At 40.5% G+C, this 144,179-nt stretch overlaps 1 protein-coding gene across 2 annotated transcripts; it reads right to left on the minus strand.

Moving 5' to 3' along the window:
• Positions 1-1,902: 1,902 nt before the first annotated feature.
• lef1 (lymphoid enhancer-binding factor 1) lies at positions 1,903-78,905 on the minus strand. Of its 2 annotated transcripts, none has more exons than XM_062995306.1 (11): positions 78,702-78,905; positions 76,332-76,398; positions 71,083-71,210; positions 33,064-33,187; positions 31,133-31,223; positions 28,374-28,493; positions 25,331-25,493; positions 24,707-24,814; positions 21,476-21,524; positions 18,988-19,028; positions 1,903-3,186 (listed from the first exon to the last, which is right to left on the minus strand). In XM_062995306.1, the coding sequence occupies exons 1-10, from the start codon at positions 78,903-78,905 to the stop codon at positions 18,994-18,996; spliced, it is 1,089 nt and encodes a 362-aa protein (XP_062851376.1). In that variant the 3' UTR covers positions 1,903-3,186; positions 18,988-18,993. The 2 variants fall into 2 exon arrangements, with proteins under 2 accessions (XP_062851376.1, XP_062851375.1); XM_062995305.1 differs by having other exon boundaries at positions 18,988-19,045.
• Between the last annotated feature and the right edge of the window lie 65,274 nt (positions 78,906-144,179).

The raw sequence follows: 144,179 nt of genomic DNA on the forward strand, positions 1-144,179 counted from the left end.
TAATTGTTAAGGAGGTTTACAGGCTTAAAAGAACGATCTTTATATTTATAATGAGCGCTTCCATTTATACTAACAGCATTTACTTTTACTTCTAAGTTTACTTCTACTTTTACATTTAATATCAAATTACTTTTGATACTTAAGTACAATAAACATCAGATACTTTTAGACTTTTACTCAAGTAATATTCTAAAAGGTGACTTTTACTTCTATCAAAGTAAATTTCTGGTAAGATACTTGTACTTTTACTCAAGTCTGGCTTTCCGGTACTTTATACATCACTGCCTGTGGTGGTCCTGACCATTGAAGAACAGGGTGAAAGCAGGTTTAAAAGTAGGTAGAGAAACAGATGGACTACAGTTAGTAAGTGCTTCTATATGAAAAAAAGATATATAACTAAAAATGATACATTTTTTTAAAGGCTAAACAACTTGAGTGTATTTATTAAGCATAAACACAGACACACACAGGTAGAAGAACCAGGAAGGACATTGAAGGACCTTACCTTTGGTAGAAGTATGGCATAATGACTGCTGCAAGTTCTACATAGTTAAAGTGGTAAGTTTTTTTTTACTGCCAGGACCTGAACTGTATGATAGTTTACAGTGAAGTTGATTTCTGTCATCCTGAGTGAGAATTACGGAACAGTTGTGGTTCCAGGAGAGGCGCATTTACCTACATTCACCAGTAGATGGAAGCACGACTCAATTATTTGGACACTAATCTGATACAGTAGCTGCCCTGTACAGTAGCATACTGTTTTTCAGGCTCATTTTTCACTCGTCCTCTACGTCTCCAGGTACTCTGGGTTTCTCCCTCTTTTCAAAATCTTTAGACCAGAACATCAGGAGGAAACCTACACGGACACGGGGAGAACATACACTATATTGCCAAAAGTGTTTATGGGAATTTTTGACCGTTCTTCCAGAAGCGCATTTGTGAGGTCAGACACTGATGTTGGACGAGAAGGCCCGGCTCACAGTCTCCACTCTAATTCATCCCAAAGGTGTTCTATCAGGTTGAGGTCAGGTCAAGTTCTTCCACACCAAACTCCCTCATCTTTATGTCTTTATGGACCTTGTGCTTTGTGTACTGGTGCGCAGTCATGTTGGAACAGGAAGGGGCCATCCCCAAACTGTTCCCACAAAGTTGGGAGCATGAAATTGTCTAAAATCTCTTGGTGTGCTGAAGCATTAAGAGTTCCTTTCACTGGAACTAAGGGGCCGAGCACAACTCTTGAAAAACCACCTCGCACCATAATCCCCCCTCCACCAACTTTACACTCGGCACAATGCAGTCAGACAAGTACCGTTCTCCTGGCAACCACCAAACCCTTGACTCGTCCATCGGAGTGCCAGACGGAGAAGCGTGATTCGTCACTCCAGAGAACACGTCTCCACTGCTCTAGAGTCCAGTGGCGGCGTGCTTCACACCAGTGCATCCGACGCTTTGCATTGCGCTTGGTGATGTAAGGCTTGGATGAAGCTGCTCGGCCATGGAAACCCATTCCATGAAGCTCTACACACTGTTCTTCAGCTAATCTGAAGGCCACATGAAGTTTGTTGGTCTGTAGTGATTGACTCTGTAGAAAGTTGGTGACCTCTGCGCACTATGTTCCTCAGCATCCGCTGACCCCGCTCTGTCATTTTACATAACCTGCTGTATATACATATATTTAAGCCAGCAGCATGTTTTTACAGTATGACAAATTTATGATTTATATTTTGACAGAGAATCATGTTCAATCAGTTCCCATTAAACCCATGACTATAAAACATTTCAGAATATTTGTGGACTCCTTAAAAGTAACAGAATGCAAGTCACAGTCATAAATCCACTGAAGCAAGAACGTCAGTCAAATATGCTGATTTATTTTTTCTTTGTTTTTATAAAAAAGGCATGTAGAAACACAGTTCAAATGTTCACACTTGGAAGCAAAATGCTTAACCAAGATGACAGTGATTCAAAATGACAACGAATTAAAAAAAAAATAAAAATCAGATAATACTAAAAACAGAACATAAAATAAATCGAAATGGTACAGAGATGCTTGCATGTAATAAACAACATGGTAAAAGATCACACTTATTATCTAGCAGATAAAGAGGACAGAGAACATCGCAATGAGAGAGACCGGCAAGTGCTGGGGTAAATATATATATCTGCTTCATCTTGTCTGTTCAGAACGATAAAATATAGGCCTCTGAGTACCCACTCTAACACGCTTGTCCTAATTCTGCCTGCAAAAATACCAAGAAAAGTGACAGACCCAGACGTTTCTTAAGAAAGGACACACACATACCGAGCATTATTTTGTACATCCGAGCGCTGGGAGGTCACCGTTAGTTATTAAAAAAGAAGCCGTACGGCGAGATGCTTCGATAAGAAAACTGCTTTCCTGTGGCAAAGCTCATCTTATATATACCAGTATATATAAAAAAATAAGATCGCTTAAAATATACACCGAGAAACGAACGAAAGGAATATTCCAGATACAAAGAGCATTTAAAATGAACTTAAACCCATAAAAAATGTTAACTCGGAACGCTCCACCTACTGTCGGATTAAGAAAGAGAGAATGTCTGCGAGCCAGCGTGATCCCTGTAATGTGTGGTGTGACCGGGCCCTGAAATGCTACATCATGGGGTTAAGACGTGTGAACTTAACGAAATTAAGAGGGGCGGGTGAGCTGGTGCGCTGAAACTGTGAACTATACAAACACAAAACAGTGCCAAATAACTTAAATAACTTAGGAAGAGGTGTGAACCGGCATGACATCCTTTCTTCCCCCTCTGGGCTTCGGATTAGTGATTTGTGACTTTTCCAAATCTTTAGAATCAGTGCAATAACTCAGGATCAACTTACGAACCAACAAGCTAATCAAAGAAAAAAAAAAAACCCTGAATGAACGTGTGTGTGTTGGTGTGTGTGTGTGTGCCGGTCGGGATGGCGTAGGCGAGTAGGCGAACGCGGGGTCTAGACGAGTCGTGATTGTCTGGTTTCAGTTCAGTGTCCCTACAGCACAGGGAGCGCGCTCAGAGCTGGAGCCCTCGGAGAGGTCGGCGGGAAGTCGAAAAAAGGTTGGAGGGGGTCAGAGGTCAGAGAGTCTAACGGGCTTCCATCTCTAAAAGGGCCCCTCGGCTGCTGCCTTCGCTTTGCATGAGGAGAAAGGGGTCTGTTTTCATCCTGTTAAAGAGAGACACAGAGAACGTTCGTTTAGTCATTTTCATGTTTTACTACCAGTGTATCCTGGTCAGGGTCACTGTGGGTCAGGACAATGCAGTAACACACAATGAAATAATTGGTCCTAGCATAGTTTAGTGGTGAAAGGAAAAGGCATGCATTTATAGTGGAACTAAACAAATGATTAGCGTTATGTTAGACAGTTGTAGCCTTGAGGTTTGGGTACTGGACTAGTAATTAAAAGGTCGCTGGTTTAAGTCCTTTGAGATTAGACAAGTGCTTAGACAGAATACAGTGTCCACTAAATGCTGATTATTGTCTGTTCATATCATGACTTGATAAATATGTACAACTCAACTGTACAATCACTGATGATATCCCCGTCTCTCCTGTTTTACTCTTACACCCTGGTAAAAGCTGGTCCATTGTTAAAATGTACACCGACCAGGCATAACATTATGACCACTGACAGGTGAAGTGAATAACACTGATTATCTCTTCATCGCGGCACCTGTTAGTGGGGGGGGGGGGGGGGGGGGTATATTAGGCAGCAAGTGAACATTTTATCCTCAAAGTTGATGTTAGAAGCAGGAAAAATGGGTGAGCGTGAGGATCTGAGTGAGTTTTACAAGGGCCAAATTGTGATGGCTAGACGACTGGGTCAGAGCATCTCCAAAACTGCAGCTCTTGTGGGGTGTGTCCCGGTCTGCAGTGGTCAGTATCTATGAAAAGTGGTCCAAGGAAGGAACAGTGGTAAACTGGCGTGGTCCGATCTAACAGACGAGCTACTGTAGCTCAAACTGCTGAAGAAGTTCATGCTGGTTATGATAGTAAGGTGTCAGAATACACAGTGCATCACAGTTTGTTGTGTATGGGGCAGCAAAAGGGGGATCAACATTATTAGGAAGGTGGTCATAATGTTATGCCTCATTGGTCTATAGACTTTCTACAGTAATCAGTCTGTAGTCTCTTTTCCAGAAATCTTGGGAACCACACACCCCTATTTTTCCTCCACATTGCAAATCTAATAAATCTAAATACTAAAGCAAATGTCAAGTGTATGAATCTCCAGCAGTGCTATCAGCTGGCCAGGCGTCCTCACAGACATGATTGACTATGAAGTCCTGTGATGGATTGGCGACCTGCTTTACACCCAATAATTTTGGTCGGTACTTGAGTTACTGTGTCTTCAATGATTTTCAATAATTACTCATTTTTATTTTAATTTTCATGTTTTATTACTGCTTCATCCTGGTCAGGGCTGTGGTGGGTCCAGCTTACAGGGAATCACTAGGCACAGCGCAGTGACACCACCCCCCTTCCTGACATAGCCAATAATGTCTGTGTGTTTTTATTTATAGGACAGAAAAGCCCATGTTTAATGTCAAACACAGTCATGGACAATTTTGTATCTCTAGCTCACCTCACTTGCACGTTTTTGGACTGTGGGAGGAAACCGGAGCTCCCGGAGGAAACCCACACAGACACGGGGAGAACATGCAAACTCTACACAGAAAGGACCCGGACCCGTCCACCTGGGAATCAATCTCAGGATCTTCTTGCTCTGAGGTGACCGTGCTACCCACCGAGCCACCGTGCCACCCTATGTCTGTGTGTAGATGCTCTACCAGCCGATAGCACCTCAGGGGATTCGAACCCTGCATTCCAGCAGTAGAGAGCTAGTGTAATTTACCGCTGCGCCACCTGAGCACGTAAACACAGTAATGTGATGTGCAGCACTAGTACAGGGTGGTGAGCATAAAGAAGCTTTTATCCAAAGCCACTTGCAGTACTGTGACACTATACAATCTGAGCAATTCAAGGTTAAGGGCCTTGCTTAAGGGCCCAACAGCGGCAACCTGACAGTAGTGGGGCTTGAACTGGCAACCTTCTGATTACAGGTCCAGTACCTTAACCACTAGGCTACAACTACCCCTCCTAAGCAGAAGGAGGGGATGTTTTTCCTTTTAAAACAGGACAGCCAGTGTAATGATTTATATTTATTCATAAAAAACTGTAAATTTGGGAGCTCATAGCTTCCATAAACGTTCCCGAAATCAGCGGGACGACGTGTTAACCTAATCAGATTCCCGTGTGCCGTAATGAATGACATCGTACAGACTGTGTTCCCCATATCAACAAGCTTTAAAGACTCATTACAGAGGGGCATCAAACAGAATCGCAGATCAAAAGGAGGTGATACAGGAGCGGCGCTCCCATGAGCCGAGCTAAAAGGTGTTCCAGGGTAGCTCATGTAAAAGTGTGACACACGCACACACACCTCCCTGTTAATGACTTTTATAATCGTGCATCGATGACGGGCAGGTTCGTTATTTCCAGTGTAAAGAGAGAGGCGGCACAGGAGGGCAGCAGTGACCGAAGCTTCCCGGTGCTTCTGTTTACCTCCTCCGTCCCGTCTTTTCATCCCTGCACCTCAAAGCTCCTGTGCGGGCCCGTGCCCCCTTCCTGGAGCGCCTTCCTGGCCACACATGAAAAGGTCCGCCCGGCCTTCCTGTCCCAGGCTGAGGGCTCGGCGGAGGGAGGGAGGGAGAGAGGACTTCGAGTCCACCTTCACACAAATGTAGGATTCAAGCTCTGCTCTCCTTTAAAGCTCCAGAATGCCGGAAATAAATCGCTCCTCTGTTTTCGAGGGCTCATCCCCTCTCTCTCTGTGAGGAGCGGCGAAACCAGGCCGGCTTTGAAGCGTGGGAGGTTAAGATAACTGGCACGGGCTCGCGTCCCTCAATCGGCCCGTTCACCTCCCGGGGCAAATCAAAGGGCCTGCAGCTGGGGTGGCCACACCTCCCTCTCGGCTCTCCCACACGGGTCGGCTCGGGATTCTCTCCAGTTACACTCGGAGAGGAAAAAGTGGCTCTGAAAATAAAATAAGCTGGCCAAAATGTAGCTTTTTTTTTGTCTTGCAGTATTTCGAGGGAATATTTATGAATTACTTAATTCAAGAGCACAGCACCATGATCAGTGATTTTGCATCTGAGGGTCAAGACCATTTTAAAATTCTAGTTGTTGTTGGAAAGGCTAACATATGCCATCTTTGCTAAAGTCACTGCAACAAATTGTGCCAACAAGTCTAGAAAACCATGAACTGCCATTACAATGAAAAAAAAAAAAACAAAGAAAAGTGACTATAAGGTGTATCGGACAACCTCTCTTATAGGACACGACCGTAAAATTAAGCTAAAGATTATTCAGCGCAGACTAACACCTTACATTAGCAAGACATATTATTGAAGAGGTATAATTACTGACTGTAGTCCATCTGTTTCTCTGCATGCTTTGTTAGCCCCCTTTCACCCTGCTCTTCAATGGTCAGGACCCCCACAGGACCCCCACAGAGCAGGTATTATTTAGGTGGTGGATCATTCTCAGCACTGCAGTGACACTGACATGGTGGTGGTGTGTTAGTGTGTGTTGTGCTGGTATGAGTGGATCATGTATGACACGGCAGCACTGCTGGAGTTTTTAAACACCTCACTGTCACTGCTGGACTGAGAATAGTCAACCAACCAAAACCATCCAGCCAACAGCGCCCCGTGGGCAGCGTCCTGTGACCACTGATGAAGGTCTAGAAGATGACCGACTCAAACAGCAGCAGTAGATGAACGATCGTCTCTGACTTTACATCTACAAGGTGGACCAACTAGGTAGGAGCATCTAATAGAGTGGACAGTGAGTGGACACGGTATTTAAAAACTCCAGCAGCGCTGCTGTATCTGATCCACTCATACCAGCACAACACACACTAACACACCACCACCATGTCAGTGTCAGTGAGAATGATCCACCACCTAAATAATACCTGCTCTGTGGTGGTCCTGTGGGGGTCCTGACCATTGAAGAACAGCATGAAAGGGGGCTAACAAAGCATGCAGAGAAACAGTTGGACTACAGTCAGTAATTGTAGAACTACAAAGTGCTTCTATATGGTAAGTGGAGCTGATAAAATGGACAGTGAGTGTAGAAACAGGGAGGTGGTTTTAATGTTATGTAATGTTATGTAATGTTCTTCCACTTCCCATTTGATCAGGCCTTTGTGCAGACATGCAAGTGTCACGTTTTTGACAGAAAGAATGGAAATGCAGGTTTACCGAGTCTGTACCTATCCGAGGCAGCTCACACGCCAAGCGCCGACTGCAAACACACTCGGTCATGGCATCAATGAAAAATAAAACAGATCAAAGCATTGATGACGTCACGGTCCGACCCGAGCACGCACAGGCAGTCGGAGTAAAGCACTTCGGACTGTCAGTGCCAGTTTGTGTGTGTGTGTGTGAGCAGAATCTGGGTTGTATTAAGTCTGGCCAAATAGAACCCAAATCTTTTCCCCTCCCACTTCCTGTCTCTCTCTTTTCTCCTGACACTGTGCCAGTAGCCTGGCCTTGCAAAGCTCGACCATGCATTTGTGTTGGCAGTGCCCCGCGAGGCGGCAAGTCCATAAAATCAAACGGCTGCTACGAGCGGTCCGGTGCTGGCGGAAGTCACTAAAAATTGTAGCCCGGTAATAAAAAAAAAAAAAGCACCTGGAATTAAAATGAAAACAAGATTGGAAACAAAGTGCTTTGGTCTGTCAGCGGTTCTTCTGGTGTTGAGAGAGTAACGTTAAAAAGAAAAGCCTCAGCAAAATGACAGCTCGGTAAATCCACCACACCGACCAAGCTAAAGCTTTTCTCTCTTAGTCTTTCTAACAGACTTTTACATTCAAACGTGACTTAAAATAAACATGTTAAATTAATTTTAACTAAGAAATAATACTAATAAATAGGATTTGGAATTCAAATTGTTCGTATTGTTAAGAATAATAATTTGAAACACAAATAGTTTAAGAGGGAAAAGGTTCTTTGGTGTTTAATGTTAGTCTTTCTGAGAAACTTTTAAATTCAAATGTGCCTTAAAATAAACATTTTAAATTAATTTTAACTTTAGATTGTTTAGATTCAGATTGTTTGTATTGTTATGAATAATAATTTGAAACACAAAAAGTTTAACATTAAACACTAAAGAAGATTTTCCCTCTAAGTCTTTCTCTTTTTGCAGACTTTTGAATTAAAATGTGCCTAAAAATAAAAATTTTAAGTACTAAATAGGATTTGGAATTCAAATTGTTCGTACTGTTATGAATAATAATAATTCAAAAGTCTCAAAAAAAGAGAAAGGGAAAGCTTTTTACTGTTTGTGTTTTAAATTAAAATGTGCCTAAAAATAAAAATCTTACATTAATTTCAAGTAATAAATAGGAATTGGAAACACAAAAAGAAGCTTTTCCTTTTTAGCCTTTCTCTTTTTGCAGACTTTTAAATTAAACTGCGCCTTAAAATAAACATTTGAAATTTATTTTAACTAAGAAACAATACTAATAAATAGGATTTAGAATCCAAATTGTTCATACTGTTATGAAAAATAATTTAAAACACAAAGAGTTTAACATTAAACACTACAGAAGCTTTTCCCTTTTGGTCTTTCTCTTTTTGCAGACTTTTGAATTAAAATGAGCCTTAAATTAATCATTTTAAATTAATTTTAACTAAGAAACAATACTAATAAACAATATTAATTAGGAATTAAAATGGTTTGTATTCGTTATGAGCTTTAATAATTTAAAACACAAATAGTTTAACAATAAACACCAAAAAAGCTTTTGCCTCTTAGTCTTTCTAACAGACTTTTAAATTTAAATGTACCTTAAAATAAAATAACTAAGAAACAATACTAATATTTAGGATTTGAACTCAAATTGTTCGTATTGTTATGAATACTAATAATTCAAAAGTCTGCAAAAAAGAGAAAGACTAAGAGGTAAAAGCTTTTTACTGTTTAAACTTTGTGTTTTTATTTATTTTTATGTGTCTTAAAATAAAAATCTTAAAGTAATTTTAAGGAATTGGAAACAAATAGTTAAACATTAAACACTAAAGAAGCTTTTCCCTTTTAGTCTTTCACTGCTGACAGACTTTTGAATTAAAATTTGCCTTAAAATAAACATTTTAAATTAATTTTAACTTAGAAACGATGCTATTACTAGGTCCAGACTCTTTCACACACACTCACACACCCCTCAAATCTGTGTGGTATACATGGTCAAAATCGGTACAGTCTAACGTATTTAGCTGCTCGATCTGAAAGTCTGGACTCACATAAGGTTTTACTCCTGCCACAATGATGGTCTGTCAAAACACAGATCCCAGACATCATCTATGAACTGGACCTTACCAGCGGCCACAGACCTCCTTAACACAACCACACTGCAGCGGTTACGTTTACAGGACGAGCTCTTCCACCTGGATCCTGACATCCGAAAAACCAAGCCGTGTTCGGGGTATTTTGATTACTTTGGTTGTGTTTGGGTGGGGCAGTTTATAGGTACAATAGCTCTTAAATGCTGCTTTGTTTGTTTGTTTGGGTTTAATGCGTCTAACTGCTGCTTTAAACCTGAATCTTGCAGGGCCACTAGCCTTAAAAGAAAGCGACTAGGGCATTTAGTAAAAGGTCTTAGGGTATAAATCCTGTAGGATTAACCAGGTATTTGAAAATCTGTGCATAGCCAATACTAACAAACCTGCTCACATAAACGGCATACACACACACACGAGAAACCAAACAGAAAAAGACCAGATTTACTACAGACGTGCATTATAAAGGTAGAGCCTGTATTTGTGTTTGAGGAGGTAGGGAGGGGACACATCTTGCCAAACCTCAAGCACGTGTGGAAAGAAAGGCTGATGTGGCCCCGCACTTCCATAACCGAGGGCCGGGGCGGCACTATCAAAGAGCGGCGCGGCGACTGCTCGCTCCTGCCAGCGGTCGGCTTCAAAGAGCAACTCGCAGGGAGGAGGAAAAGAGGGGGCGAGGGGGTTCCGCCTGAGCTCACAATAGGAGCCAGATTTAGAGGAACTCCATCATTTGGGAGCGAGCGTGAGCGAGAGCAAATAGAAAAGAGGAAACGGAGAAGACATCACAACGCACAGGGGTGTCTTAACATTCCCGATGGGCCGATAAGACGACTTAGCGTCTGAACAAAAAGTGTCAGAGTTGAAAGCAACGTCTGTTGTGCAAACAGGCAAAGGTGGAAACCGTTTACTGGCACTGTGACCGAATCACAACACAGCAGTGAGAACTACATTAGCAGGGTTTCGGTGTGAAGTGTGTTCTTAAAAGTGGCACCACCAGGTTTTCACTTTCAGTCAGAATGGTGGAGGGTCAGATTTTGATCCTGAGTGCATTAAACACTAATAAACATTTTTGCCTGCAGCCAGAATGGTGTAACTAAAGTTCTATTGCTCCTGTGATCTGGGTTGGGGGTGGGGGGTGGGGGGGGGGGGGTAGTGCTCCCTGCAATGGATTAGCCAGGGTGTTCTGTCCCGGGTGTTCCTGCCTTGTACCCACTGTTTTCCGGTGGAATTAGGCCTGTTGTGACCTCGACCAGGATAAAGCATTTGAAAAATGAATGAAAAATAAATAGTCATCGTAGCTGCAATGCAAATGACCTATCTAGTATTTAATGCTGGATGAAGATGATAAATATCAGGTCGACCTTAGGCATTTGGATATGTTAGTAAAATACTGCCATAAAACAGCTATAAATATGCAAAATATGTAAATCAGAAACACCACAGTAGCGACTCTACCGCTGTCTCCAGCTAATCTGTTACTAAATACAATGTAACGTGCTATTGGAAAAAGGTGGACATACAGTACATAAAATGATCACTATTTTGATCTGCATAATCAGATGCACCATGATTTGACAGTATTAGGTACCATCATATGCAATTTCAACCAAAACAATCATCATTTTCTTACTTGCTGGTATAAGACAGGTTGGCTAGTTACCTACAGTAGATTGCATGTCCTGCAGTTCTTTTCTGCTCATTGTGTTGCACTGCCTATCAGCTTAGGACTAGATTACTAGCTTGTACACTCACGTCTGGGTTTTAAACTGAAAAATGGGACTATAATTAACAAAATTAGCAATAGTTAAAGAGTTAAGCAATATGAAAAGAATGATTGACTACACAAGACCCCGGGGTGAAATGCTTCATACACTGACAAAATTTTAATTATACTTACGGCATTTAGCAGACGCCTTTATCCAAATCACTCAATACAATTCAAGGGTTAGGGTTAAAGGCCTTGCTTAGAGGCCCAGCAGTGGCAACTTGGCAATGGTCGGGCTTGAACCAGCAACCATCTGGTACTACTAGTCCAGTTCTTAACCACAGAGCTACTACGGCCCTGTAAATCCAGGCAACTGAGGGCCTTTTGAGGTTAAGGGCCCAACATTGGCAACTTGGCAGTGGTGGGGCTTGAACCGACAACCTTATGATTACTAGTCTGGTACCCTAACGACTGAGCTACCACCTATCTTAATGTTGTGCCATTAGGTTCAGGTTTCCTCATTTATAGTAAGTCATATCACCCCACCCGTCATCTTTTAATGACATTTACATTCATATTTTCTGCATTTAGCCAAAGTGACTTACAGTCTAAGCAATTGAGTGTTAAGGGCCTTGCTCAGGGGCCCAAAAGTAGCAACTTGGCAGTGGTGGGGCTTGAACCAGCAACCATATGATTATTAGTCCAGTACCCTGACCACAGAGCTACAACTTCCCTACCTTAATGTTGTGCCATTAGGCTCAGGTTTCTCAATTGATAGTAAGTCATATCACCCCATCCGTCATCTTTTAATGACATTTACAGCAACTAACAGTACTGTGACAGTATACAGTCTAAGCAATTGAGGGCCTTGCTCAGGGGTCCAACAGTGGCAACGTGGCAGTGGTGGGGCTAAAACCAGTGACCTTTCGATTACTAGCCTGGTACCTTAACTCAGGTTCCACCGAGACTTGAACTCAGAGTCCAGAATGCTAAGCTTTACACCATGGAACCACAGGACCGCTTGTGTGTGTTGGTCATCAAACTACATTGTTAAATACATTTTAGACTGGGGTGACTTAAGGGGTTGGAAGACCTTTAAAGGACGTTGTGAGTAAAACAGGTTGAGAACCATTGGTGCACACTGCAGGTAGAGCTTTGAAGAGAGGTGGACTACTGCTGAACCAAGCATTATCCATCAGAACAGAAGAAAGAAGGTCACTGCGTCAAAGAACAGAGAACGGAAGTCGAGAACGCACTTTCTCTCTCTCGCTTCCAGCCCTGAGGTATTTTCATTCTTGTCCTTCTCTCACTTTCTCTCATCAAAGCGAGGCTGACAGCTGACTCCTGGCCTCACACATCAGAGAGCAGAGCGAGCGAGGCCGAGACTCAGACTGGAAAAGCTCCTCTTTTCATTCCTCACAGAGCTCGATGTCCTCTGTAACGTTCCCACACTGCCCCCCCAGAATGAAACGCTCCCACACACGTACCCACGGCTTTCGGATCCTTCAACGGCCGCACCCAGAGTCGGGGCAAACCTTAGCCAGCAGCCTGCCAGGAACAACAACAAGCTGGAGCAGAAAGAAAGAACAAAACTCTGGAAAGCAAAGGTGCTGCAGAATTTAAGTGCTTCAAATATACACCAATCAGACATAACATTATGACCACCTTTCTTATATTGTGTTGGTCCTTCTTTTGCTGCCCCATACACAACAAACTGTGATGCTCTGTGTATTCTGACACCAGCCTTCGCTCCCCACGTGCATCAATGAGCCTTGGCCGCCCATGACCCTGTCGCCGGTTTACCACTGTTTCTTCCTTGGACCACTTTTCATAGATACTGACCACTGCAGACCAGGAACATCCCTCTGTCTTTTCTATTTTGTCCACAGTTACCATCATGGTGCCCAGCAAACAATAAAAAGATGATGTATTGGGTGAAGAAAGAAGCATTATACAGCAATACAGGTTTTGGGGATTCCTTTTTAGGAACAGTCCCAGTTAAAAGGTAATTCCTTAAAAGGTGGGGTAAAGTAAGAGCCTGAAAGCCATGTGTGTCCCCATATATATATATATATATACAGTGTATTACAAAAGTGAGTACACCCCTGACATTTCTGCAAATATTTTATTATATCTTTTCATGGGACAACACTATAGAAATAAAACTTGGATATAAGTTAGAGTAGTCAGTGTACAGCTTGTATAGCAGTGTAGATTTACTGTCTTCTGAAAATAACTCAACACACAGCCATTAATGTCTAAATAGCTGGCAACATAAGTGAGTACACCCCACAGTGAACATGTCCAAATTGTGCCCAAAGTGTCAATATTTTGTGTGACCACCATTATTATCCAGCACTGCCTTAACCCTCCTGGGCATGGAATTCACCAGAGCTGCACTGGTTGCTACTGGAATCCTCTTCCACTCCTCCATGATGACATCACGGCGCTGGTGGATGTTAGACACCTTGAACTCCTCCACCTTCCACTTGAGGATGCGCCACAGGTGCTCAATTGGGTTTAGTCCATCACCTTTACCTTCAGCTTCCTCAGCAAGGCAGTTGTCATCTTGGAGGTTGTGTTTGGGGTCGTTATCCTGTTGGAAAACTGCCATGAGGCCCAGTTTTCGAAGGGAGGGGATCATGCTCTGTTTCAGAATGTCACAGTACATGTTGGAATTCATGTTTCCCTCAATGAACCGCAGCTCCCCAGTGCCAGCAACACTCATGCAGCCCAAGACCATGATGCTACCACCACCATGCTTGACTGTAGGCAAGATACAGTTGTCTTGGTACTTCTCACCAGGGCACCGCCACACATGCTGGACACCATCTGAGCCAAACAAGTTTATCTTGGTCTCGTCAGAGCACAGGGCATTCCAGTAATCCATGTTCTTGGACTGCTTGTCTTCAGCAAACTGTTTGCGGGCTTTCTTGTGCGTCAGCTTCCTTCTGGGATGACGACCATGCAGACCGAGTTGATGCAGTGTGCGGCGTATGGCGTCTGAGCACTGACAGGCTGACCTCCCACGTCTTCAACCTCTGCAGCAATGCTGACAGCACTCATGTGTCTATTTTTTAAAGCCAACCTCTGGATATGACGCCGAACACGTGGACTCAACTTCTTTGGTCGACCCTGGCGAAGCCTGTTCCGAGTGGAACCTGTCCTGGAAAACCGCTGTATGACCTTGGCCACCATGCTGTAGCTCAGTTTCAGGGTGTTATCAATCTTCTTATAGCCCAGGCCATCTTTGTGGAGAGCAACAATTCTATTTCTCACATCCTCAGAGAGTTCTTTGCCATGAGGTGCCATGTTGAATATCCAGTGGCCAGTATGAGAGAATTGTACCTAAAACACCAAATTTAACAGCCCTGCTCCCCATTTACACCTGGGACCTTGACACATGACACCAGGGAGGGACAACGACACATTTGGGCACAATTTGGACATGTTCACTGTGGGGTGTACTCACTTACAGTATGTTGCCAGCTATTTAGACATTAATGGCTGTGTGTTGAGTTATTTTCAGAAGACAGTAAATCTACACTGCTATACAAGCTGTACACTGACTACTCTAAGTTATATCCAAGTTTCATGTCTATAGTGTTGTCCCATGAAAAGATATAATGAAATATTTGCAGAAATGTGAGGGGTGTACTCACTTTTGTGATACACTGTATATATATATATATATACACACACCAACTAGGCATAACATTATGACCACTGACAGGTGAAGTGAATAACACTAATTATCTCTTCATTATGGCACCTGTTAGTGAGGGGGATATATTAGGCAGCAAGTGAACATTTTATCCTCAAAGTTGATGTTAGAAGCAGGAAAAATGGGCGAGTGTGAGGATTTGAGCGAGTTTGACGAGGGCCAAATTGTGACGGCTAGACGACTGGGTCAGAGCATCTCCAAAACTGCAGCTCTTGTGGGGTGTTCCCGGTCGGTCTGCAGTGGTCAGTATCTATGAAAAGTGGTCCAAGGAAGGAACAGTGGTAAACCAGCGACAGGGTCATGGGCGGCCAACGCTCATTGATGCACGTGGGGAGCGAAGGCTGGCCCGTGCGGTCCGATCCAACAGACGAGCTAGAAAGGTGTCAGAACACACAGTGCATCACAGTTGCATGGCTGTTTTGGCATATATAAACACAGAAATCCATGGCCAAATACTGTCAGGAACCGCTTTTTCCTGTCCAACTCAGGGCTTCGGCTACTCCTCTCTTCTCAAAAATATCCAATCATGTCTGTGAAAATGCCCGGCCAGTCGATAGCACTGATGGTGGTGGGTTGGAATAATAGTCCACTGTGCCCCTGAAGCACCCAGATTAGAAGGTATGTCCAAAACAATTATTATTTATATTGATTAATAAAGTATTGCACACTTTTAATCTAGAGTCATTTATATAAATGATTTACATTACTAGCTCCAAAGGCAACACTAGCAATGCTTTCCTTAATATGAAAAGCCAATCATATGTTTGTAAGCAAAATCAAAATCCCTCAACGAAAACACTTCATTAACTGTAATTCAATGCCTGTTATAAACAGTAAAATAACACTTCTTAAAGGCCAAGAAGGTTAAAAACAGAAACAGACAAACAAGCTCATTTAAAAGCCGCTTTCCAGAGCGTCCGCCGAACTAACCTCAATCCTGCGCTTGAGATCTGCATAAATTGAGAGCTCTTAGCCTAGCAGCAGTGTTCCCAGTATTATGCATATTAGTTTAAGGCTGTCACAATAAATCAGCCAGGGTGGCCGTCCCACGTCTGCTCTGCACCGCTAATTATTGGATCAGAGATAGGCCGCTTTCGCACCACGAAGAAAAGACGAGGAGAAAAGCTCTCCAATTTGGGTTGGGAGAGAGAGGCGTGGGGTCGGGAATCGATCAACTGTGAATCGTCTCATTCACAGAGCAGATTTGTCTCATCTGCGCACCGAACAGGAAGCGGAATAACAGGATAAAGTGGCACTTCATGTGATAAAAGGAGGCCGAAGTCGTTCTTTTCGTGGGTTTGTGTCTTTGGACAATTAAGCTAATAGAAAGAGGAGCTTGTGCTGGTTTTTAAAACGCCGTTTCGAAGAAGCGGCAACGACGACGTCTTCTTTACAACTGTGTGCAGAGCTTCTCTTCATTCAGGGTGCCGGATTACACATAGGGGCCATGTGGGTGGATGGTGGGGTTGGGAAAGATCACATCTGGGTTGCTCTTTGAAAGCCAGACTCTCACGACACACACACACACACACTTAAAAGGAAGGCTTGTTTCAGCTAGATCTGTGCTAAAGATAAAACGATAAGAACCAGCTAGACATTAATGTCAAAACCGTGCAATAGGATTCATTTACAAGGCTAGTATAAAATAAGATAACGGGGAGGGTGAGGGACTGACTTTTTTCCAAGAATTTAACATATTTACATAAATGATGTGTACATGAGCATGTAAGTCATTTCTTTCTGTAGTTTCCAGGACTGAGGTGGTAGAATAGTAAATAATATACCAGCTTCTGATGTTTTATCTTTTTTGTTTGGTCTATTAAAAGCAAAGTACACATTTATGTGCTGCCTGTTGATGTGTTGAAGTCACTGGGTATTCAAAATCGCTTCAATGATAATAGATTTTTTGAGTTTTTATTAGGGATGTAACGATACACTCTACCCATGATGCGATGCGATTCACAATACTGGGTTCACGATACAATATTTTCCCGATTTTTTAAAACTGAAATTGAAGACAAATGATGACAAAGTTACCTTTTATTTCTCTTAAAAAATAAAATAAAACACTGTATTTGTGACTGTTTTTTATTTATCTAAATAATGAATGCCCTTTTATTTCTGAGGTAGGTACAAACTATGCAAAACAATTTTGAATGAAGCCCAATTTGGCTGAAAAACCCTGAATTTGGTAACCAGACGTATAGTGCCAGTGACGTCAACCAGGCGAGGTGTATAGCGCCAGCGCCCTCTGCTGTTTAAAGTGAATATCAACTCATTTTACATGTCAAATCGATTTGAATCGTGGATTTTTTTCGGTTATTAACTGTCTTGTGGTGCATCATTACATCCTTAGTTTTTATAGCTGCAAACTAGACATACAGAGGAAGCTCAATTTAACAGATTTCGGATTTAACAGACAAAATCTGTAAAACCGAATGTCCGGTCCGATTGTTTAAAATTCAGTAGTTCAGTAATTGTCCACTAGCCGTTTACATGAGCGATGGGCTTTATTTTGTCACCACACAAATTAAATGAAATTTCTCCCCAGTAGTACAGTACACCTATTTTAATATTTATTTACATGTTTTACATTACATATGTAAAGATCTATTACGTTGTTCATGTTACTGTTGATCATATGTGCATGTTTAGCACTTTTGTGGACCTTGCTGTGCTGTGTTTTTGTTTATCTTCACATCCCCTGGACAAAAAAAAAACCCTTGCTGTTTTGGACAATCGCATTTTACAGACCAGACCAGTGCTCCCCCTTTTAGTCTGTTAAATCGAGGTTCCACTGTATAATGGAATAGGCAAGGGTAATTTTATTTACTACTACAGTGAATATATGCATGCATCTAGTGCAGACTGCCTAGTTATAATTTTTAAGAATAAACCGTGACCATAATTCGAATTTTGGCAGTAATTTGGTGATCCAAGTGGATATTAGTGTGCATGTGAACAGACAAATCTCAGTCTATTATCAGTACAGCATAAAAGCAAAATAAACCATGCAGTGCTAGGAAACCCCAGTAACACACCCATCAGTGAGGACAGAGAGTGAAAACAGACCGAAGAATGTAAGGATGAGTAAAAAAACAAATAAATTAACATGATATCCGAAAACAGATAACAGAATGAAATTGTATCTTTAGAATGAATTGCATAACAAGGAGTTCTGGTAAGTCTTTAGGATTAGTCTGGATTAATATAAATAAATAGTGTTTAAAACAGAGAAGCACATTTGAAAGTATTAGGAGAGATGCACTGTGATTTTTCACTGAACAGAGCACGACGGCATGATACAGCTGAATAGCTACGATCACACATTCTGCTCTTTACATAGGAAATAACACGTACCGAACGTACCGGACGTGTGGCTCGAGCTAGAAATGATGTGAGCAATTTATTTATTTATTAGGATTTTAACGTCATGTTTTACTTTGGTTACATTCATATCACATCAGGTAGTTACTGGTTACACAAGATTCATCAGTTCAGTTCATATCAAACACAGTCATGGACAATTTTGTATCTCCAATTCACCTCACTTGCACGTCTTTGAACTGTGGGAGGAAACCCGAAGCTCCCGGAGTAAACCCACGTGGACACGGGAAGAATATGCAAACTCCACACAGAAAGGACCCGGACCGCCACACCTGGGGATCGAACCCAGGACCTTCTTGCTGTGAGGCAACAGTGCTACCCTCCGAGCAATGGTGCCCACTTAGCCACCGTGCCGCCCCCGATTGCGAGATCCTTAAGGAAACCCACACAGACACGGGGAGAACATGCAAACCCCACACAGAAAGGACCTGGACCGCACCACCTGGGTTTCGAACCCCGGACCTTCTTGCTGTGAGGTGACAGGGCTACCCTCCGAGCAACGGTGCCGCCCCCAACGTGAACAAATGTTGTGAGACCACCACTAGTCATGACTTCAGGAAACACTAGGGCTGTGTCCCAAATTGCACACTACTGTAATAAATATAATAAAAATATTGTTATATGTCTTATAGTGGGTTACAATTTCGAAATAATAGTATGCATTACCAACACGTTTAGAAATGAAGATACTCAGGCACTCAATCAGGGTACAGGCGGGTCTACACGTGTAGCAACTACGCTATACCAAACTGTACTGTCCAGTGAAAAAGCACTGTTAGTGTGGATAGGGACGGCTTTCTTACCATTGCTTAGATGTACGCTGTTTTCATTCTCTGGCCTGTACCTGCAGAAAATGGAAGCCTTTGAAAAACGGGGGATGGAATTAAAATTCAACTTCAAAGTAAGTAGAACAAATATCAACACAATGATGTAGGGCTAAATAAGCGTATATATTCATTTATCTAACAATAGTATTTCAGAAACATCGGTTGCTAATTAAACAGTATTTTATAAATATTGAATATTAAAAGTTTGTAGGATTTAAAGAGACAGGATAGAGAGCAAGGGGTTAAAAAGCTTGAAGCAGTTTTGATTGAATCAGAGAACGGACAGACTAATCCCAAAGACCGTGAGTCATGTGGAGGAAGTGTCAGACAGATGGAGGCATGGAAAGCATGAGTGACGCTCGGGAAGTCGCCGCCGCTTCCAAACTAACAGGATCTTTGTGAGACCTTTTCGAGACCGCGATCGTATACGGTAGCTATTTTCAACATGCAGCCTGGGGAACGCTGGCAACCTGTGGAAAACGTAATTGAAGCCTGGACTTTTAGATTCGAGGCCTAACGTGGCTCAAAATGAATCGGGGATTAATGCGGTTATGCGTCCCACGCGGTTTTGTTTCAGCCACTGTGGAGACACAGCTGATTAAAAAGATGGATGGATGGATGGATGGATGGATAGATGGTTGGTTGGATTTATTGCCACGTCAGCACGATTACGGCGCTAAATGAGATAGATAGATAGATAGATAGATAGATAGATAGATAGATAGATAGATAGATAGATAGATAGATAGATAGATAGATAGATAGATAGATAGATAGATAGATAGATAGATAGATAGATAGATAGATAGATTAGATAGATAGATAGATAGATAGATAGATAGATACTTTATTGATCCCGAAGGAAATTAGAGCTTGAACTCTAAAATGCAGGGTTAAAAAAAAGCATTTGTTTTTTTGCTGAGGTGGCACTTTGGGTACGTTTTTAAGAAAGGCTTTATTGTCATTTCAGCTTTATTCAAGTACATATTGAAAGGGCCAGTACAATATATTGTCTTGTACCTTTAGTGTACCTTAAACCTAAAGGTAATTAATACACTGTACCCTTCAATGGTATGGATGAGCACACTGTACAGACAAATTACCTGTAGAGGTAAAATATGCAGCTAAAATACTAAAGGACAGAAATCGATCTGTGGAATAATGTTTGTTTGTTTATTTGTTTGTTTATTAAAATTTAAACGTCATGTTTTACACTTTGGTTACATTCATGACAGGAACGGTAGTTACTCATTACACAAGATTCATCAGTTCAAGTTTTACCGACAATTTTGTATCTCCAATTCACCTCACTTGTACGTCTGGGAGCACCCAGAGGAAACCCACACAGACACGGGGAGAACATGTAAACTCCACACAAAAAGGACCTGGGGGATCAAACCCAGGACCTTCTTGATGTGAGGCAACAGTGCTACCCACTTAGCCACCGTGCCGCCCCCATCAGGATCAGTACTGAGCAGTGCGTCTTCATGGTGCCAACCTATTGGGTCACCAATTTATTTGAGCAATGTCAAAGTGAATTTAGGAAGAAATATGGTGCTCGTTACGTACTCCCAAAGAGTCTTTCAGAATACGGTACGGAAACTAGATTGAACATGTTCAGGAACTTGGAGCGCTCTGTTGAAACAGAGATCACTTCCAACATCACATTAATACAATCGATTACACATACGGAAAGGTATGTAGCGTAGTTTTTGGGGTTCAGATTACTTCATCCTAGTGGGAATTACAACAATAATTGGGGCCTTTTTCGAATCATAAGGTAAATCTCCCTTTACCTTATGTATAAGGTGCACACTATAGGTACAGATGATAGTACTGCCTCAAAAATGGTACATTTAAGAACTTTTTAACCTGCACATAAAATACTGAATGATAGAGAATGTAGAAGAACAAATGCTGCATGAAAAAATAATGAGGATTTATGTCATTATAAACAGACGTTTATTACTTGTAATGAAATTATTGATGTTATAGCACGATTTCATTGTAGCTGATAATATTCCCTGTTGTCTTTCTGTCTGTTGAAATCAGCAGCCAATCCAAGAATAGAAGCATAACCGCACTGGTTCTAGGAATAAAGTGCAGCAGTGTTGGTCCGAGAGGGGAGCAGGGTGTTAGTTCAAGGCATCGGCGTGAAAGGCCAGAGTTATTTTAAAAATCTGCCACTGGCCAACGTGTGCTGGCCTGTGAGGCTCCAGGGCCAGTTTGGGTGTCATGTAGGTAGCGCAGGTTGCCAGAGTCCACAGTGGGAAAAAAGCATATCTAAATTGGGATGCAAAAAGAGGGGAAAACGGCCAACAAATATTTTAAAAAAACGAATAAGAAGCTGTTTATGGTTACATGAATAAGGTAGAGAACATGCAGCAGTCACATGGGTACTGAAGAAATCAATGCAAAGGTGTGAGAAAGACAGAAAGCAGGAAGGTATTTAATTGGCTCGTACCTGCAGGAGATTCCTGAAGCTTTTCCCTCTTCCTCTTCTTTTTTTTCCCCTAGGAAACATCCAGAAGATATTAAAGTTCAGCTCAACAATAATGACCAAAAACATATAAACAACATATTCATTGTGGATAAATAGATGGATTTAGCAGTCTCTCCTTGCCCATATACACCAATCAACCACCTCCTTGTTTCTACACTCACTGTCCATTTTATCAGCTCCACTTACCATATAGAAGCACTTTGTAGTTCTACAATTACTGACTGTAGTCCATCTGTTTCTCTGCATGCTTTGTTAGCCCCCTTTCATGCTGTTCTTCAATGGTCAGGACTCTATTTAGGTGGTGGATCATTCTCAGCACTGCAGGGACACTGACATGGTGGTGGTGTGTTAGTGTGTGTTGTGCTGGTATGAGTGGATCAGACACAGCAGCGCTGCTGGAGTTTTTAAACACCTCACTGTCACTGCTGGACTGAGAATAGTCCACCAACCAAATATATCCACCCAACAGCGCCCCATGGGCAGCGTCCTGTGACCACTGATGAAGGTCTAGAAGATGACCGACTCAAACAGCAGCAATAGATGAGCGATCGTCTCTGACTTTACATCTACAAGGTGGACCAACCAGGTAGGAGTGTCTAATAGAGTGGACAGTGAGTGGACACAGTATTGTCTGATCCACTCATACCAGCACAACACACACTAACACACCACCACCATGTCAGTGTCACTGCAGTGCTAAGAATGATCCACCACCTAAATAATACCTGCTCTGTGGTGGTCCTGTGGGGGTCCTGACCATTGAAGAACAGCATGAAGGGGGGCTAACAAAGCATGCAGAGAAACACATGGACCACAGTCAGTAATTGTAGAACTACAAAGTGCTTCTATATGGTAAGTGGAGCTGATAAAATGGACAGTGAGTGTAGAAACAAGGAGGTGGTTTTAATGTTATGGCTGATCGGTGTATGTGGAACAGTGGTCTCTTGACCAAGTTGGGAAGAAAACCCAGCTGGGAAATTGTCAGAATGGTCAGGATTGATTCAGGAGAGTCAGTTTTCCTTGTGACCTCTCTAAGTCTCTAAGCCCTGATATGTATAGCTCACTTCACATATGCATTTCATAGCCTTTCATCTCTCCTTCGATGAACACAGTTCAATCCAAGCACTGCCAATTAATCCTTCAAAAATACACTAGCTTTTTAATGATCAATCTCAAAGTTAGAGAAAATATCCATCCTGCTCTCAGGTCCATGAAGAGCGCTGCTTTCGAGCCGAAAGTCTGGATTGGTTGAGGATTTTTAAGCTTACCCTAAATCCCCTCGCAGGGTGACTATAGGTGCAGATAGCTCGGTGCCATCATCTTGCAGTCCAGTATGAAGCGCGCTTTGGTTGCCTGCTGTAAAAGTCTGATAATCCACTTATTCAGCAGCTAATCTATGTATTCTAGCCGCGGCTGACAGAGCCGCGTGAGCCGTGAAGCCCAGAGTGGCAAACGAACGTGCGTGACAGAGCAGGGACGAGCTCACAGCGCTTAGCACTGTTAAATACAGCTGTGTGCTCGCCGCTAACGGAACAAGTCGAGTGGAAACTTTATCCCTGGCTTCATCCCTCTTTGAAGTGCTCCTTAGTGCCTTTTGCCTTCACTGGCCTGCCAGTCAGTGGTTGGTTTAACTGGAAACGTTCACATCGATCACTGGGTTTTCTGAACTGTACCATTACAGGAACAGGAACTCGGTTTGTCTGAATTAAAATAAAATTTCCTCTTGAAATAGTTTCTAAACCTTCACACCACTCATCCACGTATTTACTAAATTCTTTCTTTTTAATATTATTTTGTTTATGGATTTTCTTCCAACTTTTAGCATATCCAATTACCCAAATGCATTAACCTTCCTCTCTACTGACGTGGCCCTCCACTCTGACTGAGGAGAGCGGTGACTAACACACGCCTCCTCCGACACGTGTGCAGTAGCCGACTGCATCCCTTCACACACTGGCTCATATGAGGATCAGCTTTGTGTACGGAGAGACACACCCTGATCAACGCATTATTCCTCGACTCTGTGCAGCCAGCAGAGGTCGTAACTGCATCAGTCATAAGGAATCCACGTCCGGCTCCCACCCTGTATGAACGACAGCCAATCGTTGGGCATGTAGCCATCCAGCCTGCCGGATAGCAGAGTCGAGATTCAAAACAGCGAGTTCGAAATGAGCGCCCAGTTAGTGTGTATATTTATAATCTAGAACACCCAAAATATACTAATAAAAACCCTCAAATCCATATAGTGATCTATATTGCAAGAGGTGGCTCAATGCAGCCATGGTGAGTACCCACCAACAGTGGTCAGAGAAGGGCCAAGCCATGAGGACATGAAGGCTGTAGCGCCTGATACTGTGGCTCAAACTGCAGATCATTTCTTTCTTCAATAGTGATGATTAAAGATGTAACAACACACAGTGCATCAAGCTCCTGTGTGTATGGGACTGCACAGCCGCAGGTCAAGCCTATGCATCACTGAATGCACCTATACTGAGCACTGGACATCTGAGCAATAAAAAGGTGGACCAGTTAAGGGCCTTGCTTAAGTCAGTGGCAACCTGGCCGGTGACCTTTAACCACTAGGCAACTATTGCCCTTCACTCGCCATGTGCATCGATGAGCCTTGGCCGCCCATGACCCTGTCGCTGTTCCTTCCTTGGACCACTTTTGATAGATTCTGACCACTGCAGACCGGGAACACCCCACAAGAGCTGCAGTTTTGGAGATGCTCTGTCCCAGTCGACTAGCCATCACAATCTGGTTCTTGTCAAACTCGTTCAGATCCTCACGCTTGTCCATTTTTCCTGCTTCTAACATCAACTTTAAGGATAAAATGTTCACTTGCTGCCTGATATATCCCCCCCACTAACAGGTGCCGTGATGAAGAGATAATCAGTGTTATTTACTTCACCTGTCAGTGGTCGTAATGTTATGCCTGGTCGGTGTATATTTGTATATGTATATTCAGTCTTATATTATAAAGGGATTTGAGGATTATTGCGGTATGTATTGACATTATGAAATAAATTAAAACAACCAAATAAGCAAATCAGGGTGGGATGGGGTTATTTTTTTGCATATGTAGGTCAAATAAAATAGCAACGAATCAGAATCGAGCGCTCGGTTAAGCCTCGACTTATAGAAAGACACACAAACATGAACCTCATTTTACCAGCGTGTGTAGATACTTACGTAATTGTCTCTGGCAGACCAGCCGGGGTACAACTGCATGTGGAGCTGCCGTTCCTTGCGGGCTAATTCGTAATACTTAGCTTGCTCCTCCCGAGATAAAGCGTGCCACTGTCGGGTGCAGAGAGAGAGAGATCGAGAAGAGAGAGAGAGACCCCGAGTCAGATTATTTGTGCACTTTCCCCGGTAAAGAGAGACGCATGCTAGCGTTTTGTCACAATATCTGTTCCTAAATGATTTGTATTTGGGGCAAATGAAAGAGGGTGGGGATGTGGGGGGTGGGGGACAGAATGGGACACGATGAAGAGATTAACTTGCACGGCGAGGGAAAACAAAACTTTGATTTCATATCAAAACACTGGTTCCAATTTAGCGGCGCTTTACTTCAAACCATGTCAGCGGGCAATTACCCCACGCAACCGCAGAGTAGCGCTTTGCTGTGGCTGGCTGCCACAAACCACTCGGGCCTTGGTTAAGGCATTAAACATGTTCGGTGGTTTCTCTTTTTCCGAATGAAGAACACGTCCCCCACGTCCCATAAGCCCCCCCGGTCCTCCATAAAAGACTAAACGTCTCAAAGTGTCAGCTGCTGTGTCCTTGCAGATGTTGAATGGCTCCAGTACGTACCCTTCTACCCAGGATCTGGTTGATGGCGGCGCTCTCCTTGAGCGTGCATTCGGCCACCACGTTGGCACGCATCTCCTTCATGTAGAGCATGAAGGCGTTGAGCGGCTTCTTGATGTGAGGCCTCTTGGGCTCTTGCTCTTTTCTCTGTTCGTGTTGAGGCTTCCTGCACAAAGGTTACACAGAGAACTGGTTTAAAAAAATGGCATGAAGTTTGTTAATTTGTTTTTATAACACCATGCAAGAATTGGTGATTTATTTTTACATTTTCTGTATTTTAGTTGACGCTTTTATCCAAAGCGACCTACAGTAATGTGACAGTATATTGTTTAAGCAATTTAGGGTAAAGGGCCCCATCTCTGACAGTGATGGAGCTTGAACCAATAGCCTTTCGATTACTATCTTTATCTCTATTTTTATCTTTACTTTAAATCCTTTTATGTTCCACCAAATCTTACTGCACTTACTTTGTATAAGCTAAATTACTTTATATTCTCTTTTAGTTTTTATTCATGTAAAGCATTTTGCTTTGTTAGCCCCTTTCATGCTGTTCTTCAATGGTCAGGACCCCCACAGGACCACCACAGAGCAGGTATTATTTAGGTGGTGGATCATTCTCAGCACTGCAGTGACACTGACATGGTGGTGGTGTGTTAGTGTGTTAGTGTGTGTTGTGCTGGAATGAGTGGATCAGACACAGCAGCGCTGCTGGAGTTCTTTTAAATACCGTGTCCACTCACTGTCCACTCTATTAGACACTCCTACCTAGTTGGTCCACCTTGTAGATGTAAAGTCAGAGACGATCGCTCATCTATTGCTGCTGTTTGAGTCGGTCATCTTCTAGACCAACCTGGTTGGTGGACTATTCTGTCTTATCTACTCATACCAGCACAACACACACTAACACACCACCACCATGTCTGTGTCACTGCAGTGCTGAGAATGATCCACCACCTAAATAATACCTGCTCTGTGGTAGTCCTGTGAGAGTCCTGACCATTGAAGAACAGCATGAAAGGGGGCTAACGAAGCATGCGGAGAAACAGATGGACTACAGTCAGTAATTGTAGAACTACAAAGTGCTTCTATATGGTAAGTGGAGCTGATAAAATGGACAGTGAGTGTTATGGCTGTTTTAAGTCTGAGCTCTTCTCCTAGTATTAGCAAGTGCTGGTGTGTCAATCTGGAACGGCCTCTTCAACATCTAGTGTAGATAACTCAATCTGTATGTTTTCCATAATGTTTTTTTTGGTTCGTTTCTGGCGTTGGGGTGAGAAAAATGGCAAATAGGTCGGTAAGGGAGTCATTCGGGCCGCCGGCATGGCGTCAGCGGCAAGTCTGAGAACAACGAGTGATCTTTGTGGAGCTCCACGACTCACGAACTCTTTTAATCACGTCCAGTTGGGTGCTTTCATGCAGAGAGATTACTTCACCAGTAATGGCAACCAAACCCCACGCCTCCAGCCTCTCGCCGATGGCTTGCAGCTGAGGACAGAGTCGCCCCGTTTGCACGGCCGTACAGTATTTCGACCGCAAGCTTCTATCTGAAACCCAGATCTGCTACCTGCTGCCAAATGGAGCATAAAGGCTTATCTGTCCTCTGTGGTCTATCCGAGGCTAATTAGACGCCAGGATTTTACAAGCAGGTCCTGCTCCTTGGGAAATGAGAGCAGTTGAGTCTGATGCACACGAAGTTCCTGGCGCGGCGTGTGTATAAATGCATACATGTGTAAAAACGAGGGTTCAAGCGCCGGTATCAGTGTGTACATTCACATACAGGGACGTTCAGGGACAGACTGTCCTGTTCCGGTGAAAAGTGGTCAGACAGTTTGAGTTACGGCTGTTATACTGAGAAATAATTATTTAATTCAGCCTTGCATTTACATTTTTGGCATTTTAATCCAAAGCAACATTATACATTTACATTTTTTACATTTTCGGCATTTAGCAGATGTAAGTAAGTAAGTACAAGTCAGCTTAAGTGCGTAGAGGTGATGAAGGTTTTTAATTGTTTTTTAAAGAAAGTAAGAGACTCAGATGTTCGGACAGATAAGAGAAGTTCCTTCCACCACTTGGGTGCCAGTACAGAGAAGAGCCTTGATGTTTGTCTTCCTCGAGTCCTGAATGGTGGATCAAGTCGAGCGAGACTAGTGGCTTGGAGGTTGCGTGGTACAGAGCGAGGTTTGATTAGACAGTGTAAGCAATTGAGGGTTAAAGGTCTTGCTCAAGGGCCCAACAGTGGCACCCTGGCACAGGTAGGGTTTGAACCAGGAACCTTCTGCTTACTAGCTTACTTAACGACAAGGCTACAACAGCCTTGGGGAAGCATCCCTCCCTGAGTCATGCAATCAGATAGGAGCGGTTGTAGCCTAGCGATTAAGGTACTGAACTAGTAAGCAGAAGGTTGCTGGTTCAAACCCCACCACTGTCAGGTTGCAACTGCTGGGCCCTTGAGCAAGGCCCTTAACCCTCAGTTACTTAGACTGTAAGTCTCTTTAAATAAAAACGTCTGCTAAATGCCGAAAATGTGAATGTGGGAGTTTCATACTACCGATAAACAATTACCTTTTTATTGAGTGACGAATGATTTCAAATAACACTTGACTACTGGGCATATTTTATACAGAAGGGTGCTATTTGGTGGTGGGACTTGAACCAGCAACCTGTCAATCACTAGGCTGGCAAAGCTGAGCTACTAATGCCCCTGCTTTTTTGTTCACACTTGCAATACAGATTATTAGCTAGGAATTTGACTACGATAGGTCTTACCTTAGCGAAAGCACGATTTTAAAATCTCCCTGATACATTGATACCCACCATGATCTTGTTGTTGTCTAGTGTCATTTTACTAATGTTCAGTGATGACAATATGTTAGAAGAGAAAATAATGGCACACAAGCACCTGACTGGACCGATTTGTGCAGCAGGACTTGGACAGTTGGACCAAACCAAACTCCAAAACTCATGTTATTGGCTGATAAGCTTTTTATTAGGAACCAATTCTAGTGAAAAAAAGGCTAAATATGAATCAAGAGTTGCCACTCACATGTGCATTAAGTCTGTCTCGTGCAGCGGCTCGTGTTTGACCTGTGGGTTGACTATGGCAGGGTGAGGGATTCCTGTAGGGTGTGGTCCAGGAGGTCCTGGAACCATGTGATGAGAAAACCTACAAGCAGAGCAGAATCATAAAGATATGTGAATTGATTAGGCAGACTTGGATGGCATTTGCATGTTATTTAATACATGATATTTTAACTTTTATCTTCTGTATATACATAAATTCAAATGCTAAAGTAAACAGTTCAAAAATAATATTAATTTATACTGTATTTTACACTCACAATGTAGAACCTTATACTTACTAGTAAACTGCTGTGGTTATAGCAGGCAAACATTATACAGAATGTATTTCCTGTTTGTGTTCCTACACAGTGTGCAACTAAACATTCATTCATTCATTCATTGTCTTATCCGCTTATCCAATCAGGGTCGTGGGGGGTGCTGGAGCCTATCCCAGCTTTTAATTGGGCGCAAGGCACACAGTAACACCCTGTACGGCACGTCAGTCCATCGCAGGGCAGACACACATACATACACACACACATACACACACCCATTTACTTATAAGGCAATTCAGTGTCTCCAATTAACCTGACTGCATGTTTTTGGACTGTGGGAGGAAACCGGAGCTCCCGGAGAAAACCCACTCAGACATGGGAAGAACATGCAAACACCACACAGAAAGGACCCGGACCGCCCCGCCTGGGGATCGAACCCAGGACCTTCTTGCTGTGAGGCGACAGTGCTACCCACCACTTAGCCACCGTGCCGCCCTGCAACTAAACAACTGGACATATTTTATACGGAAGGCTGCTATTTGGAACACAGCCCCAATCAATCAAAAAATGCCAACTTGGCAGTGGTGGGAGTTGAACCAGCTACCTTCCAATCACTAGGCTGGTTCATGCCTGCTTTGTTCATGCCTGCTTTATTGTTCACACTTGCAATACAGATTATCAACTAGGATTCTTTCTACTGTAGGTTTTATCCTAACAACACCACGGTTTTAAAATCTCCCTGGTACATTTATAGATGGATGGATGGATGGATACTTTATTGATCCCGAAGGAAATTAGAGAGAAATTATATTCAACTCTTCTTAATATCAAACAGATATCTCCAAACCATGGTAGCAGGTTGCTAGACTGCTAAAAGTCAGCTCCCAGAGTAAAATCTCCCTCTTCACCCGAGTTTAAGGATTAGAGGCTTTAGTTTTAGCTTTCCTAGCCAAGTTCAGTCTCACCTAACTCCTTCCTCTTGCTCATTTGATCTTAACTGTATTACTTAATGGCACACTGTTTACCCAATACCAAGAAATGACTGGACCAAGATCCATGTCCAAATTAGGGTTCAGATCAACATGGGACAGGGACCATGTTAACATTTTAACATCTTGTCGTCCACTATTGAATATTTACTGAACTACACATACACCGAACAGGCATAACATTATGACCACCTTCCTAATATTGTGTTGGTCCCCCTTTTGATGCCCCATACACAACAAACTGTGCTGCTCTGTGTATTCTGACACCTTTCTATCAGAACCAGCATTAACTTCTTCAGCAATCTGAGCTACAGTAGCTCGTCTATTGGCCTTTCGTTCCCCACGTCATCAATGAGCCTTGGCCACCCATGACCCTGTCCCCGGTTTACCACTGTTCCTTCCTTGGACCACTTTTGATAGATACTGACCACTGCAGACCGGGAACACCCCACAAGAGCTGCAGTTTTGGAGATGCTCTGACCCAGTCGTCTAGCCATCACAATTTGGCCCCTAGCAAACTCGCTCAGATCCTCACGCTCACCCATTTTTCCTGCTTCTAACATCAACTTTGAGGATAAAATGTTCACTTGCTGCCTAATATATCCCCCCCACTAACAGGTGCGGTGATGAAGAGATAATCAGTGTTATTCACTTCACCTCTCAGTGCTCATAATGTTATACATAATTGGTGTACCTGTTAGTGTTTTTGTGCATTTAAAACATGCTCACTGGGCTAAGGCAGTGGGCAAAAAAAAGAGAGTTTTACATTTCCGGAAAGCTATCTGGACAATAATGCAAAGTGATCTTGTTTTACGGCATCATTTCTCTACTGTCTGCTGTGGAACAGATTTGGTATTAATTTAGAATAGGAATAGAACAGAAAGCTTTTATTCTTCATACATTCAAACACATGTGTACGGTACAATGAAGCGCTTTTCCCACATATACCGACTCGTTTGGAAGCCGGGGTCGAAGAGATCTGAGATGAATACATTCTGAACTGCATTTTGGTTAAAACTGCGAGCGCCAATAAAACATCCAGAGCACTGAGCTCATTTGATGTGGTGAAATTCATTCTTATTAGGTCTGCAGCCTCTCACTTCAGCTTCAGTTACTCTCTCATTTGATCAGCGCCGGGGACGCCTGGCCGCGGCAGTCGCTCGGGGTCTGATCTGGTTTCGGAATGTTTACACGCGCGGCGAGTTCTTTTTCTTTTACACATCTCATCTGATTCGCATGCTCAGCTAACAGAAGCCAGAGCCTAGAAGCAACCGCACACGTTCAGGAGGAGCCAAGGAGGCTCGGGCACAGCCAGGATGGAGGCGGGAGAAGGATCAACACTTCAGTTTCTCACACATGCTGAAGATCATCAGATCTGGAGCTAAACGTTCATGTGATGAGTGCGCTTTAAGGACAGCAGTTTTTGATGATGGCTGTTGAGTATTTAAGAATGTGTGTGTGTGTGTGTGTACACTTACCAGCCCAGTGGTGGGGTGATCTGTCCGACTCCTCCAGGTGATAGAGAGTAGAAGTTAGGAATATCTGGACCAGGATGGTGCCTGGGCATACCTATACAGAGCAGGAGATGGCACATATATTGTTGTTGTTTGATTCTCTTTTAGGTCCCTAATTGCATTCGAGGAGGGTATATTTCCTGCTCACGCCTCCTCCAAACCATGCGCAGTCCTTAATTAACGGACCTCTTCTTTTCACCCATGCATTCTGCACAAGCGCCTCTATCTGCTAATCAGGGTCCTTGCACAGAATTAAAGACCCCACCCATATAGTCCAGTCATCCCGCCCTAGCAGACACGGTGGCCAAATAGAGTCTGCTGCAGGCACTGCCAATTACGCCCGCTAGATTGTGCCCAGCCGACCGATGGCAATGCTAAGTTTCGAACCGAGGAGTTCAGAATCTCGGCGCTGGTGTGCTAGCGGAATATCCCGCTGCACCACCTGGGCGACGTTTGTTTGATTCGTAATGCCATGTCAGCTGCTATGGCTAGTATCATTCATGCATAATGTGTTTAACTGAGGTTCTTCCTCCACCGAGGGGGCAAGCGGGGGTCTGGTCTCCCTTCACCAGGTAGTTATGAGCGAGTATGGCGTGTCCAATATGGCATCTTGTGTAAATGATTTGCTCCCCTTTATAACGTCAATAAGTAATAATAATAATAAGTATAATGCCACACGAATGAGCTCACGTGGCTCATTAGAAAACGGAGGACCGGGGGTTTGAATCACGAGGTGGGCACATGCCACTACATGAACCTAGCCTTCAAGGGGACACATCAGTGCACCCTTAGTGCAGGTCCCAAGCCTGGATAAATAGGAGGGTTGAGTCAGGAAGGGCATCCGGCTTAAAAGCTGTGCTTAGGTGGCACAGCGGTAAAAACATGGTAGCACATCAGAGCTATCATCTCGAACTCGTCGGTTCAAATCTCAGCTCTGCCACCCTGGCTATTGTTCAAGGGAGGGTGATTCCTCATAACTGGTGCAATTACAACCTCTGACGATGATTGATGGTACATGCACAGAGATGAGGGATAATGGGATCAGGGTGTGGCTCTCCATACACAAAGCTGATCCACATATGAGCTCAGGTCGTGCGGGTGATGAGATGCATTCGGCTACTGCCCTTGTGTTGGAGGGGGCGTGTGTAAGTCTCACTCTTCTCAGTCAGGAGTGGAGGTCAGCATCAGTAGGGAGGAAAGGTAATGCAATCGGGTAATTGGATACGACTAGATTGGGAGGAAAATGCAAAAAAAAAGGGCCAAATCAAACATGCAAACTAAACAGGAGCAGATGAAGGAATTAATTCACTCATAATGACACACTTGACTGTTTTATGTACAAATTATGTCTCAGTTCCGCTGTTGCTCATCTCCCATAAACGTTATGTTTAAGTAATCTGTAAGATCTAATGTTTATTTAAAAATCATAGTACTTCATGGCTCAAGTAGTAAGCTGACTGAGAGAGCTATAAATGCTTCTGTAACATTCAAACCCAAAGAAAACAGTGCGTTTGGGGATGTCTGGATGTGGCGTGGGTCTCTAACTAATCAGACCACGACGACATCCTCACCACATCCTCTCCATCTCTCTGTCTGAAGCTGCTGCAGAGACGAGCGTCTGTCAGAAGGTGCACATATGGAGTCTTAATCAAGTGTAGTTCAGTCTGCCAGACATCCCTATACTCTCTATATCCCTATATATATATATATATATATATATATACATATATATATATACGTATATACTCTCTATATATATATAGGTTTAGACGTGATATTTATTCAGGGCGGTTCGTTTTGAGCGGGACGGGGAGGTGGTCAGCGATGAGATCGGCCCTGCTACATTACCAGTACACTTTAAGCTCTGTAGAAAGGTTTTGTATTATTTTATATACCTTGTTTGGAGTCTGGGTGATGTCCAGAATGGGGTCCAGGGGCAAAGTGCTCGTCGCTGTAGGTGATTAGAGGTGTGAGCGGGTGAACTGCGTGGGACGGCTGAACCACTGGAACTTTATTTGACTGCAAAAGACATAAAACATGGAGAACAGTTCATGTTAGAGCTCCACACCGTCATCGATACACTTATTACTTGTGTGCAAGAAGCTCCAGATCAAATCCTTTAGCGTAATGACTTTACATGTACATGTGCACCAATCAGGCATAACATTATGACCACCTTCCTTATATTGTGATGCACTGTGTATTCCGACACCTTTCTATCAGAACCAGCATGAACTTCTTCAGCAGTTTGAGCTACAGTAGCTCGTCTGTTGGATCGGACCACACGGGCCAGCCTTCGCTCCCTACGTGCATCAATGAGCCTCGTCATGACCCTTGATGGATACTGACCACTGCAGACCGGGAACACCCCACAAGAGCTGCAGTTTTGGAGATGCTCTGAACCAGTCGTCTAGCCATCACAAATTGGTCCTCGTCAAACTCGCCCATTTTTCCTGCTTCTAACATCAACTTTGAGGATAAAATGTTCACTTGGTGCCTAATATATCCCCCCCACTAACAGGTGCCCGTGATGAAGAGATAATCAGTGTTAATCACTTCACCTGTCAGTGGTCATAATGTTATGCCTAGTCGGTGTATAGTTAAGCAGTATTACAATATAACATAATCATAAGCAAAATCATTCATTCATTTATTCAGTCACTGTCTGTTTTAACACCTAGTCAGGGTTGCGGTGGGTCCGATTCATTGGGCGAAAGGCATGAAATACCACAGACAGGTCGCCAGTCCATCACAGGGTACACACACACACACACACACACACACACACACACACACACACACACACACACACACACACACACACACACACACACACAGTGCAATTTTACTATCAAAAGTTGGCATGTCTGCATGATTTTGGACTTGTGGGAGGAAACCCACACAGACACAAGGAGAACATGAACAAATTGACTACACTAAATACAGAAAATGGGAGAAAAACCCATAAAATATATATTAAATATATACAGTGTATCACAAAAGTGAGTACACCCCTCACATTTCTGCAGATATTTAAGTATATCTTTTCATGGGACAACACTGACAAAATGACACTTTGACACAATGAAAAGTAGTCTGTGTGCAGCTTATATAACAGTGTAAATTTATTCTTCCCTCAAAATAACTCAATATACAGCCATTAATGTCTAAACCACCGGCAACAAAAGTGAGTACACCCCTAAGAGATTACACCCCTAAATGTCCAAATTGAGCACTGCTTGTCATTTTCCCTCCAAAATGTCATGTGATTTGTTAGTGTTACTAGGTCTCAGGTGTGCATAGGGAGCAGGTGTGTTCAATTTAGTAGTACAGCTCTCACACTCTCTCATACTGGTCACTGAAAGTTCCAACATGGCACCTCATTGCAAATAACTCTCTGAGGATCTTAAAAGACGAATTGTTGCGCTACATGAAGATGGCCAAGACTACAAGAAGATTGCCAACACCCTGAAACTGAGCTGCAGCACAGTGGCCAAGATCATCCAGCGTTTTAAAAGAGCAGGATCCACTCAGAACAGACCTTGCGTTGGTTGTCCAAAGAAGCTGAGTGCACATGCTCAGCGTCACATCCAACTGCTGTCTTTGAAAGATAGGCGCAGGAGTGCTGTCAGCATTGCTGCAGAGATTGAAAAGGTGGGGGGTCAGCCTGTCAGTGCTCAGACCATACGCCGCACACTACATCAAATTGGTCTGCATGGCTGTCACCCCAGAAGGAAGCCTCTTCTGAAGTCTCTACACAAGAAAGCCCGCAAACAGTTTGCTGAAGACATGTCAACAAAGGACATGGATTACTGGAACCATGTCCTATGGTCTGATGAGACCAAGATTAATTTGTTTGGTTCAGATGGTCTCAAGCATGTGTGGCGGCAATCAGGTGAGGAGTACAAAGATAAGTGTGTCATGCCTACAGTCAAGCATGGTGGTGGGAATGCCATGGTCTGGGGCTGCATGAGTGCAGCAGGTGTTGGGGAGTTACATTTCATTGAGGGACACATGAACTCCAATATGTACTGTGAAATACTGAAGCAGAGCATGATCCCCTCCCTCCGGAAACTGGGTCGCAGGGCAGTGTTCCAGCATGATAATGACCCCAAACACACCTCTAAGACGACCACTGCTTTATTGAAGAGGCTGAGGGTAAAGGTGATGGACTGGCCAAGCATGTCTCCAGACCTAAACCCAATAGAACATCTTTGGGGCATCCTCAAGCGGAAGGTGGAGGAGCACAAAGTCTCGAATATCCGCCAGCTCCGTGATGTCGTCATGGAGGAGTGGAAAAGCATTCCAGTGGCAACCTGTGAAGCTCTGGTAAACTCCATGCCCAGGAGAGTTAAGGCAGTTCTGGGAAATAATGGTGGCCACACAAAATATTGACACTTCAGGAACTTTCAATAAGGGGTGTACTCACTTTTGTTACCAGTGGTTTAGACATTAATGGCTGTATATTGAGTTATTTTGAGGGAAGAATAAATTTACACTGTTATATAAGCTGCACACAGACTACTTTTCATTGTGTCAAAGTGTCATTTTGTCAGTGTTGTCCCATGAAAAGATATACTTAAATATCTGCAGAAATGTGAGGGGTGTACTCACTTCTGTGATACACTGTATATATATATATATATATATATAGTGAATGAATAGGTTAAAAGTCTGCAACAACCTACACGCACTGACTTGTATAAAGTAATCAATAATTTATCATTTAGCTTGAAATGACCCAATGGATTTTAATCACTTGCTTTACATTACATTTGTAATATTGTTACAGTTTATTTTACTATTTTTGCTTATAGTTTAAATATGATTATTTAGTTTTATTCAGTGCTTGTTACTCATTCGATTGACTAGGGTTTAACAAAAACAAAATACATCTGTATACCTACTGACTTTTTTTAATCCTTCCCTATTTTGTTTGTTTGTATTAATGTAAAAAAAATGAGAAAAATTTAGGACTGAGGGATGAGGGAAAAGAGGAGGACGGGTGTGATGGGGGGGGGTAGAGCTGGAGGGAGGGAGTGCCACAGGGCAAAGGCAGAGTAGAGGTCTCGGGGCTGGAGATCAAAGGGAATCATTAGCCGGTGAATGAGGGAGTTCATTACAGAGCCCCGGCTGTCTGCGGTGGAACTAAGCAGGGTTAATCACGTCACACACACACACACACACACACACACACACACACAACACACACACAACACACACACACAACACACACACAACACACACACACCACACACACACAACACACACACACCACACACACACCACACACACACACACGGCTGACTCACAAAGCCATAGTCCTGACACTAAACAGGACTCTCACACACCCACACAAACACCCAGAAATGGCATCCTTTAATAAAGTCCAATATATATATAATATTACATTTTATTTTATTAACTGACAAAATGACAGAAAAATAAGATTCAAAATTCAACAAAAAACACTGTAATAAATACAAGACATAAAATAAATACAAGGCACATTTTCAGACCTAAGAAGTGAAGTCACAGATACACAGACACGATGTGTGTGTTTACACTGGGAGGAAAACGAGGGACTCAGTGCTGGAACAATGTGGTGTTGATTATTTAGACATTAAACTCGGTTCTTCAGAAATGCTGAATAAACACAATTTGTTTTTTTTTGTTTTTATATCGTGGCTCCACATTTTTTGCACCCTAATGACCAAACCACAGCAAAGTAATGTCACGTGGTGTTTAACTGACTCATATCAAGATGCACTGATTTAGGTGTCACCTGTATTGCAAGGTTTGTTTGTTTGTTTGTTAGGATTATAACGTCATGTTTTACATTTTGGTTACATTCATGACTTAACAGGTAGTTACTGGTTACACAAGATTCATCAGTTCAAGTCTTCACACAGTCATGGACAATTTTGTATCTCCAATTTACCTCACTTGCACGTCTTTGTACTGTGGGAGGAAACCGAAGCACCCGGAGGAAACCCACACAGAACACAGAAAGGACCCCGACCACAAAGGAATCGAACCCAGGACCTTCTTCTTTTTTCCTTTGTTAATGCATTTAGTGCGTCCAATTTTTTACCCAATTGCCTTATGCTTCCTCTCCACTAGCGCTGACCCCCGTCCAGACTGAGGAAAGCAAGACTGACACACGCCCCCTCCGACACGTGAGCAGTAGCCGACTGCATCGTTTCACCTGCACGAGGCGAGTTCATATGCGGATCAGCTTTGTGTACAGAGACCCTGATCATCGCATTATTCCTCGACTCTGTGTACGTTGTTCATGCAGCTGCCCAGCCCAGCCGGATGGCAGAGCTGAGATTCGATGCGATGTATTAGAAATCCGTCTACGATGTATTCGAAATCCCAGCTCTGGTGTGCTAGCGTATTTTACCACTGCGTCACCTGAGCGCGTCTGTCTGTCTGTCTGTCTGTCTGTCTGTCTGTCTGTCTGTCTGTCTGTCTGTCTGTCTGTCTGTCTGTCTGTCTGTCTGTCAGTCAAATGTATAGACACTCCAGCAAAAGAAGAACCTGATTAAAATTAAGATTAAGATTTTTTTCTACTATACACCCCATCCTTTATGGTCCCCTATAGGTAGAAGTCTAGGGGTGATAAATCAGAAGACTGGATGAGGATCATCTATTAAAGTGGTGTGTATACGTTTTTTGGTCCCCGCTGTATGTATGTATGTATGTACATCTATTATACAGGGTTGAGAACTCATGTATTGCTATATATTACTGCCAAATTGCTCCTAATTACAGTATATACTGCACATTATACATCAGTCTGGATGCCATGACCCCACAGTGTTTCCCAGTCTTGATCTTGATGCTTCTATCTAACCCCTCATGACCAGTTCACACAGGCCCGACAAACCCGAAACGACCACGTGGTCCTGGAGGTGTGGCTGGCTCATAATGAATAGTTTGTCCTAATTTGTGAGTAAAGCTCGACGTTCCCGTCCCACTAATTGGTGGGAGAGCCCGAGTGGGCGGTGGAAAGTACCGTGATTACTTCATGAGTGGGTCTGGTTTAAAGGTAGAAGGTGGGGGAGTGTTATACGTGCGGGAGTTTCTTGTGGCTGGTACTACACCGCCCAGCGGAGCACCGTGTTCCCGTCACGGCCTCGGCTTCCAGCCCAGGGCTGAATCCAGGAAGGCTTGCAGTATGTTAATTAGAAGCAGTTTACAATTATCCGAGCCTGCCTACATTTTACTCACTGGTGGCTTAGGTATTGTATCTTGATCAGGTCTGTTCAGGGTCCAGAGCATACACACTATTTAAACACACGACCTGCATTTGGTTTGGGACGCAAACAATCGCAGAATAAAATATAAAAATACTGGACTGTGGCTATGGACATTTTTTTACCTTTGTTAAAGATGTAGTTAACATTTATTGTATTTAAAAACAATCTGTTGACAGACTTTCCAAACCAGTATGTAAGAGGTGTGTATTACCTTGTGTGTTACAAAATTGAGGCGCTTGGTTTCACACCAAGCTTTGCGTCTAGATAAACTGATTATTATCAACTTTGTGGCCATGAGGACCACAGCTAGTTCCCGTGCTCTGTTTGGATGTTTGTACAGCTTTGTAAGTTTCTGATGCAGGTCAAAGGTCAGAACTAATTTAGAAAAGGCCTCTAAAAGCTAAGAGAGCCTAATCGCTGCCCAGTGCTCCCTAATAGCAAGTGACCTGAAGCCTGAGGATACAGAGGCAGGTCCAAACTCGATGCCTGAATGATGGCATCCGTGCTTCTTCATTTATTTTACACCTTTCAGCTCCTATTGGCTTCTCAGACTCAGACTCAGCTTTATTGTCATTCATAACCACGTACATGATAAGAACGAAATACTGTAAGTATAAAATGGAATAAACTAAGAAACTAAAAATAATTAAGTGTTAGTATTTTACATTTTAAAGTATTGCACAGCAACAGCTTATGTTGATCTAAAGTGCATAATTGCTAAAAGTATAGCAGCAAAACTGTTGTTAAGTGTGCTGCACTGTCGCCTCACAGAAAGAAGGTCCTGGGTTCGATCCCCAGGTGGAGCGGTCCGGGTCCATTCTGTGAGGAGTTTGCATGTTCTCCCCGTGTCTGCATGTTTTTTTTTTGGGTGCTCCGGTTTCCTCCCACAGTCCAAAAACATGCTAGGATGCATGAACCAGTGCATTGTTGTGCCAGTCCCAAGCCCGGGTAAACAGGGAGGAAGGGCAGGAAGGGCATCAGGCGTAAAAACTGCCAAATCAATAAAGCGGCTCACGGTTAAAATGTCAACTTGCAACTTCTTAATCGAGAAGCCGGCGCTGTGCATCGCTTCAACCTGCAAGAATCCACCTTAAACAAGATGCTGATCAACCAAACATCGATTCTTTCACCATTAGTAGCTACTTAATACTGGACAAAATACAGACGGTAAATTACAACAGGGTTTAAACCTAAATCTGTGGAGCTGTGCAGCACCAGTGTTTCCTATCTAACCCTACACTAACTGATTTTAAAGAATGAAGCAGCAGCAGGAGAAAACATGCCAAACTTCAGGTCCCTGGGTTTTTATTAACATCCCAAAAATATACTAGCAGTTGGACTGGCTAGCGTTTATTAGGTAGTGTTGGTGTGGCATGGTTCCGAACCTGAAGAAACCCAATGCAGACACCTGAAGTGCCCTGTGACTGGCACCTCATCAAGGGGTGATAGTATCTAGTCCACTTACTAGTGTGTTTTTGAAAAATGAGAACCCAGAGGAATGTGACTGGACGTAGGGATTAACCCAACGTTGCTGAAGCTGTGCAGCAATAAAAGCCCAACTTTTATCCAGCAGAAAGCATAACACAGTAGTTAAAGAAAGAAAAGCTTTTACTGACGCGGCTCAGGATGCGGCCGCACATCCAGAACCGACCACAGGAACAGGAAAAGCCGGCACCATGGCAACTCATCCGGAGATCCATCACTGGCCAAACTGGGTGGTAAAGTGGGGAGCAGACAGACTGGTCGCTGAGGCTCTGCCTCCTTTTTTATTGTAAGAAAAAACAATAACAGGCTCAGTCGTCTCTATTCATATTTGGGGAGAGGCGGGCTAAGATGGAAAGAAGCGATTCCATTTGGAATTTTATAAGCGGGTTTGGCCGGGGCCGCTTCACAGGAACGTTAGATGTGGTTTGAAGAGAAATTTCATTGTGCGGAACTTCAACTGGCCAAAGGCCTGAAAAAACGAAGCAAAAGAGGTAGGAAAAAACCCACTACACTGGCAACCAGTGGTAAAAAAGTGTTTACTCAGGGCGGATATTGGCTGAGTCAGCAGATCAGCACCTACAGTGATTTTGTACATATTATACAGATTTAACGGCAACTCTTTACTATAAACAAGCCGGTAGCCCCCAGACGCAACCTTAACAACACCCAGGGTATAGACAGGGTAGCAATCCCAAAACACGTCCACACTGGGTATCCACCTAGAGCAGCCAATCATCCCTTGGTATGCCACATAAAGACAAGAAGAACATGCAAAACAAGCCACCAGGACCCATGTTGCTCTGTTGCAAACACTTCACCAGTGGTGCCACTGTGCTGCCCCTACTCATACTCATATTTAAGTCCTAATATCAATGCCAAATCATTACCCAATAGCTAACAATATGAACATATGAACACACAGCACCTTCCCCCCATTCCCACAAACTCAGGACTTCTGGATTCAGAATGTCCATCTACTTTTGGACAACTGGGGCCTTGTTATGTTTATTTATGGGTTTCAGCACTTGTTTCTTACACTCACTGTCCATTTTATCAGTTTCACTTACCATATAGAAGCACTTTGTAGTTCTACAATTACTAACTGTAGTCCATCTGTTTCTCCGCATGCTTTGTTAGCCCCCTTTCATGCTGTTCTTCAAGGGTCAGGACCCCCACAGGACCACCACAGAGCAGGTATTATTTAGGTGGTGGATCATTCTCAGCACTGCAGTGACACTGACATGGTGGTGGTGTGTTAGTGTGTGTTGTGCTGGTATGAGTGGATCAGACACAGCAGCGCTGCTGGAGTTTTAAAACACACTGTCACTGCTGGACTGAGAATAGTCCACCAACCAAAAACATCCAGCCAACAGCGCCCCGTGGGCAGCGTCCTGTGACCACTGATAAAGGTCTAGAAGATGACCGACTCAAACAGCAGCAATAGATGAGTGATCGTCTCTGACTTTACATCTACAAGGTGGACCAACTAGGTAGGAGTGTCTAATAGAGTGGACAACGTGTCCTTTAAATCAGAGTTTTGAGCCAAAAATGGTGGGTCACACAGAAAAAAATAATAATTACATAAACATAAACACAAAAAGAACTTGTAACGTAAAGCCTCTACATTGTGGCAAATGTAGACATCACGTAAACTACAGTGGGAGCAGGATGCCACCAGTTTACTGTTTGTGTTGCTTGGCTTGAAAAAAACCTGCCTTAAATTAATTATAGAAATTGTTTAGCCAAGTTTGTTTCTATAATAGTTTAAAGTCTTTTAGTTTAGCAAAAATGCACCAATAGACGGAATCCTAAAAGGACGATTACCTTTCCAGCTCTGCACATGTGGCAGGAATGAGGCAGAATGAACCTGTATTCACAATCTGGTGAATAAAGGAACAGTGACACTGTTAAACCTTGCCAGTTAGCACCACATTGCTCCCAGTGCTTTACATTCAATACCAGTTCTTCTGAGCGTCTGGAAATGATTCTATTTCTATAATTGTATTCAGGTAGCAGGACTTTTATGTTATGATAATCACTCTTCAGTCATTTATATGCAACGAGGACTCCTCGTGCTCCCGGCTACAGCTGAGCGCTGCATTTTACAGAGAGAGTGAGAGAAACTGGGGACTGATTCCAGTACCAGTGCTACTGAAATAAACATCTGTTAAAATTACACGTTGCTTTTTTTTTAATTTTCTGAAATCCTGCCTGACTGGAATACCTGAATACCTGGAAAATCAGACTGAAAATACCTCTTTGTAATTTTGCAAGGCAAAACAGAAATATTAAAAACTCCATACAAATACATTTAGTCTTAAATCTAGACAAGTCTTAAACAATCTGCTCTGAATCATTGGGAAAACTGGGAAAAGATCACAGACCCAGTTAGGCTCTCTTGTACTAATAGGAAGGATGGATTTTTTTTAAATCCCATGGTAATGATTCATTTTCATGGCAGGAAACAATTGTGATGCTTCTGCGTCATTGTTTACAGACTAGGTCACTGACAGGAATTCAAGTAAGGGGCCGAGGTATCTGCTATGGTGTCTGGCAAAACTTCCTGGATGGATGGACGGACAGACGTACGGCGGACAGACAGACAGACAGACAGACAGACAGATGGAGTAAGTAAGTGTCTGCCTGTCTGGTCTTCCTGCATCACAATTGCTTCCCGTCATAAAAATGAATCTCATACATTCGGTCAGTATGTGTTTGATAGTTAAAGGGCATAGAAGGGTCTGCAGACAGGTGCACATTGTCAGATTGAGTGTATGTGTTATGTTTTGTACTACTGGGAACACAGATGGCTACAACACTAGTGTGCTCAGGACTTGTAATCTTAAGACAAGAGGGGAACTAAGACGTTCCCAAAAGTTTGTTTAAAATATCTGATAATGACCCAGAAATTAAGACTAATGGGATTTTTTTCCAACAACAGTACTGAAACACTATTACTTCCAACATAACTCTTCTTTTAATCTCCTACGTTTTTATTAGGATATTTCGATTACTAACACTTCAACACATCACTGCTTTTGTTTAAGTATTATGTTCCCTGGTACATATTGGTTCTTAAAGTAAATGCTGATAAATAACACTCAAAACACTTTCAGATTGTATTTAACTTCTCAAAAATGTGAAAATATAATATTTAAAAATACCAAATCATTGTAAGTCTATAAATCATGTGGGAACACGGAAACCTGAGGTATAGTCCTGGCTCCAAAATACATTTACAGGCTGTGAGATGGATGGATAGATGGATAGACGGATAGACGGATAGACGGACAGACGGACAGACAGACAGACAGACAGACAGACAGACAGACAGACAGACGGATAGATAGATAGATAGATACAGTAGATAGATATACAGATAGACAGATAGATAGATAGATAGATAGATAGATAGATAGATAGATAGATAGATAGATAGATAGATAGATAGATAGATAGATAGATAGATAGATAGAGACACAGACAGACATACATACAGACAGACAGACAGAGACAGATTGGACAGACAGACAGACATACAGACATACAGATAGAGACAGATAGATAGACAGATAGACAGATAGACAGACAGACAGACAGACAGACAGATAGACAGACAGACAGACAGATAGATAGATAGATAGATAGACAGACAGACAGACAGACAGACAGACAGACAGACATACAGATAGAGACAGATAGGATAGACAGACAGACAGACAGACAGACAGACAGACAGACAGACAGACATGTCGATAGCTAGACAAACAGACGTACGGGTAAGATAGACAGACAGACAGACAAAGTAAGTAAGTACGTGTCTGGTCTGCCTGACTGTCTGGTTTGCCTGCTTGTCAGCCTGTCTGGTCTGCCTGGTCTGTCTGTCTGTCTGGTCTGCCTGCTTGTCAGTCTGGTCTGCCTGCTTGTCTGCCTGTCTGTCTGTCTGTCTGTCTGTCTGGTCTGCCTGTTTACCTGCCTGTCTGTCTGGTCTGCCTGTTTACCTGTCTGTCTGTCTGTCTGTCTGTCTGTCTGTCTGTCTGGTCTGCCTGCCTGTCTAATTAACTAAAGTAACCAAACATTTATACATGCTACATCTCCTATATAACTGGGACACAGTGGAAGCCTAGTGGGAAAACCTGTGGGTTACCCGCTGAAAGGTTATGGGTTCGACCACCTCTTAACTCTCTCGCCTCCTGCACTCTGACCCCAGCTTCCAAAGAAGCTTGGACATGGGTAAAACACATTAAGTGTACGGTACATGTATAAATGTATATATGTTTTTATATGACAGACACGTCATCTGCCCTCGATTATTAAAATTAATATTATTATTATTATGTGCTGCAAGTTTATCACTTCTGTCAGAAAGTGTTTACAGCATCTGTATACAATTATAGCAAATAATAAACAAAGAATAAGCTCAGTAATGATTATGTATAAGAACGTGTGGTCACAGGGTTACCAGGTTCACTTATAGAACAGCAAGATGAAGAGGGAAGGAGGGACAGTAAGTACCAGAGCTTAATATAACAGCAATAATACAAAACATCAAAGCCATGGTGTCTTTTGATAGTTGAACGTTGGGATGATTTGATGATCTCGCTTTAGTTTTCAGACCGTTAAGCCACCTAAACAAAGCACATTAAAGGCCGAGAGGCAGGACACGCCCAGCACTGCCTACGCTGCGGCTGGCCCAGGTGTTCCCACTCAGATCAGCAGGAATGCGTGACCTTTACACAATAAAAAGTCAACACACACAGAAATCTACCGTCCCCATACCGTCAAAGGACAACAGAGAGGCGCACCGCTGGTCTAGAATACACCAAAAGGATACAGGCTTTAATGAAAAACGTATTAAAACAGGCACTGTTTTGAAACTGAAGGCGTTCTTGGTGGGATAGTGTTTTCGCCAAAAGGTTTATAGTAACCAAACCCAATTAATAAAGAAGAAAGGACTTGCAGTTCGCCACGCGCCTGGAGTAACGAGACAGAGACCGCCAGCGAGAGAGAGACAGAAACCGAGCGGAAAAAGAGGTAGCGGAGTGAGGGAGGGAAAAACAAATGCCAGCGAGCCTGGCCTGAAGGGTGAAAAAAATCTTCACATCAATGAAAGGCCTCTCAGTCTTTCTACACCAGGAGCGGTTCATCTTTTCCTCCATCCATTCTCAACTGACAGCTTAAACAGCCTGTCTGTGGGCGACCAGAGGCACAAAATGTCCTTCATGTGATCGTTATCAATGAAAAAACGAATTATTATTTTATAATGGAGAAAGAGGTGGAATGAAGCACAAACACAGATTTAGACTCAGTGTGTCGTTTAGGGATTAAAGCCTCCATACTAATCCATTCATCCTTCTACTGAAGTTAATATACACTATATGGTCAAAGATGTGAACACATTTGAGGTTGCTCTGTTCTGGACAGTCTTTTCATGACATTTTTAAGTCTGTCTGTAGGAATTTGTGCCCATAAAAGCACCTGTGAGGTTCCTTCAGGTCCTTTACATCAAACTCACAAAACCAACTGAACTGATTGAAGCAGGGAAGGACCTTCCCTAAACTGCTGCCACAAAGTTGAAAGCATAAAGTACATTTTCTGTCTATAATTTTTATAATAATTAAATGATTTTTTTCAGTGAATTTGCAGCTAGTTTGGTAGCTGGGGTCAGAGCACAGGGACGGACATTGTATGGTGCCTCTGGAAACGAGAGGATTAAACGCCTTGCTTAGGAGCCCATGGCAGGGCTGAGATTTAAACCCACAGCATTTCAATTGATAGGTCAAAGCTCTAACTCTAGCACTAGTCTACTACTGTCCCAGTATGGAAAATGCAAATAAAATAAAAACACAGTGTTCCTTACATTTACTTTGACTTTTATTTGATTGCAGACATTTCATTTATTAATAAACATCCATTCCTGCTTTGGCAAACCTTAATCAAGCTCTACAATACAGAGTTACTGCACAAATGCCACTTAAACCTTTACTGTGCAAGAAAGAAGCCTTATGTTAACCATGTCCAGAAGCGGCATCTACTTCTCTGGGCTCGGAGAAATCTAGGATGGACCATCACACAGTGGAAACGTGTAATGTGGTCAGATGAATCAGCATTCCAGGTATTTATTGGAAAAAAATGGACGCTGTGTCCTTCAGACCAAAGATGAAAAGGACCATCCAGACTGTTATCAGCAGCAAGTTCAAAAGCCAGGGTCTGTCATGGTATGGGGCGTGTCAGTGCCCTTGGTAAAGGTCATTTACACTCTGTGATGCAGCATTAATGCAGGAAAGTACATTGAGATCTTAGAGCAACATGTGCTGCCTTCAAGACGTCGTCTTTTCCAGGGACGTCCAGCATTTTTCAACAAAACAATGCAAAACCACCTGCTGCACACATTACAAAGGTGTGGCTACAAAACAAGAGGGTACGGATACTTGACTGGCCTGCCTGCAGTCCTGACCTGTCCCCAATAGAGAATTTTAAAAGGAAAAATGCGACGACGACCCCCCCGCACTGTTGCACATCTTAAGACGTGTTTGAAGGAAGAACGAGACAAAATAAAAGCTGAAACACTAAATCACTTGGTCTCCTCGGTGCCAAAACATCTTTTAAGTGGTGAAAAGGAACGACAACATTACAAAGTGGTAAATGCTTTACTGTCCCGTCTTTTTTTGGAATGTGTTGCAGGCCTGAAATGCAGGAATGGATGTTTATTAATAAATGAAATGAAGTTGAGCAGATAAAAGATGAAATATCTCAGCTTCATCCTGTCTGACATCAAATAAAAGTCAAAGTAAATGTAAGAAACTAAAATATATATTTATAATTAATCATCATAGCACTCTGGTTGTGGGGAGATCTTTCTTTCAGCCTGGTTGACTGATTATACGAGCTGTGGGTGGATTTTTATCTGCATACAGGCTGGGCGAGTGTCTCAGATCGGTTTTGTGGAGTTTAGGGAGGGTTTGGCTGACTTCTTGGCCCCCTGCAGCCGAGGCTCATTAGCACGGCAGGGCCCGGTCACATCAAAGCACTGCCGAAAGGTCAGGAATTCCAGTAGAGCGGCCCAGTCAGCAGGTCCCGGCTGCTCATCCCGGCAGACCGAGAAGCGCATGCTCGAAACGCTATTAATTAATAAAAAATATCCAGCAGCCTGGTTAAAACCCTACACAAGCAGATCTGAGAAACGGGAGCGATTGCTCGGCCGATTTCCGCTGCTTTGATGGCCTCAGTAAAGTCCAAGTGAATGAATGAGCGGTCACTCCCTCTTCTGAGCCGGTGCCAGCTTTCTATCAGGGCTATTTATAGCAGACGCGCTCGGCAGCACAAACACGCCCCTGTGTGTCCCGTAAGCCAGGCGCTAACCGTGCTAGTGTTTTCACACTCGAACCCGGGGAAATGACACGTGATGTTTTGATTTTACTTCATTCATGCATTCAATTCCATTACTGCCATTCATTAAAGGCATATAACGATGTTCACATTTAATTTAGCAATTTAGCAGATGCTTTTATCCAAAGCGACTTACAGTATTGTGACAGTATACAGTCTAAGCAATTGAGGCTTAAGGGCCTTGCTTAAAGGCCCAGCAGTGGCAACCTGGCAGTGGTGAGGCTTGAACCGGCAACCTTCTGATTACTGGACCAGTACCTTAACCACTAGGCAACAACATTTTTTGTTCCATGACAATCTTCACGACATCCACATCAAGATTTCTGTTCCTTATTTATTTATTAGGATTTAAACAGCATGCTGTACCATGGGAATCGAACCCAGGACCTTCTTGCTGTGAGGCGACAGTGCTACCCAGCAAATTTGTATCAAGCAAGGAAACGAACGTGGCTGCATAAACATGGACACGTGATAACTTTGCCCCATCAATACAATATACAGCCAAAAGTATTTGGTCACCTGACCATAAGCTTGGTGGACATCCCGTTTCAAAAACACGTTTTAAAGTAGAGTGACCTTACAGTACTGTGACATCATACAGTCTAAGCTATTGGATGTTAAGTGCCTTGCTGAAGGGCCCAACAGTGGCAACCTGTCAGTGATGAGGCTTGAACTAGCAACCTTTCGATTACTAGTCCAGTATTTTTAACCACTAAACTCCTGCAACAGCCACTCTTCTGAGTAAGATGTCTCACAAGAAGTAATTGAAGTATGTCTGAGGAAATTTGTGCCCATTCAGTCAATCGACCATCTGTATGACTGGACACTCATGTGGGTCAGGATTGGTCAGTTGATGTTCCAGTTCATTCCAGAGCTGTTGAGTGGAGCTAAGGTCAGGGCTCTGTGCAGGACACTGGAGTTTCATGTCCTTATAGAGCTTTGCTTTGTGCACAGGGACACAGTCATGCTGGAACAGGAAATGACCTTCCCTAAACTATTGCTGCCAAGTTAGAAGAATAACATTTTCTTTATATAGCTGATTTATTACGCCTGTTAGCACATGTTGTAGCTCACCAGTTAAAGAACTGGATTGATAATCAGACGATTGCCGGTTAAAGCCCCACCGTCACCAAGCTGCTACTGTGGGTCCCTTCAGTAAGGCCCTTAACCCTCAGTATATTCTGTATTGTATTGTAACGTCTGCTAAATGCCACAAACGTACATTAAACCACAAGTTAGAAGCAGTGTCTCTATACTTTTGTCTATATAGTGCAGCTTTGAGTCAAATAATCTGTATAATTTATATTGTAGCTCTAGGCAGTTGCCGGTTCAAGCCCGATCACTGCCAAGCAGGCACTGTTGGACTCTTGAGCACGGCCCTTGTCCCTGTCTGCTCCAGGGGCGCCGTACGATGGCTGACCCTGCGCTCTGACCCCAGCTTCCAAACAAGCCGGGATATGCGAATAAATAATTTCATTGTACTGTACACCTGTATATGTATATATGACAAATAAAGTATATCTTTAAATTGCTCAAACTGTGTTCAGTCATAATTGTAAGTCGCTTTGGATAGACACGTCTGCTAAATGCAGCAAATGTAAATGTAAAAGCATTACACTGGTTTCTACCATTAAAAGATGTGATGAGCCAAATGTGTCCTCCTTTGCTGAAACATTACAGGATAGCCATACAGTCGACTGCTTCTCATTTCTTTCCTGAATTACTCCAGTTTCCACAGATTATCTTGTTTTCTGATGCTAATACTTTGTTCCTGTCGTTTCTTTACAGAGCTAATGTTTTGAAAAGCGTCAGCACACTGACAGTGAAAGCACATATGAGCCAATGTGCCAATTTCCTGGATCCTGTACCTTTGTGACTTCCACTCACACTTAACCTCAACCTGGTAACGTTGTGTGAAACCGACACGCTAATCAGGGAACGTATGAGGTTTGAATGATGCGCGCACACACACACACACACACACACACACAAACTGAGCAATTACAGTATAGACGTGTTCCTCTATTAAACCTGATCCCTGGGAAAACTCTCACCAGAGAGAGAACGGTGATGAACACCTCGGAGGAGACGAGAAGCTGTGAACGATGGCTGGGTGATGGAAGGAGGAAGAGGAGGATTTGCATGCTGTTTGTTGACTGTGTTGTGCTCACATTCACACAGGTACTCTACAGACGAGGTGTGAACGCCCGACAGTCTAATGGAGAGTCTCCACCAGTGGGGGACGTCTGGACCTTTCCATTGAAACATCTAACTGTTGGTCACTTTCATGCCTTCCTACCTAAAGCTGTATGACTGGTTTTGGGTTAATGTTTAAATGTTTAAGCTGTGCTGGTGACGCTGTGCGCATGTTTATATTAGGACCAAACAACATGCCACATTTATATAAATGCAAAATTGGCCTAAAATAATAAATCATCTTCACAACAGTGTAAGAACACACTAAGCATCACATGAAAACATACAAATCTATGTTACACCACGTATGCAAGACTTTATTTTGTTTAAGTAATGCCTAAATAAGCATTTTTATAGCAGCCAATAATGCACATTTACAGTTGTGGCATTTATCTAAAGCAACTAGCAATTGTGAGTATATACACTGATCAGCCATAACATTAAAACCACCTCCTTGTTTTTACACTCACTGTCCATTTTATCAGCTCCACTTACCATATAGAAGCACTTTGTAGTTCTACAATTACTGACTGTAGTCCATCTGTTTCTCTGCATGCTTTGTTAGTCCCCTTTCATGCTGTTCTTCAACGGTCAGGACCCCCACAGGACCACCACAGAGCAGGTATTATTTAAGTGGTGGATCATTCTCAGCACTGCAGTGACACTGACATGGTGGTGGTGTGACAAAGCAATGCTGCTGGAGTTTTTAAACACCTCACGGTCACTGCTGGATTGAGAACAGTCCACCAACCAAATATATCCAGCCAACAGCGCCCCGTGGGCAGCGTCCTGTGACCACTGATGAAGGTCTAGATGACAACGACTCAAACAGCAGCAATAGATGAGTGATCGTCTCTGACTTTACATCTACGAGGTGGACCAGCTTGGTAGGAGTGTCTAATAGAGTGGACAGTGAGTGGACACGGTATTTAAAAACTCCAGCAGCGCTGCTGTGTCTGATCCACTCATACCAGCACAACACACACTAACACACCACCACCATGTCAGTGTCACTGCCGTGCTGAGAATGATCCACCACCTAAATCATACCTGCTCTGTGGTGGTCCTGTGGCGGTCCTGACCATTGAAGAAGTATGCAGAGAAACAGTCAGTAATTGTAGAACTACAAAGTGCTTGTATATGGTAAGTGGAGCTGATAAAATGGACAGTGAGTGTAGAAACAAGGAGGTGGTTTTAATGTTATGGCTGCAATTTCTGCAAAACTGCCCTAAAGAATTCCTATTTAATATCTTGTGCCGAACTGTGATGTATTGAAGACGTGATGGGGAGAATGTAACGGTATATTCCTGCTTCAAAGGAAAACTCCAGTTGACTCAATCTTGGCGACTCGTTGCCCCCAGTAAAGACTCACCGTGTCCAGTACAAAGCTCTATTGTCCAAATGTGTATTTTGTGTACCTCATATACATGTCAGTGAGTTCATCAAAAGCAGGACAAAGAAGCATCAGGTATCAGGCCAAGCCTCTCATTCCCTTAGTCTCATTGTCCACACTGGTGGCAGGACAATGACACACCGCTAACAGGCTGCAATGTAAAGAATTAGCTAGTTAGCCCCAGCACAACTGCTTTTTTCAGACCGGGATTATCCGGTGAAACCCGGCGCTCAACACTCACACACTATTTAAACAAACGGCTTTTGCTCGAGCGCGTACGACCAGGCGGCACTTCAAGCGCTCGAGAGTCGGCGCACACCAGAGGAACACCTCCCCCGTCACCGTACTTTTAAAAGGACGTCTTTACGACTTGTTAGGGGCCAAAGCAAACAAAATGCGGCCCTTTGTGGTAAGAGGCCGATCACAATGGCTGAAAAACACGTGCACGGTCTTTGTTTTTCTGTGCCCATGTAAGATTTAAAAAGAGGATAAAGAAAAGGAGCTAAGGGTCAGTACTGAGAGGAGCACTCGTACCTATTGAGAAAATAATCATGAATAATCTATCCACAATGAAATTTATGCAAGGAACGACAGACCCTGTTTAATTCTGCTGTTAAGTGGACCACGTTTAAAACACATGGGGCAGCTGGTCTGGTCAGTTTTCCTCTGCTGCTAATAAAAAAGCCAGATTCATGCATATAGAGCCTGGGAATAGACACCCACAAATCAAACATGTTTGTATCTTATAGTGTTTTGATTTTATTCACCTTTAGTCATATTTAAAGACTGCAGTTCTTAAAAATGGTTTTATTGTCAATAAAACTAAACATCCTGTGAAAAAATGCTGAAAGTTTAGTGTTAATATTTTATTATTATTATCTAAACAAGGCCAGCATAACTCCAGCCGGACACTTACTGCTGCAGAGACAACTCGAATGCCCAAAAATCGGCTTCCCCGTCGGCTATTCTATGGCGAACTGGTAGCAGGAAAGCGTTCGGTCGGCCGTCCTAAGTAGCGGTATATGGACCACATCAAAGCAATTCTGCTCAAATGCAACATCAAACCATATATCTTGGAAGCCAAGGCAGCCGACAGAGAAGAGCGGAGATCCCTATGCCAAGCAGGTCTACGAAACGTTCTAAAAGAATGGTTTGATGCCGTCGCGCAAAGCAACATGAGGCCGCAACAATTCCAAAGCTCGGCCCTCGTTGTCCACACTAACAGACCATGTGCATCGGACTTGGCCTTCGCAGTCACCTACGGATTCACATGACAAAAACTACTAATAAATGACTACAGTACATCATCGTCAGTGATAATCGATGGACTACTATTATTATTATTATTATTATTATCAATTAGACTTTGTTTATATGGTGGCGCTTTGGTCGCAGAGCAGCAAATCACGCTAGAACTACCGCCGAGATCTGGGGTTGGACTGTCCACTGTGTTACCAGCCGGTCGGGCGTCTATGGGTCTGTACGAAAACCTGGTGATCTCTCTACATAGATGCATTTACGTCTACCTACGCTCCCGAGAAGAGGGCGTGTCTAAATTCTTAGATTCCTTAAAATGCTCCTACTGAGGCGCCTTAATTCTGAGTGATGATCTGACTGAATAACGAGGGAGCGTCCGACGCTTCCTCAGCGCTGAAGGCAATCCCAGCATTCAGTGCGGGACGACTTTTCTCACAAACAATGACAAACGTGGCGGACGAATGCGGAGCAACCAACGGAGTTCTTTTCAAATGTAAATAAATTCTGATTGATGTTTAATGTGTATAAAGGTGCACAAGTATCTTTTATTTGTAAATTCAGGCTCGTCAGTGACAGTTACTGTTTTCGGTACACGGAGGACAACGTTAGCTGGCGGGCTAGCGGGTTGTGCCGCCTCAGCCCGTCGGTTTGAATGGCTTGAGGCTAACTGTATTAGCTTAGTAAGCTAAAACTGCAGTGATCTCTCTTCCTCATGAGTTTGATGTCCTATTAGAATCCTCTCCACTGAGGCAGCAGCAAGGCAGCTCTCTAGGTTTTACCTGCACCTGCCCTGAGAGGCGATAGGTGCTGTTCAAAATGCCTGCAAGTGAGGATGAAGAATCCAGGCAGCAAAAAGGCAGCTGATCAAACACTCGCTCACGTGTCCTCTTACCGAAAACTTTTACAAGTTTCATCATCCTGCGTTAGGTGTAAACACAGAGATGCTCTTCAACTCTCAGTACTGTATCAGTGGGGAATATCATACACAGCGATGAAGTGATGACAGACTGAGACACAAACACTCAAACAAACAAAGAAATTCAGGCCTAATGAAAGACAGAGAGTAAACAAGAGCAATAACCGTGAAAGACGGTGCAACACGGCAGACTAGGGAGTGTGAGAGAGCCAAGCGCTTTTATATATGCAATCAAAGTCCATTTTACACACATTAGTACTAAATGTAAGTGAAACAAATCATTGTAAGCGTGCACTTAATCCCCAGATAATCCAGAGTAAACTTTACACTCACCATTAAGAATGGATTAAACATTTTCTACACAAATTTGGGAATAGGTTTTGTACTGGAATAGGGACGTCATTGATTAACCAGTTGACAGATTTCCAACAAAGAAGTCACTTTGTGATTAATGTTGTCGGTTAATAATGTAATTTTAATTCACTATCGTTATTTACTAATTGATTTGAACTTGCATTGATTGCGCCAGACCAAAAAGACCACTTGGTCCCAAATTAAGTTGATTATTAAAGAATACTTTCATGTATATGTATTTTTTTCTCCATTAGAACAACATAAGCGTTCCGAATGCCCAAGCATAATCTTTATTAATTTTGCTTTATCTTGTTTTGTGAATATAAAACAAATCTATTAAATCTACCAAAGATTAATCTAAGTAACAAAATCATACAGACAGCAGACTCGTAACAACACCAGGTCACCTCACTGCTTGATTCCAACCGAGAGTGTGGCTACTAATCCCTACAGAGCGAGAGTGCTGATCAGAAACTCACCCACATTTCTTTCACAGCCGCATAAAAACTGAACGTGAGAACTTTATGCATTTAGACTTAAATAATGAACAATAAAACAAAAAGGAAACGGTGAAGACAGTTTGTGTCAGTTTGGTGTCTGACTGCATGTCACACTTGCAAATAATAACAATAATAATAATAATAATAATAAATAGCAGGAAGAGCTTTAAGATACCAGATGCCTCTCTCTTCATTGATCATTTATTTATTAGGATTTTAACGCCATGTTTTACACTTTGGTTACATTCATGACAGGAACGGTAGCTACTCATTACACAAGATTCATCAGTTCACAAGTTTAATATCAAACACAGTCATGGACAATTTAGTGTCTCCAATTCGCCTCACCTGCACGTCTTTGGACTGTGGGAGGAAACCGGAGCTCCAGGAGGAAACCCATGCAGACATGGGGAGGACATGCAAACTCCACACAGAAAGGACCCGGACCGCCGCACCTGGGGATCCAACCCAGGACCTTCTTGCTGTGAGGCGACAGTGCTACTCACTTAGCCACCGTGCCGCCCCACCAACTCTTGTGTAAAATCTACAATCTGTAGATCTGTAGAATCTACAAAAGTGCTTGTAAATTGTCGTTTAACTGTCGAATTAGGACAGTTGGTTAAAAGTAATGAGCAAAATTTGCACCCCTGATTTGTACAGCATGTTAATGAAAGAAACAACAGACTCACAATTTTCTAGCAGACAAAAATGTCCAAACAATCAGATTTTTTTCCCTCCTTTTATCAAACAATTCTAAGCTTACCTGTAGGATATTATTAGTAACATTAGTAGGTGTTATTTCGAGTCTGTATTTGATAGTCTAGTCTTTGGTAGATTTAATAGATTTGTTTTATATTCATTAAACAAGATAAAGCAATATCATTAAAGATTATGCCTGGACTTACTCAAGCACATTTGGATGCAGACAATCTCATGCTGCCCTAATAGAGAAAAGAATACATATATCCACGATTTTCCTGAACTTTGGCCTTTCCCGTGATTCGTAGCTGAAGCCGGTTTTTGACTTCCGGTTACAGTGTTTACGTTCTGAACGACAGAAGTAGTGGTCATTCGTAACTGTTTTTTTTTAACAAACATGGCCAAAAACGCTATGTGGTTGAATAGTAAGTGTAGAGCAACTGTTTATGTATGCATTTTGTTAGACGAGTGCACTTTTGAAGTGTGTACCCTTATTCCCTCCTCTCGGTGTGTTGTTGGAACGCACTCTGCTCACTCGCATGTTCTGCGTCTCTGCAAGCTGATGCTCCGAACAATAAAGCAGTTTTGTTTTAGTTAAAACTGAGTCCTTTCTTAATACCCAGCACTTGACAGTAAGGATGTTTTAAGAAGCTGTGATGACCGTGTTCTGACAGTGTCCCACCCTTCCACGCTTACAGAGTGGGTAGATGACATGAGGTTAGCTATGTTGATAATAAGTGAACCATTTCGTCTTCCGAAGCTGTATACGGTGAGGAGCTACAGAAGTATAAAAGCACAGAGGCTTACATGCATGGGAATTGCTGAAGGTAAACATCAGGCGTGGGTAATGCTGAGGGAAAGTGGAGTAGTGGAGACGGTGGGTTGCTCGTGCATTGCAGGGTTATGGTATGGATGAGCCGAGGAACATTCTAACTGCTGTGAAACACTGGAAATAATAAACGATGTATAACGAGTAATTTGTTGATTTTTTTTTTTACTTCTACAACAGTGTATAACTGTACTTGGTTCATGAGTGGATGTAAAGCAGGAAAGGGGAGCTGAAGGGACAGAATAAAATGCGTTTCGTTGTTTAATTTACTAAAACAATAAACTGGGAACAACAAACGGTATTTACACCCGTTCAGGATTCACTTGGACTGTCTGGGTATCCGGATTTGATTGTTATTTGTCCTATTTCTGCAACGCTCTCTAAAATGTTGGACTATACAAAGTGAAACTGCATTATACGATATTATAAATTTTTTATTATTATTTAATTAATAAATATTATTATATTATTAACATAATTAATATGATTATTATTATATTATTATGGACTGTAACGCATAAGGCGCAGGGCACGGACAGTGTTGACAAATCCGCTGGTGTTCAAAGCACGAACTTTCCAATAACAGCTTCAATTTCTTTCAGTTGTTGTGGCACCCGAGAGCGGCACACGTCGAGCCCGAGCGCATATTTGAACCATGCAACTACCAAAAGTAGTTTAATAATGTTGTAGTTAGTACTACAGCAAATCTAATGCAACCGGAAACGAAAAACCGGCAAACGGAAATAGGGAGGTGTCATGGCAGCCCCCATAGTGTTGCCAGGAAAATCGTGGATACATTAAAATATACTTTAATAATCAACTACATTTGTAAACAAGTGGTCTTTTTTGGTCTGGCACAACCGATGCAAGTTCAGATCAATTAGTAAACGAGAAAAATAATAATAATGAAAGAGAGAGAAGGAAAAAACAAGGGAAAGATCAATAAGGTTAAAACAGAAGGTACTCGGAGATTAAAGATCAAAGATCAGATCAAAGAGGCATTTCAACTCATCTGTTTGATGAACCTTTTAAAGAACTGACTCAGATCAAGGAGAACTGCTAATTATCAAAATGCATACGGCAAACGCTGGTTGATTTTCCATCTAACTGACTTTATATGGAACATGTTCTGAAATATACTGTGTTATAGGCAATGGGAACATCAATGGTTAACTGGAGCCGGGCGAAACATCTCTGGATTCATTGTTTTTGTAAACAAAGCACCTCAAATTTTACACAGAAATAGACATACGATACAAATTAAGTGTCAAGGGTCAAGATGTTTGTGAGGCAGCTCTTTTACATCCTACATACCTACAGTGGATCTAAAAAAAATTCAGTCCTCTTAACGTTCTGCACACCGTGTTGTGGATGTGCATTTACAATTTCGGCATTCAGCAGACGCTTTATATCCAAAGTGACAGTATAGTATATGTGACAGTATATTATCTAAGAAATTTAGGGTTGAGGGCCTTGCTTAAGGGCCCAACAGTGGTAACCTGGCAGTGGTGAGGCTTGAACTGTCAACCTTCTGATTACTGGACCAGTACCTTAACCACTAGGCTAAAACTGCCCAATGGATTTCATAGATTTCACCCATCGATCTACACACAATCACTCGATGAAGAAAATAAATACATTAGAGCATTCATTTAGGGTTGCACAGTGGCTCAGTGGCTAGCACTGTCGCCTCACAGCAAGAAGGTCCTGGGTTCGATCCCCAGGTGGGGTGGTCTGGGTCCTTTCAGTGTGGAGTTTGCATGTTCTCTCTGTGTCTGTGTGGGTTTCCTCCAGGAGCTCCGGTTTCCTCCCACAGGTTAATTGGAGACACTGAATTGCCCTATAGGACAATGGGTGTGTGTATGTCTGTCTGCCCTGCGACAGACTGTCCAGGAGTCCCTGTCCAGGAGTCCAGGGTGTTACTGTGTGCCTTGCGCCCATTGAAAAGCTGAGATAGGCTCCAGCACCCCTGATTGGATAAGCGGTTAAGAAAGTGAGTGAATCATAATTTAATTGGAAGCCAATTACAGCTCCAAGTTGTGGGTCAACGCTAAGAAGGTTTAACGTTGCAAACTTGCCTCAAGCTTCTTCAATTTCAGAATTAATAAGGTCCCTGTGATCTTGAGAACACTCCAGCTCTGGATATTGGTTTCTGTTCTTGTCCTGATCTATGTCTTGCCAAAATTCGACCAAATTTGGTCCAAATTCGACCAAATTTGGACCTTATGAATTGGTTCTTATCTTGGCATTGCAGTATTAATCGTGGGGCCTTATAGACCCAGACGTGTGCCTGTACAAACTGCGTCAGCTGAACTTTGGTTCCATTCATGACAGGAACGGTAGTTAAGGTTCCTCAGTTCAAGTTTTTAATGTCAAGCACAGTCATGGACAATGTTGTATCTCCAGTTCACCTCACTTGCAGTATTTGTACTGTAGGGAGGAAACTGGAGCACCCGGAGGAAACCCACGCAGACCCTGAGAGACCCTGAGAGAACACAGAGAACCCAAACCGCTTCATCTGGGAATCAAACCCAGGACCTTCTTGCTGTGAGCAGACAGTGCTATCCACAGAGTCACTGTATCAATCATATCTACAACACAACACAATATGATGATGATACTCATCATAACACTCTTTTTAACCATGTTGGGTGGGTTACAGGAAGAAGATGCCAGGCCAATAACATCAGAACAGGGCATAGAAGAAGGAGAGAGGTTGGACTTGGCACCAGCGATGGGTCAGCCTCATTAGCTCTATGATATGATACCTCAAACAACAGCACCCATAAATACGGTCTGCAAGGGTAATAGCTGCAATGTGACCTGATTTTCTGCACTGTTGAACAGCAGGGTCTACTTTTGCTCCTTCTCTAGACCAGCAAGTGTTAACCTCAGACATGAAGACCTAGTTAACCAATCAGACGACACCAAATTACAGGTAATTACCTCTGCGCTCTGATCGATTGCATCCCGGAACCGAAAAAAAAAGACGCCCATATCAATTTCTGTCCGTCTTTCCTCATCTTCGCTCCCTTCCAACACACACAAATGCACTCCCTTCCCCCTTCCTAATTCCACCCCGCTCCCCTCCGTCCCCCGTCTCTCTCGCACACGAACGGCAGCCAAGACTCTCCATCTCATCGGAGGCAGGAGGCTTTGAAGAGATCAAAGGCAAGGCCGCGAGCAGCGCACCACTCTGGGAATACAGCGAGCCTCCGCGCTCCTCAGCCTCATTTTCCAGAGTCATGTCGGATTGCAGCTGGATTGCATTCCGCCGGTTTTCTTAATGCTCTCGGTTTTGACTTTGACATCAGTGACCCCCCCCCTTCCTCGCTCTTCCCAAAAAAAAGGAGGAATATGAAAGAAAAAGCAACGAAAGAAAGGGAACGTGAGCGGCGCGAGCGTGCGAGAGGGGAGGGAACGGGATCGAGAGCGATTTTTATTTTCACAACTCCGTAATTGGCCAGTTCAAAGGGAAGACTGAGAAAAAAAAGGGGGGGAAGCATTTGTTTTCAATTTCGTGGCCAAAATAAAAGGAGCGACAAACTTTTATGAGTTTCCCAAAAATTAAACACAGGCTCCTTTCACGTCCAAAAGAACAGACTCCTTTTCCATAAAGGGGACCACACAAAAATGAACTGATAGCAAACCAAGCAGGGGTGCAAGCAAAAAAAAGGCAGCTGTATCCATAGATCCTAAAAGCGTGGGCTAATAAAGCCCGGTGGCCGGCGTCCCTTTGTACTGCAACTTAGCCGAGGCCCGAGACCCAAATCCTCCAGCGAAGGACGAGCGTGAATACTTCAGTACTGCCGGCTCCGGGGCGCACAAGCCTCTTAAACTCGCTCACCCACCGAGTGGAAAATAATGAGCTGCTGAAAATGGAGAAAAATCAAAAGAAGCTCGGTATTGATCGTGTGTGTGCCACCGAGGGGACACGGTCCTGCTTATTCCAGCATTTGAACCTTAGAGAACTGGGACACACACACACACACACACACACACACACATCCTATCACGTCCTATATCTGTCACTGTTCACATCCACAGCTCGAGCATCAGACGATAAACATGTGGATCGTTCTCTTGTTCCTGCTCATTCTGTCCCAGCTTGGCAATCATTTACCAATTGTACAAGATGAGAAGCTCTGAAAACAACTGTAACGTCAAATACTTTTGGTGTAGCTTTGCATCAGATGTGGTAAAACATGAGCCGATAAGGTTTTTAGCTCGACTGAGCAAATAAGGGATGTTACAGATTCATACTGAGGAGGGATAAGTGATGTAACCAAAATCCTGCAATACAATATGTAAATTAATATAACAGTTTAGATAGATTAGATAGATAGATAGATAGATAGATAGATAGATAGATAGATAGATAGATAGATAGATAGATAGATAGATAGATAGATAGATAGATAGATAGATAGATAGATAGATAGATAGATAGACAGACACAGACAGATAGATACAAATATACATGCAAATATACAATATACATGCAATATGTAATATAATAGAACATTACAAAAGTGTCTTGGGCATTAAATGTCCAGAGATGTACAATATATCACGGTATATCATGGTATGTTTTATTTTTTGTATGACTGGGACGTTTTATATGTCTGTGGCTGATTTTATTGTCATAAATACATCGAATATAAAAGGTTTTAATTTCACCATGTATATAATGAAGGTTTTGAGGACTATAAGCTTTGCTTGGCCCCAAATGACACAATAAATGATGGAAACAGGTGCAAAATATACAATCTTTGTTTATTTAATATGTAGGTATTATACAATCACCCTTAACTCTTCGTTTAACAAATAAAACCACGTTTGCAAACTCCACTGTACAACTTGACCACAGGTATGTTGTAGAAAAGTGGACGACTTTAAATCTCTCTGCTTCCAGTTCGCTCATAACGTTGGTTTAGTGACTGAACTGAATTATTTTCACCCTGTAAGACAAACCTGGAATCCTGTGTTTTAATATCACTCAAAGCTTCTTTCTCGACTGTCCCTGTGTATGTGGATCGTTACTGCGTTTGTAATGTCGTTGTTTGTAACAGCCGCGGCTCGACAGATCGTGCAGTATAAACTATATAATGTTTCAGTCTGTTCTAAACTGCTGACACAGCTCATTTCTTTGGCAGGTTCTTCCGGTGCATATTTGGTCTCTCTCTCTTCATCCTCCATCTGTTTTTGTTTATTTTTTCCACCACATTGAGGAAACCTCTCTCATCTCTCATCAACATGTGAGCTGTATCTAATCTGCACGGCACTCTATAGCACTTTTAGCGGTGATCAATATTATATGATTTGCTGTCTATTGAAGTCTACAGCTGATAAAATTAGCTATGTTACGGTATGGCGGTACATGAAAAATACATACCGTAAGAGGAATCAAAACCGGTATACCGAATGTACTGTCATACCACCCAGCTCTAGTAACAGCATATATCACTGTGGGTCTGTCTCAAAACCTAGCGAGCTCTTTACATAGACGCTTTTTATGTCATTTCCAGCTGTGCTACATAAAATTAAACAAAACAACCAGAGCAGGGCAAACGGAAAATTATCCTGCTGTTCTGACTCCTATTGTTTACAGTTTACCTGTATTAGCAAGTTATATAAGCCAATGACCAAAGTTGCAAACGTTACATGACTTTTTATTTGCTATCCATACACATTGGTGCACCACCAATAAAACACAATCACTGAAATGCACCAAATACATAAAACACGACAGAATTTAAGTCAGTCTATGGGGAAGTCTGTGTATTTTACACCACTAGGGCTCACCAGCCCAGACCAAGCCTATAAATAAACTCTCCTGACCATTTTAGGCTTTTTTTTATATATGTGGCCCTTTAAATGCATTCCATTTTCCTACTGTCTAACAAACCTACACATTTAATATGTAACAGCAACGGTTAAATATTGCAGCTTCAAGCCTTGAACACCCCACACAGCTCATTCCATCAACATCGTACACATATGTGGCTACAACGTGACGTTTTATACATTTTAGCTCAGTAACATGAGCTTGTACTGATCAGGATTGTTTATTTATTGTCAGGAATGTCAAAACACACTGAATCAACTAACAGGCTTAACTGCACGGCTAATGGGACGTTTAGCGAGGACACAATGAGACTGTAATTCACAACAATGAGAAATGTGATGACAAGAACAAGACGTGCGACCTCGGATAAGTGTGGATCTTAAAAAATAGAGATAAAAGTTTTTATTATCCGATTTTCAATATGATGAAACTCGTACGTCCAAAACCAAAGTCCTCAAAGAAACCAAACTGTTTTCTCTTCAACAAAAGTCCACAAAACATCAAACAAAACAAGTCAATTGTTCATATGATTCATGCATGAGTCAGTCAAACATCAATCTGACAGTATAAAATATACTGTGTTCTGCTTGAATGAATTAAACAAACATGTCAAATCTATTCAACGTGCAGTTTTAGACCAACACTGAGGCTGATCCTGACATTTAACATCCGTCTGTTAGACTACTAGAACATACACGATCAGCCATAACATTAAAACCACCTCCTTGTTTCTACATTCACTGTCCATTTTATCAGCTCCACTTACCATATAGAAGCACTCTGTAGTCCTACAATTACTGACTGTAGTCCATCTGTTTCTCTACATACTTTGTTAGCCCCTTTCGTGTTGTTCTTTAGTGGTCAGGACCACCACAGAGCAGGTATTATTTAGGTGGTGGATCATTCTCAGCACTGCAGTGACACTGACATGGTGCTGGTATGAGTGGATAAGACAAAGCAATATTCTTGTTACTGCTGGACTGAGAGTAGTCCACCAACCAAAAATATATCCAGCCAAAAGGGCCCCGTGAGCAGCGTCCTATTACCACTGATGAAGGTCTAGAAGATGATCGACTCAAACAGCAGCAATAGATGAGCGATCGTCTCTGACTTTCCATCTACAAGGTGGACCAACTAGGTAGGAGTGTCTAATAGAGTGGACAGTGTATTTAAAAACTACCAGCAGACCACCATGTCAGTGTCACTGCAGTGCTGAGAATGATCCACCACCTAAATAATACCTGCGCTGTGGGGGTCCTGTGGGGGTCCTGACCATTGAAGAACAGCATGAAAGCAGGCTAACAAAGCATGCAGAGAAACAGATGAACTACAGTCAGTAATTGTAGAACTACAAAGTGCTTCTATATGGTAAGTGGAGCTGATAAAATGGACAGTGAGTGTAGAAACAAGGAGGTGGTTTTAATGTTATGGCTGATCAGTGCAGATAGCACATAAAATGATTAAAATGAAACTTAGTCCTACAGAAGAACATGCATGTATGTAAGCCAATGCATTGTGGCCTTAAAAAAGGGGTTCAAACCCTTCAAAGTAAACACGTTCATGTCTGGTAAGGATTCAAAATAAAACCGAGCGTAACTGAGTTTGCATCAGTGTAAAAGCAGGGCTTTTAGAAAATGCTGGTAATGCCAGCTTCACCACATGTAAACAAGCAGTTCCTGATATTCAGGTGATTGGCTTTAGCACGACCACGTAAACCACTTCAATGAAAAAAATAAGGAGGGGGAAAAAACATCCGAGCTCATGTTCCTGTGACTCGCACCCCCTCCGAACCCAGACACATGGGTTCAATAAAGCAGTGTTTAGTGCTGGATAGAGACGGAGTATCAATGGCTTTGTTTATGAAGCCTGAATGTTCATCAGCACTTCAAAGGCCTGCGGGTTGCTACACACTCTGTGAGGTCTCAGCTCGTTCTCTCTTCGTGTGTGTGTGTGTGTGTGTGTGTGTGTGTGTGGACCTGCTCCGCAGATTACATGGACGTCTCTGTGACCCTCCTCACTGCGTACTGACTCTACAGTAGCCCTAAAACCCCTTCATATACGCAGCCAGATCCGCCGAGCATCGGAGTACGTTCCCATGCAGGATGTTGCGTGGCCTGGAATAACAAGCTCTGATGTGGAAACTTCTGAGTCCAACCATCACGAGTGATTAAACCGAAACCTCTAAGTACCGCTGCGTCATTTTACAGGAGCACATGTACCCCTCCTCTCCATACACACACACATACTTATACAAGGTAGGCCTGTGTGTAAAGTGGGCAATTGGTTTTCAATGCCTGCTAACATGAGATTCACTCAGTGAGATTAACGTTAAGATGTTTCATGGGTGCCATTAATGTATGGGGCAGTTGTAGCCTAGTAGACTAGTAATTAAAAGGTCACTAGGTTCAAGCCCCATTACGGCCAGGTTGTCACTGTTCAGCCCTCAATTGCTTACATAGTATACTGTCACAGTACTAAGCCGCTTTGGAAAAATGCATCTGCTAAATGCCAAAAATGTAAATGGTGCAAATGATTTACTAAACACTAAATCCACAAATTATATTCAACCTCCCTTATACAATCACATTTCATTCTTTATTTTACAATTTTAATGGCATGTTTTACACACTTTGGTTCCATTCATGACAGGACAAGTAGTTACTGCTTACACAAGATTCATCAGTTCACAAGTTTAATATCAATCACAGTCGTGGACAATTTTGTATCTCCAATTCACCTCACTTGAATGTCTTTGGACTGTTGGAGATAACCCACACATACACGGGGAGAACATGCAAACTCCACACAGAAAGGACCCAGACAGCTCCACCTGGGAATCAAACCCAGGACCTTCTTGCTGTGAGGAGACAACGCTACCCACCGAGCCTCCCCCATACGATATAAAACAAATTAAGCTATCAGTATGCATTCTGGATGGATGGATGGAAGGATGGATATATGGATATACATGCATAGATGGATGGATGGATGGTTATAGAGGGATAGAAGGATGGATGAATGGATATAGAGGGATAGATGGATGGATGAATATAGATGGATAGATGGATGGATGGATGGATGGATGGATATAGAGAGAGGGATGGATGGATGGGTAGATATAGAGGCATAGATGGATGGGTGGATATAGATGGATAGATGGATGGATGGATACAGAGGGATAGATGGATGGATATAGAGGCATAGATGGATGGAAGGATGGATGATATAGAGGGATGGATGGATGGATGGATGGGTATAGATGGATGGAGGGATATAGAGAGATGTGCCAATACTAGACATCTATTTATTATGACACTAGATACCAGAACCCTAAGTACTGACCAAAACACAAAGCCAGTTTAATACTGGCATGCTCAAACAATCTGATTCGACTATTATCAAGCTACCAAGTTATGCATCCAGTAAATTATACCAGTGTTTTTAATGGTGCAAATTGCATTTTGTACTGCTAATCAAATTCCAAGTCACCTCTAGGATCATTTTTTTCAAAATGTTGCAAGTATCAACACCAGACAGTCACACTAAAAGCAAAAACACAGCACACTCAACTTTTGGCAGCATTCCTGCAGGAAGGTGTCGGCTAATTGACGGATTAAAGGCCAGACTTGTGATTTCTTTTCAGAAGGATCCTTCAAGGCATGAAAACAATGAAACCGAGAGCTGACAAAACCACACAGTGCCTTTTTTTCCACTTCTTTCATATTTTGGAGTCACCGCCTTTGGGGTGGCAGCTTTAAAAGGAAAAAAAAAAAACCTTGTACATGCAGTTCCTTTAAATAACCTAAAACGGAACAGTGAAACCTTCTGTGACCTCCTGCTGATCGCTCCCAAACACGGCACGAAAAGTACAGGAACTCGGCACACTGCCAAACAAAAGCCAGCCACTCGCCACCCTTCTTCTCTTGCTCTTTATTTGTTGTCCCAACTTTTCTGATGACTCAGATTTTACAGCAGAAAATAATAATTCCATTTGTTTTGTGCAGTGGTGTCCACAACGGGCCTCAAATTTTAAACAAGATTTTGATTGGTCGAGTTGGGCTTGATATTTTTAGACTGATAGATAGATACACTATATTGGTACACTATAAAAGTCTAACACAGTAAAGGGAATATAAAAGAAACTATACAATTTAAAGTTTGCAGCAACAGTTTAGGGAAGGCCCTTTCCTGTTCCAGCATGACTGTCACAGTGCACAAAGCAAGGTCTATAAAGCTTGGTTTAAAGAAACTCCAGTGGCTGCCACAAAGCCTTTAAACCGTGACCGTTTAAGTTTGTGGGAATGGGGGAAAAGTGCTGTGTGTTCATATTAAGAGCTCGTTTGTTGTTTGTTTATTAGAATTTTAACGTCATGTTTTACACTTTGGTTACATTCCTGACAGGAACGGTAGTTACTGGTTACACAACATTCATCAGTTTAAGTTTAATATCAAACACAGTCATGGACAATTTAGTGTCTCCAATTCACCTCACTTGCACATCTTTGGACTGTAAGAGGAAACCGGAGCTCCCGGAAGAACCCCCCCCCCCCCCCCCCCACACACACACACAGGGAGAACATGCAAACTAGGGATGTCCCGATCACGTTTTTTTGTTCCCGATACCAATCCCGATTATTAATTTTGATCCAGATCCGATACCGAGTCTCAAACCGATACTTGTATTTTCTAGATATTGTCTAGATAAGAACTAGATAATACTGTTCACACAGTGCACACTTCAAGTACATTACAGTTATTCAAATTAATCCAGTGTACATGTTTAACAACTAAATAGCTCTGTAGTGCTGTATGCAAAAATGCTGCATCCAAGCTATTGGCTTAATGTTTTGTATTTTTACAAAATCAATCAAAATGAGTGAGATAATTACAGTTTTACTTTAAACTTTACATTCGAAGAAAAAAATCTGTTTAATGCAGTGATACACCAAAAATGAACAGAAATCTGTGTAGCAGCTTAACTTGAATATAAGAAAAAAAGTTACTTAAAAGCATTACAGTAAAACCTGAATACCAAAATAAAATGGAAAGGCTCTTTTGTTATGAAGGAAAGCCAGTTTTTAAAGTTCTACAGTAATGAACGCAGCTCTGCTCCTACCGCCTCGTGAAACGCTCACAGTGCAGACATTACACGTCGCTGCTGGACTTGTTTCACTTTCCAATTCAAACTATTTCCACACAGCGGACATGCTGATGTAAAACAAAAGATCGGGATTACGATCGGCATTAGTAAAGCCGATTCCGATCAGTTAAAAAATGCCTTGATCGGCCCCGATCCCGATCTTTGAGATCGGATCGGGACATCCCTAATGCAAACTCCACACAGAAAGAACCGCCCCACCTGGGGATCGAACCCAGGACCTTCTTGCTGTTAGGTGACAGTGCTACACACCAAGCCACCCCTAATTTTAGGGGGGAAATCAGGTTGCCAAAAATGGACAGAAATTAAATGAAGACAGAAGAGAGAATTTCCATTCAGGAATGTTACCATGAAAGTGAAACATAAACTGTAAAATTCACCTTAAGCCCTGTTCTTATAGAGATTATTATGTCTGCACAGGGTTGGTGTGGCCTGTAGGGCCCAATGAGATATTTTTTTTCAATAGGGACCAGTTTCCTTGACAGTACCCTTTGCCAGCAGAAAAAAAAAAAAAAAATCGAGGGGGGTAAAAGATAAATCAATATAAAACAATGACCGGGACCCTGGGTTGTCACAAAAGTCTTTGAGTTAATTCTTGAGAATAAAATCAACTTAAATATTTTAATGTTAGGCGCCCAGGTGGCGCAGTGGGATATTCCACTTGCACACCAGCACCGAGTTTCTGAACTCCCCGGTTCGAAACTCTGTGTTGCCTCCGGTTGGCTGGGCGCCATCAGCAGATACTAATTGGCCACCGTATCTGCAGGGTGGGGGCCGGACTATGTGTGGGTGGATGGGTCTTCATACGCTGTGTAAGGACACTGATTGTGCAGAATGCAGGGGCGAGAAGAGGAGGGCTGTGCATGTGTCGAAAGAGGCGTATACAGTGACGTGCTCTCCTCGGATGCAATCTGGGATCTCTGGTAGCAGTGGAAGACAAAAATGAGTGCGCTAAATCGGGAGGAAAATGGGGAGAAAATGCATATATATTAATGTGATTCAGAAAAATCCCATTTCAGTAATCTAGTCACCAGAGTAAATAATACAAATTCCACACATGTGGAAACATTTTTGTAATGACCCGTAGGTAGATGGTGATCTTAAAAGCAAACTAGATATGATTTCAGGAGCGCAGACATGATAAAAAGCTCTAGATCCCAACATGTGAAGGCTGTATGGGTCACGGCTGCTGGGAGGCTAATAACAGCACGGGTCAGTGCAACCGGCTCGAGGAAGCATTTATATCCCACCGCTGCCCCGTACACACGCTCTCCCTCGGTCAGGTAAAAGCCGGGACGCAAATCTGCTGATCAGCAGCAAAAAAAAAATTATAATAATAATAACAATAATACAACTGATCCTTGACTGGGTGGGCAGGCAGCAGCAGCAGGCACTGGAATGTCACGGCCAGTGGAAATCAATCCAAACTTCAGGGAAGGGAAGAAAGAGGAAGGAGCGGAGCACTGCCTTTGATCTCGAAAACTGATCCCAGGCCTTAGAGATACTGTGTCCACGTATTTGATCCCCCGGCAGCGAGAGAACGTGAGAGAGAGGGAGAAAAACACGCGGTCATTTGCATCGCTTAGATCCAGAGGTATGCAGCTGGAATATGTGTGTTGGGGAGCATGGTGAAAATGGCAATGCCAGGTTGAGAGTGGAAGAAATACGACTCAAAAATTAATTATAATTATCTTAATTTATCTTCTATGCTTGTATAAATAGGTAAACACAGGGTTCATGGGTAAAAAAACTGGTGTGGCCTGGCTCTGGTTACAGTCTGTTCTGTGTGGAAGGCTTATTGGTGCTTTTGGTGCTCCCACAAGCCACTGGATAAACCACAAGTCTTGTCAAGGACCGTGACATTGTGACCTTTTTGCATTTACATCTTTGGCATTTAGCAGACACCAAAGCGACTTACAGTACTGGGACAGTATACGATCTAAGCAATTGAGGGTTAGATGCCTTGCTCAAGGGCCCACCAGCAGCAAACTGACATTGGTGGGGCTTGAACCAGAGACTTTCTGACTACTAGGGCAGGTCAGTACCTAAACCGTAGGCTGCAACTGCCGAGCAAGAGTTAAGCGGCATCTATAAGTGGCACATTCAGCGGTACCTTGAAACTCAATGTCAGTTGGTTCTGGGAGTGATGTCGAGTTTTAAAGACGTTGAATTTCAAGGTATTTTTTCCCATAAGGATGTTTGGGAAACCTGTTAATGTGTTCCATGGCCCCATGAAACTGCAGATATTTTCAGCTCATGTAAAGTAATGAGGTTGTTTTTCACACTTATACACTGAAAATAACACAAATATAAAATAAAAACACTGAAATACAATTAAAAACTGTGTATTGTTTCGTAATGCCTCTTATTCATGGAGATGCTTGAACTTGGGATACTGTATTCCGTTCAGTACCGGCGCATTCACATGAGAAGTGGCAAAACCGTTTTTGTGCTGCTTTTCTATGGAGTGTGACTGTGCACAAAACTTAACGTGACATTGTACTAAAAAGCTGATTCTGATTCTCACAATTTCTCAGAAGCTCGAGCTGTAACACAAGTTTAAAAGTGAAACTGGGAGGACAATCCAGATAAACACAGATATATGTGGAGCTGTAACACTGGATCTGATGGTTATTCCACACAAATGCAGATTCGTCTCATATTCACACTTTGATTACGCTTTACCGCACCACTCGAACCGAGTGCTGAACAAAGCAGCAGTTTATTGTTAATTTGAAATTAAATAAATAATTTTTTTAAAAAGCTGAACACATCAAGTTTAAGTGAAACGTCTAGTTTAAGGGTACAAATTTATCCACGAAGTGTGTCGAATTTCAAAGATTTCAAGTTTAGGGGCCGTCGAGTTACAAGGTACCGCTGCATAAATGATGACTTTGTCCCGTGCTCACGACTTCCTGACATTGCCTTACCCTAATTTCAACCCCAAATCTTCTAGATTTAACACAAACATAGCAGTACTCAGTGACAGATTATGAAGCTTCACTGTTAACCATAAACACAGAACACTACAAAGTCCTGATGCAAAACTGAACTCCCCACATCCAGTGGTTTCACAGGGCCGGTCGGTATCTGTGCACGCAGGCTGAGACGACGTGAACAATGGCACGTCTGAACCGAGCCGTCTGTGGGCTCGCGTGTAGCCCGCGGCACGAGGCCACCACCAGACCCCAAATCTTCTCCACACAAAAACCTCCAAACAGGATTAGACTGGACAGCTGCTAGCATGTCCTGCATCTCGCTATTCCATCCTTACTGGTGGATGGCATTGATTATTTACTACGCAAACAGACTGCAGAGGAAATTCCCATTACTTCACGATGGCTCATAATATCGCCTAACGTAAACATGTACAGCCGTGTGATCTTTGTGTACTATTACTGGGCAATATGACGATTTAAAATCAATCTTACATGTTGACTTATGATAGATTTATGGCAGGGCAAAACAAGGCAAAGTTTATTTATATAGCACCTCAAAAACACAACCATGGTTGACTAAAGTGGTGTACAGGTTCTGTATACTATGTAAGATAAAACTCTCTCACAAAAGCATGATTCCTAAAACATAACACAGATTAAAACTATTAATTACTATTGCTACACCCCTTTGCCTTCAGCACTGACTTAAAAACATCAAATGATTGTTTGTTTATTAGGATTTTAACGCCATGTTTTACACTTTGGTTACATTCATGACAGCAACGGTAGTTACTAAGATTCATCAGTTCAAGTTTTAATATCGAACACAGTCATGGACAATTCTGTATCTCCAATTCACCTCATTTGCACGTCTTTGGACTGTGGGAGGAAACCGGAGCACCCGGTGGAAACCCACGCGGACATGGGGAGAACATGCAAACTCCACACAGAAAGGACCCGGATCGCCCCACCTGGGAATCGAACCCAGGACCTTCTTGCTGTGAGGCGACAGTGCTACCTACTTAGCCACCGTGCCGCCCACCAAGTGATTGTGCAGTGCTAATCTGGGAAGACAAATTGTTCCAAAGGCTCGATCACCTCTGATCTTGAGCTTAGACCTTGAGGCTTCCAAAAGCATGAGGTTACCAGACCTTCGGGCTTTCAGAGGAATCCAAACTGGCAAAGCTTATACCAGATTTGATTGTGCCATCCCATTTAAGGCCTTAAAAATCAGCAATAATCCTTTAAAGTCAATCTAAGTTTTACTGGAAGCCAATTTAAGTATGTAGGTCCAATTTAAGGTCATCCTATATCTATGCAGTAACTGTAGCTACTCTTTCTAATGTTATTCCACCCAAAATGTCTCAGAATCCCTAAATCCCCAGTTAGGTACCTGATAAAATATCCCAGAAATAAATAACACAACATACTATTTGTATTGTCATAATTTCAACCAACGCCACCCTATTTTATGAGAGTGAAATAACCCAAAAGTGCCTTAATAAACATTTCTGCACGACTAGAATAAGATTATATATATATATATATATATATATATATATATAAGGTCATTATATAATACAAATAATTAAAAACACACTGGATGAATATATGAACAATACAACAGACGCTCTGAAGAGAAGCGAGTGAGAAGGAGAGTTTTGAGAAACACCAGGTCGTACTCACCATTCTGGGCATGGGAGGCGAGAGGGAGCCGTTGTTCATGTAGGGTTCATTGTTCATGTTGGTCATCATGATGTAGCTGGGGTAACCGGAGTATGGATGTCCTTTACTGTACAGATCCTGCAGCTTGCCTAAAAACATGGCGACGTATTTATTTATTTGGGTTTTAACACCATGTTTAACATACATGTATCATTTATTGGAAAATGGGTATTATGGTTCTGACTATTTTATCTTGGTCCATTTAATGTTTTCATTTTCATCGTTATGGTTGCAAGGTGGGTTAAAACTGTTCTTGTGTTGTCTTGGTAAGAGTTTGGACACATGGTCAACGTATCAGCTTTGGAATTATGCTGTTAATATCTGACAAACACGATTACTATACAGATTTTAAGCAATAATATTTTATAAATCCAACATGACTAGGATATGAGTAAGGTATATCTTAAGATGTGCTAAAAAATGTATAAAATCTACATGATTTGTTATTGAATTTTGTGCACTGCGTCTTGTACAAAAGCAAGCACAGAAACTTTTGGTATTTGCAAACCTAAATGCATTACATTTACATTTTCAGCATTTAGCAGATGCTTTTATCCAAAGCGACTTACAGTACTGTGACAGTATATTGTCTAAGCAATTGAGGGTTAAGGACCTTGCTTAAGGGCCCAACAGTGGCAACCTGGCAGTAATGGGGCTTGAACTGGTGACCTTTTGATTACTAGTCCAGCTCCTTAACCACTAGGTTACAACTGCCATATTGTAGCCTAATTATTGGTCATCATTACCAATAATTGCAATACTAAAAAATAACTGCACTAATAATTGGGTGATCAAAAAAAAAAAAAAGAGCAACACATTTATCATGAAACTCTAAATTAAAAACAAAAGTACTGTCATTTAAGCAACATCACATTCAAATAGGGCACATTTAAGGGTAGTTGTAGCCTAGCAGTTAAGGTACTGGTCCAGTAATCAGAAGGTTGCCACTCTTGGGCCCTTGAGCGAGGCCCTTAAGCCTCAATTGCTTAGATTGTATACTGTAACAGTACTGTAAGTCACTTTGGATAAAAGCATCTGCTAAATGCTGAACATGTAGATATAAAATGTAAACAAGTTTACAAATAAAAATATAAATTGAAGCTTTTATAAAAAGATTTTTTAAATAAATAATTGGTACAGAAAACACACAAGAAGGTTTTTAAACAGCTATGAAGCGATTCTTAAAAATATTGTGACATACTGCAGTTCTGCCATAATGCCATAAATCCAGTATTTAAAACAGAACCATTAAAATATGGCTAAAATTTACTGTGCTGCTCTTTTAATTCTAATCTTTATGGCAAAATACATAAACAAATGATTGACATGACTTGTGGTGCGCAATATGTATTATTATTATATGTACCCCAATACAAAAAAAAACAACCCAAAACATAAGCACCCACATAACCACAGGTATGTATTTTGACGTTTAGAATTTTTAAACATAAGAGCTTTATTGTTAATAAGAATAAAAGTATAAACTGACCCTTAAAAAAACTATGCTGAGTACATGCCATAAACATTCATTGTGAGTTCATTTCAGCAAGTCCAGTAAAGTATCTTCACATAAAAAGCACTGTATTATCAGCAGGCCCGGTTTAGACCGTAGATAAATGGGTACCAACTAAAACTACAACCCAACATTTCAGAAAAACTGCAAATAAAGCGTCCGTCATCCTATTTTCCAGAGGGACAATAAAGCCCCCTGCGCCCATTAGCAACAATTAGCACAGTATCACAGACACACAGGCATACACAGAGTATCAAAACACAGACGACCCCCAACTGTTTACCGGTCGTGAAACGGCATGTGTAATTGTCTGGGTGTGAAAGAGAAAGGATGGGAGTTGTTTCTAAAGAAAAGAGAGACACAAACACACACTCCCACCCATTTCTTTCAGCCAGGAAAATGGGGGTGTAAGCGAGACTGATTGGAATTGGAGGAGGTGTTGGGGTGTATGTATAGGAACACGGTTCTTAGCTTAAAAGAAGGGGTGGGGGGGGTACGGATCTACTACTGTTTACAACTAACGGAGAACAAAAGAGACGACAAGCTGCTCCATTGTAAGCTGGCGTTAGATTGACGAGCAATCAGTGGAGATCAAATGAACTCCACAGCAACACGTCCTCGATGGTCGGACTCGAGTAAGTGCGTGTTTGCGCGCACAAGTGTATACAGAGGCCAGAGTGTCAGTGGGAGTCGGCTAGACCACCACACCGGCACGTGCCGTGCACCATCAGCTCTAAATCTGCTGCCCGTCTTATTGGACAGCTTGTAGATCGTCTGGGTGACGTGATATTTATATGACCATATATAAAGTCACGGAAGTCACTTCTGAAAGAATTAGAGCATGCTTCTGTAATACTGATCTCCCATAAAGCTCACAGTAAATAATTACTGCTCATTAAAATGTTTAGCCTTTTTCTTGGCTTCAATTCACTCAGCAAAGCTAAAAATGTTAAAATACATTTTGCCCTATAATAATTCACCCTGATTTATAACTAATTCTGTTAACTGTACAGAAAATAATGAGGGAAACTGATTGAACACAGTAAGCTGGTAGATATATAAACATCCAAACTGTCAAAAGACAATGTCTATTTTTTAAGTAATGAGTCAATGCCAACGAATATACGAGTATAATGTATATATTTTTGCCTATAATGATATTCGTATGTATCTGTAAACAATATATACAGATATAGGTATAAATATAGAATTATTGTTTATAAGAATATGTATACTGTATATATTTACACCTATAACGATATCTTTATCTCTATATTTATACTTATATATCTGTATATACTGTTTATAAGAATATGTATACTGTACATATTTATACACAACAACATCGTTATCTTTAATTTTATATTTATACTTATATATCTGTATATATTGTTTATAGGAACATGTATTCTGCATATATTTATTCCTATAACGATATCTTGACCTTTAATTCTATATTCATACTTATATATCTGTATATATTGTTTATAAGAATATGTATATTGTATATATTTATTTCTATAACGATATCTTTACCTTTAATTCTTTATTTATACTTATATATCTGTATATATTGTTTATAAGAATATGTATATTATTTATATTTATACCTATAACGATATCTTTATCTTTAATTCTATATTTATACTTATATATCTGTATATATTGTTTATAAGGAGACACACTACAGCTCCTATTATTATTATTATTATGCCAGATGCACAATTTGCACATACTTTTTTGCATACCATATATCGTATATATTCACCTTGTACATTCACTACACCTTCCTTACTTTATTTGTATTAGTTCTTCTTCTTTTGCTTGTTGAATTACTGGATGCCAATAATTTCCCTCTGGATGAATGAAGTATCGATCTATCGATCTATCTGTCTGTCTAAATCTTTTTACCAACCAGTTTCTTGACCTTCTTCCTAATGTCCCCTGTTGACCACATTATTTTAACAAAATAAATACATTTACATTTTCAGCATTTAGCAGACGCTTTTTTCCAAAGCGACTTCCAGTTATGACTGAATGCAATTTTTGAGCAATTGAGGGTGAAGGGCCTTGCTCAGGGGCCCAACAGTGGCAACATGGCGGTGGTGGGGCTTGAACCGGCAAACTTCTGATTCTTAGTCCAGTACCTTAACCACTGACCTATCACTGCCCTATAAATATTAAGAATACTACACAATACTATTTTTGTAATTTGACACAATGATTTCATTAAGAATTGCAAAAATGCCCTAAATTATTATATGTTTATCATTTTACATTCACCACATCACTGCATCATTTATGATCTTCAGTAGTAACAGCAAACATTCGCATCACTGGTCACAAATCCTCACTGTTTTTTTTTACATATCCAAGTACATCATTGATTTTTTTATTTAATAGGCACACAATCTTTATAATTTATAGTATATTATTGTTATTTATAATAACATGTATATATTGGTTATACTCTATACTACTTATCTATCTATAATGCATATGAATTGTACTGGAAAAGACAACAACAAAAATATGAATGCTAATATGATCTAGATATTACCATAAACTGTCTAAGAAGGTGGTCAGCACTGACAGAACTTCATTAACCAGCACCCTTATTACTCATGAAAACACATAACTAAATACAGAACTTATTGTACCCAGCTAAGTATTAATTATCCTTTTTTAAAAATCTGTTGACATTTTAGATTTTAGCAAAATGTTCTCAGATACAATAGTATCATTTTGTCTTAACATCCTTTATTAATATCAGCTCTGTTGCAAATTAAAATTTCATCATCTGGGCAGAATTTGGTAAAATTGTCATTTTTATTTTTATTAAAGTGCACAGACCTTCTGTATTCTGATTTACTGTGAAACATGCTTATTTTAAATGAATTTGCACAATGTTTCAATGTAAAAACACACAGTCTTATGCAAATGATGGGTAGAAATGTTATAAAAAAATGATGTTTTGTTGTTGTTAAATTACATTTTAAAAATCCTTTACAGGGAACGAACTTTTACACTTTTTATGGCACAATATCTGTTATTTAACACATTGGGGAAACAAGCCTGCCACACTTTGTATTTGTTTTTTCCCCCCAAATTATTCTATTCACTAAATTTATTGTGTAATTTATGGCATGATCGGATATGTTTAAGTCATTTTTTCCATTTATATTTTTGTTTTCATTTTCATTCCTGCCAGGCAGTGTAGGATTGCTCTTGTGTTTTTTTGGTTGTGGGTTTCTTTAACAGTTCCAGGTTTGTGTAGCTGTTGTCTCTCTTTGGTGTATTTGGGGCATTCGATCATCAGAAAAGGTTTTCAATTCACTAAATAAATAAATACATTTTGCTATATCTAAGACTGTTCTTTGCAAAACAGAACATGTAAATTGACCGGGGTGTCCAAACGTTTGTATAACATTGTGTTTATAATGTTTGATATTAAACACAGACTCTCCACAGATCACTGTAGACTCCCTTTATCTGAAATCAGTAACTCTTAATATGTAAATTTGTATTTTCTTCTGTAAGCGAATTCAAAAGAAATGCACGTGTATGTTTTTATCTTCCCTAAAAACAGCTGCTCAATATACAGCAAATTACAGCGAGCTTAAAACTCATCAAATACATCCAGATAAATGAAGCATTCATTATGGTTTGCATATGAAGGACATGAGGCATCGCTTACCATCATCCAGATGCTCTCTGTGTTTTTCGTGGTAGGGATCTGGGGTGATTTGAGACTGTCTAGCTGCCTGTTTGAAAAGACATATAGTAAAAGGAGATACGTCCATCAAGGTCATGCTGAATTTATACAATAAAAACCCTAATTACATGAGGAAACAGAGAGAGAAAAGAGCCTGGTCTTTATGTTTTTCTGACATAAATGTATGTATGATGTACATATAATAAGCTTCCAAAAGGGGCAACATTAGGATTCCTCCTTCTTGCCGTGAGAAACACAGAAATGAATGAAAATTAAATACTGCATGTACACGCGTTCTGCAATTATGAAAACAGTGATGGAGTGAGAGGAAAAAAAGATGCCTCTGAGCAGAATCGAAGCTGCTGTGGATTCCCAATTAACATTTACTCCAGTGTTTGATTCCTCCTCATAAGACTTTCTAACCCTGAATGTTGTTCATGCCAGGAGGAATGCATTTCATTAACATCAGCTATACAGCACATCCTGCAAAACTGAGCCACTCCATCCACATATTAGCTTTCCAGAAGGGGAAAAATGAGGATTAGGATTTTAATTCATAATTCCATGTTGGTTTTAAAAACAGTCGAAGCCACAATGTAATACGTATTTGCAGTGTGAAAATTAAATACTGCATGTACATGCATTGTGCACTTATGAAAACAGTGATGGAGACATTCTGCACAACTGCAGACTGTTATTCTTCATATTGCTATAGTAATATAATATACTGCTTTAGTATGAGCAATTTTAAAATGTCCAAAAGTGTCAATCATATTCTAAATAAAATGAGTGAAGAAAAGATGCAGCATCGTAGATTTAACTATCTAACATTATTTTATTATTTAGGGAAAATTGAGCAATTATGAGGCTTTTAATTGGCTAGGTAGGCAGTAAAAATGAGCTTTTATTTTATTTATTTAGTTACATTCTCAACATTAGGATCATTTAAAATCTGTCAGAATATCTAACGAGGAGGAGAAAAAAATGCATTAAACCACACATCTGCATAAGTGCATATTCTACTCAGATTAATTTATTCATAAAACGTTTTTAAAATGTCTGGTTACAATAAACCAAAAACAAAAAAACAAGAATCTAAATTTATATATTAAAAAACAACAAATCAAATCAATGCAAGCTGCACGACTTGGTGCACAATAAACAATATATATTTTCACTATACTGTATTAGCAAACATTTGCAATAAGGTATATAATAAACAAAATCACTGCAAGCTGCACAACTGTTAAACAGCAAGATACAAACTACGAGTTTCTGGTTATTTAAAAATGATTGATGCACAATAAACAATACTGTATATTTTTATTATATTGTATATGCAAACACCTGCAATTAGGACGTTCTTATAATTTAATTTAGCATTTTAAAATTTCATTGAACTAGTAAATGATGCTGTATTTATGAGTCAACATATATTAATGCATCCTCAGCTTATTTTGTTTACAAAATGCATACATGCTAGTTTACTTATATTCAGCAACAACTAAAAACTGTGTCATTTTATTATATTTTAATATGTGCTAAGTAAATAATTCTGAGCTATTTACAGCACTGCAGTGTCCCTGGTAAATGTGAATTAAAATTCAATGCTTTGGTTTTATTCATATAGACCTCCAGTTTTAAAATGAATATACATCATTATACGAGCTTATTGTTTGATACTAATGTGCTGGTTTTTATATGAGTTTATATACATTTATATGTACTTTAGTATTTAAATAGACCTGCTGTTTTGAAATTATTATGCAATATTATCACAAAAGCTTCATTTGTTACTAATGTGCTGCTGTGATGTATTTTATTTGAGTTTATATACATTTAAATGTACTTTAGTATTCAAATAGACCTGCTGTTTCAAAGATTAATATATAACATTATCACACAAGCTTATTATTTGATACTAAAGTGCTGATGTGATGCATTTTATTTGAGTTTATATACATTTATATGAACTTTTGTATTGAAATAGACCTACAGTTTCAAAGATTAATATACAATATTATCACACAAGGTTATTTTTGGATATTAATGTGCTGGTTTGATGTATCTTATTTATATTTACATGAGATAATGAGGCACATGTATTAATTACACTACGACAATTCAGTCTTGCAGTTATTTTGCCAGCATTAGAGTCGATGTGAAGTATTTATCTCAATTACAATGTACAGAATGAAATCAGGTAGGAAAACATGATGAGTGTGTAGTTTTATCAGACCTGTGTGCACATATTTACTAATTATAAAATATAAAATATGTCTATATTAATAACTGTAGACTCGTGTTGGTTTGATTTATTCTAAACATGATAAATAAAAGTTATAAACTCACATCATGGCTGTTGGGACTGATTTCACTCTCATGAACCAGAGAGGATTTGAGCTCGGCCAGGTCTCCTTCTTCCTCAGAATTGGTGATTTCGGCGTAACTTTGCTCTTTGTGCGGGTCTCCTTCATCTTTAAAGGGGATCATTTCATCTGTAGCGCAGAGCTCCGGGTCCCCGCCGCCTCCACCACCACCCGCCAGCTGCGGCATGTCGCACACCGCCCTGTGAGCTTCTGGAGAAGCAGGAGCTTATTCAATTCCTCTTTGGAAAAAGACACGAAAACTCCTTGACACGCTGAAGTAGTGCGCGAATGAACGCCTCGCTGTTTGGAGTCGCCAAATTGTGATAAATAATAAGGACCCAGATTTGCCCAAATTAAGTGTTTAAACGCACCCGGGGGGTTTTAAATCTCAGGTGCGAGGCTCACACGAATAAAGTCAGGTTTTAACTTCTAAATTAACCCAAAAACTCCGAGGTGCAAATAACAACAAACCGTTTTTTAACTTGTATTGTATTCCTGTGAAACTGTCCTCCCGAGGGTAAAAAAGTCTTCACCAAACACACCGGAATGTTTGAAGTGCGAGTCGAACACCGGACGCCAAGTTTTAAAACTTTTATAAAGTTTTACACCGACTTTGTCTGATTTGTTTGGAGCGACACGCGTTACTTTGTGTTAATTCAGGTTAACTCTGAGCGCGAGTGAACGTACCGCGAACACGGACGCAAACGAACTGAGGCGGCCGCGCCGCGCGATATGCAGCTCTGTCGGCGGCGCGCGTGTGCGCGTGCGTGTGTAACGTAGCAACAGCTCTCCTCCCCTCTCCCCCTTCCAAAAGATGAAAGGGAAGCCGCCGCTTTGATTGACACTCCCGAAAGAAGCAAATAGGGAGAGGGGGGGGGGGGGGGTAAACCCCTCACCAGCACATGGTCAAAAGTTTAAGGTCCTTATACATAAATATGTTCCTCAAGGCTTAGTACTAGGTACAGTCATTTTTACCCTAAGAACTCCTTGACAGATATAATAGAATGGAATAGAATAGAACGCCCTTATTTGTCATATATACATATACAGTTAATCTAAAATAAATAAGTTCCCCAAGGCTTAGTACTAGGTACAGTCATTTTTACCCTAAGAACCCCTTGACAGATAGAATAGAATGGAATAGAACGCCCTTATTTGTCATATATACATATACAGTTAATGTAAAATAAATAAGTTCCCCAAGGCTTAGTACTAGGTACAGTCATTTTTTCCCTAAGAACCCCTTGACAGATAGAATAGAATGGAATAGAATGGAATAGAACGCCCTTATTTGTCATATATACATATACAGTTAATGTAAAATAAATAAGTTCCCCAAGGCTTAGTACTAGGTACAGTCATTTTTACCCTAAGAACCCCTTGACAGATAGAATAGAATGGAATAGAATGGAATAGAACGCCCTTATTTGTCATATATACATATACAGTTAATGTAAAATAAATAAGTTCCCCAAGGCTTAGTACTAGGTACAGTCATTTTTTCCCTAAGAACCCCTTGACAGATAGAATAGAATGGAATAGAATGGAATAGAACGCCCTTATTTGTCATATATACATATACAGTTAATGTAAAATAAATAAGTTCCCCAAGGCTTAGTACTAGGTACAGTCATTTTTACCCTAAGAACCCCTTGACAGATAGAATAGAATGGAATAGAACGCCCTTATTTGTCATATATACATATACAGTTAATGTAAAATAAATAAGTTCCCCAAGGCTTAGTACTAGGTACAGTCATTTTTTCCCTAAGAACCCCTTGACAGATAGAATAGAATGGAATAGAATGGAATAGAACGCCCTTATTTGTCATATATACATATACAGTTAATGTAAAATAAATAAGTTCCCCAAGGCTTAGTACTAGGTACAGTCATTTTTACCCTAAGAACCCCTTGACAGATAGAATAGAATGGAATAGAATGGAATAGAACGCCCTTATTTGTCATATATACATATACAGTTAATGTAAAATAAATAAGTTCCCCAAGGCTTAGTACTAGGTACAGTAATTTTTTCCCTAAGAACCCCTTGACAGATAGAATAGAATGGAATAGAACGCCTTTATTTGTCATATATACTGTACATATACATTTATTTGCATATCCCAGCCGTTGTACGCCACCCCTGAAGCCGAAGGGGTTAAGGGTCTTGCTCAAGGGCCCAACAGTGGCAGCATGGCAGAGCCCGGATTCGAAATCTCAACCTTTCGATTGACAGCCCAACGCTCTACCCACTAGTCCACCACTGTACACTGTAAACACTGTACACTGTTCCATATAGTTTTATTAACTTCTTTATCCAGGTCAGGGTTACCAAGGGTCCATCATAGGGTGGCACTCACATACACACTCAGGTGAAATTTAGTGTAGCCGGTTCCCCTTCTGCATTTTTACGTTTACATATATGGTATTTAGCAGACACAACATATACTTGTGACCTAAAACAAGCCAAAACTGGTGGTTCTTGCTCAAGGGTCCAACAGAGGCTACACGATAACAGTGGTAGCCTAGTGGGTTGAGCTTTGGACTATTAACTAAAAGGTTGAGAGTTCAAATCCCAGCTCTGCCATGCAGCCGCTGTTGGGCCCTTGAGCAAAACCCTTAACTCTCTCTGCTCCAGGGTCGCCCGTATATATGACAAATAAAGGTGTTTTATTCTATTCTATACTAGGTTTGAACCAAAACCCTTCTCATCACTACTGTACCACTGCATGTTTTTGGAAGGTGTTGGCATTGAATATAAAGGAAACATGTCATTCTTCTCAAAGACAGTGATCAGAGGAGAGAACCAAACCCAGAGCCCTGGGATTGTGCTGTGTGGCACCCACTCCACCAGCGGAGCCATACCTGGTAACAAAAAAGAATAATTAAACAGAGAGGCACAGTGTTGTAGTAATCTGGGTGCCCCACATCAACATGGGTCCTGTGGGCCTAGGCTGGATACTCAGCTCTGGTCAGTGTGAGGAGTTTTGTATGTTTTCCACATTTCCATTTTATTCTTAACTTCTAAAAACATGGAAAAGCTGGATTGGCTGCTCCAAATGGTTTCTGTGTGTGTGTGTGTGTGTGTGTGTGTGTGTGTGTTAGTTCAGGGTGTATTTATGCTTTGTGGACAAATTTTGTGGAGCTATTGACTATTAAGCTAAACCACCAGTGGAGTGTGTATACCTAACAGGGCGTGTCAGGGGTGGATCAGGTCATTTCATGAGGTCACATACAAAAGTCGTGCCTGATTAGAGTATATTAGAGTAAATATTAGAGTAAAATATTCTGTAAAAGCATTTTGAAAGACACGTTGGGGTGGAAACGCTCTGGTTCTGATTCTGAGTTTGGGGCTCGGAAGAGCAGAAATGCTTTTTAAAGTGTAGCTCACCATAATTCTAACCCTAACCCTAAACATAACCATAATCCTAACTCTAACCATAATAATTATAACCATAACTATAACCCTTACCATAATTCTAACCCTAACCCTAACCATAACCCTAACCATAATTCTAGCCCTAACCCTAACATAACCATAACCCTTAACATAATTCAAACCCTAACTCTAACCATAATTCTAACTACAACCCTAAACATAATGCTAACCATAAACCTAACTCTAACCATAATTCTAACTACAACCATAACCCTAACCTTAATCTAACCATAATTCTAACCATAAACTTAACCCTACCCATAACCATAATTCTAACCTTAACCATAACCCTAACTCTAAACATAATTCTAACCATAACCTTAACCATAACCCTAACATAACCATAATCTTACCATAACCTTAACTCTAACCATAACCTTAATCTGATCATAATTCTAACCCTAACCATAGCCCTAACCATAATTCTAACCATAAACCTTACTCTAACTATAATTCTAACCATAGCCCTAACCATAATTCTAACCATAAACCTTACTCTAACTATAATTCTAACCCTAACCATAATTCTAACCATAACCATAACCATAATTCTAACCATAACCCTAACCATAATTCTAACCATAACCATAATTCTAACCATAACCCTAACCATAATTCTAACCATAAACCTTACTCTAACTATAATTCTAACCATAACCCTAACCATAATTCTAACCATAAACCTTACTCTAACTATAATTCTAACCATAGCCCTAACCATAATTCTAACCATAAACCTTACTCTAACTATAATTCTAACCCTAACCATAATTCTAACCATAACCCTAACCATAATTCTAACCATAACCCTAACCATAATTCTAACCATAAACCTTACTCTAACTATAATTCTAACCATAGCCCTAACCATAATTCTAACCTTAACCATAACCCTAACTCTAAACATAATTCTAACCATAACCTTAACCATAACCCTAACATAACCATAATCTTACCATAACCTTAACTCTAACCATAACCTTAATCTGATCATAATTCTAACCCTAACCATAGCCCTAACCATAATTCTAACCATAAACCTTACTCTAACTATAATTCTAACCCTAACCATAATTCTAACCATAACCATAACCATAATTCTAACCATAACCCTAACCATAATTCTAACCATAACCATAATTCTAACCATAACCCTAACCATAATTCTAACCATAAACCTTACTCTAACTATAATTCTGACCATAACCCTAACCATAATTCTAACCATAAACCTTACTCTAACTATAATTCTAACCATAGCCCTAACCATAATTCTAACCATAAACCTTACTCTAACTATAATTCTAACCCTAACCATAATTCTAACCATAACCCTAACCATAATTCTAACCATAACCCTAACCATAATTCTAACCATAAACCTTACTCTAACTATAATTCTAACCATAGCCCTAACCATAATTCTAACCATAAACCTTACTCTAACTATAATTCTAACCCTAACCATAATTCTAACCATAACCCTAACCATAATTCTAACCATAAACCTTACTCTAACTATAATTCTAACCCTAACCATAATTCTAACCATAACCCTAACCATAATTCTAACCATAAACCTTACTCTAACTATAATTCTAACCATAGCCCTAACCATAATTCTAACCATAAACCTTACTCTAACTATAATTCTAACCCTAACCATAATTCTAACCATAACCCTAACCATAATTCTAACCATAAACCTTACTCTAACTATAATTCTAACCATAAACCTTACTCTAACTATAATTCTAACCCTGACTCTAACCCTACCCATAACCATAATTTTAGCCCTAACCCTAACCATAAACCTTACTCTAACTATAATTCTAACCATAGCCCTAACCATAATTCTAACCATAAACCTTACTCTAACTATAATTCTAACCCTGACTCTAACCCTACCCATAACCATAATTTTAGCCCTAACCCTAACCATAATCCTTAACATAATTCTAACCCTAACCATAATTCTAACTATAACCCTATTCATAATTCTAACCATCTCTCTAACTCTAACCAAAATAATTCTGATCATTACCCTAACCATAATTCTAACCATAACCCTAACTCTATTAGCATACAGGGAAATATCCACTTATTATACAAAAACACTCTTTTTCCAGTATCAAAATGCTGGTTTACTTTCTTCAAAGAACCTTTGTTGTGCTACTCTAGATTTTACTGATAACTTAATAGTACTTCCTAGAAGCCAAACTAAAAATATTTTATATTCTCCACATAAAACCTCTTTCTTAAAATGAGAATATAACCTACAACATAATTAATTTATTAACCTTGAACATGCTTTATTATGCAAGCAATTCATTACAACATACAATGACTATGCCAAACCAGAAAGACTTTATTAAAATAAAGATTGTATTATTTTGTATTTTTAAAGATAACAGCATTTAAAAATAATAAATCACTCCGTTTTTACGTAGTTAAACTTTGCATAGCACAGAGAGAGGCTGGTCTGAGTTGTTCAATTAGTCATGCTACATAAAGAGCTGCTCCTATAGGAGGAGTTGACGGACGCGCATAATGAGCGGAAAGTGAGTCGGTCTGGGTTAATTGATGCTTAAACAGTATAGCCCTAATTCACTATAGATAGAAATATAAATAAAAAACAAAGGTTGTGCATATTAAATAAAGATCATAATAAGATCTAATAAGATCCAAATTAATTGATAATTTCAGTGTATGAATTATGCTTCTACTTTTAAAAATATAGAAGGCAGAAAAAATTCTACTCTCAGCTCTATATGAAAGCCATTTCATTTCATCTGGATTTTGTGTTATTATTATTTTAATGTTCTTTATTAATTAAAGAAAATCCACATATAAATATTACTTAAAGCAAATGGCTGAATCAATTACACATGCGTATGGTTATGGAATGGTATGTTTTTTTTACTTCACTTATATTTGTAAAGAATTTTATCTTTATTTACTCTAGCCATCGACATTTGTTCTGCACAAACATACACATTAGAATCAGGTAAATGTTATACAGCTTTTTTAGACTGTGGTACATTGCTAAACAGTATATTGCTGGGACCTTGCTGGGACAGTTGTGGCCTAGCGGTTAAGATACTGGTTCAAGCCCCACCACTCCCAGGTTATCACTGTTGGGCCCTTGAGCAAGACTGTATGCTGTCACTGTACTGTAAGTTGCTTTGGATAAAAGCGTCTGCTAAATGCTGTAAATGTAAATTGCTAAAGTTTTCATACACTTGTAACTGAAATACATAAACTTTTGTCCAAGAATTTATTCACAAATATGTGTTAGAAATAAAAATGGTTTACCTAAAATTACCATTTGTAGTCAGTCATAATCTCTAACAAGGAATTACTAAACCATGCAATAAAAAAATCTGTATATCTCTTATAGAAATTTAGACACCCCCATGTTTTTAATCTGATTTATTTTTATTTTTAGCAAATTTTTAGAAAACCCAAAATAAACTTTTTTTTTTTGTATCAGTGTCCCAAGCATTAATTCACAGAACAACAGTCACATATCAAAAATAATAAAAAAGAATCAAAAACTTGCAGACAAGCTAATACTGTGTATTTCTTTTTAAAATAAATAAAAAGAGTTTTGTCCAAAACAGCTTTTGTTGCAAAGAGTTTCACTGTTGTTGCTATGAATTAATCCTAATTTTTGTTATAATAAGTTTTATTGTGTGTGGTTCTTTAACCATTTTTATGATGTATATCCATCTATAAGCAGCACGTTTTAATAATGTGTTGGTGCGTTTGTGTTTAGTTTTATGGGCATTTGTTAATGATTAGGGCATTGATAGCTCAGTGGTTAAGGTACTAGACTAGTTATCAAAAGGTTGCCGGTTCAAGCCCTGCCACCGCCAAGTTGCCACTGTTGGGGCCCTGAGCAAGACCCTTCACCCTCAATTGCTCAAAAATCATGTTCAGTCATAACTGTAAGTCGCTTTGGATACTACACATTCAGTGAGTTGACTTTAGCTTATTAAGGATCTGTAAAAATAAAAGCCAATATTCCGTGGCACTCCGTGACGGACTGACAGTCCTGTCCGAGGTTTGTTGCTGCATTGTTACAGCATTGTGGTGATTCCAGGGCACAGGATGCACCTACATTTACATTTACATTTTCAGCATTTAGCAGACGCTCTTATCCAGAGCGACTTACAGAAGTGCTTTCATAGTGAACATTTCATTCCTTAAGTTTAGATAGACAACAGTCGAAGAACACAACTCTGCTAAAACCTGTTAGAACCAAAGTGCCTTTTTTTTTTTTTTTTTTTTTTTTTTTTTTTTTTTAAATGGAAAAGATTGGAATAAAGTGTTAGTAAATAAGTACAAATCAGCCTAAGTGTTTAGTAAAAAGGTGTGTTTTTAATCGTTTTTTAAAGACAGCAAGAGACTCAGCTGTTCGGACAGACAGAGAAAGTTCGTTCCACAAGTTGGGCGCTAGAACAGAGAACAGCCTTGATGCTTGTCTTCCTATAGTCCTGGATGGAGGCTCAAGTCGAGCTAGACTAGAGGCTCGGAGGTTGCGTGGTACAGAGCGGGGTTTGATTAGACCCCGAAGGTAGCTTGGGGCTGGTCCATTTTTGGCTTTGTAGGCGAGCGTCAGTGTTTTAAACTGAATGCGTGCAGCTACAGGAAGCCAGTGAAGAGAACGCAGCAGTGGGGTGATGTGGCAGTGTTTAGGTTGGTTAAAGACCAGACGGGCAGCTGCATTTTGAATGAGCTGTAAGGGTTTAATAGTGGCCATGGGAGCTCCTGCCAGGAGGGAGTTGCAGTAGTCCAACCGAGAGATTACAAGTGATTGCACCAGAATCTGGGTAGCTTCTCTGGAGAGAAATGGCCGAATCTTCCTGATGTTGTACAGGAGGAACCGGCACGATCTCGTCATGTTGGCTATATAAGGAGAGAAGGTCAGCTGGTTATCCAGGACAACACCAAGACTTCTTACCTTATCAGATGGTCTAATCTGGAAGTCACCCAGAGAAATGACTAGGTCCTGGGTTGGAGACAGATCTCCAGGAATGAGCAACATCTCTGTCTTGCTGGGATTAAGTTTTAGATGATGAGCTGACATCCATTGTGAGATATCTCGCAGACATGCTGAGATGCGAGCTGAGACTTGCGTGTCTGAAGAAGGAAATGACAGAACAAGCTGAGTGTCATCTGCATAGGAGTGGTAGGAGAAGCCATGGGAGGCTATGACCTTACCCAGAGAGCGGGTGTAGATAGAGAAGAGAAGTGGGCCAAGTACAGAGCCCTGAGGAACACCGGTTGAGAGAGTGCATGGGGTAGATATGGATCCCCTCCATGACACTTGGTAGGAGCGCCCTTCCAGGTAGGAGGCCATCCATTGCCATGCTGAACCTGTTACTCCAAGGTTGGAGAGAGTGGTCAGGAGAATGCCGTGATTCACTGTGTCGAAGGCTGCAGAAAGGTCAAGAAGAATAAGAACAGATGACAGTTTGGCTGCTTTGGCTGCATGAAGCTTCTCAGTAACAGCTACAAGTGCTGTTTCTGTAGAATGTGCTGCCTTGAAGCCAGACTGGTACGGATCGTGGAGGTCATTCTGAGTAAGAAAGGCAGATAGTTGGTTATAGACAGCACGTTCAAGAATTTTGGATAGAAAAGAGAGGAGTGAGACAGGTCTGTAGTTGTTAATGTCTATAGTGTCTAGTGTAGGTTTCTTAAGAAGGGGAATGACCTGAGCCTTCTTAAAAGCAGTAGGGACAACACCTGATGTCAGGGAGTTGTTGATGATGGGTGTGATGAAGGGGATTAGATCCTGCGAGAGGTCTTTGAGGATGGTGGATGGTATAGGGTCAAGTGTGCATGTAGTGGGATTGCTGGATGAGAGGAGCTGTGTAACCTCATCCATGGTGAGTGGGGTGAAGCTGGTGAGTGTGTTGGTGGGTTGAGGGTCAGTTGAAAGTGGGTCAGTCGGAGACAAGGATTGATTGATTTTTGTCAATCTTGTCCTGGAAGAATGTTGCAAAGTCAGTAGCAGTGAGAGAGGCAGAAGGGGGAGGAGGAGGAGGGTTCAGAAGAGAGGAAAAGATAGCATGAAGCTTACGTGGGTCAGCAGCAGATTGTTCAAGCTTGGCTTTGTAAAAAGATGGTTTTGCAGCAGTCACATCAGATGAGAACCTGGACAGCAGATCGTGGTAGGAGTGGAGATCAACACCAAGCTTAGATTTCCTCCACTTTCTCTCAGCTGCCCTCAATTCTCTTCTGTTGCTGCGCAATGCGTCTGAAAGCCAAGGAGCAGGGTGAGAAGGTTTTCCTCGTTTGAGGGTAGGAGGACAGAGCTGATCGAGGGATGTTGAAAGAGAAGAAAGTAGAGTATTAGTTGCAGAGTTAAGTGGAAGGGTAGCAAGAATGTCAGGGTTAGGTAGTGAAGTTAGGAACCTCAGTCCTGACCAGGATATGGCGGAGGTAAAACATAAAAATGGAATTAAATTAACGGATATTTATGGTGCTATAATTTACCTTTAATTAAAAATGATCCTGAATTTGAGGCAAAGTTGATATCATGTCATTATTTTAAAATGTGGGAAAATTTAATAGTGTAAATATGTTGATGTTTATGTTACATACATATTAATGTTGTAATACTTTTTATATGTAAAAAACTAATCAAAGAAAATCCTATTAGTGTAGGCTAACTATTATTTTTCTTTAAAGATTATAACATAGTAAAAAAAAATATTATTAACATTCAGTGAATGGAACATTAGTGGGATTAGGGGCAGCTGTAGCTTGATGGTTAAGGCACTGGTCCAGTAATCAAAAAAGATTGCTGGTTCAATTTTATACAACCCATTTTAATTCTTGATAAAAAAAAAAAAAAAAAACTGTATAGTTGTCTATTTACACATCTTTTATTATTATTACTGTTATCATTATAATATACACCTCACTAATCCCATTTTATTTATATGCTCATTATTATTATTGTTATTATGTATTATGTGTGGTGGTGTGTTAGTGTGTGTTGTGCTGGTATGAGTGAATCAGACACAGCAGCGCTGCTGGAGTTTTAAAATACCGTGTCCACTCACTGTCCACTCTATTAGACACTCCTACCTAGTTGTTCCACCTTGTAGATGTAAAGTCAGAGATGATCGCTCATCTATTGATGCTGTTTGAGTCGGTCATCTTCAAGACCTCCATCAGTGGTCACAGGACGCTGCCCACAGGGCGCTGTTGGCTGGATGTTTTTGGTTGGTGGACTATTCTCGGTCCAGCAGTGACAGTGAGGTGTTTAAAAACTCCAGCAGCGCTGCTGTGTCTGATCCACTCATACCAGCACAACACACACTAACATACCACCACCATGTCAGTGTCACTGCAGTGCTGAGAATGATCCACCACCTAAATAATACCTGCTCTGTGGTGGTCCTGTGGGGGTCCTGACCATCTATCTATCTATCTATCTATCTATCTATCTATCTATCTATCTATCTATCTATCTATCTATCTATCTATCTATCTATCTATCTATCTATCTATCTATCTATCTATCTATCTATCTATCTATCTATCTATCTATGTGTTCCTTTTTCTATTATTTAATGTGATGTATATACTGTATGTTGACTCCTGTATCAAGAGAAATTCCTTGTACATCTGGTACTTGGTGAAAATAAAGATTTTGATTCTGAACACAAAGACAATAGTTGTATTAATCTGTAACAATGTGCTAGAGGAGATTTGTTCACTGATCTGTTGAACAAACGAATGAAATAATCTGAACAGCGATGGAAGTTGGGCGATAATCTTGCAGGAAATCGTCCAGAGGATGTTTAGGCTGAGCAAACTATTTGCCGCGGGTTTAAATAAAATAAGCGTGAGTAAATAAACCGAGCGGCTCGCTGTTAATGGGAAACGTACCGAGAAAGCAAACACTGAGCGGGCAGGAAAAGCGCCGGCTCTGCGGCCGAGAGATCGCGTGAGAGTGAGCGGCGGGCCTGCGATCCCGATCCTTATAAAGCACGTGGGATGGGTTGGTGGGCGTCGCCACAGTTTCCTTTCATCTTCTGGTGGCGGCCTCTTTGATCCCCCGCGTTCCACCCCACCGGTCCCCCCCCCGCTTGCTCTCGCTCCCTCTCCTTTGTATGACTAAATTTGGTAGCGCGCGTGGAGGCGCGCCAACACTTCCACGTGCGCGCACATCCCAGCTGAGACGTGTGTGTGTGAGTGTGTGTGTGGTGGGGGGGGAGTCCTTCCGGGTAAGGGAGGGAGGGGGGTGGAAGGATCAAAGGCTTTGGATTTGGATCCGAGTCTGGATGTGGATTCAAAAGAGCCGCGACTGGCCGCATTCCAGAGGGGAGAGGAAAAAAAACCCCAACACACACACACACACACACACACACACAAACACCACACACACACACACACACAAACACCACACACACACACACACACACACACACACACCACACACACACACTCAAACACCACACACACACACACATTCAACTCAACTCATACGTAGCTTTATTAGCATGACAAAATATGGACATTCGTTTTGCCAAAGCTTGGTATTATATTTAGGAATATAATTACAAAATAAAGTAAAATAAAGATAAACAACAACAACAACAATAATAGTAACAGAAAGTAGAAATTATTAAATATATATAAAACTACATATTTATATACTTAGATGTTTTATATTCTTATTTTTAAAATTATTATATTCAATTTTCTTTTTTATATATCTTGTAGATTGTATATCTTAATTCTTATTCTTTCCTACCCCATTGTAATGTCGTTGTGTGATGTTTGTTTGATGTTTGTAATAATTGTAATTGCTAATCTATCTATCTGTCTGTCTGTCTGTCTGTCTGTCTGTCTGTCTGTCTGTCTGTCTGTCTGTCTGTCTGTCTGTCTATCTATCTGTATCTATCTGTCTGCCCGTCTGTTCGTCTTTTATCTGTCTGTTTATCTATCTGTTTGTCTGTCTATCTATCTCTCTGTCTATCTATCTGTCTCTTCGCCTGTCTATCTATCTACCTATCTATTTGTCTGTCTGTCTGTATGTCTGTCTGTTCGCCTGTCTATCTATCTGTCTGACTATCTATCTATCTATCTGTCTGTCTGTCTGTCTTTCTATATGTCTGTCTGTCTCTCTGTCTATCTGTCTGTCTATCTATGTCTGTCTGTTTGCCTGTCTTTCTATCTGTATGTCTATCTGTCTGTCTATCTGTCTGTCTGTCTATCTGTATCTATCTGTCTGCCCGTCTGTTCGTCTTTTATCTGTCTGTTTATCTATCTGTTTGTCTGTCTGTCTATCTGTCTGACTATCTATCTATCTCTCTGTCTATCTATCTGTCTGTTCGCCTGTCTATCTATCTACCTATCTATTTGTCTGTCTGTCTGTATGTCTGTCTGTTCGCCTGTCTATCTATCTGTCTGACTATCTGTCTGTCTGTCTGTCTGTCTGTCTGTCTGACTATCTATCTATCTATCTATCTATCTATCTATCTATCTATCTATCTATCTATCTATCTATCTATCTATCTATCTATCCATCTATCTATCTATCTATCTATCTATCTATCTATCTATCTATCTATCTATCTATCTATCTATCTATCTATTTGTCTATCTGTCTGTTTATATGTCTGTCTATCTAGCTGTCTGTGCTGCTAGTGTGCATTTCTCTCTGTGCTCCCACACACACACACACACACACACACACACACAGAAGCATCTGTAGCGAGCTAAGCGATACCACAAGTCACATCAATGATAATCAAACCTGGGAACCTGAAGTTGTTCGGCACATAAACACACTGTGATTTACCTTGCAACTGCCAGAATCTTAAAAAATACCATAAATACAAATTTTTGAGCCCCCCCCACTAACCGTACTATTTTGGTCATTAATTTAGCAGGTTTCCGATGGCCAGGTGCTCACGTACAAACGCCCCGAGCTGTACCCGTCCACCCTTCCTAATCATCCTGCCACAGAAAGCTGATACAATAATAAGATGCAAAGTTTAAAAAGAGAGAGGGAGAGAGAGAGGGAGATATCCAAAAGCAGAGCATTTGCATTTCCTGTCTTAATGAGTTTGCAGGAGTGACCCCTCTGGATGCAACATGAAAAGAAAGCCCTCCTGCTGAGCAGTGACCTGAATTCAGCTGTCTCTCACTTCCACATACTGCATATTGAACGTTATATAACCTTGGAGGTGCAGAGATGTTTCTGTACCAGAGCAGGATCTATCAGAACGGATTCACAGCACAGATCAGCACAGGGACGCTGGACAGAACTGACCTCGGACATCCTAATTATCCTCCCCATCAGATTACAAATGAGGACTTGTAGGGCGCTCGGGCGGCGCAGCGGTAAAGTGTGCTAGCTCGCCAGTGCTGACATGAGTTCAATTTTCGAAAACCTAGTGAGCTGCCTTGCTGCCTACTGCCTACCTGGGCAGCTGCCTCAGTAGAGAGGATTCTAATAAGACATCGAACTCATAAGGCAGACTATTTAGACACACGACTTAGACAGAGATCACATCACCACAATTTTAGCTTACTAAGCTAACACAGTTAGCCTCAGGCCGTTTAAACCAACAGGCTGAGATGGCACAACCCCGCTAGCACGCCAGCTAACGTCTCCCTCCATGTCCGTGACGAGCCCGAATTTACAAATAAACCACACTTGTGCACCTTTATACAAATTAAAAATCAATGAGAATTTACATTTTACATTTACATTTAACTGCTGCAATACCGACCTCTGCTGGCTGATCAATGGCACCTGCACAATGAGACGGGAGATAATGGAGAACAGTGCGTGACTCTCCATGCACAATACAGATCCCCACACAAACCCACCTTGTGCAGGTAAAAAGACGTGGTCGGCTACTGCACACGTCTTAGTGGGAGTGTTAGTTATAAACCCCACTCGGTCAGGAGTGGAGGTCTGCAGCACAAGATTGGGAGGGAATGTAGTAGGAAAATGATTAAAAATATGGACTTTTACTTCAGTTTGGACAGTTTGCAACCAAGTTCGTCCTACTACACCTCATTGAATAAAATGTCACCAATAAATGGCTGGTAAGAGGAAGTGTGGAAGCCAAGAACAAGAAAACACAGATAAAATTGCTTATATTCTAGTCAGAAAAGTAAAGCAAAGAAAATAAAAAAACAAAGAAAATGCAAAAATGGTAGTGCCATTCTACTTTGCAGCACTGGTTGCACAGTCTAATCTGTTATGTTTTTGGGCCAGTGGCACAGGAAACAGCAAGTTCTAGAAGCACAAAGAACTTCTACGACAGAACAATGATCCTGCACATACTGAAGCTTAGACCTCAACCCTGGTGAACAACATTGGGATGAATTGGAACGTCGATCATGAGCCATCACCGCACCATCGCTGCTCACTCCTAAATCTTGTGGAAAGCCTTGTTTGGCACCAACTCACTTGCTGTGCTACTGTACAATTATATTACATGTTAATTTAGTTTACTCACTTAGGGTCAAGTGTCAGAAGCTCTGGTGTTACTGGGAACACTGGGCAAAAACATGCAATACATTTTGACCTGAAAGTAGAAAACAATGTATTCCCTTGGGATTAATGAAGTTCTATCTGTCTGTCTGTCTGTCTGTCTGTCTGTCTGTCTGTCTGTCTGTCTATCTATCTATCTATCTATCTATCTATCTATCTATCTATCTATCTATCTATCCATCCATCCATCCATCCATCCATCCATCCATCCATCCATCCATCCATCCATCCATCTATCTATCTATCTATCTATCTATCTATCTATCTATCTATCTATCTATCTATCTATCTATCTATCTATCTATCTATCTATCTGTTTTTCTGTCTATCGTTATATCTGTCTGTCTATCTATATATCTGTCTGTCTATCTATCTGTCTGTCTGTCTATGTGTCTTTCTGTCTTTCTATCTATCTGTCTGTCTGTTTATATCTGTCTGTCTGTCTATCTGTCTATCTGTCTGTCTATCTATGTCTGTCTGTCTGTCTGTCTGTCTGTCTGTCTGTCTGTCTGTCTATCTATCTATCTATCTATCTATCTATCTATCTGTCTGTCTGTCTGTCTATCTATCTATCTATCTATCTATCTATCTATCTATCTATCTATCTATCTATCTATCTATCTATCTATCTATCTATCTATCTATCTATCTGTTTTTCTGTCTATCGTTATATCTGTCTGTCTATCTATATATCTGTCTGTCTATCTATCTGTCTGTCTGTCTATGTCTTTCTGTCTTTCTATCTATCTGTCTGTCTGTTTATATCTGTCTGTCTGTCTATCTGTCTATCTGTCTGTCTATCTATCTCTGTCTGTCTGTCTGTCTGTCTGTCTGTCTGTCTGTCTGTCTATCGATCGGTCTGTCTGTCTGTCCGTCCGTCCGTCCGTCTATCTATCTATCTATCTATCTATCTATCTATCTATCTATCTATCTATCTATCTATCTATCTATCTATCTATCTATCTATCTATTTATGTCTGTCTGTATATCTATCTATCTGTCTGTCTGTCTGTCTGTCTGTCTGTCTGTCTGTCTGTCTGTCTATCTATCTATCTATCTATCTATCTATCTATCTATCTATCTATCTATCTATCTATCTATCTATGTCTGTCTGTATACGTATCTGTCTATTTATCGGTCTGTCTGTCTGTCTGTCTGTCTGTCTGTCTGTCTGTCTGTCTGTCTGTCTGTCTGTCTATCTATCTATCTATCTATCTATCTATCTATCTATCTATCTATCTATCTATCTATCTATCTGTCTATCTGTCTGTCTGTCTATCTGCCTGTCTGTCTATCTATTCTATCTATTTTTAGCTAAATGGTTTCTGTTTTGAATAAGTGATTAGCAGTTTGTGAGTTCAAATCACGACACTGCCAGTAAACCCTGGGTGGGCTAGATAAGTGAATTACTTTAATTCTACCCCGTGTCAGTCGTAAATCATTTAAACTAGAAGTGTCTCACAAATGAGTTCATATAAACGTGTGGAGAGCGAGAGCTTTTGATCCAATCAAAATAATAGAAGCGTGTGTAATAATGGATTTCAGATCTACCCAATAAAATCAAAGCAGACTGCAGCCACCTGCCCTTGAATTATGAAGATCATTAAGCAACCTGTGATTTCACCGTCATTAGAGACACCGTTCCTGAAGATTTGTGTTAAAACTCCCTCCACATCCTCTCGTCTAGAGGGTAGAACTGGCACGGGCAAAGGGAGCTTCCACCTGCCGCAGCAGCCCCTCACACCTCCCCTGAATCCAAAAATTACAGCCCTTCCAGCGGCGCATGAACGGCAGGAAACAAACAGCACATTAAGATGAAAAGAGCGTGCAATTAAAGTTCGGGGAAGAAGGGGGAGCCACATTTATCATCACCATAAAAAAGAGGGTAAAGAAGAATCACACGAGAGCGGAGGTCCGTGCCGAGCGCCGGATTACGCTTAAATGGGATTGGTGGAAACCCAGGTGAGGCTGAAGGGAGAGTGAAGTGTCTCGGGGGGACAGTTTGGAGTGGTGTACAGCCCCACGCCTGCCCTATGATCTAATGATTTACCGCGGTGCCGGCAGCACTAGTAGACAAGCTGTTATTAAAATCAAATCAAACGCTTGATTGGGTTGGGAAATTTGGGGTCGGGGGGAAATTTGGTATCGACGTTTGGAGGCGAGTTGATTTGTGATGAGTAAAATCCTTCCAGTGGTGAACGAACACCTGTAGTGTTTTTATCAGTCCAGCTGGACACGGGTGTACTCTGCATTCACCCCCGTGGGCATTTAAGGAGTGGCATGTCAAAATATGAAATTTACGCACTTTGCAGTCAAAGCAGAAGACATAAATCCCCTCAAGCTTAAGAAAGCAGCATTACATAAATCTGTAATTTAGGTAAAGCTCATAGAAACGAGCAACTGCTCACATTTTTGTTAAAATCTAATAAAATGTAAGGCTTCTTTTTTGCACAGTAAAGTTTTAAGTATCATTTGTGCATCTAACTCTGTATTGTAGCGCTTGATAAAGGTTTGCCAAAGTAATCCCTCACCCATGTGGTTATATCAGCTGTTGTTAAGTGGCGGTTCTTGATGCACTGCCGTCTAAAAGATCGAAGATCACGGGCGTTCAGATTAAGCTTGCATCCTTGGCCTTTACGCACTGAAATTCCTCCCGATTCCTTGAATGGTTTAATGATATTATGCACAGTAGAGGGAGAAATATGCAAATCCCTTCCAATCTTTCTCTGAGGTTCATTGTTTTTAAGTAATTTCAATCATTAGTTGACAAACTGGAGATCCTCTGATCATCACAGTTTTTAAACACCTCACTGTCATTGCTGGACTGAGAATCGTCCACCAACCAAAAATATCTAGCCAACAGCGCCCCTTGGGCAGTGTCCTGTGCCCACTGATGAAGGTCAAGAAGATGACCGACTCAAACAGCAGCAATAGATGAGCGATCATCTCTGACTTTACATCTTCAAGGTGGACCAACTCGGTAGGATTGTCTAATAGAGTGGACAGTGAAATGGACACGGTATTTAAAAACTCCAGCAGCGCTGCTGTGTTTGATCCACTCATACCAGCACAACACACACTAACACACCACCACCATGTCAGTGTCACTGCAGTGCTGAGAATGATCCACCACCTAAATAATACCTGCTCTGTGGTGGTCCTGTGGGGGTCCTGACCATTGAAGAACAGGGTGAAAGCAGGTTAAAAAGTATGTAGAAAAACAGATGGACTACAGACAGTAAAAGTGCTTTTATATGGTAAGTGGAGCTGATAAAATAGACAGTGAGTGTAGAAACAAGGAGGTGGTTTTAATGTTATGGGTGATATATATACTGTACGTATATATATATATATATATATCCTTGTCACTTTTGCACACTTGGTTCACTTTAAATTGCTTCTATTTTTTTTAAATTATATTTTAAGTTTCTTATAATTTTTTTTTACACTTTTTACATTTTAAAACATTTTTATTTTTAGTATAAATATATATTTTGTCCATTTTGTAATTACTAATGTGGTCAAGCAGTCACAACAGCATTTCACTGCCAGTTGTACGATGTGTGACTGTGTATGGGACAAATAACCTTTGATTTGATTTGCAAAGACCTTTTGAGCCTCAACAAAAGTCTCAGGCCTTGTTTATTTTTCCAGTAACATTTAGTGATAATGGAGTCTATGTAGACACAGGGAGAACATGCAAACTCCACACCAAAAGGACCCGGATCGCCCCACCTGGGAATCGATCCCAGGACCTTCTTGCTGTGAGCCAAAAGTGCTACCCACCGAGCCACTGTGCCGCCCGTTAAAGATGTAAACATTTATTTTATATGTATTTAATCAGTGCTTTGAGTTCCTAATGAAATTCTGATGATGAATGAAACAGAAATAATTTTCAGCCTGTTTGTGTAAGTATGTATGGAGGTAAAGAGGAAATGCACTCACTGCCAGTGTGTTGAATTTTTACTTTCATCCAGCTTCCTTATTGAAAAATGCGTTTGTATCAGAGCCAGCTGTGATGATGTCAAGGGTCATGCCTGACCCGTTGAGGGGTCACATGGCCTCTGTCTGGCCTGTAATCAAAGATCAAACAAGCTTTGTTCCACATGTTATCAGTGACTTTAGTGTCTGTACCACATCATTGCCAGGATGCAAAGTAATCAGTAAACGGCAATGTGTGTGTGTGTGTGTGTGTGTGTGTGTGTGTGTGTGTGTGTGAACATCCCTATTTATTTCAGGTGTTTCAGACGCACCCATTGCTTAGATTGTATAATACTGAATATTCCAACAGTGTGGCAACAGCTTACCGCCCCTTTATGCTGGTAAAGGTCACAGTGGGTTTGGTTTGATATCAAAACTTGAACGGATGAATCTTGTGTAACCAGTAACTACCTTTTCTGTATATATACAGTATATACACCGATCAATCATAACATTAAAACCACCTCCTTGTTTCTACACTCACTGTCCATTTTATCAGCTCCACTTACCATATAGAAGCACTTTGTAGTTCTACAATTACTGACTGTAGTCCAGCTGTTTCTCTGCATGCTTTGTTAGTCCCCTTTCACCCTGTTCTTCAATGGTCAGGACCCCCACAGGACCCCCACAGAGCAGGTATTATTTAGGTGGTGGATCATTCTCAGCACTGCAGTGACACTGACATGGTGGTGGTGTGTTAGTGTGTGTTGTGCTGGTATGAGTGGATCAGACACAGCAGAGCTGCTGGAGCTTTTAAACACCTCACTGTCACTGCTGGACTGAGAATAGTCCACCAACCAAAAATATCCAGCCAACAGCGCCCCATGGGCAGGGTCCTGTGACCACTGATGAAGATCTAGAAGATGACCGACTCAAATAGCAGCAATAGACGAACGATTGTTTCTGACTTTACATCTACAAGGTGGACCAACTAACTAGGTAGGAGTGTCTAATAGAGTGGACAGTGAGTGGACACGGTGTTTAAAAACTCCAGCAGCGCTGCTGTGTCTGATCCACTCATACCAGCACAACACACACTAACACACCACCATCATGTCAGTGTCACTGCAGAAATGAGAATGGTCCACTACCTGCTCTGTGGGGGTCCTGGACCCCCTCCTGACCATTGAAAAACCGAGTAAAAGGAGGTTAAAAAAAGCATAGGTAGATAGATAGGACAGACAGACAGACATGATAGATAGATAGATAGATAGATAGATAGATAGATAGATAGATAGATAGATAGATAGACAGACAGACAGACAGACAGACAGACAGACAGACAGACAGACAGACAGATAGATAGATTAAACATCAAACATTAAACATCTAGTTTAAGTTTAGTTAAGAGGTGTAGAAGAATTGTTTCGGCTAGTAAAATCCCAGTCTGGCTACTACATTTTAAAACAATCTAGCCACATTGATTGGTAAACACTGAAGGTAATCTCCATTCCTGTGTGTGCATGTCAGTGTGAAAAAATGCCCGATTGCGTATCTGTCATCAGCCAGTATTTGTGCCTGTCATGAACCTTTGCAGGACTAAAACACCCCCCCTCCTTCACCCCTGTTGTGCAAATACATAAGCAAGTGCTAGCAGAATCACTCCCGAGCGCTGAAGAGTTCTGACTGATTTCTCTCATTGGGAGTGGATTGGAGCCAAATCCCAGGAGTGGCTCCCTGATGCAGGGCTTTCCCCCGAACACACGCCACAAAACACTCAGCCACGGATTAGTTACGGACCCTCAAACTTCGGCACTTTGTAGGCTTGAAAGGCTTCATTCCGACTCCGAAATGTCAATAAGGAACGCTCTGGAAATTCCCGATCAGCAAGAGCTTTTTTTATATTAAACAAAAACGTTAAGTCTGAGGATTGAAAGCAGGGAACGGGACTCATTAAGTAAAAAAAATCAGTCCTGATCTGTGTGTTCAGTATGAAAAGCTTACCTATGTTCTGCTTTTCATCTCTGGTGCCAGCGCTGTATGAGTCAGGCTTGTTTTCGTGTGAGGGCCAGTGTTAATCCTTAATGTGCCCAGTTCATGTTGAAAACACAACACAAAACAGGCACTTGGGTGTCGCATCGGTGTAATGCGTTCAAATTTCGGTTGACCTACCGACCTGACCAGACGCTGAGCAGACACAATTGGTTGCGTCCGACAATGCTGAGTGGGAATGGGGTATAACGTGAGCACTATGAGCAGTGCATGAATTGGAACAAGGGCAGAGGTAGCTCAGCGGTAAAGGTACTAGACTAGCAATCATAAGGTTGCCAGTTCAAGCCCCATCAGTGCCAAGATGCGACTGTTGCCACCCTTAAGCCTCAATTGCTCAAATTGTATTTGGTTCATAAGTGTAAGTCGCTGTGGATAAATGTAAACATCAAATACTGACAGATTTTGGGCAAACGGATGGCCAATAGTAGCTCAGTGCTTGAGGTACTAGACTAGCAATCATAAGGTGCTTGTAAAAGCCCCTAAACAGCAAAATTGCCAATGTTGGGCCCCTGAACAAGGCCACTAACCCTTAAATTGCTTGAATTGTATTCAGTTCATCAAGTGTAAATCACTGTGAATAACAGCGTCTGCTAAATGCCGCTAAAGTAAACATCAAATACTGACAGATTTTGGGTGGACGGATGGCCAGTAGTAGCTCAATGGTTAATGTACTTGACAAGTAATCAGAAGGTGCTGGTTCAAAGCCCATTTACAATTAAATTTTCAGCATTTAGCAGAAGCTTTTATTCAAAGTGACACAGTACTGTGACAGTATACTGTCTAAGCAATTGAGGGTTAAGGGCCTTGCTCAAGGGCCCAACAGTGGCAACCTGTCAGTTGTGGGGCTTGAACCAGCGACCTTTCGATTACTAGTCCAGTACCTTAACCACTAGTCTACACAAGGCCCATACAGCCAAGTTGACACTGTTGGACCCCTGAGCAAAGCCCTTAACCCTAAAAAAAAAAATTTAGTCTGGCAATTCTTCTAGCAGTTTTTGAAGTAAGGACACCCAACCAACGCTTAGTCTGAATGTGAGAGGAATGCTCGTATACAGCTTATTGATTAGACAAACTGGTGCTGCATATGCACACGACAATAAAAGTATACTAGAAACACCCTAGTAACCACCTGGTTTACCATATCATCCAGCTAGCAACACCCTAACAACCACCAGGGATACCACAGAATCTGCCTAACAGCACAATATTAAAATACTTGGCAAAACGCTAAATAAACAAAGCTTTACCTTCCTAAATCGATAGCAAACAATTTAGACAACCAGTTTAAAATGACTTTTTAGGTCAAAGTATCCAAATAAAATTTATTTGACAAAGTGATGAAGTATGGCATTACTAAATACCACCAGTGCCACATTTCGACAGCTACCAGATGCCACTTGGCAAAGCAAAATCTCTCAGTGGCATTTAGCAGATGCTTTTATTCAAAGCAACTTACAATTATCATTAAATACAAATGAAGCAATTGAGGGTTAATGGTCTTGATCAGGGGCCCAACAGTGGCAACTTGGTATTGGTGGGGCTTGAACTGGCAACCTTAATGTGTAATCCAATTAATAGACAGTATGTAATAATAATATCACGTGTAAGACAAATGTTTGTTAGTTTATAAATTCATTCATTGTCTACTACTTCCTGGTTAAAAATGCAGTGGGTCTAAAAGGCAGGAATGATCCCATACAGGTCGCCAGTCCATTACAGGACACACACACACACACACACACACACACACTTTTCTAGAAGCTCCAGTTGGTCTGACTGAAAACTGATTAAAAACAAACTCCATCACTTTTCTACATCATCACCTTCCAATGCTGTTTTCCAGCGTCGTACCGACTTTTTAATGCCGTCAGCAAAATTTTTTTTAAAGTTGAGCTCGTAGCCACTGATGCAGCGCTGCTGTCACATCATCATCACATGAAAATCTTCTTCCCATTAAAGCTTCTTTGAGCATCCAAAAAAAGGTGGAAATCAGCATGGAAATCATGGCACTAAATCCAGACTATAAGCGTCTCTCAGTCTCTCAGACACGACCGATTACTCCTCCTCCCACTCCTCCCTCTTATAACCACAATATAAAAGTGCGGAAACTTTTTGAAGATCGCTCGTAATAATTAATTCTTCAAGTAAATGGATAATTTCTGGGCACATTCTGGGATCTTGGATTACACTACAAATCTTAGATCATCATACAAATAAAAATGTCATTTCTATTGTATATTACTTGTTAAAAAGAAATGCGCCCTGAAACTTGAAATCGAGTTGTGCTACTTTTACCAACAACAGCTTAACCAAACGCATAATAAGACAAATCATTGTGAAGGAATTTTCTGTCCACTGTTTCACTTTAATTCAGCCACGTTAAAGGCTATTCAATCATGAACTGGTCAGGTAAGGTCCTGCCACAACATCAGCATTCATCATAAACCAACATTTTAAGGTTCCTTGTTTTTTTAAGCTATATAATATAAAATAATGTATAATATTTGTTTTTTCTTCCTTTATTTACTCAAACTTTTGATTAGTCTTTTCAAACTAGGGGTGTGTGGCTCCGGTCCTGGACGTCTGGGTTCTGGGCAGTCTGGTGCTCTCATGTTTGTTAGATTTACTGGACCGGATTGACCAGAGCTGCCCAGATATAGACAAAGGCGCAGATCTTGGGGGTTCATGACTGTGTTACCTGCTCGCTCTCCCTTTGAGTTATGCTGTAATAATTAGGGGTGCCAGAGTCTAAAGCTACTCTCTGTAAGTCTGACATTTTACTCTTAATGATTTCACATTTTTAACTCCATCTTCTGTTGTTTTACCCCGAGGTGGTTCTGACGGAAACCTGTTTACCCTCTCGAGGTTAAAGACTGCAAGTCGAGACTGCTGTGCCAACAATGCTGCTCCTACTAGATGGGATGTGAACAACAGATGTACAACAGACTTTATCACAGACTGGACTGAACAATGAAGAACTCACATTATTTATTTGCTAGTTATAACTTTCAGTTCAATTTAATTTTGTGTTTGTATGATTTGTGTAAATCCTATTTATTTAAATTTTTCCTCCAGGCCACCCAAAGAGGATGTGGGTCCCTGCTGAGTCTGGTTCCTCTCAAGGTTTCTTCCTGTAATTTTAAGGGGGTTTTCCTTGCCACTGTCACCCTCGGCTTGCTCAGTAAGGGTTTTTGGTCTGTTGGTTCTGAATACTGTAAAGTTGCTTTGAGAAAATGTGTACTGTAAAAAGCACTATATAAATAAATTTGACTTGACTTGACTTGATAGCCCCCAAGCTAGCTTTCCATAGCACTTATTTATGATTAAAGAAAGTTAATCTTTAATCTCCAGTGATCCAGCACTGTTAGCGATACCATTTGAACCCACAATTTTCCAAGCTTGGTTTCATGTTCTCAACCTGGGGTTTGCTGGGTAAACATCGAGATGCCCGACAGTTTGTTTACAGCATTTACATGCTCAGCCGGGCTTGCTCTGATGTCCTTTTTCACTTCCCAGGGGTCCGTGGGTCTCATCGCTGGACTTGATGTGTTTCTTTCACCTCCTCGTCAGCCAGCCTTCCTCTCGATCCCGCTCCTCCTCCACCATGCCTCCAGACGCCATGTCCACGCTTTGATTCCTCCTCTGCACCAGTAAACACACCAACCCGTCGGGCTTTCTCCATCCCTGCGTGTAAAGAGTGTTTAGTCAAGGCCAGGACTTTGATATGTCCGCAGAGAAGCAATTTCAGGCTATGGAAGGGGTTGTGCTTGTGAATCAGAGAGTGTCTGTTTGGGAAAGACAGAATCAATCAAAAATGTCATGCAGACACATTAACTGTACAGATATTTCCTTTTGGCATCAACTTTTACTGGCACAGGTTGACGAATTCAAAGCGCCGTTTGTCTTTTATGGATCTTCCGAGTCAGATCTTGACATCATTGCTGTCTTTAATCTAAAATTGTGATAACAAAACTCCCTTTAAGTGCCCGTAAAAGTACAGTTGCAGAATTTCCACACACACAGATCACGCCTTGGGGCGACACAGTAGTGCAGCTGGATAACTGGGTGCTGCACAGCAACATCATCCCCATAGACCTGGGTTCAATCCTTGCCTCTTCTTACTGCCTTTAAGGAGTTGTACATGGTTTCCCTGTGACCACATGAGTTTCCTGCAGGTAGTTTAGACTTCTCCCACCTTAGATTAAAATTTTTGGGAAAGTGGCAGTGTGTGGGGGGGCTCTATGATTAATGTGCACCTTGTCCAGGCAGTATTTGTCTCTCCTGCAGGTACTCTAGTTTCCTCCAACTTCATAGAGACATGCAGACCTGGATCAGCTGTTCTAGATGTGATTCTAGGTGAAGGTGAATAAATGATTGGGTGAATGTGAGTTTGGGGATTTATTCAGCAAGTATTCTTGTTTTGTGACCAGGGGAGAACTGGACTGGAGCAGGATCAAGTGGTTATTGAAAATCAATCATTTGAATAGAATAGAATATAATACCTTTATTTATCACATATACATACATATCCCTGCTTGTTTGCAAGCTGGGGTCAGAGCGCAGGGTCAGCCCTTGTATGGCGCCCCTGGAACCGAGAGGGTTAAGGGCTTTGTTCAAGGGCCCAACAGTGGCAGCATGGCAGAGCCAGGATTTGAACTCTCAACCTTCAGATTGATAGCCCAGAGCTCTATATGAATAATGAATTGTCAAAAGTTGGGGCACGCAACAAAATCAACCCTTGACAAGGAGACACACAGTACAGGGTTTGTCAGTCAACAACACTTTAGTTGTTACTAGTGTTTATCTTTTCTGTGTCAGGCACCAGTGCACCAAGTATAAATCCTAAAATGTGTAAATATGTCTGTTTGAACATACGTATGTAAATCAGTTTTCATCAACCATGCCACCTGACACCTGTTCAAATGACTTTTTAAATGAAAAGAAAGAAATGTATAATAATTATAATAATAATAATAATAATAATAATAAAAGGAATAATGCCAATAGTAATAATAATAATAATAATAATAATAACAACAATAATAGTAATAACAATAATATAATAGTAATAATAATAATAATAGTAAAAGTAACAATAATAATAATAATAATAACAATAATAATAATAATAATAACAATAATAATAATAATATAATAATAATAGTAATAATAACAATAGTAATAATAACAATAATAGTAATAATAATAATAATAATAGTAAAAGTAACTATAATAATAATAACAATAATAATAATAATAATAACAATAATAATAATAGTAATGCAATAATAATAATAATAATAATAATAGTAAAAGTAACAATAATAATAATAGTAATAATAATAATAATTATAACAATAATAATAATAACAATAATAATAATAGTAAAAGTAACAATAATAATAATAATAATAACAATAATAATAACAATAATAATAACAGTAATAATAATTATATAATAATAATAATAATAATAATAACAATAATAACGATTGGAATAACACCAATAATAATAAGAAGAAGAAGAAGAAGAGGAAGAAAAAGAAAAAGAATAACACCAATAACAATAATAATAATAACAATAATAATAACAATAATAACAATAAGAATACCACCACCACCCCCAATAATACTAATAATAATACTAAACACAAGTTCTATATAACTTGCTATACAGAGTAATGAAAAGCACTGTTTGATGTTTAGGTGGATGTTTAAATCCCCACATACAGCAATTAAAGAGCCAAACCTGGCCTTCAGGAGCTGTACAGCACCAACACTACCTGCTGAATCAAAGCATTACTCAAAGATTTTTTTATTTTATTTTTATTAAATCAGTACTGGTTTCAGATATAACATTATTTTAAACACACACACACACACACACACACACACACAACAATTAAAAAAATGATTGAATGGATTTTTCTGAATGGATAACACTCGACTCATGATGTAATATTATAATAACAGTCCTAATCTAAAAGAATATATAGTCCAGCCAGGTCTGTAAAACACAGGTCCCCGGTACGTTCCAATAAGAAATAAAAACATGCCCGTGTGGTTTAAAAATCCATCTGTGCGATCACTCTGGACACGTCATCATTCAAGCTAATCTAAAGCAGCAATGGCATCGGGATCACTGATCAAACACGGGGAGGGCAGGATATCATTAACGCAGTGATATTTATTAAATCCGATCCTGCGCTTTTGGTGGCGGGGTGTGTGAAGTGGCCTCCCAGGGGTACGGTAACCTCAACAGGGAGAGAAATCCCCTCTCCACTGGCCACATTTTCCGAGGATGAAAGGAAAGATAACAAAACTGAGTAGAAGGACAGACTCTGAGCTTCAGATGTTACTGTTAAACACAGATCTGCATATTCACTTCCAAACCATGGTGAGGTTCCAGTTTCATCAAACGTCTTCGCTTTTGGAGTGGCGGATGAATGTTTTTCTGTTCTGTCAACACGTCGGACAGGAAAACTGGAATCAATAAAAAATGAAAGTTTCTTGATGGAACAGCTCGTAACAGATATGCAAACAGTCGCGCATGAGCTGACGTCGCAGTCAGAAACAGGACCAGATAAAGCAGCACCGCTGTGTAAAACCTGCTTTGTGCGGCCTCGTCCTGATTCAGCCCTGAGCTCTGAGCCCTGAGCCCATGAGTTCACCTGAGGAGGGAGGACGGAGCACGATCGAACACTCCAATCCACTCTGGATAATTTCTGCTAATGCCAATAGTTCCTAAGGGCATCGCTGAGAGGCTGTGGATTTGACCCCAGGGGTGGAAAAAATTAATCTCTAACACTACACACACACACACACACGCGTTTTGGGATAAACTGGAGCTCATCTTTGCTTTATACTTAAATCTTTATTTGAACTGTGAAGCAAAAAAACTAAATGCTATCATTTTATACAAAAGTGATTTTAAATAATGCAAATGGAGTGATGCTTTTATTAAAAAAAAAAAAAAACACCAACTGTAAGTTGCTCAGGTTGCTCAGCGGTAAAATACGCTAGCGCACCAGAGCTGGGATTTCGAATAAATCGTATCAAATATCAGCTCTGCCATCCGGCTGGGCTGGGCGACTACATGAAGAACGATTAGCTGTTGTTATGACTGCTGCTGGCTGATTGATGGCGTCTGCACAGAATTGGGGAATAATGCTGATCAGGGGGTGGCTCTCAGTACACAAAGCTGATCCGCATATGAACTCACCTAGTGCAGGTGAAAATATGCAGTCGGTACTGCACACGTGTCGGTGTGTCAGTTGTGAAGCTCCTCAGTCAGCAGTGGAGGTTTGTATCAGTAGAGGTGAAGCGTAATGCAATCAGGGTAATTGGACACGACCAGATTAGGGGAGAAAATTGAAGAAAAAGAGAGAGAGAAAAAAACACCACCTTTAACTCATACGTTCTTCTTTTATTAATAATTACATTTTAAATAAAAAATCTAATCTAATAATTTGGCTCAGTTGTTGAAAGAGAGGCGGCCACGTTAGAGACATTCCCTTCTGAGTTGCCGTTTTGGGTCAGCAGGGGGATGCGGAGGCACAGATGATCGATGTGTCGGTTATTTTTAACTGACAGTCACCTTTGCTTCGTTGAGTGGTAATCCAATAATAATAATAATAATAATAATAATAATAGAAATAACACCAATAATAATATAATAATAATAATATAATAATAATAATAATAATAACAACAACACAATTTCTATATAGTTGGCTATACAGAGTATAGAAAAAAGCACTTAAAGCAATTAAAGAGCCAAACCTGGGCTTCGGGAGCTGTATAGCACCAACACTACCACAGCGCTACTCAATAATTTTTTCATTATAATTTTTTATTAAAACTCTATTGGTTTCAGGCATAATATTTTTTCAAACCAAGCACATTTTAAGATTTTAGTAATCCGCTCCAGGTGGGAGTGTTTCTGTACATCACGGTTTATCCCCTCAGACTTGCCAGCCCCTCTGTCTGGCAAACCGACTTTTCTTTGTGAAACCGTGATGCTGTGTTCGGTCCGGCCTGGTTTTCATACTTCATACAGCTTCGGGGGAGTCTTGAATGAGAGAGCTGCTCCAAAAGTGGTGTAATGACCCCTTTTCCAGAGTGATCACCACATAGTGGAACCACACTGAGTGTGGGCTGTGCCAGTTGATAGTGTGGGCTGACAGCTTGTGTTTCGTCGCCCCCAGATTGTGCTAGTTTTTTTTTCTTCGTATTTTGTTTATGCATTTTCTCCCTTTTTAGCGCGTCCAACTGCTCGATTGCATCACGCTTCCTCTCCACCAATGCCAATCCCCGCTCTGATCGGGGAGAACGAAGCTAACCCACGCCCCCTCCGACACGTGGGAAGCAGCCGTATGCATCTTGTCACCTACACTTTGACGAGTGCAGTGCGGATCAGCACTGTGTACGGAGAGACACACCCTGACAGCACTCTTTTCCCGTCTCTGTGCAGGCGCCATCAATCAGCCAGCAGAGGTCGTAATTGCATTAGTTATAAGAGAGTCCCTATCTGGCTTTAATATTCCACCCCTATCTGAACAAGAGGCCAATCGTTGTTCATGTGGCTGCTCAGCCCAGCCGGCAGGCAGAGCCGAGACTCGATACGATGTATTTGAGGTCCCAGTTCTGGTTCCAGTGTGTGTTTTTACCGCTGCGCCACCTGAGCGTCCTAGATTGTGCCAGGTTTGCCCAGATGGCCAAACTATTTATTTGTGATGATCACCCTCATTGTTAAGAATATGGTTAATCATCAGTACTTGGATTCATTTCCAATACTTGCAGATGTGTTTGCACTATGAGATCTTGACCTGGTTCATAAATATTACTGTATAAATAAAATTAATAAGACATTACAAATAGAGAGACAATACAACAGCACTGATGTGAAATAAAATTGTTTGTCTGTCTTAGATCTGTATGGCACGATGCCATAGAGTGTTGGTGCACAGCAACTTAAATCCCAAAAATCCGGGTTCGATCCTTGTTTGAAGGGGAGTTTTGCAGGTTCTGTGTCTGCATGGGTTTCCTCTATGCTATTATGGACAGTTAACACATCTATTGCAACAGTAATCCCCAATTTTTCACAAAAGCTGCTGCAAAACAAGCATTTTAATTCAGAATAATCACAAATGTCTGCAACATAATACATTTTGTAGCTATTTATAAGCACCTGAGGGGGCAAATAATATCTATACAACAAAATATTAATAAAACACAGGTCCCACTGTCCACAGTCAAGAATGCTCTGCTTAGCGCCACAGATAAAAGAACATGCAATTAAATAATTAAAATCTAATGTCAATGTAAGAATGCCATGTCATTTTGAGAAATAAAGTAGAAATAAAACTATGACAGACCAAAGTAACCATGGTGTGACTGTTTGCTAACTATGCCAAACCATGGCATCAGTGTAAAGCATGGTAAACCTTCCTCTAACCAGTGGTCAGGTCACTGACACTGCACATCAATCAAAAGAATCGGTTTTATGTCTAAAGTAAAAGCATCACAAATCAGATTATGAAGACCTCGGTAGAATTTTTAATATTTTATGAGCCTCTTTTTATCCCTCCATCACTGATGAGCGTACAGAAGGAGGAGCGAGGCTGATGGCAGAGGGCTCCATTGTGCTACGTTAATGATATCCCTTTGTGATGGCTGAGGATGCGGGCTGAAGACGGCTACAGCTGAGGGTCTTAATGTGACTGGCAGCTGCAGTAATCCGTCTTTTGTGCCCTCCGAGAGGCCCAGCCGGACTCGCCGACGGAACCGTGGAGAACGAGGCGGAGTGAGCTCACTGAAAGCCACAGTGAAGTGGCAGGCCTCAATGAGCTCAGTCAGGCTATGGTTTGGGTTTCTCGATCTGCTTATAGCACAGCTTTGGTGTCCCACCGTGCAGACTGTGTGGTCAGATGAAAAATATTACCACTGGAGAATGACTTTATATCGTAAAAAAGTTCTAAAAAACTAAAGCACTCCACAGACAGTCCATCATTTATTATGTATTTTATTTAAAGTTATATGCAGGTCGGCTAAGATGTTTTCACAGAGCATTTTGGTGGACACGTGTTTGCCTGGCTTTACATGGTTTCTTTAGAGGATTCAATTTGTTGTATTAATTAATGAAATTATGACATTTATGCTAGTGGAATAGATACATAAATACAGATAAAGGTTTTCCAGTCCTTTCTAAAACTGTTCTTCTTTGTAATTGAATGACTGAAAAACTAATTTATTTGTTAATAAAAGCAAATGTATATTTACTATAGGCTTTTAAAATACATACATCATTATAGATTTGTGTTTATTATTATTATTCTAATAATTATTATAATATTATATGTATTCTTAATATAATAATAATAATTATTATTATTTTATATTCTATTTATTATTAATATTAGAATTATTATTATTAGAATTATTATTTTAATTCGATTTATTATTATTATTGTTATTATTATTATTATTATTATAAATGTATATTTACTATAGTTTTTTTTTAAAATATGACATAATTCATATTAACTTGCATCATTAAATATTCAAGTGTCTACAGTATTATTATTATTATTATTATTATAACAATTATAAAAATATTCTATTTATTATTAATATAATAATAACAATAATTATTCTAACAATTATTATAATATTCTATTTATTATTAATAATAGACTTATTATTATAATAATTATTATTTTCATAAAATGTATTATTATTGTTATTAATATTATTATAATTTTTATTGTTATTGTTATTATTATTACTATAAATATATGTTTACCATAGGCTTTTAAAATATGACACAATCTGGTAAGTCAAACATTTACATGCATCATTATATATTAAAGTTTGTATTATTATTGTTATTATTATATTATATTTATTCTTAATATTAGAATTATTATTACAATAATTATTATTTTCATTTATTATTATTATTATTAGAATTAATATTATTGTTATTATTATTATAAATGTATATTTACTATAGTTTTATTTAAAATATGACACAATCTGGTGAGTCAAACATTTACATACATCATTATAGATTTAGCTGTTTATTAATATTATTATTATTATTATTATTATTCTGTTTTATCCTATTTATTGTTAATATAATAATAATAATAACAATAATAATAATAATAATAATAATAATAACAACAATAATACTACTACTGCTAATAATAATAATAATAATAAAATAATAATAATGATAATTATTATTAAATTTACTATAGGTTTTTGAAAGTATGACAATCTGGTAATTCACACATTTTTATACATCATTATAGATTTAATTGTATATTATGATTATTATTACTATTATTATTCTGTTTACATTAATATTATAATAATTATAATGTATTTATTATTATATTATTATTCAATATATTATTATTATTATTATTATATTAATAATTCCTTGTTAATTATTAGTATTTACAGCTGATTCATTTATAATCAACTTCTTATTATCAAAGAACTTATTACAATATTATTTAAATTTCTGTACTTTATATTTGTATACTGTATATTTTCACTCAACACATTTTTAAAAACCTACAATAAACGTTTAGGCAAAGAAGCATCTGTTCCAATCATTCAGTCATAAAAAATAAAGAGTTGCAGAAATCATCCAAGTTCCAAAACTGCCATGACTGCCATAACTCAGTGTTATACAATTTAGCCGTTATTTGTTTTTGATCAGTTTATCAGAGGGACATTTAAAATACGACTTTTTATATCTCCTCTGTAATAAACCAACGTGTTCAGACAGTTATCAAATATCATTGAGGGTTAGGAGTCTCACTCAGGGGCCCGAAGACAAATGTTAATGCTGACATATACATTCTAAAAATGTTGTGTTTGTAGCTTTTTGGTTACCGTTTAAATGAAACTCTTTCATGATTCACTATGATTGTGCCACTGGACACATCGGTGTCTATAAAGAAATGGAATGGTGTAGAATAAACTTGATTGAGCACATTTGGCATGAATTGGAATGCCAGCTGTGAACTAGGCCTTATGTCATAATCACTGTCAACCTAAAGGAATAATCTTGTAATTGAATGGAAGCAAATTCATGCAGTCCTGATCTAAAATCTAGTATAAAGCGTTCAGAGAAATCTCGTATACATGTTCCATATGGTTTCTATCCTCTTTCTTTACATTCTATAGGATATAATGTACACTTAAAGTAAAAGGTTCATGTGAATATTTGGCTTCTTGATGATTTGTTTTAGGCAAACAGTGGATGACTATTCCCTTCAAATGTGATGTTCATGACTGGATAATTAGTTTTAAGTCCTAAACCATATCATGATCTCCAGAAGCTAAAAGATAAATGACAGCTCTTTGATTCTCTATGAATGAGCCCCCGCCTCACTGTGGACTTCAAATAAAACACAAAGCAAAGGGATTTAAGAGTGAAACAAACTCTATTGATCTTCCAGCTTTTTTCTTAATTTTTAGTAAACTGGCTGGATTAACACCAAAAAGATTTTAAAGCTTTCAAAACAGTCATTAATTCCAGCCAGGACGACCAAAATCCGGCATGATCGCTGCTTAATGTGTCTGAATCCTCACCGTTAAAACCAGCCCTACAGCTTCAGCATGAACAGTTATTTATTAAACACTGATACTAGCAGAGAAGCTGGAAACTCAGTGTTTAACAATTTTGAGAAAACAGGAGTCAAGTGATGATCAAAGCATTTTGTCATACTACTGATCAGCCATAACATTAAAACCACCTTTTTCTACACTATTTTATTTACTTTATCATTAGGGCCCTACAGACCTGTTTGTTTTAGAAATTTACCGATTTCACGGATTTTTAAAGAAAAGAGCCACATTTCACGGCAGTCATTAAATTACACTTATATATTAAATTATATATTAAATAGAAGCTACAAAACACAGCACAGTTTAACTTAATAGTTGACTGTAAATCCAGCGAAAAGTCTCGAAACTTTCCGCCCATGTTTTGACGCACACTATTTAGTTTACAGTCTAACAAGAAGAAAACAACAATAATTTAATGCAATTGTAATTTAATGTACTGTATTTAGTTTTACTGTGGTTCTCTTTGAATAATAGACTCTGGGTGTGATCTCTCTACACAGACGGCATTTTACGCCATCCTACACTGAGAAGAAGGCATGTCTAAATTCTTAGATCCCTTAAAATGGTGCCTAGTACGGTACCTTAAAAAGGAATTGAAATTTTGACTGAATGAGGGAGCGTTTGATGCGTTTTTAGTGCTGAAGGCAATCCCAGCATTCAGTGTGGCAAAACTTTTCTCACAAAAAAAAACCTACAAATATGGCGGACGGATGCTAAGCAACAAACGAGTTCTTTTCAAATGTAAATAAATTCTCATTCATTTTTGATTTGTATAAAGGTGCACAAGTGTCGTTTATTTGTAAATTCAGGCTCGTCAGTGACAATTTAACCGTTTTCGGTACACGGAGGGAGATGTTAGCTGACATGCTAGCGCATTGTGCCACCTCATCCCATTGGTTTGAATGGCCTAAGGCTAACTGTGTTAGCTTACCATCTAAAGGAAACTCTTTCATGATTCACTATAACTGTGCCATTGGACAAATCAGTGTCTATAAAGAAATGGATTGGTGTGAAATAAACTTGATTGACAGAGACCAGACCTCAGCCCCATTCAGCACATTTGGCATGAATGGGAACTCCAGCTGTGAGATAGGCCTTGCGTCATAATCACTTCCAACCTGAGGAATAATCTTATAATTGAATGGAAGCAAATCCACACAGTCCTGATCTAAAATCTAGTATAAAGTGTTCAGAGAAAAGGCAGGTAGCTCACTAGGTTTTCGAACAGACCCTCTGTCTCGTGCAGGATATTAAAACATACCAGGTATAACACAGGACAGCACTGTGGCTCCTTGTGTAGCACTGTCACCTCACAGCCAGAAGGTCCTGGGTTCAATTCCCAGGTGGAGTGGTCTGTGTCCTTTTTGTGCGGAGTTTCAATGTTTTCCCTGTGTCTGTGTGGGTTTCCTCCGGGTGCTCCAGTTTTCTCCAACCTAATAAATTGCTTTATGTGTGTGTGTGTGTTTGCCCTGTAATGGACTGGCAACATGTCCAGGGTGTTCCCAACCTGAACGCCCAATGAATTAGTCCCTGAAAGCCCAATGAATTAGTCCCAACTACCCTGAATAGGTAGCGGTGGTAAAACAGACGATGAATGAATGAATGAATGAATATAACACAGTATAAGTGGAAATCTTAGAGCAGGCTCATTCTAACAGGGAGTAGTTACTCTATCGGCTATTGGATAAATTGGTCAGAAAAGGACAAAAGGGGCTGAAAGATGTTTTGCTTGAGTGTACAAATCCTGGTTTGAACCCAAGGGGCAACACAAGCTCTGAGATGACTGACGCCTCACGCTTTATAAGCCACTCTGCAAGTGTGTGTGTGTGTGTGTGTGTAGTTGTTTTTTGTACACATAATGAAAAGCGGTGAGCGAATGGACCATGTGCATTGCTCTGAGTGCCCGGCTGTGGCACTTCCAATTTAAGAGGGGATTAAACTGGAGACAGAACAGTGCACCGTTCCTCTCTAATTGGAGAGGGGTAATAGCCGGACTCTCTACAAAATTAAGCTTTTTTTTATCATGCATGCTTGAGATAGAGGAATTGGAGTAGATCTATCTAATCACCACAAAACATTTAGTTTATTGCCCTTCTAGTTTTCTCAAAAACTCTGGTACACACACTCACTAATCATGGAAAATGTTCTTTTCTCATGTAAAAAAGTACTTTTTGTTATCACTTTACTCTGGTTGCAGTAAGTATGGGGTCATACTCAGAAGGCATAAGGCAAGAACACACTTTGGACAAGCTGCCAGCCTATCGCTGGGCACAACACACACCCAGTCACCCATCCACCCATGCCTAGGATACTTTGTGAAGGCTAGGGTGAGCATATTTTGTTTTCAAAATAGAGGACATCTTGGCAGGATGGCAGCACGGGCCATACGGACACCTGTACTGGGTCGAAAGTTTGGTTTTGGGGTTTGAAATGCAAAAAACTCAGTATAGATGCTATGTGCTTGATGCTTGATACTTATTTCTGATTCAAGTCCAAACAGTTCGTACTCTTTACACTTTGCATCTTCACACTTGCCACTAAATCAGCTTGCGGCTAACTGAGCAGGAGCAGGATCGGGTATAGACGCTGTATTTTCGGATAGACGTTTGTGCATTAACGGCCGAAGCTGAACTTTCTCCTAGCGCCGGGAAGAAACTTCTGCAAGTTTCTGTGAACTTCACAGCATTCGTGATGAGAGTGCAGCGCCGGCCTTTTAAGGGCTCTCAAAGGGCCGAACACTTCAAACTCCTCTCAGAAGCCTGGCGATCAGACCCGTGCCGGCCCGAGAGAGCCAGGCACACGGAGAAAAAAGGGGTAAAGGGAAATATACGGAGAGGAGTGGGACCTAGGAGAGCGGGATGAGTGCAAAAATCTTTCACCAAGAAACTATAAATAAAAGAGACGGTCAAAAACACGGTCTTTTAAAGAAAAGTCTGATCGGAGGAGATAAGAGCGAGCTCGGCGCCTTTTTTCTCCTTCTTTCCTTTCCGCGGCTTACTGAAAGAAAGAAGGCGATTCCTTTTCCATTTGATTTAATGTAAGACGCAAAAAGAGGACCAGCGTGAGTGTGCCCACTAGCTTTTAGTCAATAGCCTAATGAGATCCTGAGGGATGAGCCACTGTCAATCATTTTCGGTTCCTTTTTCTCCCCCCGTCTTCCACCAACGCTGCCATATCCTACTGTACAGAACCAAGGGGCATGAAATAATTAGAGATCACTAAGTTACCACTAGTCCACGCTTCATACTTTATTCATCGTTATTATTTTTTAACATGAAACGCGGGCGGTGAAGGAGCCACTGAGAGTTCATTTCTTCTGTAATAGGGTTCGTGTTGTTTTTTAGCAAAAAAAAACAAAACAGAAACGCCTCGTAACTGTGAGGGATCTTTTGGCCTCCATTTTTCCTCCTTGTTTTAATGGCACGCTCTGCTCCGGGTCTGTTTTTTATGCAGCAGGTTTAATGCACATGAAAAAGGACTCAAGATGCAGCGTAGCGTCCACGCAGGTCTATGATGAAAGCCAGCGCTGCCACTATGCAGCCACGGGAAGAGCACTTCTCTTCTAGAGAGGCACAACAAGGAAGAGCAGGAAAAAGTGTAAGATAATGACGGGGGGAGGTTTCATTTCTTTCAACAGCATCTCACGGCTGCAAAATGCTTTTTTTATGGTTATAAGAGAAGTTTGTCCTTGGACAGAAGGACACATTCATTAAACACAACATCATGCTTTAGAAGTTTGTTTGTTTGTTTATTAGGATTTTAACGTCATGTTTTACACTTTGGTTACATTCATGACAGGAACGGTAGTTACTCATTACACAAGATTCATCAGTTCACAAGGTTATATCAAACACAGTCATGGACAATTTAAAATCTTCAATTCACCTCACTTGCACGTCTTCGGACTGTGGGAGGAAACCGGAGCACCCAGAGGAAACCCACACAGACACGGGGAGAACATGCAAACTTCACACAGAAAGGACCCGGACTACCCCACCTGGGGATTGAACCCAGGACCTTCTTGCTGTGAGGCGACAGTGCTACTCACTTAGCCCTTTAAAAGTGAAGTAAGTAAAAACTTAAACAAATGAGTAGCTATCAAACATTGCCACTTGGGTGGCGCAGTGGTATATTACACTAGCCTGATCACCGCTGACACCCGGGTTCGAATCTTAGCAGTGCTAATGGCTGGCCATGTGTCTACACAGTCATAATTGGCTATGGATATGTCCGAGGAAAGGTATGGAAATGGCCAAAGCTCTGTGATGGATTGGTGCCCTGTCCCAAGGTAAAACGTATTTGCGCCCAATGCCTGACCCACCGCAGCCTTGACCCCCTTTAAAAATAACAAATCTCAATTATCTTGAACCTTAAAGCTTCGCCGTGAACAGTATACCCCGATATATGGAAATTTCAGAGGATCTACATAAAAGCAGTGGTAGCTCTGATCAGGAGGTCTGTGGTTCAAACCCCTCCACCTCCAAGTTGCCACTGTTGGGTCCTTGAGCAAGGAACCTAACCCTCTTTTCTTGGATTGTATTCGTATTCAGTCACTTTGGATAAAAGCGTCTGCTGAATGCTGTAAATGAGTCCTGGTCCTTTCTGTGTGGAGTTTGCATGTTCTCCCCGTGTCCGCGTGGGTTTCCTCCGGGTACTCAGGTTTCCTCTCACAGTACAAAGACACCTCACTGTCCTTCAACACCTCACTGTCCCTGCTGGACAACCAAAAATATCCAGCCAACAGCGCCCCGTGGGCAGCATCCTATGACCACTGATGAAGGTCTAGAAGATGACCAACTCAAACAGCAGCAATAGATGAGCGATCGTCTCTGACTTTACATCTACAAGGTGGACCAACTAGGTAGGAGTGTCTAATAGAGTGGACAGTGAGTGGACACGGTATTTAAAAACTCCAGCAGCGCTGCTGTGTCTGATCCACTCATACCAGCACAACACACACTAACACACCACCACCATGTCAGTGTCACTGCAGTGCTGAGAATGATCCACCACCTAAATAATACCTGCTCTGTGGTGGTCCTGACCATTGAAGGACAAGGTAAAAGCAGGCTAAAAAAGTATGTAGAGAAACAGATGGACTACAGTCAGTAATTGTAGAAGTACAAAGTGTATAAGCTGTATTACATTTCAAACCTAAACTAAAAAGTACAAAGTGTAAAAATTCTGAAAGCCAAAACAAGCCGAAGATGTCCGGAGATCTGAATGCAAACGTTATTACATGAACATGGCAGCTCTAGAAAGAAAAAAAAAAAACATCTGGCATTGGTTTGGTGTAATTGGTAACGAACAATGTCTAAATGAGGCTGCATAGGAGGAGAGCGTGTATACCTCTTGAGGTGAGCCGTATGACACTCATCGGCTCGCACGTGCTTTCCACTTGGCACGAGAAGGCAGCGTCTGTGCCCACTAAATGAATACGGCAAATGAACGGCGGCCACGGCGAGAGGAAAATCCATTCAAATGAGCCAAAACAGCCTCCTGCCCCCTCCCATCACAGAACATAAACAGAACCGAATATTCCACTGGAAGCAGGAATATAATGGGAGGAATATGTAAAATTCCACATTTTAACATTAAAACATCACCAAAACATCACCACAATGGGATTCATTGTGGCCGGGCTGATTTTCCATGACACATTTGGTGATGTTTTACTGGTAAAATATGGAATATGATGATGAATCCTCACAGCTCTGGGATTATTCTCCACACTGCTTTACCACAGTACAGACACTTATTCTTATTTTTATGCCCTGCCAGCAGTTGAGCAATTCACTGGCAGATAAGGCTAAGCTGTGCCAGGACAACATGCTGAATAATGTGCCAGGCTGAGGTCATTTCTGCCCTGGCGAACACATCAAACATAAGGTGTTGATTTTTTAGGGGTTGTAGATCCTGTGAAATCAGTGCCAGCTCTTGAGACAAACACTGAAAACACTGTCTGGACAAACAGACGCAAAAGGTTCAATTCAACTTATTTAGAGTAAAACTAAAGACTGTACTGAATAATAGTAAGAAGGATCTTCAAAAAGTTTTCACACTTTTATATTTTGGTTATAAGCGGTGAGGGTAGTGGAGGAGTAATCGGTCGTGTCTGAGAGACAGGGAGACGCTTATAGTCTGGATTTAGCTCCATCTGATTTCCACCTTTTTTGACGCTCAAAGAAGCTTTAAGGAGAAGAAGATTTTCATGTGATGATGGTGTGAAAGCAGCGCTGCATCAGTGGCTACGCGCTCAAACCAAAAAAATGCATCAGAAGATGATCATGTAGAAAAGTGATGAAGTTTGTTTTTAAAATTCTTAATAAATTGAGTTTAAAAATGTGAGGAAACTTTTTGAAGAACCCTCGTAATAAGTCGGGCACCTGGGTGGCAGAGAGGTAAAACACACCAACCCACCTGAGCTAAAATCTAGAGCTTGTGAGTTAGAATTTCAGCTCTGCTATCATCCAGCCGGGCATCTACACAGACACATGATTGGTTGTGTGTCTGTAAGGGCAGGGACAATGGCTGAACAGGGTTTCCTCACAACTGCTGGCTGGTTGATGGTGCCTACACAAGGTTGTCTGCGACGAAGATTGGTGCGCAATACAGATCTTCATATGAACTCGCCTAGTGCAGGTGAAAAGATGTGGTTGGTACTGCACACGTGTTGGAGGGGGCGTGTGACAATTGCAATCCTTACTGGTCAGACTAGGTGAAATGTTACTGTACCTGGGCCTTCACTGTGCCCATATACACTATATGGCCAAAAATATGTAGACACCCATCATAATTATTGATTTGCAGTGTTTCAGCAACACCCACTGCACAAATGTTAGGGCTCTGGGCTGTCAATCTGAGGGTTGCGGGTTTGAATTCCATCCCTTGAGCCATTCGACAAGGCCATTAACCCTCTTTGTTTCAGGAATATTATATTGGCTCTAACCCAGCTCCAAAACAAGCTGGATTATGCAAAGTAAAGTATCTAATTATACTATCCTCTTGTATACGTGTGTACCTTCACCGTTGGGGATATAGGGATTCCCCCTAGTGCCCGGCCTGTCTGGAGGCATCACAGGACAATGACCACCTGGTCCTGCTCTGTCTAGTGACCAGACGTGGATGATAGTACCATCCACACAGCAGGGGACCAATTCAAGAGCTGGCTCTCAGCTGTTCAGCAGAACTATTACTACTATGTGTATAGGACAATAAAGGCAATCATTTTCTGTGTATAAAATCTATTATAGAAAAATTCCCATGACTGTTCCACCTTGCACAAAGAAAGATAAGATAGTTTGAAAAGTTTGGTTGAAGGACCTCTCGGATCTGCAGAGAGCCTTGACCTTCACCCCACTGAGCAACTTTTGTATGAACTGGAACGAGAAGTCAAAGCCAGGCCTTATAGGTCAAAATTACAATATCTCTTTGGATTAATGGGCCCAAACTCTTAGGGCACATTCAGCTTTTGTGTTGGCTGTGCCGTTGTTTCCTATGGAGTGCTGACCGTTTCGAAGCTCCTCCAATGAGACAAACTGTTTGATACAACGCAGTAAAAGCGACTCAGGGCGTACGAACAAAACTTAACGTGACATTGCACTAAAAGAACGAGTGAGGAATTTCATTAGCGGAGAGAACTTATGAGCAGTAATAATGAAGAGAAGTTTAGTGCTCCTGTCTCCTTTTAATACATTAAACCACATTAAGCTTTAACGATAAGCGTTTAGACTCTCAGAAAAGCTGATTCTCACAATTTCTCAGAACCCCGAGCTGTAACACAAGTTTAAAAGTGAAACAGTGAGGAAAATCCAGATAAACACAGACACATGTGGAGCTTTCAGGCTGGATTTTTGCCACTTCTCATGTAAATGTGCCCTTACAGACCACACTCCAATATCTTGTGGGTCTGGTGCCAACCAGAATCAATGAGTGAAAGACAGTAATACACCTTGGACGTGGTGCCGATCCATTGCAGGGCAATTTAAAGCATCCACCCTCCTGCAGAGAACCTGGAAGAAACTTAGGTGAACATGAGAAAACCCTGCCAAACATCACAATAATAGTGAACAACGGTGAGGACTGAACCCAGTAGTCCATAAGCGTCATACTTTATAGCCGCTGTGCCACTGTGACACTGTGATGCACCATTATCCCTTTCACTGATTTAGTACCAGTTGATCCTATCTTAATTGATCACCTCTTCTATACGTTTTCTCCCTCACTTCTCTCTGTATCTCTCTATCTCACTCTTTACACCCATGGACGGACGGCTGCTCATGTCACTGCTTTGGTCTTTTTGATAACGGAGGATTAGCTCAGTGTATCGGCTGGGCCGTCACACATGCACACACACACGGGTACAAACACACACCGAGCATTCTCTCTAATGAGACTGATCGGTGTCACCGGAACACAGTGTGGCAGTACCACCCTCAGCACGGGTCTCACTTTCCTTATCACCCGCTGAGCTGATAGTCTCACTGCTACAGTAACGTAATGCCTGGTTTATGCTTAATATGCTTAATATATAAACAAATGTTGTAGAAAACTGTTTGGATGGAGGCATAAACCATTCTTGAAACTAGAGATGCATGAGTACCGATACTAGTATCGGGTATTAGCCCGATACCGCGCTCATTAACTCGTACTCGTACTCGCAAACGAGGCTCCGATACTAAACATCCGATACCGTGTACCTAGTGCACGTTGCTGCGTTAGCGCAGGGATTTTTCAAGCTCACACGCACGTTTAATGTTATTTAGTTCCGTTTGAAAAAAAAACAAACCTTCAAATAGAGCTAACAGTGAAGATAAACCGGTTACAAAAGCAGCGACCGCTGTTATAGGACGTGTGTGTGTCTTTAATACTCTGTTCACAGTGTCGATACAAGTGATTCAGGAGTCGACTCATTTTAAGCTTCTTTTCTCAGTCATCTCTCCGTGTTTACTGTTATAATGAATGTTGCGGTTGTAAATAAACACCAACTACTACAGAAAATTTTGTGTGACTCGCTTACATTATAAAGCTCAGGCTTAATTATACTGGTTATTACCACAGAGCGGGAGCCGACTCAGAGTCGTTTACGATTTACCGAGTTGAACCACGAATGTACAGTATGTGCTGATAGAATCGGCTCAGATGGGATCGGACTGTATTATCTTTTTAAAGTAAAATCGCATCGCATGTATGATGTGCACAACGTTAATTACGTGCGTTTATTAATGAACGTTAACGTTAGCTTGTCAGAAGCTTTCTCAATGATGTCTGTGTGGTGTTTTTTTTTTTTTTTTTTTTTTTACAATTAGTGATGGCAACCCAAGCAACTGTTCCACTGCACTATTTTACACTAAAAACTACACTATTCCACACTAAAAACTACACTATTCCATAATGCTCCAGATTGCATCATTCTAAATAGGTATCGGTATCGGCGAGTACAAAAATACATGTACTTGTACTCGTACTCGGTTGGGAAAAAATGGTATCGATGCATCCCTACTTGAAACTTTAACAGGCCCCAATATCTCTAACTCTAAGGTTCTAGATGTTCCCAAAACATCGTCCTGCACTGAAGATGGTACAAACGTTTGGCTATAATATTTATATCACAATTTCTTTGATTTGTTGAAGTAAAACAAGGTCCGACTGAAGTGAGTATTTACGCTGCCGAAAGCGCTCAGGTCCGCTCCACCTCAGAGGTATTTACCATGCCCTAAAGGCAGCAGACAGAGCTGGCATCATGCGGTGACAGACACTGAGGTCATGGTTGGATCAGATCCAGGAAACAGACTTACCTGAGTCTGGTGCCAACCCTGTGGGCTGGGTGTGCCAAGGGCACCCGTTCTTCTTGTTCCTGCACTAGTAAAGTTTAAGACTTACTGCAAATCATTACATATTTATTCATCCAGTCATTTAGACCTCTAGATTAATTTAGGGTGTGTTTATACTTGTCAGCTTTGGTCGGTTTAAAACGAACCCTGGTGCAATTTGCTCTGTAGCTTATCATCATGTGAATATGAGACGAATCTTTATTTGTGTGGAATAACCATCAGATCCAGTCTGAAAGCTCCACGTGTATCTGTGTTTATCTGGATTTTCCTCACTGTTTCACTTTTAAACTAGTGTTACAGCTCGAGGTTATGAGAAATTGTGAGAATCAGCTTTTCAGAGAGTCTAAAACACTAATTGTTAAAGCTTAACGTGGAGCACTAAACTTCTCTTCATTATTACTGCTCATAAGTTCCTCCACTAATGAAATTCCTCACTTGCTGTTTTAGTACAATAAGTCAAGTTAAGCTTTGTTCATATGGTCTGAGTCGCTTTTACTGTGTCATATCAAACAGTTCATCTCATTGGAGGAGCTTTGAAACGTTCAGCGACAGACTGGGTCAAAGTTCAATTAGGTGAACTTTGGGCGCCACACTCCATAGGAAATAACGACACAGCCGGCGCACAAGCGGTTTTACGGCTTCTCATGTGAATGCGCCCTTACAGTAAATGTGAACACTTTACTTTAAAATTTGGAGCACCTAATAAGACACCTTGGTCTAAGGTCACCTGTCCATCACAGAGCAAACACACACACACACTCACACACTTACCTAGGGCAATTTTAGTACCTTTTATTAACAGCTTTAGATAGTAGGAGGAAACATGCAAACTCAACACAGAAAGGACCCAGACTGCTCAATCTGGGAATTAAACCCAGGACCTTCTTGCTGTGAGACGAGTGCTACCAACCAAGCCACCGTGCCACCCTAGACTGTCATTATGCATGTAAACTTTGTATCTTAACTATAGCAGTTGTGTCACATTGTACATGTTTGGTTTAATAATGCTAAAGTTCTTTCGCAAGACCAGGCACCATTTCTCGTAACCAAATTTAGGATCTGTGTTTTGTCGCTGAAGAACTTACTGAAACCGAGCACAGTGTCCTCCTTAGCTTTTCCAAAACCAGCCCCAAACACCAAGAGTTTAAACCACAACACATGTAAACCGTCCCAGATCCCAGTAAACAAGCCAAGTCTTAAAAGTGAATGTTTTACAAATCAACTTACCATTTTATTTCATTTTCTTAGCCGTGATTCACTGCACTGTTAAACTGTTTTTGAATAATTTTCCATTGGGAACAGCACACTTTTTAGTGAGACTGCACAGTTCTCACTTTTATATCTTGTAGGTTTCTTTTCATGCTACATTACAGTCTGGAGTTTGTAGCTTACAAAGGGTTATACTGTATATATCACATTTACACTGATCAGCCATAACATTAAAACCACCTCCTTGTTTCTACACTCACTGTCCATTTTATCAGCTCCACTTACCATATAGAAGCACTTTGTAGTTCTACAATTACTGACTGTAGTCCATCTGTTTCTCTACATGCTTTGTTAGCCCCCTTTCATGCTGTTCTTCAGTGGTCAGGACCCCCACAGGACCACCACAGAGCAGGTATTATTTAGGTGCTGGATGATTCTCAGCACTGCAGTGACACTGACATGGTGGTGGTGTGTTAGTGTGTGTTGTGCTGGTATGAGTGGATCAGACACAGCAGCGCTGCTGGAGCTTTTAAACACCTTACTGTCACTGCTGGACTGAGAATAGTCCACCAACCAAAAATATCCAGCCAACAGCGCCCCGTGGGCAGCGTCCTGTGACCACTGATGAAGGTCTAGAAGATGAACGACTCAAACAGCAGCAATAGATGAGCTATCGTCTCTGACTTTACATCTACAAGGTGGACCAACTAGGTAGGAGTGTCTAATAGAGTGGACAATGAGTGGACACTGTATTTAAAACCTCCAGCAGCACTGCTGTGTCTGATTCACTCATACCAGCACAACACACACTAACACACCACCACCATGTCAGTGTCACTGCAGTGCTGAGAATGATCCACCACCTAAATAATACCTGCTGTGTGGTGGTCCTGTGGGAGTCCTGACCATTGAAGAACAGGGTGAAAGCAGGCTAAAATGATATGTAGAGAAACAGATGGACTACAGTCAGTAATTGTAGAACTACAAAGTGCTTCTATATGGTAAGTGGAGCTGATAAAATAGACAGTGAGTGTAGAAACAAGGAGGTGGTTTTAATGTTATGGCTGATCGGTGTATTGTCAAAATTCTTCCATAAATAAAAAATATCATGTGGTCTGACCTTTGTGCTGGTGCACTAGTGTGGATGGTTAAGGAATGACTAGTGTGATGTTCTGTAAATGGTAAATGTGGTCGGTAACTTCTCATGGTGGGACAAATGGGTTCACGTCAGAGGAACTGGTCAAATTGGAAGTAAGAGGAAAAAAATATTTTTTTATTTTAAATTTAAAAGACATACTTTGTTTTATATGTGAGCTTTAGCTGATAAGTATGGTTTACTCACTGCTTTTCCCCATTATAGCACTATATAAGATCATCATTTTGCTTCATAGAGCTCTGTTTAAGCAAAAGCAGCTTTAAAGAGAGGCTGGTCCACATGACACAGACGGATAAAAAAAAGGCGAGGAGCATCTGATGAAATAGAAAAAGATATAAAGTAGAAGGAAGTGAATGACAGAGGGAAATACCCAAAAGTGGAGGAATGAGAGAAAAGAAGGGTACAAAAAGAAGAAGTCCAAAGTAGAAACTGAAGAAGAAAAGATGGATAGAGGCCAGAATGAGCGTTTGATTGATGAGGCCCGTGGTGGATATGGGGAAAGTCCCCTGTGTTTTGTGGGGGGTCTTAAGGAGCGTCTTTGGTTCTATCAGGTTTATGGATTAGCGTCGACCTGTACCAACAAAACACAGGTAGCACAGAGGCTGACAAAGAAAATCCTACCACAAGCAAAACGTTTAAGTTAAGATAAAGGACGGACCTTCTTAAATTAATGGGTCCATTAAGAACCTCAAGGATTTAGTGGGAAAATCTCTCCTGCATACATCAAGGAGGTCTGTTAGTCTATTTTAGATTACCAAAACTGAGAACGCAACTGAGAGGCACATGTTTACATACAGTAAATACATGCAAATAAAGGAAACACTCACTGTCCATTTTATCAGCTCCACTTACCATATATAAGCACTTTGTAGTTCTACAATTACTGACTGTAGTCCATCTGTTTCTCTGCATGCTTTGTTAGCCCCCTTTCATGCTGTTCTTCAATGGTCAGGACCACCACAGAGCAGGTATTATTTAGGTGGTGGATCATTCTCAGCACTGCACTGCACTGATCAGACACAGCAGCGCTGCTGGAGTTTTTAAACACCTCACTGTCACTGCTGGACTGAGAATAGTCCACCAACCAAAAAATATCCACCCAACAGCACCCCATGTGCAGCGTCCTGTGACCACTGATGAAGGTCTAGAAGATGACCGACTCAAACAGCAGCAATAGATGAGCGATCGTCTCTGACTTTACATCTACAAGGTGGACCAACTAGGTAGGAGTGTCTAATAGAGTGGAAAGTGAGTGGACACGGTATTTAAAAACTCCAGCAGCGCTGCTGTGTCTGATCCACTCATACCAGCACAACACACACTAACACACCACCACCATGTCAGTGTCACTGCAATGCTGAGAATGATCCACCACCTAAATAATACCTGTTCTGTAGTGGTCCTGTGGGGGTCCTGACCATTGAAGAACAGCATGAAAGCAGGCTAAAAAAGTATGCAGAGAAATAGATGGACTACAGTCAGTAATTGTAGAACTACAAAGTGCTTCTATATTGTAAGTGGAGCTGATAAAATAGACAGTGAGTGTAGAAACAAGGAGGTGGTTTTAATGTTATGGCTGATCGGTGTGTTGTGACTGCTATCAAGTTCCCTTTAATTTCATGTTTTGTTTATTAATGTGAAATCATTTACTATATAAAAATAGGGAAAATGCACATGGAAACCTAGAAATCTTAAGCCCTAAGACCTTTTTCATGATATATCATGTCCTAGATTCAGTGAATTCACAAATCAGTCAGTACTGAGAGAAGATGCTAATCTCATTACTGAGATGCTCGGGTCTTTGTGTTCTGCATGCGGCTGTCAGCCCAGCGTCATTCCGCTCCTGTGTTTTAATCTCTTGTATTTATATTTTTATCTCACATGTAGAGGTGAACGTTGCTGCGTTCTTTAAAACGCGTCAGTACGAGTGTTTGAAGTAAGTCTGCTGTGTTCTGAGTGTGACAGTGCAAAAGCTACAGAGAGATCAAACTGCTCCTCATGGGAGGAATGAAACAGAGGAATGAATAGTGGATCTGCTTAGATGTTTCCTGCCATTAAATAAGAAATTATGAGAAAATATCAATTCAGCTCTGATTGTGGTTTACACCAATTAGGCATAACATTATGACCACCTTCCTAATATTGTGTTGGTCCTTCTTTTGCAGCCCCATACACAACAAACTGTGCTGCTCTGTGTATTCTGACACCTTTCTATCAGAACCAGCATTAACTTCTTCAGCAGTTTGAGCTACAGTAGCTCGTCTGTTGGATCGGACCACACGGGCCAGCCTTCACTTCCCACGGTTTACCACTGTACCTTCCTTGGACCACTTTTGATAGATACTGACCACTGCAGACCAGAAACACCCAACAAAAGCTGCAGTTTTGGAGATGCTCTGACCCAGTCGTCTAGCCATCACAATTTGGCCCTCGTCAAACTCGCTCAGATCCTCACGCTCGTCCATTTTTCCTGCTTCTAACATTAACTTTGAGGATAAAATGTTCACTTGCTGCCTGATATATCCCAACTCCTAACAGGAGATAATCGTGTTATTCACTTCACCTGTCAGTGGTCATAATGTTATGCCTGGTCGGTGTAATTGGAACCAGAAGCATGTTTATTGATTGAAAAATAATAGAACATTGTTGATTTTGCTGAGGGGCGACACAGTGGTGCAGTAGGTAACAGTAACAGTGTCACCTCATAGCAAGGGTTTGATTCCTCTTTGTGTGGTTTGCATGTTCTTCCTGTGTCCATATGGGTTTTCTTCATTAGTCCAAAGACATGCAGTCAGACCAACTGGAGCAACTGAAAATTGTGTGTGTGTGTGTCAGCGATGGGGACTCGAGTCCGCACACACAGCAACTTCAGACTCGACTCGGACTTGTTTCAAATGACTCGGACTCCACTTATGACTCGCAATAAAATGACTCGTGAACAACAAGAGTCGCAAGTGTCAGCATGTGTTTACATTAGTTATGTACGTGTGTGTATATATATATATATATACAGTGTATCACAAAAGTGAGTACACCCCTCACATTTCTGCAAATATTTCATTATATCTTTTCATGGGACAACACTATAGACATGAAACTTGGATATAACTTAGAGTAGTCAGTGTACAACTTGTATAGCAGTGTAGATTTACTGTCTTCTGAAAATAACTCAACACACAGCCATTAATGTCTAAATAGCTGGCAACATAAGTGAGTACACCCCACAGTGAACATGTCCAAATTGTGCCCAAATGTGTCGTTGTCCCTCCCTGGTGTCATGTGTCAAGGTCCCAGGTGTAAATGGGGAGCAGGGCTGTTAAATTTGGTGTTTTGGGTACAATTCTCTCATACTGGCCACTGGATATTCAACATGGCACCTCATGGCAAAGAACTCTCTGAGGATGTGAGAAATAGAATTGTTGCTCTCCACAAAGATGGCCTGGGCTATAAGAAGATTGCTAACACCCTGAAACTGAGCTACAGCATGGTGGCCAAGGTCATACAGCGGTTTTCCAGGACAGGTTCCACTCGGAACAGGCTTCGCCAGGGTCGACCAAAGAAGTTGAGTCCACGTATTCGGCGTCATATCCAGAGGTTTGCTTTAAAAAATAGACACATGAGTGCTGCCAGCATTGCTGCAGAGGTTGAAGACGTGGGAGGTCAGCCTGTCAGTGCTCAGACCATACGCCGCACACTGCATCAACTCGGTCTGCATGGTCGTCATCCCAGAAGGAAGCTGACGCACAAGAAAGCCCGCAAACAGTTGCTGAAGACAAGCAGTCCAAGAACATGGATTACTGGAATGCCCTGTGGTCTGACGAGACCAAGATAAACTTGTTTGGCTCAGATGGTGTCCAGCATGTGTGGTGGCGCCCTGGTGAGAAGTACCAAGACAACTGTATCTTGCCTACAGTCAAGCATGGTGGTGGTAGCATCATGGTCTTGGGCTGCATGAGTGTTGCTGGCACTGGGGAGCTGCAGTTCATTGAGGGAAACATGAATTCCAACATGTACTGTGACATTCTGAAACAGAGCATGATCCCCTCCCTTCGAAAACTGGGCCTCATGGCAGTTTTCCAACAGGACAACGACCCCAAACACAACCTCCAGGATGACAACTGCCTTGCTGAGGAAGCTGAAGGTAAAGGTGATGGACTAAACCCAATTGAGCACCTGTGGCGCATCCTCAAGTGGAAGATGGAGGAGTTCAAGGTGTCTAACATCCACCAGCTCCGTGATGTCATCATGGAGGAGTGGAAGAGGATTCCAGTAGCAACCTGTGCAGCTCTGGTGAATTCCATGCCCAGGAGGGTTAAGGCAGTGATAATAATGGTGGTCACACAAAATATTGACACTTTGGGCACAATTTGGACATGTTCACTGTGGGGTGTACTCACTTATGTTGCCAGCCATTTAGACATTAATGGCTGTGTGTTGAGTTATTTTCAGAAGACAGTAAATCTACACTGCTATACAAGTTGTACACTGACTACTCTAAGTTATATCCAAGTTTCATGTCTATAGTGTCGTCCCATGAAAAGATATAATAAAATATTTGCAGAAATGTGAGGGGTGTACTCACTTTTGTGATACACTGTATATATATATATATATATATATATAAATATATATATATATATATATATATATATATATATATATATATATATATATATATATATATACATATATACACTGTATACATATATACTTTATATCTAATCAAACATTTTTAGTACAACTTACATAAATTATTTAAGTTTTTTTGCTCTACTAAAAAATGCATTGTACATTGTACTCATTTGAGTACACATTTAAATGTGCTAAAAGATTGAAGTTTACTAAACAAAAAAAAATACTTTTCTATCAGATTAACTTAAAAAAGTTAAGTTAAGGTAATTAAACAGAAAAACGCCCACCATTTCCGTGTAAGTCCGCCTTTTTTCAGCTTGCTGTTGGTGAATCAGGCAAAAATGATTTTCTTGTGTTCGGGTAGCCATTTGTTTTAACTTTTGTAACCTGTTGTTGCAAATTACTTTTTACTTTTCGTTTAAGGCTTTTTGCAAAAGTAAACTTGTCTTTTGTGAAGTGGAACCTTTGTTAAACTAAAAGGACAAACATTTTCTTACTCATTATGCTATTTTTGAGTAGCATGTACACCAGTGTGATGGGACTTTTTCATCTTCCGTCCAATTTTGGTAAGTGTTGTACTTTACTTAACAATTTTGTTTAAAATAAATGATCTTAATGTTGACACTAAATAAATCATCAAACAGCGCTGCTTTATTTGCCGTGTTTAGGCTACATGCTAGCATGCTAGCCTTCATACAAAGCAAAGAGTGTGCTGGCTTGCTTTATTTTAATCCTTAAATGAATGGTATTAATGTTGATATTAATACTTCTGTTTCTTGTTTCTTTGTTTTGTTTTAGAGAGCTGCAGCCAAACGTTAAGAAATCAGCTTGCTGTGTGAAACTGAGTACAGGTTCATGGTTACTGTGAGGAGCTGTTTGTGATTCATCAGAACTTTATATACTGTAGCGTCGCCACTGGGGGCCTGGCACGGGCTTTACCCAGAAAGCCTTGCAGCAGTGGTGTCTAGGCTCACCGTAGCTGTGTATCCTGGTGTTGGGAGTAGGGTGGCTGCGGTGAGGGCTGGGTAAGTAGCTTATATGTTTGTCTGTTGTATGATTGTATGTGTGTATGAATGGGTGTCTGTCCCTAAACCACTAAGTGAACTGCCAAAGGCAGCTCACTTGCGGCCCCGAGACTATCCTTCCTACTCGCCGGCGCCACAATACAGTTTTTAAGATGTTTTCTTGACATATTGTATTTTAAGTAAATACTTCTGAAGTGAAATAAAGAAAAATAACTTTATTATTCTGTCTGTTTTTCTATAAACATTTCTAATTGATATTTAAAACGTAATTAACATGAAAATCAATATTTTTGTCCATTGAGCTCAAGATAATAAGTAGAATTATTGGGAAAAGCAGTTGGTATAACAAAAAAAAAAAGTTTAATCATCTTGCTTTTTAGGTGTAATAACTTAATATTTTAAGTTATGCTAACTCAAGTTTTCATTATACATTACTTAACTTTTTTAAGGCAACCGGTTTCCTCAAATTTTTTAAGTAGATTGAACTTTTCCGGGCTTACAGTGTGTATATATATATATATATATATATATATATATATATATACGTATATATATTATCCCTACTCCCTACACAGTTTGGAGTTCACTTCATTTGAACATTTTCGTTACCTTTGGATTGAAATCTCACTTAAAATGATGGAATACCCTACGTAGTGCACTTCACAGGAACAACTGGGTTGAATGGAACTCTCCTACAGAATTGGTGCTAATGGTTGTAAGAACCGCTTTCTGAACCAATCAGACCTTCTGATTTTAATTGTTAGTTAGAAATGCTACTATTTGCATTCATTTAGTTTGCGTCACACAGATGATTGTTAATGAAACGCTTGATCGGCTTTCTAACGAGTTCGTGTTTTACTTCACAACGGGAAAAGTTTGGAGGTTTTTAATTATAAGCACATTTACAAAATAACGGATTCTATTCCTGATGGGACACACGCTTATAAATTTAATAGCATATGGAAGAACATTAGCTAAGGTAAGCAGTGGTTATGATTTTTTGAGCTTTCAGTTGAAGCTTTTAACTGGAACCTTTTTGTTACGAAAATTAAATTAATTTGCACAATGTCGAGGAAAGTAAAGGCACGAAGTAAAACGGCTAAATACACTCGCTAATCTGTTGTTTTTATCTGAATTTACAGATTATTTGTTTATTTCTACGCTACATTTCCAATATATGTTTTGTGTTTATTATATTGACTTGTGACTTGACTCAGACTCTAGCCTAAAGACTCGTGACTTGACTCGGACTCTAGCCTAAAGACTCGTGACTTGACTCGGACTCTAGCCTAAAGACTCGTGACTTGACTTGGACTTGTATTTTGTGACTTGTGAACATTTCCGGTGTGTGTCTGTGCCCTGTGATGGACTGGCGACCTGTCCGAGGTGTTTCCTGCCTTTCGCCCAGGACAAAGCGGACAATTAATGAATGGATGAATAAATAAATGCTTTAAAAAGATTAGAACAATGTTAAATGCATTATTAACATGTAAAAATGACCAGTTTTATACTTTTTAAGTAAGATCATCAGGTAAAATCATTACATGTAACACTGTTTGTTAGTAGCTTCATGGTCTGGGCTTCTATGGCTCACCAGCCACACAAGCTATTGTTTATTATGTGCTGGAGTAGCTTAAAGCACACCACACATGGACTCTTGAGCAGTTTAAACATATCTATGATCTGGCAAATCATGCTTTTGTGCTGGAAGATTATTGTTGAATCTGTATTTGGCAGATTTAATAGATTGTCTCAATTGACTGTCACGAGGCCAACTGTACAGTTCAAATTAGGGAAAGAATGACCTTAATCTTCATGCTTCAACAACATTCTTCCAAATTTTAAGCTTCCAACTTATTTAACAGTTTAGGGAATACCTTTTCCTGTTTTCCATGACCAACATGAACTCTATAAAGCTTTTTGAGTTTGGTGTAATAAAATCTGACTGGCATTAATAGTGCCTGAATGAGTGCACCCTTACCTCACCCCATTCAACAACGTTGTGAGTCAGGACTTGTGGGTCGACATCAGTGCCTGACTTCATTTTTGGAAATAAAACCCTCCTTTGATGTTCTAAGATAGTGAACTTGTGTGGCGTAACAGTAAAAGCAATGCTGCTGGAGCTCCGGGGGTTCAAATCCTAGGCTAGGATCACAAAAACAGAAGGCACATGGCATTAGAGGAACACATGTCAGGTTCCAAGCCTGGATAAATAAGAGGGCTGCATCAGGAGGGGCATCCGGTATAAAAATGGCACCAAATAAAATATGCTATCAAATAAACCACTATGGTGACCACTAACGGGTACAACCGAAAGGAATCATTCATTCATCAGTCAATCATTCAGTCAAGTTTCATTAATTACCTTCCTTCCCTGCTATTTGTCTGTCTGTCTGTCTACCTGTCTGTCTGTCTGTCGGTCTATCTATCTGTCTGTCTGTCTGTCTGTCTGTCTGTCTGTCCAGCTGTGTCTCTCTGTCTGTCCTTCCTTAATGTTAATTTCCTTCTCTCTATCTGTCTGTCTGTAATAATAATAATAAATAATAATAATCATCATCATAAAAATAATAACATTTTAATTATAAATATTATTTTATTATGTTATTTGTATTTATTATTATTATATTATATTATTATTATTGTATTATTAATATTATTATTATGTAGTAATGGTAAGAGAACAAACTCTGATTTAATGTTTGGATTATAAAACCTTCTAAATAATATCTAAATCAATTGATATTTAAATAATCAAACTGCAATGAATATCTCTATCAAATTTTTATATTATTAAATTGGTAAAACAAAAAACTGTATAATAGCCATTTCCAACCTTAAACGTTTTTTTCTATACAAATTAAGTAGAACAAAGTCTTACAGAAGTGCATCTGTGGGACCACGCTGGATTTACCCCCAACATCAGTGAGTAATCCACCCCCGATACCCCCCACCCACTGATAGGTGGAGGCAGTAAGAGTTAATTGAGGAGTGTGTGTGGGATCTGAAAGGGGAATTCCACACCTTAAGGCAGAACTGGCATCGTTTACTGCAGTCAGCCTATGCAGGCTTACTATCTTACTCACTTACAGCACACACACACACACACACACACACACACACACCGTGCCAGTTTAGTACGAGTGGTAATATCACACACGGAGCTGCGCACCAGTGAAAACACACTCTCTCACGTCGCTGGTGACCACATGAAACGTTCACTCCCAAACACACTCGCAACTTGTAATTTTCCATCAACCGCCACTTTAACCAAAAGTACACGGCACCCTAATTACAAGGATGTTTTTAGGAGCTGAACAAGATGGGTTTGCTTGTGTATGTGTGTTTTTGTGGCTGTCTGTGGTTCTGTGTGTGCGCGAGTTTGCTTAACAAATGGTTCCACCTGATATACAGATCTAAAGAGTCTGAATGTTTACAGAAAACTAAACACATCAAACATCACATCCTAAAACATGGGGAGTGATGTTATATACCAACCCTATTCCCTATTTACTTCCTAACAGCATCACTCTTCTGCAAGACATCTTAGATCTTAGAACATGAAGAACTGAACAGACAGACAGACAGACAGACAGACAGACAGACAGACAGACAGACAGACAGACAGACAGACAGACAGACAGACAGACAGACAGACAGATAGATAGATAGATAGATAGATAGATAGATAGATAGACAGGCAGATAGACAGACATACAGACAGATAGATAGATAGATAGATAGATAGATAGATAGATAGATAGATAGATAGATAGATAGATAGATAGATAGATAGATAGATAGATAGATAGACAGGCAGATAGACAGACATACAGACAGATAGATACTTTATTTATCCAGAGGGAAATTATTGGTCTTGGTGGATAGCACTGTTGCCTCACAGCAAGAAGGTCCTGGGTTCGATCCCCAGGTGGAACAGTCCGGGTCCTTTCTGTGTGGAGTTTGCATGTTCTCCCCATGTCTGCGTGGGTTTCCTCCGGGAGCTCCGTTTTCCTCCTACAGTCCAAAAACATGCAGTCACGTTAATAGGAGACACTGAATTGCCCTATAGGTGAATGGGTTTGTGTGTGTGTGTGTGTGTGTGTGTGTGTCTGCCCAGCGATGGACTGACGCCCTGTTCAGGGTGGTACTGTGTGCCTTGTAAGTGAGTGAGTATTATCATTATTTGTATAACTTATTATTATTATTATTTGTATTAATAATTATTATTAATATTATTATTGTTTGCATTTATTACTATTATAATTATTATTATTCACCTGCTTTATCCTCATGGATAAGGGCCAGTGATAGCTCAGTGGTTAAGGTACTGGACTAGTAAACAGAAGGTTGCCGGTTCAAGCCCCGCCACCACCAAGTTGCCACTGTTGGGTCCCTGAGCAAGGCCCCTCATCGTGTTCAGCTCATTGTGTAAGTCGCTTTGGATTAAAGTGTCTGCTAATTGCTGAAAATGTAAATGGTCAAGATAGTTGTGCGCCCAGTTCCACCTGGGATTCCACCCCACCCTTTTCCCCACCTTTCTTCTATCATGTCTGTGTTGATCCCTGACCGGCTGATAGCACAGCCTAAAAGACAGCTACACATATTGCAGGCCACGCCACTCACACTTAACACCCAGATTAAATTAAATCTGGGTGTTAAGTGTGCTACACTGTCAGGTTTAAACATATGTGGTTTCATTTGGGTACTGTTTTTGTTTCGAACCCAGGACCTTCCTGCTGTGAGGCGACAGTGCTACCCACTAAGCCACTGTGCCGCCCCAGAGGTGGAAAGTAACGAAATACATTTACTCGTGTTACTGTAATTGAGTAGTTTTTTTGAGTACTTGTACTTTTAAAAGTAGATTTTACAACCAGTAATTTTACTTTTACGTAAGTATGTTTTGTATTAAGAATTGTAATTCGCTACATTTTAAATAACATCCGTTACTGAGTAAATAAAACGATTAAAAAAATCGCATCTGGTGAAAAGTCGCATTTAGTGAAAGTCACAACACCTGTAACCTGGACTTGTTGTGAGTTATGAGATTTGCAGTATGATGTTGTTTGGTATTTGTTGGTGATGAAAAGAAGGCTGGTCTATAGAATCCACAATTAATCCCAACTTCAGTGGTTATACAGTTTGAAAAAGTTTTATGGGATGGTCTGTACTAAAATGACACATTACACATCCCTAAATGTTTTAAATGTTGTATCAACATGTTTTTTCTATTATATTTTAATTAAAAACAACTATTTTGTGTCCACTTGTCTTGTGTGCATTACACAGGAGAGACACGCCCTTCTTCTGTTAATAAAGTAACTAAGTAATGTTACTCTGAGTACATTTTAAATGAGTTACTTTTACTTTTTACTTGAGTAGATTTTTAGACTAACAATTTTACTCGTACTTAAGTAAAAATTCATCAAAGTAATAGTACTTTTACTTAAGTACAATATCTTAGTACTCTTTCCACCTCTACAAACAGTACTGCACAATTGTTCGAATGGGTAATGGTTCTAGCCCTGTGTTGGGTCTGTGACTTCTGCTTGATGTGAAAATGCACAAAAAAAGAACCATTTTATTTAGATTTATCGTAACAAAACAGCGCTGGATGAATGAACTCTGTTATAAAACACTGACGTGTGATTTACAGAACTAAGAGAACTTTCTACATAATCATGATTGGGTAATTTTACAAACAATTCCACGTTGCTGTGCGGGTCCCTCTCAGTGGCGCGGCACCGCCGGCTGCCTTTTGTGTACCACGAGGCACTGATGTGCTTTCAGTTTCCATGCCAACAGACTTTCATGTTTCATCTTTCTTACCAGCTCATCCTACGCTTCAGATGAATTAGGTTTGTTACAAATTCTTTTGAAGTGCGGAGGCAACCCCCCAACCCCACTTCAGTCCAGGCAAAAAAAAAAGAAAGACAAAAACATAAGAGTAAGCCAGTATGTAAGCCAGTAATCTACAGCGGTTTCGCCCTCCTCGGGCCAGCCAATGGTATTATAGACAGGAAATCTCCACTTCATTTCAATTTAGGATGTTCTTCAGCCACTCCCCGGCTCTTGCGCTCGGCCAGACGCCACAAGCTGAAGTGTGTCCCGCTATTCAGCTCCATTACAGGACCCGAGCTCCGTCAAGATGCATTGTGGCTGGGTAATGATCTCCAATTATGCTGATGCAGAAGCCATAGGGAAATGGAGATGGAGATGGAGATGGAGATGAAGAGGGGAGAACAAGGTGAGGGGGAGGAATCTTCAAAACAAAACCTGATCTTTGGAGAAACTTCTTTGTCCACACAGACGAGTCTTGCTGAACACAATTACACCTCTGGGCCTGGATGTGTCGTTTTCTAAAGACGGACGTGCATCCATTTGTGAGGCCTAGATGCAACAACTGAGGGATTTACAGCCAATGTCTTTTAAATATACATAATTTAATACATTTAAGAAGCAAAGTGGTCCAAGAACCATATCAACCTTGTAAAAAATACTTGTCTCAATGGTTACTCATTGAATAAATGAATAAATCAGTTAAATTAAATAATTAATACTTGTTAAATAACAGTTAAATAATAATAATAATAACAATAGCACTATTTTATTAATCTAAAACATTATAATGATATTGAAACAATAAATACACAATAATAATAAATCATTTTATTAATTATTTATTAATTTTTACTTTTTTTTTTTATTTAAAATAAATTTACCAATTAATTAACAACATAAATATTTAAACCAGTTTAGACAATTAAACGTTAAGAAGCAAAGAGGTCCAGGAACCATAACAACCTTGTGAAAAACATTGTCCCATTGATTACTCATGAAATAAATAAATCAGTTAAATAATTAAATAATATTACTTGTTAAAAACAGTTAAATAATAATGATAATAATAATAATAATAGTAGTAGTAGTAGTAGTTGTAGTACTTCTAGTAATAGTAGTATTTTATTAATTAAAATGATAATGATTAATTAAAACAATAATCAGAATCAGAATCAGAATCAGATTTATTGGCCAGGTATGTGGATACACACAAGGAATTTGTTTCCGGCTGATGGTATCTCTCTAGTAATGGTACGATACAGTGTACAAGCAACGTATACATTAAACATTAAACACAAAATCACAAAATTATCCAAACTATAAGATTATATACACACAATATACAGATATGTAATTTAGCAGCATCTGAAATATTTACAAAACAGTAAAGTGCACAACATGTAGGATGAGTACTACAGTGTAGTCAATTTGGCAGCAGATGAATATTTTTACGCTTACGTGTTATGTATTATCAGTCATTTATTTATTTAGTAGGGAGATCGCCTGTGGGAAGAAACTGCTTTTAAATCTGGTGGTTTTAATGTGGATGGATCTATAGCGCCTGCCGGAGGGGAGGGGTTGGATAAAGTAATGTCCAGGGTGTGAGGAGTCAGTGATAATTTTCTCTTTTTTTTAATTATAAATACATAATATTAATAAATTATTTTATTAATAATTAGTTCTATCATATATATATATATATATATATATACATAGATAGATAGATAGATAGATAGATAGATAGATAGATAGATAGATAGATAGATAGATAGATACAGTAGATAGATAGATAGATAGATAGATAGATAGATAGATAGATAGATAGATAGATAGATAGATAGATAGATAGATAGATAGATAGATAGATATAGATATATATTAATTTTAAACAATTTTTTTAAAATAAATTCACCAATAAATAACAACATAAATATTTAAACCAGTTTAGACAATTAAACATTAAGAAGCAAAGTGGTCCAGGAACCATAACAACCTTGTAAAAAACATTGTCCCATTGATTATTTATTGCATAAATAAATCAGTTAAATAATTACATAATTAATACTTGTTAAATAACAGTTAAATAATAATAATAACAATAATATTAGTAGAAGTAGTTGTTGTAGTGCTAGTAGAAGTAGTGGTAGTATTTATTAATTAAGAAATTAATACTGTTATTAATAATAATAACAGTTAAATAATTACTAATAAATAATAAATAATTAAAATAATAAATAAATAAACCACTTTAGACCATTAAACACGGACAGGCTTAATTTAAAGCATTTATGTAGAATATAAATCTCACCCACGTTAATCAGTCTGTAAAGGATTAAAAAAACACAGTAAGAACTTTTGTCCTATTACCCAAATAATGGAAACCTAAAAGTCATCCAAAATTTCCACAGTAACCATCAGCTTATTCAGAAAAGTCCAACTATTCCACTAAACATCCAGAGAGCTTTCGATATTACAAGCTTCAGCCAACACGAAATAGTAAAAGTTTAATGGTTTTAGTCAACAGACAAGAGAAAACGTGGATTGATGCAAGGTTAACAAAGAGGAGACGACCGCTAACCGAGGGTGAGATCAGTGTTTGTCTGACAAGAAGGAAATGGAAACTTCAGGGATGGTTGTATAAGGACACACCAACCAATGATATGTGCCAAAAATCAAATACAGCATTATAGCAACAGTCAGACTTTGCAGCATTGATGTGATGGTGTGGCGTGTCTTTCTGTTTCCCACACCTTACACAACAGTGAGGAACTTGTGTGTCAAATCTTCACACAGCAATGCTTTGGTACTATTTTAACTGTAATGTATGTGGTTTGAGACACAGCCTCAGTTTTTGGATCAAAATGGTTGAACTGACAGCTGAAATAATACAACCCCAAATCAGAAAAAGTTGGGACAGTATGGAAAATGTACAAAAAAAAACCACAGTGTTCCTTACATTTACTTTGACTTTTAATTGATTCCAGACAGGATGAATCTAAAATAGTTGGGACGGGGGCAATTTAGGGCTAGTAATGAGGTGAAAAAACTAAATAATGATGTGATTCCAATAAATGATGTGAATAGGTGATTGTAATCATAATTTGGTACAAAAGCAGCATCCAGAAGAGACTGAGTCTCTGATGAGCAAAGATGATCAGAGGATCCAGTTTGTCTACAAATGTGTGAGAAAATGATTGAAATGTTTAAAAACAATGAACCTCAAAGAAAGATTGGAAGGGATTTGCATGTTTCTCCCTCTACAGTGCATAATATGGTAAATGCTTTACTGTCCCAAATTTTTTTGGAATGTGTTGCAGGAAGATGTTTATTAATAAATGAAATGAAGTTGAGCAGATAAAACATAAAATATCTCAGGTTCATCCTGTCTGACATCAAATAAAAGTCAAAGTAAATGTAAGAAACTCTGTGTTTTTTTTATTATTTGCATTTTTTATGCTGTTCCATCTTTTTCTGATTTGGGGTTGTAGTTGTATTATGGATGTTTGACCCTGTAAACAATCTAAATTACAATTTTAACAGTAAGCAAGTGGCTTTAAAATTACGCTTTTAACAAACTGTCATTGTAAATGGGATGTTGAAATAAAAATGTATAAAGAACTTATGATTATTATTTTGGAAACTGTTACCACCAACTGTTACCACCATACTACATGCCGGGACAGTTGTGGCCTAGCGGTTAGGGTAATGGACTAGTAATCCAAAGGTTGCTGGTTCAAGCCCCACCACTGCCAGGTTGTCACTGTTGGGCCCTTAAACCTCAATTGCTTAGACAGTACACTGTCACAGTACTGTAAGTCGCTTTGGAAAAAACCATCTGCTAAATGCTGTAGATTGAATTGATGTGATTATTTTGTAGCTGTAAACACCTCAATACTAACAATATTATAAACTATCATTTTAGGAAAGCTACAGATCCTGTCACATTTAAACTGTGCAGTTCTTTTAATTTGAAAGAGTTGTCTTTCATTCCAACTCATGAAAGTTTCATAATCTTACGAAGCCGACTCCAGAACCCAGTCCCTGTGTGTCTGAGAGTCCCTCCAGAGAGAAGTCATATCTATCGCCGGTGACATCAAGGTGTCTCACACCTCTCCGTGCCCTTTTGAAGATCACTCAACAGGAGAAAGCAAAGAAATCAACAATGCACTAAAATAAAGCACTATCGATGGCTGGGGATGGAAGTGAAGTATCAGGGTCTTCAGGGTAGGAGACAGAAAGCAGAAGGAGGGGCTCGCTGGCTTTAGAGGCAGGAAACAATAAAAAGGATGTTGGAGGAAATGGGAGGAATAAAAGGAAGCTTTCAGTCAGGCTCTGAAGTTCAGCTCAGAGAGAAAGAAATGTTCACCCTGCTCACTGAGATAAAGAACTGAACAGAAAGATGATGCTGTTTAAACTACCTTATTGTAGAAATAATAATAATAATAATAACAATAATAATAATAGTAATAATAATGATGATAATAATAATAATAATGATGATAATAACAATAATAATAATAATGAACAATAATAATAATAATAACAACAACAATAATAATAATAATGATAATAATAACAATAATAATAATAATGAACAATAATAATAATAATAACAACAACAATAATAATAATAATAACAACAATAATAATAGTAATAATAATAATAATGATAATAATAATAATAATAATAATAATGATAATAATAACAATACTAATAATAATGAACAATAATAATAATAACAACAACAACAATAATAACAATAACAACAATAATAATAATAATAATAACAATAATAACAATAACAATAACAATAATAATAATAATAATAATAACAACAATAATAACAATAATAATAATAATAATAATAATTTAGATGCACTTTTGGTACATTGCAAGTTACCCCAAACTTTTTATTCTCATGGTTAATGAGTTTGTTGCTCCTGCTGTTTTCACATCAACTCTTTTTTAAATGCTGACTTTGTTCTAACCTTTTTTGTCTTTAATTTAATCCTGTGAAGTTCACCTGTCCAGGGACAATCTGTGCTTCTCTGAGCTCGGATTAAGAGTAATCAAACCAGTGGTACTGACAGGGATGTTTAAAGTGTTTTATAGCTGTTTTTATCCATTCCCTGAGAACTGTGATTGCTACTTGTTCATTAAAATCTACAATATGATTTCAAAAAAGGACCTCTGCAGCTTTGCCCATATGTTGATCAACTTTTACAATTCTGGGTAAAGCAGTGAGCTTGAGGGCACAGATGACTGACAGTAATCAGGTCTTATTAGAATGAATTTTCTGCAGGTATAGGGGAGCCCTTTATATACCAGCTTTGATGGCCACAGGCTCATTGCATTGTATTTTGTTTGTCCCAAAATTTTGTTTGCAGGGACGAGACTTTTGTTTCCACTGGCTCATACGCCTGTATTCTTTGATGAATACTTCGGAGGTGGTGTGACGGCACCTTTTCGAGTGGAGCCCCACAGATGGATCCATACTGGATGCATCCTATAATAGTCGCCCCTGGCTTTTAATGAATTTCTACATTTACATTCTCTGTATTTAACGGACGCCTTTATCCAAAGTGACTTACATTACTATAACAAAATACAGTCTGAGCAATTGAGGGTTAAGAGCCTTGCTCAAGGGCCCAACAGCAACAACCTGGCAGTAGTGGGGCTTGAACCAGCAACCTTCTAATTACTAGTCCAGTACCTTAACCACTAGACTAAAACTGCCTACAGCTGTTTCTCTCTCTTTATTCTTTTTCCAAAAATGTATGATATCACATGCCGGTGGACAGAGTAGCTGTGTGTTGGTAACTCAGTCTTTACCTTTTCTCTTTTATTAGATGTGTCCTACTTTCCTCACATGGCCACCTGAAATTTTTGACATCCTTCTTTGGTTTTCTATCTGTTCTATTGCCTCTGTTTTGGGCTGCAGAATTTTGATTTGGTTTTCTATTGCTTTTAATTCATGTTGTTTTGTCCACCATACATTTTTTGTCCGTAGTTTTTCCTTTTATAATTCTGTCTGTTTACAATTTTTTTGTATTGTTCGGCACCCTGCATTGGGTTCATATATTACATCCTCGCAGGTGTGTGCACAAAAGTGTGTGTGTGTGTGTGTGTGTTCACCTGGTCTGCCTCTGGTGATGCGCCCTCATGTACCCCTTTTATCAATCAAAAGGGAACCCTCATACAACCACTACGGACCAGATGATGTTCGAGTGACGCTGACATATTAACCACATGGCATTGTGTGTTGTGCTGGTATGAGTGTATCAGGTGCAGCTGTGTTTTGGGGATTTTTAAATATTATTTAAACAGACTGGCCTCTTTATTAGGAACACTGAAGCTACAACACTGCTGTACCTGCTATTGTTATACTAGATAGAACAGAATATAATGCCATTGTACAGCGCCCCTGGAGCCAAGACGGTTAAGGGCCTTGCTCAAGGACCCAACAGTGGCAGCACGGCAGAGCTGGGATTTTAACTCACAACCTTTCAATTGATATATCACAGCTCTACCCACTAGGCAGTTGTATGACTGACATGGCAATGTGTGTTGTGCTGGTATGTACACCTTTGTGTATCAGGTGCACCGGAGTGTATCAGGTGCAGCTGTGTTGTTAGGGATTTTTAAATACTGATTAAACAGACTGGCCTCTTTAACAAGAACACGTTCCCTGTGAGCACATGTTGTAGGTTTACAGTTAAAAACTATTTGTGTGTGTTGTAATCTTCATCTTTTATCAGTAAACAAATTTTGATTTACAGGGTGCTCTAATTTGCACTGACATTAAGTTCCAACAACAACAACACTGCTGTACCTGCTACTCTTACCAGATTAACACACACTACCATGTGATTACTATGCTAGTGTCATTGCAGTGCTGAGAACATATCTGACCAGTGGAGTTCTTACTGGACCTTTCTATTGATAAATGGGGTACAGAAGGGTGAGAAGTGTACAGCGCAACAGATGGGCTACAGTCAGTAATTGTATATACATAAGGTTTATCTACTAGTGTTGTGTAGGTGAACATTACTATTCAAATACATAATATACACTATATTGCCAAAAGTATGCACTTACCTATCCAGATCATTGAGTTCAGGTGTTCCAATTACTTCTATGGCCACAGGTGTATAAAACCAAGCAACTAGGTTTGGTGGAGGGGGTTATGATTATGGTGTGGGGGTGTTTTTCAGGAGTTGGGCTCGGCCCCTTAGTTCCAGCGAAAGGAACTCTTAATGCTTCAGCATACCAAGAGATTTTGGACAATTTCATGCTCCCAACTTTGTGGGAACAGTATGGGGATGGCCCCTTCCTGTTCCAACATGACTGTGGAGTCTGGTGTGGAAGAACTTGACTGGCCTGCACAGAGTCCTGACCTCAACCCAATAAAACACCTTTGGGATTAATTAGAGCGGAGACTGTGAGCCAGGCCTTCTCGTCCAACATAGTGTCTGACCTCACAAATGTGCTTCTGGAAGAATGGTCAAAAATCCCCATAAAAACACTCCTAAACCTTGTGGAAAGCCTTCCCAGAAGAGTTGAAGCTGTTATAGCTGCAAAGGGTGGGCCGACATCATATTAAACCCTATGGATTAAGAATGGGAGTCACTCAAGTTTATATACGTGTGAAGGCAGACGAGCGAATACCTTTGGCAATATAGTGTATGTAGCTTAATGGTTAAGGTACTGGACTAGTAAGCAGAGGGGTGCTGGTTCAAGCCCCACCACTGCCAGGTTGTCACTGTTGGTCCATTAAGCAAGGCCCTTAACCCTCAATTGCTTAGACAGTATATACTGTCACAACACTGTAAGTCGCTTTGGATATGATTGTCTACTAAATGCTGACAATGTAAATAAATCATGTATGAATATAATGACTAAATATTTTGCCTTTATTAATTTTATTTTATAACCATATAATTATTTAATGTCGCCTCACAGCAAGAAGGTCCTGGGTTCGATCCCCAGGCAAGGGGGTCCGTGTCCTTTCTGTGCGGAGTTTGCATGTTCTTCCCGTGTCTGCGTGGGTCTCCTCCGGGAGCTCCGGTTTCCTCCCACAGTCCAAAAAGTATTTTACAGTTTTAGACCTCAAAAACTGCTTCTGCACTTAAAAAAAAGCTTATTAACGATGACGAAAATCAGAGCAA

The sequence above is a fragment of the Trichomycterus rosablanca genome, chromosome 5 (assembly GCF_030014385.1).
Source record: "Trichomycterus rosablanca isolate fTriRos1 chromosome 5, fTriRos1.hap1, whole genome shotgun sequence".
NCBI classification, from domain to species: Eukaryota; Metazoa; Chordata; class Actinopteri; order Siluriformes; family Trichomycteridae; genus Trichomycterus; species Trichomycterus rosablanca.

Excerpts from the sequence above, each read along its gene's own strand:
- lef1 (XM_062995306.1), bottom strand. The coding sequence starts at position 78,905 with ATGCCGCAGCTGGCGGGTGGTGGTGGAGGCGGCGGGGACCCGGAGCTC. Across the intron at positions 28,494-31,132 it reads ATCACCCCACCACTGGGCTG|GTTTTCTCATCACATGGTTC; the intron begins GTAAGTGTACAC and ends CTCTGCTTGTAG. Across the intron at positions 25,494-28,373 it reads GAGACAGACTTAATGCACAT|GAAGCCTCAACACGAACAGA; the intron begins GTGAGTGGCAAC and ends ACCTTTGTGCAG.